We start from the raw sequence: 133,769 nt of genomic DNA, 5'->3' as shown, positions 1-133,769 counted from the left end.
GACAGGGTCTCTCTTTGGTCTTCACGCAGTGAGGAAGGACTCAGAGGAGCTATTCTCAATGTGGAGCAAGAGAGGGTCTTGCCTCACCGAGAGTTGGGGCAGGACTGGACAGGTGATGTTAAGATTGTTGCCATCCTTCCCAGAACTAGGTGAGGACAACCTTGTGGGACCTCATAGAGCAAGTAACCAGGCCATCTGCTTGTCTAGTGATGTAGATATGCATGCTAGGAACTCCATTCACTGTGACCCAAGTTCACTGATCCCAAAGGAAGAAGCTGCCTGGGGACATGTTTGAGGTGGTGGGACTGAATTTTCTGTGCATTTGTCCAGAGACTTCAGACAGCTGGTAAGCAACATGAGGTTTGTTCACCTTACCAAACCTCCAGCTTCCTTCTCCTCATCCCACCCCCAAACAGGGACTATCATTTAATACATGTTTTGTTTGCAAATGTCACTACTGAGCTGAACTTGGAGTGCTCACTCTGGATTTGACCTGCTTTGTCATCTCCTGCTGGGACTTTGGTGATAGAGACTTTGGAGAAAAAAATTACGCTTTTGTTGTAATTATGAGAGCCTCAGAAGTGTATGGTAGAAATATTAGGGGGAAAAAAAGACAAATTCTGCCCCATAATCCTACTACTGGAGACAGATATTGTTATCCTTTTGAATGTTTCTTTTTGGTATAAATGTACACATGCACATCCTTTTTAAACAGAAACTGGATCATACTGTACATACTCCTTAATAACTTTTCAAAATGTGTATTTATATTTTAGAATATGTAATACATACACAGGTACAAAGTTCAAGAAGTAAGAAAAGCTCTAGCATCAGAAGTAAATCTCCTTCCCACCCTGTCTGCCAGCCTCTAGTTCTTCAACTACTTCTATCTCCTTGCAGAGACAGTTACACATTTTCAAAGTTCTGTATCTATTTTGTCACAATTGCTAGCATATTGGACACTTTCTGCACCTTGTGGTACTTCATTCACAATATCATGAACATAACATGTTTTGTGCATCTCCCAAGTGTTTTCAACAGCATCCTTATTGCTGTGGACCTTCATTTGGTAACCAATCTTGTGATAGTGATTATTTCATCTGTTCCCAACCTTTACTGTAAATAATGTTGCAACAGACATTCTCATAGCTAAATTTTGCACATATCTAGCACTATTTCCTTAGGGTAAAATCCAAGAAGGAAATTATTTGGCTATCTTCAAGAAATTTGATACATGTTACCAACTGCCCTTCAGAAAGTTTGTACCAAAGCACTCTTCTTTTGCAGGCTTGAGAGTGCACTGCTCCCTGCACCCTCACTGCTAGTGGGTATTATCACTTATCAAATCTTTACCAATTTGATAGGAAAATAATAGTGTATCAATGTTACATTAATTCACACTCCTTTATTAGTGAATAGCATCTTCACGTGCTTATTGGCCATTTGTACTTCTTTATTTGTGATTTTTCTATTTACTTGATATTGGTATGTTTATCTTTATTATCAATATGTACTTTTATTAAGACTATTGTTTTTGGCAAGAAACATTGCCAATATGCTTTCCAAGTGCTTTGCTTTCAAGTTTTGTTTATGGTGCTTTTTGACATACATAAATTCTTAATTCTACAATTAATTTGTTCCTCTGTTGCCAGCTTATTCTGCCTACTCTTCACTCTCTCATTTCTATCAGAATGGTCCTTCCAAGACACAATCCAATTGTGTCACTTCAGCTTAAAAATCTTTATTGACTCCTCATCACTTTTAGGACAAAGGCCAGACTCAGCATAAAACACATGGTCTTTCAAATGATTTCTCACACAGACTCACCTCCTGGTCCTCTTCCCCAAATCCCCTGTATTCCTACATAGCTACATAGCTTCTTGTGATTCCCTGAGCCCGTTGTTCTAGGGTCTCTTGGTCTTCCCATGCTCTTCCCTCCACCTGGCTGGCCGTGACTCGCCCCTCCAACCCACTCTTTGCCTCATTACCTCCTATAAGACTTGTCAGGGCTCACTGCTTGAAAGTCTTCCATGACTGCTTAGTCTGCATTCATAAGACAACATGAGCCTACCTCTGCCCAGCATTTGCTACAAATAGGAATTAGAACTTCCTATTTCTGTTTCTCTGGTCCACTACCTGGATGTTCCTCAAGGCAGGTACTGTGGTTTATTCATCTTCACAACTAGAATGCCTAGTACAATGCCTGGAACATAGTAAATGCTCAGTAAACAAATGGGCATTGAACTTGGAATGAATGATGGATTCAGTGACAAATATCACTTGACGTAAGTGTAGAGTTGGACTGGATCTGTCTTTCTGAGAACTGAAGAAATCTTAAGAGACTTGGTTCAAAAGAGAAACTACATGTTCCAGTGCTATGCTTTCCAAAACATCAGAATCACTTGAAGCAGCTTTTTTAAAAATACATCATCTCAGTCTCAGCCTTAGATCCATTGAATCATGGAGATGATGGCTCAAGATACAAAAGTTTTTTTTAACATCCTAAAGAGTTTCTGCTGACCAGCCAGGTAAAGGAGCCAAGACCGAAGTAGACCGGCAGAAAATCAGAACACCCAGCTCCACTATTTCAGATCCTGTGATCTTTCAGCATGGATGTCTTTTGGCAGGGATATATGGAGCTTTGCTTCAGTACCAGTTTGGTGTCTACTAGCTGTGTGACTTTGAGGCTGTTGCTTGACTTTTCTGATCCTCATTTTCCTGACCTATACATGGGATACTGTCATATCCTTTGAAAGGCTGTTGGGAGGATTAAGAAATACCTGTCTTCTAGGTCAGTACTTGGCAGAGAGTAAACATGAAATAAACAGTAATTTCCTCCCCTCCCCCAGCCTCAGCTTCCTCATTTATATTTTCTTCCTAGCTTTATGCCCAGCCCTGTCTGACTCTTTGCAATCCCATAGACAGTAGCCCGCCAGGCTCCTCTGTCCATGAAATTCTCCAGGCAGGAATACTGGAGTGGGATGCCACTCTTCTCCAGGGCGTCTTTGCCACCCAGGGATCAAACCCAAGTCTCCTGCATTGTAGGCAGATTCTTCAACGTCTGAGCCACCAGGGAAGTCCTCCTCATTTACAGTGTGACTACTAATACCTGTATGTTAAGCTTGGGTATTTTCCCAGACTGCACTCTAGAAGAAAGGAGACTTTCAACAGTCCCCTGGGTTACTCTCTGATCAAATAGAACAGCTACTTGGGGGTTGGGGAGCAGAGGAAGCCCTATCCTCCATTGCACGCCTTCTCCAAGCAGATCAGACTCCACAGCAATCGGCTGGAGTAATTCTGATGGCTTTCAGAATCCAGTGTTTCCTAGTCACACCCAAAGGTCAACATAGTTTTCTTGCTGCAGTTGCTCCCAGAGGCTGGCAGCTTCTAGGCTGCAAGGAGAAGGCTAGTGTCAGGAAGGAGGATAACCGCTGCCCACTCTCCTTCCAGTGCCCTGGTATCTACATCACATGCCTCAGAACAGGAAAGACAAAGCTGGCCGCGAGGCCAAAATAGCTGATCTGCAGCTGCTTAGATTAAGATGCCCCTGCTGCCCACTCCCACTGCCTACACTTTCTCTCCCCACCAGCCCAGGGCAGGCAGCACAGATCGGGAAAATGCATTCAGTCCATCAGGCATGACAGAGTTCAAATTACCAAGTCAGCATGAAAAGTCTCCCTCTAAATGGACTGAAATTGGATTCTATTAAAAACCACATTCAGTGAGGCCCTTGGCTATTAATATTTGCTAAGACACAGAGGAGGGGGAGAAGGTAGAGGCCCCTGCAAAAGGTTGGGAATCTCAGCTGTTCTGTTGAATTGCTTGTCTGGAAAAAAGCCAACAATTGAAAGCCAGATTTGCCCTGTCTTCAACATCTCACAGAATCTTGGGGCTGGAAAGAATGTTAAAGCTCGATAATTCAACCTCTCATCTTATAGATGAGGGATCAAGTCCAGAGATGATAAGTGACTTCTTCACGGTCACATGGCTAATAAGTAACAAAGCCAGAACTAGAACTCACATCAGTTTTCTAACAACAAATTTTATATTCTGCCCACTGAACCAACATACACTTACAAAGCATCTTTCTTCTTTGAATGTAATGCTGTGATGTTACTCTCTTCTAAAGAAAGAAGGAAAATAATACTCATGCATTCATCTCCTCACTCAGTATTTATCATTGCCATCAGTCTAGTATAGGTGGGTAACACAGAATTGTCTCCACTTGTGAAACTCACAGTCTATAGGGAAGAAGGAAAAGTAAAAAGGCAACTTCAAAACGATGTAATAAATGTTACAGAAACACCAAGGGCACGTGGAGAAGAAGCATCTTATAGCAATCCTGGAGGATCAAGGAATATTTTCCCGAGGGAGTGCCACTTGGAGGGGCAGAAGTGGTGAGAGAGGAGTCAACTTCAGACCAGGGTTAATGGCAAAGCTCTGTTACCCCTTTTCCCGGATACAATATGAAAAGATTTGGGGCTGTCATTATGAGCTGTCTTTCCTTACCTTTTCTCTGGGTCTCATGCCTCGGTTCAGGTAACGTTACTTTACTGCCCATATAGGCTCAGAGGCCGAGAAGCCACAGAAAACTCTGCAGACTCTATCTGATTAAACCCCCTCTGTGCAGAGTAGGGACAGGTGCACCTGTTATCTCTGAACGCAATCAGAAGCTCTTCAAGACTTGTGATTTCCACAGTAGGTGAAAATTCTACACTAGGTTTCATGAATGTAGTCCCAGAGGCATCGTGTCACGCAGACCTTTGATATATTCCATAGTTTGTTTTTTTTTTTCCCTCTGATCTCAGCCTCTTTATTCTAAAACAGCGTTGTCCATAAGAAATAGAATGTGGGCCACCTGCATAATTTTAAATTTTCTAATAGCCTTAAAAAAAAGTAAAAATAAACAGAGAAAATGACTTTATCTTCATTTATAAATGGGTTAATAAAGGTAAGTCAGAATCCTGTCTGGATATTGTAATCGCCCAGTTAGCATTTAGAAAATACAGATGGTGGGGTCCTGGAAACAGCATTTTTAAGAAGCTGAAATTCTGGCAAGAGAAGTGGATGACAGAGGACAAGATGGTTGATGGCATCACTGACTCAATGGACATGAGTTTGAGCAAACTCCAGGAGATGGTGAAGGACAGGGAGCCTGGCTTGCTGCAGTCTATGGGGTCACAAAGAGTCAGACACGTCTGAGTGAGCAAAAACAAGAAAATTCTGGTAGTGGTTCATAGAGTTATATTTGGGAATTGCTGACCTATTGAAAGGGCTTCCCTGAAAGGTTTCTGACAGTTCTAATAGTCTATAAATATGTAGTAGGAAAGCCAGCTAACACGAACAGAATCAATCCTTTCTGCTCCATGCATTTGTTTCATTTATTTGCATGAATCAGGATACATATTGGGGACTTCCTTGGTAGCTCAGTGGTAAAGAATTCGTCTGCCAATGCAGGAGACACCGGTTTGATTCCTGGTCTGGGAAGATCCCACATGCCACAGGGCAGCTAAGCCCATGCGCCACCTCTACTGAGCCTGCGTGCTGCAACTACTGAAGCCCATGCACTCTAGGGTTCATGCTCTGCAACAAGAGCAGCTACCCCAATGAGAAGCCATCACACAACTAGAGAGTAGCTCCTGCTTGCCACAACTAGGAAAAAACCCGCGCGGCAATGAAGACCCAGCACAGCCATAAATAAATAAATATGCATATTGGTCAAAGGTGAGAAAACTTTCTTTTTTTCAGAGCTCTAGAGAAGATGGAGGGATAGACATAAAGACAGTGGGGATGGAGTGTCTGACCATCAGGCATGGTTACAAGTTCACGGTAGACTGATAATTGATGGAAGCTTCTATGATGAGGATATGAAGAGATTAAAAAGGTATGCCAGGGGAGTTCCCTAGTGGCCCAGTGGTTAGAATTCTGGGTTTCATTGCTATGGCCCAGGTTCAATCTCTGGTCGGGGAAACACAATTTAGTATAAGCAAGGTACTGATATTTCATCCCCAGTGGATCCAACTGAAACCTTTGAGCACGCATGAGGTTACTTAGGCCTCTTAGATACCATCAGAGCCATCACTGAATTTGTAGAAGAGCTGAATTCTTTTACTTCTTCCATTCTCCTTATACTTGCAGCCACAGCTACCTTTAAGCCACTAAGCCCTACTTTTCCTAGTCCGGGTCTAATGTTAGACCTGCCCAGGTTTGCACCAGCTTCTATTTAAAAGAAACCAAGGTCTTAACTGAAGGGTGTTCTAAGATCCAGAAAAACAAACGGTAAAACAGAAGAGGAAAGGGAGCTGAGAGAAACTAAAACTCTTTTTGTCAATAAGATTGCTCGCTTTGCAGTTGAGAGACTGAGGCACAGAGCTCCGATGAAAGCAAGAACATTGCTGGCCTGGTCTTCAGTCTTTCTGGGATTCACTGCACAGAGACCTCAGAATCTCTCTTTAGGACTGCTGGAAGTTGTTTCAATTGGTTTCCTGCATCTGTTGGCAGGTACCAATAAGAAAATTTTGAATAAGACTATGAATAGAAGGTATGCATTAAGAAATGTCTAGTGAATCCACTGATAGGAGAATTATGTCTGGTGTTTTTTTTAAAAAAAAAAAACCTCCTACTAAATATCGCTGATGTTAAACTGTGCCTATATGCCAAAGCCAGGAATGTTTGATATGGCAAAGGCATATCAGTGATGTGGTTCCCTTTCGCTGCTCATCTCTCTATACAAGAACTTTATTCGAAGATGAGTCCACTAAAGTCTAAAGTTAATTTTAATGTAGAATGTAATCTAGTTCTTAGCATCAGCTGATGGCATTGTATCCTGGCATAGAGTTTAAAAATCCCAGCAGTTCACACATCCCCCATGGAGAGTCGGGGACCTAGATAGGTGAACAGCAGTGCTTCTCAAGCTTTTCTGTGCCCAAGAATCACCTGGAGATATTGTTTAAATACAGACAAACTACTGAATGGGAGAAAGTAGCTGCAAATGGTATGACTGACAAGGGGGTAATATCTAAAATTTATAAGTAGCTTATACAACTCAATATCAGAAAGAAAACAAAGAACACAATTTTGTCAATGGGCAGAAGACTTGGATAGATTTTTTTTTTTCACAGAAGACATACAGATGGCCAACATGCACATGAAAAGACGCTCAGCATCGCTAATCATCAGAGAAATGCAAATCAAAATCACAATGATGGTTAAAAGTCTGGCTTAACCTTTGAGCATCTTCAACACTAGAGAAGTTGGCCAGATTGATGTCTGAGATCCCTAGCCTCTTCTTCCTGACCCTCTCTGCTGGCCGCCACAGGACCATCTTACAGCCCCCTCCTCCCTCTCACTTCAAGAGCCTCTGTATTCCTTTGTTCTCTGCTCTCTCCACATCAAAGGTGGCTTTTAGAGGAAGATCTGAAAATATTTCTCAGTGTCTCCACCTGTATGAGTTTTTTGAGGAAGTTTGCATTTTAAACCTTACAACTTAATCAAGAGGGAAAAGCTTAGGAGAGCTTAGGTCTCAAGGATAAATGGCAGTTGATTAGGCTCAAGCTGAAGAGGGAAGTGGGGGAAGAAAGGGCATTTTAGGCAGGAGGACCTATGCTTGCATATCCTAGTCACTCAATAAATGTTTGTTCACAAAGTGCTAAAGAAGAAAAGGGTGTGTTTAGTCCACTGGGACCAGAGAGGGATCTCTCCGAAAAAAATCTAGCCTCTTTTCCTGAACCTTTATCCAACTCTAAGAGAAGAGAGTTGGACAAAATATGCTTCGTACATGTTGTTTTCCCCTCTCTATTGGCCATGTAGGTTGATTTTTCCTTTAATTTAGTATTTTTAAACTAAAAATAACCATTCCACCTGGTACCACTTAAATAAGAGGAAATCTCTTCCTTTGTTATAATGGAACAGGTTGGAGTTGCCTGCTTTTTTCCCTCTCACTAGCTCCCTTAGTTATTCAGGCCTCTCCATAATTTCTCCTTCTAGAAGCATGGTAAAATCCTTTGGAATCTGGCTTCTGGCCTTTGGAGTCTTGTCAGGGTTAAGAACCAGAACCTAGATCTTTGCTGGGAGGACCACAGTTCAACCCAGGGCATGATAGGGCAGCTCTGCCCATTCTCTTTGTGTGGTTCATTTCTCTGACCCTCACTCTCCAACCCCTTGGCTTGCCTGAGTTACGGGGACCTGTGACTGCTCTTCTAAGAGAGAAGCAAGCGAGAAGACAGCAGCGAAAGCAGCTTTGGGGTAAATTTCAAGCAGCTGGGGGGTTCTGCAATTGGTTGATGCTGGTACACCAGTGAATGGAAGTGTATTAGACCAGACTAGAATGGAAGATTGGAGAAGGCAATGGCAACCCACTCCAGTACTCTTGCCTGGAAAATCCCATGGACAGAGGAGCCTGGTAGGGCTACAGTCCACGGGGTCACAAAGAGTTGGACACAACTGAGCAACTTCACTTTTACTTTTCACTTTCATGCATTAGAGAAGGAAATGGCAACCCACTCCAGTATTCTTGCCTGGAGAATCCCAGGGACAGAAGAGCCTGGTGGGCTGCCATCTATGGGGTCAAACAGAGTCGGACATGACTGATGCGACTTAGCAGCAGCAGAATGGAAGATAGAAGTGTGAGGAATGGGCACCTGGGGATAAAAAGGGATCATATATATGAGTCAGGGAACAAGGATCCAAACAGTCCGTTTCTTCTCATCTGCTGAAACAATGGGGATTGTCTCTTGGGTTGAGAGCCAGGGACACTTGGCTGATAAGGGCCTACTTATAAGAACACAGAGCAAGCTGAATGGCACAGACATTTAGAAGAAAAATTCTGAACTTTTATATTGTGAAGTGTGGGATAAGAGATGTTAACCAGTAGAACAACTTACCAGTAAAACCAAGAAAGACTCATCCACAGAATGCTTGGGCAACAACCTGGAAAAGAACTAGTTTATTCCATAAACAGCCAGGTTGAATTTTTTAAGTCATTTCTGGTTATTCAGTGAAGCTGATCATCTAGTTGTCAGTCTCCAGGTTTCTGTCCCCATTAGACACAAGGTCTTCAAGGGAGGAGACCACGCGTCTTGCTCGCTTTTGCATCCTTGATGATAGGCATATAATAGTGTGGGTGATCCACTGGCCTTCCAGAAATTAATAGTCAGGGGAAAGGTTCATAATAAAGATCAAGGGCAGCAAAAAAGTTGAATAGCTAGAAATACTTCTGCACCACCTACTCCTGCACAAAACTTAAGGCAAGGGAAAGGACTTCCCTGGTGATTCAGTGGTTAAGAATCTACCTTGCAGGAAAAAGAAAAAAAAAAAGAATCTACCTTGCAATGCAGGAGACGTAGGTTTGATCCCTGGTCAGGGAAATAAGATCCCACATGCCTTGGAGCAACTAACCCCAGGTGCTACAACTACTGAGCCCGGGAACTATAACTAGAGACTCCATGCCCCTCAATGAAATATTCCACATGATGGAACAAAGACCTTGCCTACCACAACTAAGACCCTATGCAGCCTAAATAATTAATTAAAATATGAGATAGTACATAACTTTTTAAAAAAAAAGACAAAGGAAAACCTAGGCCCTAAAGTTGCTCGAATGGAAAGGTGGTCTTCCCTCAGCTTCTCCTGCTGTCATGTTACATTTCACCCATGTCATTGTTTGCCTAGTCTTACAGCCTTTGCCCCCCAAAGCAAAAGGCCTTGATTAACCAGTTGAGTCACTTAATCTCATTTGGGAAAAACCAACTCTATGGTCTGTGACTCCTCCTCCGATAACTCCATACAGAGTCACCAGCAAACCAGTCATTGCTATAGCCCTGGAGCTGACAGAGGAATTTCATTTGCTTTCTGAAAGACAACTCATATGAAACAGGAGGATAAAGACAACTGGCAACAAGATACCAAAACTCTGAAAGCATCACCTTCTCTCATCCCTCCTTTCTGACTTACTCTTTCTTGTCTGAAAGATGAGCATCTTCCACTCAGGATGCTGAGTGAGGTCCGTTGACAGGACAATGAGCTTTCCAAGCCTTTGCCTGGCAATCTAGCTTGAGGGCATCCTCTCTGTCATCAGGCCATTTTGGAAAAATGTAATTCACTGAGTTCTGATTTGTAGGAGGCTAAATCTTAAAAGAATGAGGACTCTGAAGAAGCCATAGGCAGAGAAGTAACTATCTCAGATAAGAAAATGCTTTTATTGCATAAACTTCACAGACCTCTAGAGCTTAAAAGGAGCTCATCTAATTGACCCTTTTATAAAGAGAGGGAGGCTCATGGTGACAGGGCTGGGACTCAAATTCATTTCTTTCAGAGTCCAAGCTCCATACTTGTTACTGACCCTGGGCCTTCCATGCACTTCTAGGTTGGCAACTTGTTTCCTAGGGTAGGAATTCCATCCTGGAACCCCTCAATTTGTACCTCAAACCTAAGAAAAGACAGAAGAAGTGACTTTGGGGATTCACTGTAGGCCACTGAGTTGAAAGAGAGCTGCCACTATAATAAAAATCCCTCAAGCCTCCTCGTCAGGGGGCTCAGCTTCAGAGCTTCCCAACCCCAGGAGCCATGGCTGTGACCTTAGAGGTCTTAGCAGTTCTCTATGTCTTAGGTCGCCATGGAAATGGGGTGACCCCTGAGCATTTGATGGAGACAGGCATGGGAAGGATTGAATGGCAGGAAAGACCATGCACCAAGTTACAGTTGGCTTGGAATTAGAATTTATGTCACTGCTAACAGAGCACAGTAGTACTTCAGCTGAACAAATCCCATCATTTCTATTTTCAAAGTATATCTAGAATCTGACTGCCTCTTTCCACTCCTACTAGTAACACTCTGGTCTGAGACATGATCTCTACTCTCTTAGCAACACTAACTAGATCCATTACCTCTGTGCTTGACTTCCGCAGTGTGTTCCAAAGTGATTCTGTTAAAACTTGATTCCAATCATGTAACTCCTCTGCTCAAAACCTTCCATGGCTTCCCGCTCACTCAGAGTAAAAGCTGAACTATGAACCACTTACTATGAACAACAGGATCTGACAGGATCTGGTTGTATAGCCTCTGACTTCATCACCTGTCTGCATCTCCAGCGACACTGGTCTCCCTATGACTCATCCCTGGTTTCCACCTCAGGGCTTTTGCATGGACTGCTTCCTCTATCCAGAATTCTCTCTGCACCCCGCTTCCCTGCCCTCACTCCCATAACATGACTAGCTCTATTACTTCTTTCAAGGTCTTTACTCAAAAGACACCTTCTTAATAAGGCCCTTCCTGACTATCCGCTTCTAAGATCTTAACACTCGTCCCAGAAGGTGATATTTCCTACATCTCTTCCCCCATTTTACTTCTTCTCTTTTGCACCTGCCAGTGACATATTACATATTTTACTTATCTTTCTTTGATCAGTTTTTATTAAAATTTTTTTTGCTTATGGCATGCAGGATCTTAGTTCCCTCGCCACAGACTGAACTTGTGCCCCCTGCAGTGAAAGCATGGAGTCCCAACCACTGCACCATCAGGGTTAATTTATCTTATTTGTGGTCTTCCTCTCCCACTAGAATACAAATACCATGAGGGTTCACTGTTGCTTCTCCAGCAACCAGAATGGTATTTAGCACACAGTTGGCATTCAATTAACATCAGTTAATTTCCGAAAAGCTAGTGGATCACCCACACTATTGTATACTTATCATCAAGGATGTGAAGTGAGCAAGATGCATGGTCTCTGCTCTTGAAAACCTTGTGTCTAATGAGGGACAGAAACATGAAGACTGATAACTAGATGATCAGCTTCGCTGAATAGCCAGAGATGACTTTTAAAAAATGGAGAGAATAGCACTGAAACATGCATATTACCTTATGTGAAATAGATCACCAGTCCAGGTTTGATGCATGAGACAGGGTTCTCAGGGCACCCTGAGGGGATGGGATGGGGAGGGAAGTGGAAGGGGGGTTCAGGATGGGGAATACATGTACACCCATGTCTGATTCATGTCAATGTATGGCAAAAATCACTACAATATTGTAAAGTAATTAGCCTCCAATTAAAATAAATTAATTTAAAAAAATTGAACCTGGCTCTTCAGGAATAGACTAGTTCTTTCCCAGGTCTCTGACCAAAGTTTCTGTGGATGAATGAAGCAAAGGGTGGTTTGGGTGCCCATGACATGGCATCTCTGACCTGCCTTCCAGCTGGGAATGAGGAGTCAGGCCTCTTGAAATAACAATATTTGAGCATCCCCATCTCTGACTGTTTACAACTCTGTCTCTCTCAATACGTGGTGAATAAAGACACATTCCTCATATCCCCATACTCCGTCCTTCAGCCTATCCTCCTTTCCTACTCAGGCCCATCCAACTCAGAGATCTTCCTGCCAAGTTCAGTGAATTTCAACTTGGTCAAGAGCAGTTGTTCAAAAGGCAGCCTTTACTATGTCAGCCACAATGATAAGCACTTTACAAACAGTATTTCATTTCATCCTCACAAGGCAGGTAATACCATTCCCATTTTCATATGGGAAAACCAAAGCTTAGAGACTGCCCTGAACACCCAACTGAGTGATTTCTCACCTCTTTCTCATCTCTGAGATCCTGCCATCTACCCACAGAGGTGGGTCCTTGCTGACATGCTGATACCAAGCTTGCACACACTCCCCAGGCCGGGGTAGAAACTTGACCCCATTGCGGCAGGGTCAGTTTCTTTTTCCCAGAAATATAGATGTGGATATAGTGGCATTACTATAAGGTCCTTCCTAAAGGGAGGACTGGAACGTCAGGTGTGGTCATGGGTACCATGAAGTCCAAGCAAGAAAGAAGTAAGAATCAGATGTGCTGAAAATCAGATGGCAGAGCACAACTGTGGGGAAGAAAGAGGAGGAAGGAAGAGGTCACACCATGATCCACAGTGGCTTTTCCCAGGTTCCCAGGTTTTCTGAGACTCTCTCTTACTCTTCCAACTAAGGGCTCTATTCTGATTAAGATAAACTGAATGGTTTTCAATTATTTGTAACCAAAGGGGCTTGACTCAGAGAAGTTAAGTAACTTACCTAATGGCACGTGGCCCCAGAAGGATGAAGCTGAACCTCCAAAGCTCATGCATTTCTGCCAAACCACTCAGATTTTGTCTCCTCACAGAGGCTGGCAGGGCAGCTATAGGGCAGTCCCTACCAGCTCACACTGTCTCCTTGTCCCTCCTTTCATACCCAACATATTTTCCCAAGGAAAACTGAGATCACTCCAGGGCAGACTCAAATGGAGAAAGAAGTTAGTTAATGATGAGAATGTGGACTTCCCAGGTAGTCTAGTGGTTAAGAATCTGCCTAGCAATACAGGGGACACGGGTTTGGTCTGGGAACTAAGATCCCACTAGATCTCAGGGCAACTAAGCCTGTGCACCGCAACTGCTGATTCTGTGTGCTCTAGAGCCCACATGTTTTAGAGCCTGTGCTTCGCAACAAGGGAAGCCACTGCAATTAGAAGCCTGAACACTGCAACTAGAGAGTAGATGCCACGCACTAGAGAAAGGCCACATGCAGCAGCACAGAGCCCGGGCAGCTCAATGAAGACCCCACATAGCCAAAATAAGCAAGTGAAGGGGGTGACAGGACGAGACGGTTGGGTGGCATCACTGACTCAATGGACATGAGTTTGAATAAACTCCGGGAGATGGTGAAGGACAGGGAAACCCGGAGTGCCGCAGTCCATGGGGTCGCAAAGAGTCAGATACGACTTAGCCCCTGAACAACAATAACAACAAATAAATAAATGTTGAGAATGCATAGCAAGTAGAAAAGAGCAGCACCATATTGTGGGTCGGGAAGAGACATCCTGGGATTGTTGTTTTTACCAAGTCTTGGGTCTTTGAGGGAACAGGTAGAACTATTTCCTTCCCTCCATTAGACCTGGCTAAGCAGATGACTAATGTGAGGGGAGGGGGGGAGCCCAGTAAGGAGTCCTGGGGGCAGTCTTTGGAGTGGTGACTTTGTTCATGAGGCCTTCAGGCCCAACTCCCCCATGAACAGAACTGCTTTCAGACTTGCCCCCAAATATGCAATCAAGCCAGGCAAAGCCCACAGTAAAGTGGGCCAAAGGCTTCTCCGGGCAGATCCATTAGAGGTAGCTGCTCCCTTGGAGCCACTTGAAGTCTGCAGCTCCTGGAGCTCCGTTTATTGACTCTGCTATTTCTCTAATTTGTCAAGTACTGTCTGCGAGCTTGAGCTTGCCTCCTAAGTACTCAGCTTCTATCCTGCCTCCCAGGCTTCTCCAATTTGATTAGTGTACTCTGCACTCCATCTTTTGAGTCATTAATGAAAACACTGATGAATATTGGGCATAAGTCACATCTCTGGGAGGCCTCTCCTCAGCTGGCTACCAACCCGGCAGGGATGACCCCTCTTTTCAGACGGGCTTTGCCTATTGTTCATGAGTTTTTGTCCTCTCTTTTCATTCATCCATTTATTTAATCACTCACTTGCTAATTGTGCTAGGGCTAGAGACTTCCCACAATTTCTGGCAAATGTAAATTCATGGAAATATTAATTATTACTACCATGAAGTGCTCTGGGGATACAAAGATGTGCTGGGAAAATCCCAGCCCTCAGTAATAAGAATAACAGTTGCCACCTACCAGTGATGGGCTAAGTATCACACAGATATTATTGAGTCTGCGCTGGACATTATCCACCCTAGGAGGGTCAAGTGTTGGTAAGGATTAAGAGTAAGGATTCTTTAAAAAAAAAAAAGAGTAAGGATTCTAATCTTGCAATAGCCTATAATGGAAAAGAAACTGAAAAATAATGAATATATACTTTGCTCTATACTTGAAACTAACATAATACAGTAAATCAATTATACTTCAATTAAAAAATGATAAAGAAAATAGTAAGGATATTTATTTTGGTTTTTCTACTTACTGGCTCAAGCCTTCTTTATCTTATATTCTCTTCCCATAAACTTACTAAATAGGATTATTATAAAACACTTAAATTACATAAGATAATACAGAAAAGGTGCTTGGAGCACAGCCATGCATATAACAAACATTCTGCAAGTGTTTACTATTATTATTATTTCACTCATTACAACTACCTGATACAAAGTACCATTATATGGGTTTTACCAACAAGAAAAGTAAAGGTTAGCAAGGCTAATTTGCCCAAAGTCCTATGGCCAATAACAGAACTAGGATCCAGGCCTGTCTGTTTGAGGCCAAATCCCGTTTGCTTAATTATTACAACCTGAAAAGGAAGATAGTATGGCCTAAATAACTATTCAACAAGACAGCAAAGCAAATGAGACTGTAAGGAACAGAATATATTCATGATACAAATAAATACTCAGTGAATACTACCAAATGATGATGATAATATACAATTATTAATGTAAGTGCCATACAAAGTTTTAAAAGACAGTGTTTTAGGGTGTCAGAGGAAGGATAGATCATTTCTGAACAGGGCAATATTTGGGGACTTTCAGGGAGGAGGTACCATTTGAGTAGGACTTAGCAGATGGATAGGAGTTGGACAGAATGAGTAAAGAGAGAACAGCCCCCCATGTAGAAGAGGGGGGCATGAGCAAAGGCAAGGAAATGGGGACCATTTAGGGTGTGTTTTAAAAAAATAGCAAGAAGTTCCACTTAGATAGTAAGTGGTATATGCAAGGAAATAGTTGGGAATGAGCTAGAAAAGGGGAAGAAAAGACACACTGGTGTTAAATAAACAAAGCCTTGAACCAAAAACCTGGCCAATGCAGAGAGATTCTGACACTCCAAGAGTCTCCCAGAACTCACTGGGGAAGGACTGATAATAGGAATTTGGGGATGAAGAATGGGATTTGTAAAGCATCAGGCACAATTAAGCGCATGCGCGCGCACACACACACACACACACACACACACACAAGTAATTTCCAGAACTTATGCACAACAGGGCTTAAGCTTGAGGTGGGGGCTGGGCAGAGCTGACATTCAGCCAACCCATGACTGTAAACACAGGCTGATAAAACATTAATATGCTTCGAACCTCGAGGACATCATGCTAAGTGAAATCAGCCAGTCACAAAAGGACAAATACTACATGGTTCCATTCCTGAAAAGTATCTGAAGTCGTCCAGATCATAGCTGTAGAAAGTAGAAAGGTGGTTGCCAGGGGCAGGGGGGAGGGAGGAGGGGTAATTCATGTTTAGTGAGTATAGAGTTTCAGTTTCGCAAGATGAGAACGTTCCAGAGGTCTGTTGCACAACAATGTAAATATACTTAACACAACTGAACAGAACTTTAAAAATGGCTAAGATAGTAAATTTAATATTATGTATTTCTGACAAAAAAGGAAAAAAATGTGAATATTCCCCCAAGATACTCTCCTTTCAGATGGTGAATGACACTGCCCCTTCCCCGGGAACCCCTGGACCTCCCTGACATCCTGCTATGAAAGGACTCATGTCTGGCACTATTTTGAAAATCACCCCTGGGGCTAGTGGACTTGGCTGAAAGATGCTTTTGTACTGCATTTTTCTTAGGCTAGAAAAACACAACCATTATATCGATGAATGGGGGAGGCAGGCAGGGCAACTGCTGAAGAGTGTGGAAAAAGCAAACAGGCCCAACCGCTACACTCTGGCCTCGGACATTCCTCAGGAGGGATCCCTGCAGGACAGAGTTAGCCTTGCCTGGAACTCTCTTTCTGCTGAGTCACCAGGGCGGTGGCCCCACCCAGCCATGCCACTGCATTCTTTGGAGTCTGGAGGTACAGACCCCGAGACAACATCTTCCTGGGTCCAGAAGGATCACAATGACCATCTCAGTACATCGGGCATGCCCACCCCACTGGGCACACACCCGACTGTTCGCCTTGCAGGCACCTGGTTTTCCTGTTGCTCCCAGCAGATACCCCAACCCCTCCATTAGCTTGGTAATGCTATGGAAGGTGCCAGAAAAAAAAAAAAAAACAAACAGTCCCAAAGAGTTGGTTCTTGGCAGCTCTGGCTTAGTCATTTCTCTTCCTAATGAACGAGTGGAGAGATGGATCTGTCAGCCCATCCCAGCTCCCTGCCCAGTGCCCAGTTCATCATCTGCCAGGCAGGAAAGGAAGGGAAAGAAGGGGAGGTGGAAGCTTGAGGGCTGCTCTCACCGCTGCTGTAACTTCCTCCTCCTGCCCCAGGCAGTGGCCTCTCTCAGTCCTGCATTTCAGTCTGATTCCTCCTTCCTCCCACAGTCACCTCCCATCAACTCCCAGAACTTCACAAAAGAGAACCAAGAACAAGGAGGAAGGGATTCTGAGACAGAACTTCTGGTCAGCCAGGGTGCAAGGGATGATGCCAGAGGTCAGATGTGAGTGGTGCTCCAGGAGGGATGGGGCCCCCAAATCCCTGACTTTCGGGGGCCCTGCATGCTGCATACTGCCCCTCACTTGGGAAGAGGCTCCATCCTTGAGCCAGGGAGCAGTAGGAAGGAGCCTGTATGTGTTACTTGTTCAATCATGTCTGACTCCTTGCAACAGCATGGACTGTAGCTCACCAGGCTCCTCTGTCCATGGAATTCTTCAGGCAAGAATACTGGAGTGGGTTGCCATTCCCTTCTCCAACAGATCTTCCTGACTCAGGAGCCTAGATATCTGATATCTGCGCTTCGGCTGGGTGAAGATATTATTTCTTTAATAAAGGTCAGGTGCTCCCATCCTTCCCATAGAGAAAACTTAGAGGATAAGATAGAAGATCTTACAATTTACCCTAAGCCATGGTGGCTTTCAGGGCTTTTCCAAGGGGTCTGCCCTGGGAGGGGAAAGGAGAGCCCATGAATGGTGCTGAGACCTGAACAAGAGAGAAAGAGGCCCAGGAAGTGGAGGGTTTGGGGGCTGTGACAGTGAAAATGGTCTTTATTACAGTATGAAGGTTTCTCAAAACCTAAAAATGGAGCTTCCATGTGTCCTGGCAATTCCTTTCCTGGGTATATATTTTTTAAAAAAGAAAAATGCTAATTTGGAAAGATACATGCACCCCATAGCAGCATTATCTACAATTACCAATATATGGAAGCAACCTAAGTGTTCATCAACAGATGAATGAATAAAGAAGATGGTTTATATTGGAATACTACTCAGTCATAAAAAAAGAATTAAATTTTGCCATTTGCAGCAACATGGATGGACTTGGAGAACATAATGCTAGGTAAAATAATTTGAACAGAGAAAAATAAATACTGTATAATATCACTTATATGTGGAATCTAAAAAAGACACAACAAACTAGTGAATACAACAACAAAGAAGCAGACCCACAAATAGAGAACAAACTAGTGGTTACCAGTTGTGGGGGCTGCAACATAGGGGGAGGGGAGAGGAAGTACAAACCATTAGGTGTAGAATAGGCTCAGGGATGTATTGTACAACACAGGGAATATAGCCATAGTTTGTAATAACCGTAAATGGAAAGGGCCCTTTAAAAATTGTATAGGACTTCCTTGGGGGTACAGTGCATGAGAATCTGCCTGCCAGTGCAGGGGACATGGGTTCGATCCCTGGTTGGGAGGATTCCACATACCGCGAGGAGCTGCTAAGCCTGTTTACTGCAACTACTAAAGCCTGCATACCCTAGAGCCTGTTCTACTCAACAAGACAAGCCCGCACACCACAATGAGGAGCAGCCTCTGTTCACTGCAACTAGAGAGAGCCCTCACAGCAATGAACACCCAGAGCAGTCAGAAATAAATAACTAATAATAAATAAAAGTTTTAAAATTATATAAAAATTTAAAGATGTTTTTAAAAAGAAATAATGGGGTGGAGGGAAGGTCTTTATTGGCACATCAGCCTTCATTATGCAGTGCCTCCCACCTGTCTGCCTGCAGCAGGTTCCTAGGGAAGCCTCCGTGTTTTCCATTTTGGCCATCCTTCCCCCTGCAGTGGCATATGCTCTCTGTTCCCTGCCCACCTCTGGCCTGACGCGCCACTGAGCTGGAATGACACCATCTCTGCTCCTGCAGAGCCCACTTTCAGTTCCTGACTTCAACTCCTCTTCACTACTGCCGCCCCTGCATCTCAAGCCAAAGGTGCTGATTTGGGGATTTGGCTCAGCCTTTCCTGGGCATCACCAGTGTTGGCTTGGCCACCCCAATGGCAGCAGACACTGATCTGGCCACCCCGTAGCCTGGTCACCCCATCATGGCCTATGATTCAGCTTGACATGGCAAGAAGGCAGCCTCTTCTACATGTAGAAGGACTCTAGTTGAGCTATGGTATAACAATTCATATTTAAATAGATAACAACACCTAATTTTTAAATAGAACTTCTCAAGCACCAGGCACTATCCAAATGTTTATATGTATTGTTCATTTAACCCTTACAACTCCACAAGTTCTATACTATTGTTGGTCCCAATTTATGGACTAAGGAAACTAGTGCATAGAAGTTAGCTAATATACTCAAAGCTACGTGTAAGAAACAGAGCCTGGATTCCAGTCCAAGTTATTAAACTCCAGAGTGCAAGCATTTTCCAAAACATCATGCCATGAAGCCACCAAAACTACACAGGTACCCAATTCTTTCCTCAAAACAGGTGGTGATGTGGTGGATGGAGGAGCATAAGAGGAGGCAGATACCCTAAAGGTAGAGGGAAAAGAACTCAGAAAAGAGACTGGAGTCAAAGACCAAAGAGGAGCTGAGATTTGTTCCTCCATTTCCCGAGACCTGGCTCCCATGGCAGATGGTAGGCTGTGGGGTGGGAGTGAGGAGAAAATTAAGGACCTGGAAAGAGGGTAAGCAAGCAGAGGAGGCCTAGAGGCAAGGAATGCAGGCAGGCTGACCCAAGGGAAGCGGTGAGATGGACAGCACGTCAGAAACGCATGAGGGGAGGAGCTGGGGAACCAGTACTGACCCCTCAGTCTGGATCCAGGGCAGAATCAGGCAGTCCCTGGATTTAACTGTAAGCCATGAAAGCAATCCAAAGAAATGGAAGCAGTGACAGATTTTATTTTCTTGGGCTCCAAAATCACTGCAGACGGTGATTCCAGCCATGAAATTAAAAGACACTTGCTCCTTGGAAGAAAAGTTATGACAAACCTAGACACTGTATTAAAAAGAGATATAACTTTGCCGACAAAGGTCCATATAGTCAAAGCTACGGTTTTTCCAATAATCATGTATGGACATGAGTGCTGAACCATACAGAAGGCCGAGCGGCAAAAACTGATGCTTTCGAACTGTGGTGTTGGAGAAGACTCTTGAGAGTCTCTTGAACTGCAAGGAGATCAACACAGTCAATCTTAAAGGAAATCAACCTTGGACATTCATTGGAAGGACTGATGCTGAAGCTGAAGCTCCAATCCTTTGGCCACCTGAGGTGAAGAGCGGACTCATTAGAAAAGATCCTGATGCTGGGAAAGATTGAAGGCAGGAGAAGTGGGTGACAGAGAATGAGATGACTGGATAGCATCATCCACTCAATGGACATGAGTTTGAGCAAACTCCAGGAGATAGTGAAGGACAAGGCAGCCTGGCATGATGTAGTCCATTGGGTCGTAAAAAGTCAGACACACCTGAGCAATGAAACAATAATGAAAGCAATCAGTTCATCACTGCAGCCCTCTTATTGACCAGATTTTTCCAAAAACAGGAGACACCAGTTACCCCCAACAGGGCTCCCAGCTCTTGGGAGAAGAGAGAGCCAGGGATGCAGAGATGGAAAACAAACACTAAGCTTTCAGCCAGCAGGGCTCAGGGACTGCCTGGCATTGCCTGTTCCTTGGCCCTGAAGCAGGCTGTCAGCCCAGGCCAGGCCAGGGGCGAGGAAAGGGAGGAAGGCCACCCCCACCAAAGCCCTCGGGGGCCAAGTCCACAGGCTGGCGTCCTCTGGAAAACACTCCAGGAAAAAAACAGCAAAAGTGAGACAGAGGATTTCCTTCCTCCAGCCTGTCAGAAATTCCCTCAGGGCTCTCCCAGGAGCCACCAGCCTGTGTTCTGTAACCAAGTTTTTAATCCACCCTGTGAACAGGAAATGGAGAAGGAAGCAAGATGGAAAAGCCTCAGAGTCCGTTGCTGTTGCCGGTTCTTGTCACCAGGATAAAGCTGAGGAAATACAGATTTTTCCAAGTTGCACTTGATGCGGATGGAAACTGAGACCCACTGCCTAGAACTGAGGGTCGGGGGAAAGAGAGCAGACCTTTGTGAAAAGGGCTTAGTAGGAAAAAAAAAAAGCAGAAAGGGGAGGGGCTGCAGGGGGGAAAGGAAGGTTGGGAAAGGAAAGATGGGAGGAGGGGGAAGAAGGGGAGGGGAGGGGGAGTAAGAGAAAAAAGGGTAGGAAGGGGGAGGGGGGAAGTGAGATGGAATCCTCAAGGACTAGCCTGTCTCACTTTTCCCTGCCTCTCCCATCCCCTATATACTCTCCACCAGCAAGCTCTTGCCACTGACACTTAAATTCTCTTCCCTTTGTTGGCCCCACTATCCACCCTTCCTGCCTCTCACCTGGACCTTGTCAGTGGTTTCCATTAGTCTCTTAGTTTTTCTCCCATCTCCTCCAGCTCATCTTGCACCCCTCTAGGCTAACCCTTCCTAAACTAATTTTTTCATGACTTCCTTATCCTACTGTTATCATTTTTTCCATAGCCCCCTCTTCACTCCCACCACCCAATTTGGTGTGATAGAAAGAACATGGGCTTTTTGTAGAACCAACCTTAGTGGCTGTCGGTCTCAGCACTACTGATGTTTGGGGCCAAGCCTCCTTTACTGGGGTGGGGGTGTGGGGCTGTCTGGTGCCTTGGTGAATGTTTAGTGCATTCCTGTCACCCAGTAGCAAGACCCTATCTCCCCAGCCTCAACTTGCTACAACCAAAAATTTCTCCAGGCATTGTCAAGGATCTCCTGGGGCAGAAAACCGCCCCTGGTTAAGAACCACTGCTTTTGTTGTTGTTCAGTTGCTACGCCAGACTCTTTGCGACCCCACGGACTGTAGCCCGCCTTGCTCCACTTCTTCCGCTCACATTCTATTGGCCAGAACCCAGTCACATGACCACACCTAGCAGCAAAGGACACGTCTGGCTGGGCAGCCAAGGGCTTGGCTAAACCTTCTATTAGCGTGGATGAGAGAACAGAACTTGAGAGGACCTGTAGCTGTCAGTCTCTGCATACACCCCATATCCCACAGTTCTACTGAAGGAGCTGCCCCTTCAGCCAGCCTGAACATTGGCTGTCTGCCTCAGCAGCCCCCACTTTCTCCCCTCCCCCACTTTGCCGTCGTTGTCCACCCACAGGGGTTCCCCTTCCCTTCTCCCTGCCAGTCTCAACCCTACACGTGCTTCCACGTGCTGTGCTCCATGTGCATGTGCTTCCATGTGTGACTTTTTTTGACCCCGTGGACTGTGGCCTGCCAACCTCCTCTGTCCATGGGGTTTTCCAGGCAAGAATACTGGAGTGGGTTGCCACTTCCTACTCAAGGGGATCTTCCTGACCCAGGGATCAAACCTTCCTCTCTCGCGTCTCCCACATTGGCAGGCGGATTCTTTACCACTAGCTCACCTGGGAAGTCCCCATATGCTTTGAGACTGAGCTCAATCCCACCGCCTCCTTGAAATCTCCCCAGATGACCCGCCCCGCGCCCGCCCCCGCCCCCACCCCAGCAACAGATCAAGTGCTTGCTTCTCTAACCTCCAGCAGGGTTTATCACCAACCGAATTACAAACACCTGATTTACCCTGGCTAGAAGGGCCAGTTGCTAGTCTATGTGCTGCTTCTCTTCCCAAAAGAGTTCCAAGTTCTTTGAGAGCCTTAGCTCATTCTGTTTGCTTTTTCAAATCCCTGTGTAAAACACAGTATTAATTTGCTAGGGCTGCCACAGAATGGGTGGTTTAAACAACTGAAATCTATTTTCTTATAGTTCTGGAGGTTAGATGTTGGAGGTGAAGGCATAGGCAGCATTGGTTTCTTCCAGAGGCCTCTCTCTTTGGCTTACAGATTGCCATCTTCTCATGATCTTCTCTCTGCACCTGTCTGTATCTTAATATTGTCTTCTTATAAGGACATCCGGAGAAGGCAATGGCAACCCACTCCAGTGTTCTTGCCTGGAGAATCCCAGGGACAGTGGAGCCTGGTGGGCTGCCGTCTATGGGGTCGCACAGAGTCGGACACGACTGAAGCGACTTAGCAGCAGCAGCAGCAACATAAGGACATCAGTCCTATTGGATTAGAACCCATCTAGTGTTGTTGTTTGCCAACAAAGGTCCATCTAGTCAAGGCTATGGTTTTTCCAGTGGTCATGTATGGATGTGAGAGTTGGACTATAAAGAAAGCTGAGCACCGAAGAATTGATGCTTTTGAACTGTGTTGGAGAAGACTCTTGAGAGTCCCTTGGACTGCAAGGAGATCCAACCAGTACATCCTAAAGGAGATCAGTCCTGGGTGTTCATTGGAAGGACTGATGTTGAAGCTGAAATTCCAATACTTTGACCACTTGATGTGAAGAGCTGACTCATTTGAAAAGACCCTGATGCTGGAAAAGTTTGAGGGCAGGAGGAGAAAGGGATGACAGAGGATGAGATGGTTGGATGGCATCACCAACTCAATGGACATGAGTTTGGATAAACTCTGGGAATTGGTGATGGAAAGGGAGGCCTGGCGTGCTGTGGTTCATAGGGTCACAAAGAGTTGGACACAACTGAGTGACTGAACTGAACTGATTGTTGTTGTTCAGTCACTAAGTCGTGTCTGACTCTGCAACCCCTGAACTGCAGCTTGCCAAGTCTCCCTGTCCTTCACTATTTCCTGGAGTTTGCGCATGTTCATGTCCATTGAGTCGGTGATGCCATCCAACCATCTCATCCTCTGCTGCCCTCTTCTCCTTTTGCCTTCAGTCTTTCCCAGCATCACGGTCTTTTCCAATCAGTTGGCTGTTCACATTAGGTAGCCAAAGTATTAGGGCTTCAGCTTCAGCATCAGTCCTTCCAATGAGTATTCAGGGTTGATTTCCTTTAGGACTGACTGTTCTCCTCCATAAAGGCCCTATCTCCAAATGCAGTCACATTCTGGTACTTAGGGGTGAGGGTTCTAACGTGTCTTTTGGGGAGGGACTCAGTTCAGCCTACAACAGCCACACTGTGGATGCTCAGGAAGGATTTCTTATCTAACTGATTAAAAGGCACCAAAGGAGAAAGGACAATTATGCTGTTAACCAACTCCTGTGCCCAGGATCTCTCAGTAATGTCCAGCATGTTTACCTCCCTTGCCTCCTCTTAGAACTCAGTATTCTCTTTGGCTCCATGGCTGCACTCTCTCCTGGGTCTCCTTCTCAGGCCGCTCCTTCTGCATCTCTCTGGCCAGCTCCTCTACTTCTGTCATCCTCTAGCCAGTGTTTGTTGGTGCTCTTTTCTCCTAACTCTAAGCTCTCTCTGTGGTGATCTCAGAAACTCTATTGCCATAATCATCTCTTGCATTCTGATGGTTCTCACATCCATAGCTTCCACCTCAGAAGACCTCTTCTGAACAAGAGGATGGTCATGTCCCAGGTCTCGAGTGAGTTCCTGGGATGGGCCACTATGTGAGGGTCCTTGGCTTTCAGCAGGAAAGAATTCAAGAGTGAGCCATAGTAAAGTGAAAGTAGGTTTATTTGGTGAGATACGCACTGAAGCTGAAGCTCCAAAACTTGGGCCACCTGATGCGAAGAGCTGACTCATTGGGAAGACCCCGATGTTGGGAAAGATTGAAGGCAAAAGGAGAAGAGGGTGAGAAGTTAGATAGCATCACTGACTCAGAGGACATGAATTTGAGCAAACTGTGGGAGGCAGTGAAGGACAGGGGACCCTGGAGTGCAGCAGTCCATGGGATGGCAAAGAGTCGGACATGACTCTCAGCAACTAAACAACACTCCATATACCGGGTGTGGGCAGTAGCAGAAGGCAAGAGCATTGGGCTCAGGGCATGGGATTGTCTAAAAATGTAAGAGCAACCGAGGTGTGGGAGTGGTTAGTTTTTATGGTTTTAGAAATTTCATAGGCTAGTGAGTGGGAGGAATGTTCTATCTTGGAGAAGGGGCGGGAATTTCTGGAATTGGGGCACCGCTTTTTGGCCCTTTATGATTGGCCTCAGAACAGTTGGGGCTTCCCTGGTGGCTCAGATGGTAAAGAATCCACCTGTAATGTGAGAGACCTGGGTTGGGAAGATCTCCTGGAGAAGGGAATAGCTACCCACTCCAGTATTCTGGCCTGGAGAATTCCATGGACAGAGGAGCCTGGCAGGCCACACTCTATGGGGTTGCAAAGAGTTGGACACAACTGAGCAACTTTCATTTTTTCAGAACTGTCATGACAGTTGTGGGAGTGTCACTTAGTATGCTAACGTATTACATTGCACTTATAACGAGGCTCCAGGGGTACTGGAAGTTGAGTCTTCTGCCATCTTGGGTCTAGTAGGTTCTAACCAGTTTTTATCATATTCTGTTCTTCTTAATGGTTGTGTCATTCTTCGATGCTTGTGCCCTGCCCCCTTTCTTCTAGTCTCAGCGCCAAGTTATATTTGGTCTTCCTACTGGTGCCATCACCTCAATATGCCCAAACTGCATTATCTATCAATTCCCTCCATCTTCTCTACCATGACACACTATCTTCCCAACACACACACACACACACACACACTCCTTCTTCTCTAAAGATTCTTACCTCAGTAAACTTTATCACCATCTCCCCAAAACTAAACTCCCTCTACTCCTACATCCAATTCCCAAATCCCACCAAGCTTCACCTTCTTCATACTTCTTTTCATCACCTTTTCTACCAATTGACTTTAGTCCACTGTCAGCTCTCACTTAGATTACCGAAAACAACCTTCTTTCCAGTCTCCCTACATTATCTTTAATCCACTCTCTCCTCTTCAACTAAAGCGATTTTCTAAAACATAAGTACAATGATACCACTCCCCTGATTAAGACCTTTTAGGGATTTACCTAAAAACTGCAAATTATTCCTTAGTCTGGCAAAAGAAGTTTTAGAAAAAATTGCAAATTCCTTAGTCTGGCAGAAGAATTTCTTCATGCTCTGGGCCCTTCTATTTTCAGCTTCATCTCTCACCCAACCCCCTCAAAACGATTACATTACATTACTTTATTACATTACATTATCCTATTACATTACTTACAGTTTCCCAAAGAGTTCTATACTCTGCTTCAGCCTCCAGCTTTTAGACACATTTTTCACTCTGCCTTGACTCCTTTTCTTTCTTTTCTTCTCCTGGCCAATTCTTATTTGTACTTTAGGTCTCAGTTCAGATATTTCTTCCTCCAAGAAGCCTGATCATCATTTGAGAAACATTTCTGTCTGCAAACCATTTTCCAGGAACCGGCCTCCTCTCTCACCCTTCACACCCAAGAACACCCTCCCTGACGAATTCCTAACCCCTGAGATCCTCTGGTCCTTTGTTTATGTTTTTGTTAAAGCATTTATCACACTGTAATTGATTCTTGCACTCCTGTCTCCCCTTCTCACAGGCAAGCTCCTTGAGGACAGAGGCTGGATCTGATTTCTATGCTAGAAATCTGCTTGTCCTTCCAGATCCCCACTCTGCTCTTTTCTGCCCTGCTGTGAACCCCAAGAAGCTGATTCATACCGACAACATCAATCAATTGTCCAAGGAGACACACGTGCTGACTAAGCAGGACTTTGCTGGGAAGGGGCACCTGGGCAGGGATCAGCAAGGCCAAGGGCACCCAGGAGGCTTGCTGTGCCACATGGCTTGCAGTCTCGGCTTTTGTGGTGATGTGGTTAGTCTCCAGGTTGTCTCTGGCCAATCACTCTGACTCAGGGACCTTCCTGGTGGCGCACACATTGCTCAATCAAGATGAATTTTAGAGAGAAGGATTCTGGGAGGTTGGCAGGACATATGGACTGGCGTCTCCTTTCTTCTTTTGCTCTTCCCCAAATTCTTCCGGTTGGTGGTAGCTTCTTAGTTCCACATTCCTTACTAGGACCTCCTGTTATAACTCATGCAAGCAGTTACTAACTTGCCTGACCAGGGCAGGGGGTTTGGGTCAGTGGTTTCCCTAACAGAGGGGAGTGAGGGAGATCAAGGTTTTAATTTCACCAGAAAGATGAGTCCTTCAACCTAAGGTCACACACAGCTCCTGCCAGGTGCTCCTCTCCACGGGGGTCTCTCCTGCTGGATTCTGGAAACGTTCTCTCCTTTTATCCCTTCAGCCCAGGGTTGATAATACCATCCTGATATTTCTAGTTCCAGGGAACTACAGTATCCTGTTTTCCTATCCTCTATCCATCTTTGAAAATATCTCTCTATTCATTTCAGTTCAGTCACTCAGTCATGTCCGACTGGTTGCAACCCCATGGACTGCAGCACTCCAGGCTTCCCTGTCCATCACCAACTCCCGGAGCTTACTCAAACTCATGTCCACCGAGTCGGGGACGCCATCCAACCATCTCATCCTCTGTCATCCCCTTCTCCTCCTGCCTTCAATCTTTTCCAGCATCAGGGTCTTTTCCAATGACTCAGTTCTTCGCATCAGGTGGCCAAAGGATTGGAACTTTAGCTTCAGCATCAGTCCTTCCAATGAATATTCAGGACTGATTTCCTTTAGGATGGACTGGTTGGATCTCCTTGCAGTCCAAGGCACTCTCAAGAGTCTTCTCCAATACCACATTTCAAAAGCATAAATTCTTTCTTTATAGTCCAACTCTCACATCCATACATGACCACTGGAAAAACCATAGCTTTGACTAGACAGACCTTTGTGAGTCAAGTAATGTCTCTGATTTTTTATATGCTGTCTAGGTTGGTCATAGTTTTTCTTCCAAGGAGCAACCATCTTTTAATTTCATGGCTGCAGTCACCATCTGCAGTGATATTGGAGCCAAAAAAACAAAGTCTCTCACTATTTCCATTGTTTCCCCATCTCTCTCCTCAAATGACATGACCAATTACCCAATTTAAGTTTGCCAGGACTTGACTAGTTTCCTCTTTGAATCCCTTACAAAGAATCTAGGACGTAAACGTCAAATGAATGAATGAGTAAGTGAATGATTCAGTGAGGAAAACAACCCAAAACATTGACTAGCTCGGCTTAATCAACCTCCAACTCACCTCTATCTCATAAGGAGAACAGGGTGGAAATCCCAGTTTAGAATTTGGAACTAAAGTGAGAAAGTTTTAGGGTTGGCAAATAAGGAGATATGGGGGCCTTTTGGCAGGAGGTGTGGTGGGTAATTGGTAAGGGGCTGTTGGGCAGGTAGATGGGCTTTTACAAGCAGCCCCCAAGGTCTTTTGCAGTGTTTTCAGAGGGTTGGGTACATCCCCACTGTGAGCCCCCAAGGGAAGTCCATGTCCTGCAATGACTTTGTTCCAGGCAGTGCCTATTGGTGGGAAGGGCTCTCAAGCTTTCTTTTCTTCCTCTTGGTCTCACCCCTAGAGAAGTGCTTAGAAAATCACTAGATGCTTCACTTCCTTCATCCTCCCACTCAAATTCAGCAGCCAGAAATTCAAACTCTAGAGGTGTGGGAGGGGAAAGATCAGCCATTGTCAAAACAGGATAGACTGTACTACTGGGGAGAGTGGGGTTAAGGCCACAGCCTGGGGGCAGGATCTTCCCACGTGATTCAGGCACCACACAACCCAGAGGTGTCCTCCCACTGTCCTGAGGGCTGTGGCTGGGAGAGACCTCAGTGCTCATCAAACCAGTGGAACCCGGGGCCCAGGAAGGGGAATCAATTGCCCAAGATCACACAGTGGGTTAGTGGCAAAGGAGGGGCCAGAACCTAGGTCTCCCAACCAACAGATCTACCATCTCCCTGCTAAATACACCACGCTGCCTCCTGAGGTCAGGGGGTGCCCCCAAGGTGTCAGTTCTCAGTGGGAGGGACAGGTTCACAATAGAAGGGGGGCAGAGGGACCACAATGGTCTTACGCTGTGTGACTTGGGGAAGGGAATTAGCACTGGCTGAGGCCTGGCTACACCCCACGCCCTGTGCATGGGGCTGTTAGGGTTAAGAGCACGGCTCTGGGCTCAAACAAATTTGGATCCGAATTATGTGTGACCCTGGATAGATGAGTCAACTTCTCTAAGCCTCAAGTTCCTCTTCTATAAAATGAAGATGAAAAGAATATCTCATAGGATTTGGGGGAGGATGAAACAAAATAATCCCCGTTAAGCACTTAGCACATCTGAAAACTGACACCGATTAAGCCAGCATGCAATATCTGTTGGCTATTATTTTCATCTACAACAGTTGTCTTCATTCTCCCTTCATTCTTTAAGGGAGGGAAGACATAGGATCAGAAAAGATGTGACTTGCTCAAATTTATGTATCCATTTATATCTGTTAAGTTCCTACCAAGAGCCAGACACTGTTCCAAATACTCGGGGGGAAGCAATGAACAAAGCTGATGAAAATCCCTGCCCTCATGGAGCTTCCGTTATAGTTGCGGAAGACAGACAATAAATAAGAAATATAGTTGAATTGTATAATATGCCAGAGGGTGGTGATAAATGCTGTGGGAAAGCACAGCAAAGAAGGGGATGGAGCGAGGGCGTGGAAGACTGCAATTTTATTTTAATTTGATCATTTTTTAATTGGAATATAGTTGCTTTACAATGTTGTGTTAGTTTCTGCTATACTGCAAAGTGAATCAGCCACATGTATTCATATATCCCCTCTTCCTTGGAGTTCCTTGCCCTTTAGGTCAGCATAGGGCATTGTGTAGAGTTTCCTGTGCTACACGAGGACTGCAGTTTTAAAGTGATCATGAAAGGCCTCCACCTGACCACACTGATCACAGGCTTGAGGGAGGCAGGGGTGTAGTCATGTGGGTCTCTGGGGGAAAAGCATTCCGGAAAAAGGAAAACACACAGGCAAAGGCCCTGAGGCAGGCAGCAATGATTAGGAGGATAACCCGGAGGCTAATGCTCTGAAACAGCCTTACAAAAGTATTGTCAACTATGATTCTGGAAGCTTGGGTTTGAACCCAGAACTAATTGCCAAACCCAGGCTCACAGACACACTCCGCCTTGCTCGGCTGCAGCACCGCTCCCTAGATTATAAGCTGCTGTGATTGTGGGGTTGGGGGAGAGTTGATTCTGTTCTTCCTGTGGTTCAAAGTCAGATACCAGGAAGGGGGTGAAGAATTTCACTTGCAAATACATGTAATATCTCTATCTTCAGAACCCCAAACCAGAATATAAATTCCAGTAAGTATAAATACAGAATATTTGAAATCAGGACATCTGGGACATGATCACCATAAACAAGCAAAAATGCTTTTCAGTCCCGAAGATCCTCAGCTATTTCTCTTTTAAGTGAAGTGAAGTCACTCAGTCGTGTCCGACTCTTTGTGACCCCATGGACTGTAGCCCACCAGGCTCCTCCATCCATGGGATTCTCCTAGACAAGAGTACTGGAGTGGGTTGCCATTTCCCTCTCCAGGGAATCTTCCCAACTCAGGGATCGAACCCAGGTCTCCCACATTGTAGGCAGACACTTTACCATCTGAGCCACTAGGGAAGTCCTGGTGGGAAGTCTCCTTTATCCACCCCTAATAAGGAGCACCTGAGAAACTTCTTTACTTGGCCCGAGGAAGGAGAAACTGTGGAAAGGGGAAACTTCCCAATCCTCTATCTGTTGTGGTAGCAGCAAGGTCCAAGTAGATAGCACGTAGGAAGGGTGGCCAGGAGCCCCAGAGACCCAGGCCTGACTTCTGATCCCTCTCAAGACCTTCTGCATTGCCTCCCTTTTCATCCTCTAGGAAGAAGCCTTCCATTGGCCCCTAGCCTCCACACCTCTGAGGGTATTGCTAGGAAGGATCAAAGAGAACCTCTTGAAAGGGCTGGTTCCCATTCCAGATAATTGCCAGGTAAACACGCAGTTTCTTTATGATGTAATGGGTCTGTGCCGGCAGAGCTGAAATTGCTCACTTTGGGGAGGGGCAGGAACTCTTCCAGGCCATTACGGTCCACTAAGTAAGTTGCCTTTGCCAAGGTGAAATGGTTCCCTCGTGACTTGAAAACTGAGCTATCATCTACCGTTTCACAAAGCATTTCAGTTCCCTGGGCCATGACCTTCCTCTTCCCTCTCCATGAAACATCTGCAGCAGGGCTGCCATACTTTGGGCCAAAAGACTGGGAGAAGAGCAGTATTTCAGGAGGGTGGGAGTTCATGCCAAAGGAGGTTGGGGCAATGGGAGGGTGGAGAGAGATAGCCTGGAGCTACAGGAGGGGCCTCAGTGTTAAGACAGAGAGGACCCTGGGCCCTGGTTCCAGTCTGGGCATTTCTTGATTCCAGCCATCCACTGAACCACCTACAGGAAGACAGCTCACAATTCTAGCCCTTGGATTTCTCATATACAAAGTGAGAAGGTAATTGCCAAGTTCATAGTCAGCTCTAAAATGCCATGATGATAATCGGAAGAAGAAACTGCGTGAGGGCTTTTGTAATGGCTGGGATAGCTCACGGCTGGGCTGAGATGATCCATCTTTGTTTCCAATCTGGAAGCCCCCTCAGCTGACATTATCGCTGCAGGACAGACCAAGACCTAGATGAGGTTTTCATCCAGGCAGCAAAAATGAAACAAATGAAGCGGGCTGGTCATTTTTACATGGAGCTTGGAGGCCCAGAGGAAAAAGGTACAGAGAGGAGAGGGACTCACACACACTTAGTCCCTGAAATTTTAATATCAGAAGATGTAAGTCACAACAACAACCTGGTATCCCAGTTGGTGCCCACAAAACCCTCTCGCTTAATTACATGCCTAGAGCACTACAATTTAAAATCCTGGCAATGGTGTTCTATGCAATTAAAAACAAACTAACAAACAGTCCTTCCTTGCGCCCTAGTATTTTGTTAGTTTGTTCCTGCTGTTCTCCCACCTCCCCCCATAACACATAATGCTTTTCACCAAACAGCCTCCCTTCCCCATTCCTCCAAAGCCCACCCATCACTCTCTGACTTCAGACAAGAGACCCATGCTCAGCTATGGTTTACTGCCATAAACAATAGTTTTGTTCACTCCCAGCCCCAGCTGCCAGGTCACTGTTTCCATTTTTTCCTCATTAAGGAACAATATCTTTGGACTGAGTTGAGGATGCTGAGTGGATTTTGCATTATCACTGGCTTTTAAAGTGAGGCTTGAGCATCCAGCTTTGATTAGCCTCCATTCATTAAGCAGCTCTGTTTTTTCTGCCTTTCCAGGTTTTTGAGCAGAAATCTTGAGTGCCAAAGAGATGCTGTCCATCAGCCAGGATCACAGGGGACAGAGAACTCTGAACCCAGAACACACAGTTCCAGGCATCATCCCAACCAAATGTTAACCCCAGCTACATGTTCTCGTGAGAGCTATGAACCAGCAACTATTGGGTTGAGCTTGAAGCTTAACATTTCCCCAACCTCCCCACCCCCTCCCATCCCAGCAAATGCTTCTGCTTCACCAGGGAGCAAAGGAAGCCCCATGGGGCTACCCTTAAGTGATGGAATCTCCACATCAAGTCCATCAGTAAGACCTGGGTGTTCTCCTTTTCTTCACCTAAGGTTAGTTAGTTAGGTAGTTCAGTTGCTCCGTCATGTCCGACCCTTTGCGACCCCATGGACTGCAGCATGCCAATCTTCCCTGTCCATCACCAACTCCCGGAGCTTACTCAAACTCCTGTCCATCAAGTCAGTGATTCCATCCAACCATCTCATCCTCTGTCGTCTCCTTCTCCTCCTGCCCTCAATCTTTCCCAGCATCAGGGTCTTTTCCAATGACTCAGTTCTTCACATCAGGTGGCCAAAGTATTGGAGTTTCAGCTTCAGCATCAGTCCTTCCAATGAATATTCAGGACTGATTTCCTCTAGGATGGACCGGTTGGACCTCCTTGCAGTTCAAGGGACTCTCAAGAGTCTTCTCCAACACCACAGTTCAAAAGCATCAGTTCTTAGGCGCTCAGCTTTTATAGTCCAGCTCTCACATCCATACATGACCACTGGAAAAACCATAGTTTTGACTAGACAGACATTTGTGGACCAAGTAATGTCTCTGCTTTCTAATATGCTGTCTAGGTTGATCATAGCTTTTCTCCCAAGGAGCAAACATCTTTTAATTTCATGGCTGTAGTCACCATCTGCAGTGATTTGGGAGCCCCCCAAAATAAAGTCTCTCACTGTTTCCATTGTTTCCCCATCTATGTGCCATGAAGTGATGGGACTAGATGCCATGATCTTAGTTTTCTGAATGTTGAGTTTTAAACCAACTTTTTCACTCTCTTATTTCACGTTCATCAAGAGGCACCTAAGGTGCCACGTCCTAGTCTAGGCTGCCATCCTTTCCTGGGTGTTGGGCAGACAACGTCTACAACAGCCTCTGTTGGCAGCCATGACTTTCTCTGCTGCCCTAGTTAATCCACCCTTCACTCCACAGCCTAAAGAAGCTTTTCAAAATTCAGAGTAGATGATGTCACCCATGATTGAAAACAATGATTTCTTTCTACTTAGAATGAAATACAAACGTTTCACTATGGCCTCAAAGACCCCCAGTGCAGTCCTCTTTTGGTGGGTTCCTCATATTTCAAATCTTGGCTTCAATCAGCGGTTCTCAATCAGGAACAATTTTGGTCTCGAGGGACATTTAATAATGTCTGGAGTCATTTGGTTTTTTGTTCTTACAAATGGGGGTGGAAGGTGCAGCTTATTGGCATCTAGTGGGCAGAGGCCAGGGATGCTGCCAAACATTCTACAACATGCAAGATAGTCACCAAAACAAAGAAATGTCTGGCCTAAAATGTCAGTGGTGCTGAGGCTGAGAAATCTTGGCTTAAATTCCTTTCCTCAGAGAGGCCTGCCCTGACCATCTTTATCTCAAGCTGGTTCCAACCCCATTGTCCTTCACATCACTAACCACAATCTGTCGATACATTTTTGTTGTTTACATACTTGGATGCTCCACCAGGTTAGAGACCAAGTATGTCTTGTCCAGCTTTGTTGCTGGACAAGACACCTCACTTAGTCGATGCTCAATAAATATTCCTGGAAAAAGAAGGACAGGAAGGAAGAAGGAAAGAAGAAAGGGCAACCAAGATTAAATAGCAGCCCTTCCTACTGTTTCTGAGCCTCTTGTATTGTCATGCCTACCTTCATCTTTATGTAGAAAATCTTCCAGTCAACTTGACCAGTTGCACTGATGGTTTACTAGAGAATAAGCTTAGTGGATTTTGAAACATTTTAAAAAGTCTATGCTGGGTAGTGGCATGAAGATATGTAGATTTCTGCAGTATTGAGTTGGTTTTTTTCAAACAAGCCCACCTAACGGTAGGAACCACATCTATTTCAGGCTCCACTGTAGACATAGCATGTTGTATAAGGCCCGGCACATGGACAGTAGCTTCCAAATGATGTTTATGAATAAGTGAATGAAGGAATACATACTAGAGGCGGAGACACATAAACTCCCAACCTAGAGGGTGGGGAGAGCTGATACCACTCTGCATCCATTTCTCTAGCAGCCCGTAGGCCCATTCAGAGAGCCAGCTCCCAGTTTAGACTCTAGTTCCTTTTCTTGGTGACCTTTAAAAGAGCATTGCCAGTAAGCACTCCACCTCTGGAAGAGAATTCTGTCCTTCGTCAGCTATTTCAGGCTGCTCTTAAAGGAAAAATAAATTTGGCTTGAAGTTTTCCCAACGCCTATTTGTAGTCCATCACACAATACCCAGACATTTATACTGTTTTGTCATCCAGAAGCCTGCTAACTCTCTCAAGGGTGACCTTCTCTCCACCCCCACCCCAACAACTCCAACTCAGTCACCTCCTCCCCGACCGACCGGGGGCTGCCAGGACCTGTGGGAAGGAGCTGCTGGCTGTGAGGTTACTACAATGCACTCCTTACTGGAATGAATCTGCCTACATTTCACTCCTAAACCCCAGAGATTAATGTTATCTTATTAACAACACAAAATGGAAAAAGACTGAGCTCTTTTGGTTTAATCTGCTTAGTTTCCAAGACTTCAGGGAGCTTCTCCAAGGAATGTGCTTGGCTTTTGTTAGAAGAAGTTTAAAAAAAAAATCCAATATATTATTTGGCATAAATCTGCCTATTTAATTTAGATTGTGGAAACCTGCTGATTAAGTCCTGGGCCTGTCACTTACTTACCTCGGAGTCTACAAATATCAATGCTATTAGGAAATCTCATACCATAGAACTACTGCAAACCCAGTTTTTTTCTGTCTCTCATTTCTCTCTCACACACACACACACACACACACACACACACACACAGTCTGCTCTTTATTATCATCAGCGCCATCTGGTGGTCATTCAAATCCTCTAGGACTTTTGAAAATTACTGACGCCCCCAAAGAATGCCTGTTTATGTATGTGCTTTATATCTACTGTATTCAATAAAACTGAAAAAAAATTTAATTTATTGATTAATTTAAAAATAACAATAATAAACTTGTTAAATTGTAAACACAAAGAAATGATCAATGAACATAACCATATTTTTAAAACATTCTATGAAAAGAGTCATTATTTTACATTTTTGGATGTCTGGATTAATAAAAGGCAGCCAAAATCTATATCTTCTTCTGCCTTCAGTCTGTTTCAGCATCTTGTTTTGACTTAAACATATGAAAAAAATCTTGCCTCACACTGATATGTATTTAGGAAAAAGGGGCTTATTTTAGTAGCCTTTTCAGATAATTGTGGGTATTCTTCTCTGATACTATACCAAAACTCAACAAGCTATAGTTTCTTAAATGCCAGCTGAAATGTGGAATTTGAAACCACAACCACGAACTTTTTATATTATGCTGTATTAGAATCCATTGGTCTATCTTAGGGTTTGTGTGGATTTCTGAATGCTTGATTTTGTAACTTCATTCACTGTCATATGGAAAATATTGATTCACTGAGTTATGCAGCACTTCTAAGTGTTGACACATTTCATTATATGACATAAAAGAAATCACACTCATTAACATCACTACCAATCGCATCAGAAAAATCTCCTGAGCATCAGCAGGCTGTCAAGTTCATGACAGACTTAAGATTTTCCAAAATCTGAATTTTTACTTGAAAGTTTGAATTTTATCATCGGAAACAAATACTGTTTTTCTTGAAATAACAGTCTCACTTTATTCATTTTCAAGAAAATATCTACCAAATATGCAAGCCTGAATAACTGTAGTTGTCTTGATGATCATTCTCTCAAGTAAAACTGGTGTCCTACGAAAAAAAAAGAGGAAGCAGCCAGCTCAGCTGGCCACTCAGTCACATGTACGCTTTTCCTAAGACAAAGCTTGTGTGTCTACAGCCAGCAGATATGGCTTTATGTGAGCTTCACATTTCATCACACAGAACGTTAAAACGATGACTTCATAGTCAAGATGTCATGAAGTTAGTGATGTCCACTGTTTTATCACGGGTGTTCTTCAGTGGACCTGACATCCCCGTTACTGTGAGTACGTGGTGGTGAAGAACACAGGGAGTTCTGTCCAGTTGGGTATCACTGCCATGACAGGTGCTAAGAGATGCCAGCAATTTTACCCATTATTGTTTAAAGTCAACATTCAAAAAACTAAGATCACCCAGTCCCGTCATTGCCTGGCAAATAGATGGGGAAACAATGGCAACAGTGACAGACTTCATTTTCTTGGGCTCCAAAATCACTGCAGATGGAGACTGCAGCCCTGAAAGAAAAGCTATGACAAACCTAGACAGCGTGTTAAAAGCAGAGACATTACTTTGCTGACAAATGTCCATCTAGTCAAAGCTATGGTTTTTCCAGTAGTCATGTATGGATGTGAGAGTTGGACCATAAAGAGGCTGAGTGCTGAAGAATTGATGCTTTCAAACTGTGGTGCTGGAAAAGACTCTTTTTAAAAAAAAAAAAAAAAAAAATTTTTGTTTGGTTTTAATTGAAGGGTAATTGCTTTACAGAATTTTGTTGTTTTCTGTCAAATCTCAACATGAATCAGCCACAGGTATAGATATGTCCCCTCCCTCTTGAACCTCCCTCCCATCTCCCACCCCATCCCACCTTCTAGATTGTTACAGAGCCCCTGTTTGTGTTCCCTGAACACAGACAAATTCCCATTGGCTGTCTATTTTACATATGGTTATGTAAGTTTCCATGTTACTCTCTCCATACATCTCACCCTCTCCTCCCCTCTCCCCATGTCCATAAGTCCATGTTCTCTATGTCTGTTTCTTCATTGCTGCCCTGAAAATAAATTCCTCGGTACCATCTTTCTAGCTTCTACATATATGCATTAGTATACAATATTTATCTTTCTGACTTACTTCGCTCTAGGTTCATCCACCTCATTAGAACTGACTCAAATGCATTCCTTTTTATGGCTGAGTAATATTCCATTGTGGATATGTACTGTCAACTACAAATTGGCACTTACCAGGAGCATTGTCAACATCTGAACAACAAAGGCATTTGCCATCTGCCTCTACGGAGATTGAACCCCATGCTGCTATAGCTGTTGACCTCCAACAACCACTGAGGGAGTTCAGGGTGGAGTGAGGCGCTCTGTGCTCCAGGGAATCTGGTGGGACAGACTTTAGATAGCTGGATGCTCTTAGGAACAAATTTTATAATCTCAATCCTTGCATCTCCTCATATCTACAGAAGCACTAAATCCCTTCATGGTGACATCAGACTCTCATGACTAACAAAAAGCCTTTTGTAAAATGAGTGCTTCATGGTATTGAACTCCCCCTTCACCCAAACCTTATATATTGACTTTCCCCCACTGCTGCTTTGGAGCAGTCTCTCAGAGCTCTCTGAGATGCTGCCTCCTGGGCTGCAGTCTTCATTTTGCCCCAAATAAAACTTAACTCACAACTCTCAAGTTGTACATCTCTTTTTAGTTAACAGGGTGAAGATTTCCAGGAGGGCCACTATCCACTCCCTGGTCTTTTGACTGCCTTGGAACTGCCATGGCAATTTTGTGTGTGTCATTTAGCTTGTTGATTGAGGATTGAGGTCTTATCAAAGTTGACTTGTCTGCCATCTTGGACCCATTTAATTCTAATCAGTTTATGTTGTGCCCTTGGGCTATGTTATTATTTCAAAAGTTGTGCCCTGCCCCTTTCCCTCCTGTTACAATTTGATTTCCTTGCTTTCCAAGGGATTCTCAAGAGTCTTCTCCAGCACCACAGTTCAAAAGCATCAAGTCTTTGGTGCTTAGCCTTCTTTAAGGTCTAACTCTCACATCCATATATGACTGCTGGAAAAACCATAGCTTTGACTAGATGGACTTTTGTCAGCAAAGTGATATCTCTACTTTTTAATATGCTATCTATGCTTGTCACAGCTTTTCTTCCAAGGAGCAAGCATGTTTTAATTTCACAGCTGCAGTCACCGTCCGCAGAGATTTTGGATCCCAAGAAAATAAAGTCTGTCACTGTTTCCATTTTTTCCTCATCAATTTGCCATGAAGTGATGGGAAGAGATGCCATGATTTTAGTCTTTTGAATGTTAGGTTTTAAGCCAAGAACCTGAGCTAAATCATTAAGTCTTGAGACCAAGTGTGTGATTACAATTAGAAGACAGTGGGTTCAAGTCCCAGTCTGAGTTCTGGCCAGTTTGGAGTTCTGGCCCATGGGTTAAAGTCCTATTTGAGTTGTGCAGTTTCATGCTCATAAAAAGGAGAATGGTTTTCCAACAAGAGGTCTCTGTTCCTAGTAGATCAAGTCTTACAGGTAGCAGAGAAAGGTAGCATCTTAGGTATGGGGATGGCCTGGGGGCAGGGACAGTGTGGTAGGGATTTGGGAAGGTAGACTGGGACCAGATGGTGAAGGGCCCTCAGTTCAGTTCAGTTCAGTTCAGTTGCTCAGTCGTGTCTGACTCTTTGCGACCCCATGAATCGCAGCATGCCAGGCCTCCCTGTCCACCACCAACTCCCGGAGTTTACTCAAACTCATGTCCATTGAGTCAGTGATACCATCCAGCCATCTCATCCTCTGTTGTCCCCTTCTCCTCTTGCCCCTATTCCCTTCAAGCATCAGGGTCTTTACCAATGAGTCAACTCTTCGCATGAGGTGGCCAAAGTATTGGAGTTTCAGCTTCAGCATCAGTCCTTCCAATGAATACCCAGGACTGATCTCCTTTAGGATGGACTGGTTGGATGTCCTTGCAGTCCAAGGGACTCTCAAGAGTCTTCTCCAACACCATAGTTCAAAAGCATCAATTTTTTGGTGCTCAGCTTTCTTCACAATCCAACTCTCACATCCATACATGACTACTGGAAAAACCATAGCCTTGACTAGACGGACCTTTGTTGGCAAAGTAAAGTCTCTGCTTTTTAATATGCTGTCTAGAGTGGTCATAACTTTCCTTCCAAGGAGTAAGCGTCTTTTAATTTCATGGCTGCAATCACCATCTGCAGTGATTTTGGAGCCCCCCAAAATAAAGTCTGACACTGTTTCCACTGTTTCCCCATCTATTTCCCAGGAAGTGATAAGACCAGACAGAATGTGGTCCACTGGAGAAGGGAATGGCAAACCACTTCAGTATTCTTGCCATGAGAACCCCATGAACAGTATGAGAAGGCAAAATGATAGCATACTGAAAGAGGAACTCCCCAGGTCGGCAGGTGCCCAATATGCTACTGGAGATCAGTGGAGAAATAACTTCAGAAAGAATGAAGTGATAGAGCCAAAGCAAAAACAATACCCAGTTGTGGATGTGACTAGTGATAAAAGCAAGGTCTGATGCTGTAAAGAGCAATATTGCATAGGAACCTGGAATGTTAGGTCCATAAATCAAGGCAAATTGCAAGTGGTCAAACAGGAGAGGACGAGAGTGAATGTCAACATTCTAGGAATCAGCGAACTAAAATGGACTGGAATGGGTGACTTTAACTCAGATGACCATTATATCTACTACTGTGGGCAGGAATCCCTTAGAAGAAATGGAGTAGCCATCATGGTCAACAAAAGAGTCCGAAATGCAGTACTTGGATGCAATCTCAAAAATGAGAGAATGATCTGTTTGTTTCCAAGGGAAACCATTCAATATCACGGTAATCCAAGCCTATGCCCCAACCAGTAACGCTGAAGAAGCTGAAGTTGAACGGTTCTATGAAGACCTACAAGACCTTTTAGAACTAACACCCAAAAAAGATGTCCTTTTCATTATAGGGGACTGGAATGCAAAAGTAGGAAGTCAAGAAACACCTGGAGTAACAGGCAAATTTGGCCTTGGAGTACGGAATGAAGAAGGACAAAGGCTAATAGAGTTTTGCCAAGAGAACGCACTGGTCATAGCAAACACCCTCTTCCAACAACACAAGAGAAGACTCTACACATGGACATCACCAAATGGTCAACACCAAAAACAGATTGGTTATATTCTTTGCATCCAAAGATGGAGAAGCTCTATACAGTCAGCAAAAACAAGACTAGGAGCTGACTGTGGCTCAGATCATGAACTCCTTATTGCCAAATTCAGACCTAAGTTGAAGAAAGTAGGGAAAACCACTAGACCATTCAGGTATGACCTAAATCAAATCCCTTATGACTATACAGTGGAAGTGAGAAATAGATTTAAGGGACTAGACATGCCTGATGAACTATGGATGGAGGTTCGTGACATTGTACAGGAGACAGGGATCAAGACCATTCCCATGGAAAAGAAATGCAAAAAGGCAAAATGATTGTCTGAGGAGGCCTTACAAATAGCTGTGAAAAGAAGAGAAGCAAAAAGCAAAGGAGAAAAGGAAAGATATTCTCATTTGAATGCAGAGTTCCAAAGAATAGCAAGAAGAGATAAGAAAGCCTTCCTCAGTGATCAATGCAAAGAAATAGAGGAAAACAACAGAATGGGAAAGACTAGAGATCTCTTCAAGAAAATTAGAGATACCAAAGGAACATTTCATGCAAAGATGGGTTCGATAAAGGACAGGAATGGTATGGACCTAACAGAAGCAGAAGATATTAAGAAGAGGTGGCAAGAATACACAGAAGAACTGTACAAAAAAGATCTTCACGACCCAGACAATCACCATAGTGTGATCACTCACCTAGAGCCAGACATCCTGGAATGTGAAGTCAAGTGGGCCTTAGAAAACATCACTATGAACAAAGCTAGTGGAGGTGATGGAATTCCAGTTGAGCTATTTCAAATCCCGAAAGATGATGCTGTGAAAGTGCTGCACTCAATATGCCATCAAATTTGGAAAACTCAGCAGTGGCCACAGGACTGGAAAAGGTCAATTTTCATTCCAATCCCAAAGAAAGGCAATACCAAAGAATGCTCAAACTACCGCACAATTGCACTCATCTCACACACTAGTAATGTAATGCTCAAAATTCTCCAAGCCAGGCTTTAGCAATACGTGAACCATGAACTTCCAGATGTTCAAGCTGGTTTTAGAAAAGGCAGAGGAACCAGAAATCAAATTGCCAACATCTGCTGGCTCATCGAAAAAGCAAGAGAGTTCCAGAAAAACATCTATTTCTGCTTTATTGACTATGCCAAAGCCTTCGACTGTGTGGATCACAATAAACTGTGGAAAATTCTGAAAGAGATGGGAATACCAGACCACCTGACCTGCCTCTTGAGAAACCTATATGCAGGTCAGGAAGCAACAGTTAGAACTGGACATGGAACAACAGACTGGTTCCAAATAGGAAAAGGAGTATGTCAAGGCTGTATATTGTCACCCTGCTTATTTAACTTATATGCAGAATACATCATGAGAAACGCTGGGCTGGATGAAGCACAAGCTGGAATCAAGATTGCAGGGAGAAATATCAATAACCTCAGATATGCAGATGACACCACCCTTATGGCAGAAAGTGAAGAGGAACTAAAGAGCCTCTTGATGAAAGGGAAAGAGGAGAGTGAAAAAGTTGGCTTAAAGTTCAACATTCAGAACACTAAGATCATGGCATCTGGTCCCATCACTTCATGGGAAGGGCCCTCAAGGCCACGCTAAAGAATGTGAATCTTCTCCTACAGACCTTAGGGTGTAACATGATCAGACCTGTATTTTGTGAGCATATTTGCTAGGGATGATCTGTTGTCCTAACCCTCCCCCTTACCCCTTTCACAAAGAAGTCCCCAGTGCCCACCACTGAGACTGCACAAGAGGCCCTCCCAGCTGGGTAGCTGCAGTGTGACCCGTTTCTGAGAGGAGGGGCAGGGTAGAGTGCAGAAGCCCACTCTTCACCACCACCACCCCTTGCCCCTATCCCAGAACGTGTTCTCCAACTTGAGCTGGTCAGACTAGATTGGGTGGGGACTGGAGGGCTCAGAGGATTAGCACATCCCAGCCTTGAATGAAGCACATTCCATCATCAGCTAAACAGGGTGTGGTGTACCTTGGCCCAGCCCAGCTCCTTTCATGGAGGGGTGTGTCTACGTGTTGCAAACCTAAGAGTGCATGACAGGCCCATCCACAATCAGACATTCCTAAGCAGCTATGCCCTGTTGAAGACCTCCATGTACCTCCTCTCTTAGGACTTTCTTCATGTCTCCTCACCAGGTTTTCCTTGCATTCTTCAGGTGGCTCACCAGTCCAGCACCATCTCTCCATTGGGAGGAAATGATGAGGAAAGGGGTAAGGAAGAGAAGAGATTCCATTTGGACTGGGAAGCTGCCCCTGGTCCGAGCACCAATTTCATCTTCCAAGAGCAGGGCTTGTGCAGTTACCTTGCTGTGTTACTAGGCACAGGGGGGTCAGCCTCAAAGCAAGGGACCTGTGGAACATCTGCAGAGACCCCTGGGATCATGAGGAAGTACCCCCAAACTGCTACAGTCATCCTTGTTTTGATGACTGTAAAGTGAACATATATTCTTTGAAAAAGGCCTTAAAAGTTTTGAAAGTAAAGAACATTTTTAGGTTATCCATAATACCTCTCCATAGAGACATAAATAATGACTATCTTTCCATCTTTTACTTATGCTTATCAAAGGGAATTTTTTTAAAAGATGGAAAGGGAAAGGAAGTATATTTTCTGTATTGGGATCAAGTTATTTTTGAAGTTTTTGGTATCCTGCCTTTTAACTTTTGAATGCTTCCCTATTTTCTTAATTATTCTTGAACAATCTGATTTTAACGGCTACATAACCTCACATATGGTTGAATCGTAAAATCAGAACTTAGTGTGAGGTATCACCTGGGGTCACTTTCCCCCAAGAAAGAGACAGGCGTGTACTGCTTGCTGTGAGACGAAGCCATCTCATGCCTTTGTGCTCCACCATCCCTTAAGACTCAACTCAGATGTCGCCACCTCGGTGAGGTCTGTGAAGCCCCAGCTCAGGCTAATGCCAATCCATGGTGCTCCTATAGCACCATCATAACACTGACCACCTTAAACAGGTGTCTGTATATTTCAATCTCTTCTAGCAGACCACAATGTCCTGCAGAACTGGCCTGTATCTGAACAAGCTATAAACCTCCAGTGTCCAGCTGGCACCTGTCACAAAGATATTCAATAAATGCCTTGCAGAGATGGAAAGTTTAAGCAACCCCCTGTTGCCAGACATTTAGACTGTTTTTAATTTGTAATTAGAAACATGCTCTCATATTCTTAGATTCCATGTTGACCGAGGAAGAGGGTAGAAGTAGACCCCCAAAATCTTGTTTGGGTCATCTGTAGTCACTAGAAGCCTCCTGTAAATAACACTGAGATGACTTGTAAACAAGTCTTTGCCTGCATCTGACTCATTCTTATGATATGAAAGCAGAAGCTAGAATCAGACAAAGCCCAGCTGCACTGTTTGATAGTTCTGTGGCCTTGGGCCTGTTCCTTGACTTCAGTCTTCACTTTTCTCAGTGTAAAATGGAGAGAATAATGGAATCTACTCTTAGGATGCTGAGATGTTGTAAATGAGATAATGCAGGTCAAGACAGTACAAGGCTTGGCACACTGTAGCTAGTTGTTGTTACTAAATGAAATTTCTGAGTCCATGTTATAGAATTTATGCCACAAGATCAAACTGCTCTGCAGAAACATGGAGCAATTTATATACATATGTCTCTCATAGCATTTTTTTTGAACAAGGAGTTGAGTCCATTTTTCATCTTTGCCCAGTCAGCATGACAAGTCATATGGCCCTGGTCAAACCAACTTTGAAGTTCAGCACAAGGTCATCTTTCTCCTCACAGTCTAAGAATCTAGCATCCACCCTGGACACCCTCCCCAGGTAGCAGAGAAAGGGGCTAAGAGGTCACTAGAAGGTCGAGGTGTTAAAGCATGAGCAGGTCAACATGGAAGTTCAGAAGCCACTTTTCCACATGCAGCTGAGTGATGAGAAACAGTATGGACTAAAGAATGGCCCCAAACAAAATTCTTCTGTCTGTTTTCACCCTCAGCCTCACCCAATGCACAGTCACGGAAAGTGAGCACAAAGGCTGCTTTGTGGTGAGCTTGCTCCAGAAGAGACCCGGAGATTAAGTGGCTTGCCCAAGGTCACACAGCTGGCAAGGGCCATCCAGAGTATCAAGACCACAAGGAACCCACGACTCACAGCTGGCAAACCTTGTCCACAAGTGCACGGCTCCACTGGCGTTTGTCCTCTCAGTCACATTCCCACCTTCGCCAGGAACGTCAGGGTGGACACTGATAGTGGGCGAGACAGCACATACTTGCTAGGAGTTCTGAAAGCCAAAATTCACTGCCTGGGCAAAGTCAGTGTGCAAACAGACTGAACTGTTTGGGTAGGCACCTGTTGGTGGGCCTCCATGGTCCAGTTGGGGGGGGGTCTCTAGAATCTTCAAGGAGGTTCCTCACCTACCTCCTCTTTCCTGCACCATATCTACCCCTCTCTCTCCAATTATTTTATCCCTACATATGGCAGTCCTCAAGAAACAGTCAGTTACTTGGACATCTAGTGTACTTACGAAGAAAAGAGGGAAAAGGACAAGTTTACAAAGCACCACAGCAAACCAAAAGTCATGATTGTAACAGTTTTATTCAAGTCTGTGTGTGCTCTGGTGGTGAGACCAGGCTGAGATCAGCCTTACGCTGTAATACGATAAGAGGTTTAGCCATTGAACCAAGCCTGCTTGGCATCCCTAGTTAACAATTTACAGTACCTTGAAAAAAAAAAAAAAAGCCAAAGAAAAGAACCTGATAAGTTTCCTTCAGGACTTTTCTATTTTTAAATATTGTTGACAAATTATAATAACTTAAATCCCAAAGCAAAATGGGAATTCAAGGACACAAGGTCAGCACGCATGGACAGAACACTGGAGCAGGGAAGGCTGGGGAATGAAAATTAGGAGCTACACACAAAGGAACAAAACCAGCGGGGTATGTGAACTTCCACTTTACCTAGACTCAAAGGCTCTAACAGGGAGGAAAATCCCAAAGAAAGGTTTTCTGTGAGTTAAATAAAACCCATCTCCAGCTCCTTTCCTTAACCTCCCTAGAAAATACTGATACAGTCTCAGACTAAATCTGCAGGTATGTGCGTGTGAGCATGTGTGTGAGTGTGAGTGTGACTATGTGAGCAGGAGTGTGTGTGTTTACCGGGGGTAGTGAGGAGGATTAGAGGAAGAAGTGGACAAGTTCATCACCTTCCTTCTTTGCCACAACTGGGTAACAAGGGCATGTGATTTGATACAATAAAAAGGCAAAAGCCTGATTTCAAGTTCCCAAGAGGAGCTACAATAAGGCTTCCAAACTCGAGAGGCCCAGAGGGATGTGGGTTGAAGCTGCAGTAAAGAGTGGTCAGTCATGGGGCAACTGTGGGCTGGAAAGAGAAGTGACAGCCCATAGGCCTTCAGTGATCCTGGGAGAAGAGCTACGCGACTGACATATTCAACACCCCCTGAACAATCATGAAGAGGAAACGAAGAAGGAAGTAGCAGGTGCAGAGAGGAGGTCGGCTGAGCTCCAGGGAGATGGCAAGCCCTGTCGGGTGTCTCCAGTCTCAGAGGCTGGTGGTAGATTAGGCACAGGACAACTCCTCCTTGGATAGAGAACCATCTCAGAGCCTCGGCGGACCTAAGCTAGGCTGACTTTACCTCCAGAGTGTCTAAACAGTGGTCTAAAATGCGCTCAAGAGAAAACAAGAGAAGACTTTGGAGCCAACAGATCAGCAACACTCCTTCCTAGCTGAGTGACCTTGGGCCTATAACCATGTGAGCCTCGGTTTCCACATTCTTAGTTGGAGATAATATACTCCCATCCCACCCCCAGGGTAACTGAGTCAAAGAGAAAGAAAAGAAAAGAATATACACTTTCAGGACAGCACCACTCACCAGAAATATAATGGTTTCAAATAATTTATTGTTAGTCCTCATACCCAGACCAGGATGAACCCATGCCTCATTCTGACAGTGATGAAGCAAAGAGCCATAGCCAGCATGGCCTCTGGAACTGGAGGGAAAGATAAATGATGAGAGTAAAATAAAGATGACAGAGAATAACAACAGTAGTGAAAAGGATACCGATGGAGGTGACATGATGGTTGACATTATGAAGGTCACTGAGGGCCACGCAATAGAGAGCCTGTGGAAGGGAGTAAAAATGCCCCTGTTCATTTCTGTCCTTTCTGGAACTGGGAAAATGGTTTATTCACGTCTCTGAAGGTTCAAAGATGTCCCAGAGTTCTCAGATGGAGACTCTGAAGCATCCTTCCCACTATAATCCCTTCCCTTTACACAGGCACTCCTCTAAGCGGCCTCAGGGTTTCAGAGAGGCTGACAGGCAGCTAGGGGACATCCCGGAAGTCACCCCCAAGGCTGAAAACTGCCCTCAGTGTTTCACTGCTGTTAAGTCAACACATTCCTATGCAAACACTTCCAGGGTCACCACCCAACTCAGAACCTGAAAGGAAGGAAGACCAGAAAAGGCCTAAGCCTACCTCATGGTTCTGCCCTCAGCATGTTCAGGTGAGGGGCAGGCAGAGCTGAGACCAGGATAAGGTGAGGCAACTCACCTTGGATGTAAAATTTAAGGGGTCACAAAAACCCCCAAAAAACCCCTCTGCTATCCAGATGAATCATATTTCAAAGCAGTACTTTTAAAAATTGAAATTAATGAAAAAAAAAATTGAAATTAATGAAAAATTCATGATGAACACAAATTCCAAATTTTTTAAAATGTCAGAATCTCTCAAAGCAAGTAGTTAGATGTGAAAGGTTTCAGGAACACGGGCAACAGGTTATTGGACTGGCCAGAAAGTTCGTTCGCATTTTCCATCTTTTACAGAAAAACCCTAACTTTTTGGCCAACCCAATACTTATGAAACTTGGTTTTAGACTTCAGGAAGTGTAGAGAAAGACCACTATATCTGTGGGGCCATCATCCACCAGGACCCCTCTAGATAAACCAATCTGACCTCTGGGTTCTGACGTTGGGTTTCCTGGACGTCCACCCAACGCAATCCAACAGGAAAGGCCTGTCTCTGAACCTCTGGCACTGTACTCTGGTGTCTGTCCTGAGATTCCTACCTAGTTGCCAGGTTCATGCCTGCCCATCAGGCAGGTAAAACTAGATTGTGGGTGTTTGCGGGGAGGGTGGATCAGACCAGTCAAGAGGGAGACTGGGTCAGGGGAAAGGCAAGTCTGTTTCCAAAAGAAACAGAGAGAGGAGTAGACAAGCTCCTGGCTCTGCCAACAGCTGGGCCCTGAGACGCTTCTCTATTTCCAGCTGTGGTCATGAGTGAAAGACCCAACGCCAGGCCATGGGCAGGAGATGCAGAGAACCACAGCCAAGAACAATCAGGAAGGACCAGTCCTACTGGCTCCAGATCACGGAGCAGCCCAACCTTCAGAACAAATCATGGCTCCCTGAGCAGCCTTGGGAGGCCAGGGTGCTCCCCTAGGGCCCAAGATCTGAAATGGACAAAGGAGGGAGTGAAGCCTGTCAATAGTGCATCAGGACAAATGGAAAATAATCTAAGTGAATGTGAGGCTTACCCGGGCCATAGGGCCAACCAGAAGCACAGGGCCAGGTCAGGCTAATTAGACACCTAACCCCTGTTAATTAGCCTTAATCAGCTAGGATTCCAGTTTCTGCCTCCTGCCCTTCCAAAGCCAGTGACTGTGGTGGTGGGTGCCAGGCAGCAAGGCCAGGGCACAGCCAAGAAGGAGGCCTCCCTGGAAGCAGTGGAGGGTTTCCCCTTCTGATGTGGAGTTTTACTCATTTGAATTCCTGATCTAAGAAAACAATGATACATCTGACCAAAGAGAGACATTTGGGAATCTGTTCCTCATAATAGCTGTGACTTGACAAGAAGGCATCTCAGGCCTGAAGCCAAGGAGAGAAGCAGGTGGTCTAGTCAGTCAAACCACACGAGACTGCCAATATTTGACTTTCAAACACATATACACACACACACACACACACACACACATACACACACACACACAGAGTCCTCTACAAAGGGAAGCAACCCAGCCAAGGGAGGCTTATCAGTGCTGGAACAGGGGCCCTGGGACTACAGACTTTTAAGCTAGAAAGGTCTCTTGCTACAGGTGGGGAAGGCAGCATCACCCCAGGCTCACAGCTGGGCTCAGAGATCCAGAGAGAGGGAGAGACGTGTGTGACATCACACTAGTGGGTGGGTAGCTGTGATCGCCAGTTTCCTGCCGCCCCTTTCCCTTACAAGGCACCATGGGCAGCTCTCCCCTGACCCCAGTCCACAGTCTCCGGCAGAGACCTCGCAAAAGCCTGGCACTACAGAAGCAGCAGCACCTACCCCCTCCCCGAAATTCTTTAAGAGACAGCAGTGTTTCTGACCTGCCCTCACAAACTTGAGTCAAAGAGGTGGACTAAATGAGACATGTGTGGAAATGGTCAAGGTTCTGCATTCACAGAGGGGTCTGCCACATTGCACGGACGTACCAATCCCACAGTGTACCACTCACAGCCATCCTTTAATACCCGCGGCTCTGTACTTTGAAGAGTTAGGAATGCTCAAGAGGGGGTTCCTTCCTCCTAGGGGAGGGGGGCGGGAAGGAGTCTCTCACAGGGGGCTGTGAGCAAGAATGCTGACACGGTATCAGGCCTAGATGCTCTTGGGGTGACTTGTGTCCTGAGCAACTGTGGTCTATGGGAAAAGCAGTCTTGTGATGAAGCCCCCACCACGACATGTGTCCCATGGGCCAGCAGACCCTTTCCCAAAGATTGTTTCAGGAACTGGCCTGATTCCTGCCTCAAAACACATCAGACTCTGGGAAATGACTCAAAGAAACGAGAGGCCCTAAATCATCATTTTGGTGCTGACTCCAGCTCCCTGTCTCCCACCTCCTGCTCCATAAGACACTCATGGTAGGGATGATTAGCCTAACAACTTAAGTGGGGGAATTAGGAGCGATGCTTGTAAACACCAGGTGCCACATAAGTACAGGAGAAAAGCATGTGCCTGACCACTGTCCCCATTAGTCATTAGGCCAACTCCAAATCTTGCCTCTTCCAGAAGCCCGAGGAAGAAGGCAAGTCCCCTAGAGGCAGAGGTGCTGGGGACTACACCGTCAACTTCAGCAGTTTGTCCTGTTCGCTGGCCAGGAGCCACGGGCTTCTCGGACCTGCTCTGATACACGCTCTTTTGCCCTTGTAAGGGAAGCAGGTAACAGCTGCTCTTACAGGAAGGAAATCTGAGAGGGACTAAGAGACAAGTCCGAGGTCAGACAGCAAAAACAGAACAGAGAACACAGCCAATGCATTCAGTCTCAGAGCCAGGTGCCCAACTCAGCAATCGGTCCAAGCAGCTTATTGACTTCTCTTCACTTGGATCTTCACCTTTAAGCATTTTCCCTTCTCTACCATCAAGCATATCAAAGGTAGAAGGCAAATAACGTACTTTTGTAAAGGTTAGGAGGAAGGGTTAGCACTATTCTGAGTCATCCAAATGTCAGTTACCATCACCATCATCATCACTATAGACTCCCCCGATACTAAAGGATGTGAAGCTAAGAGCATCCTTTAAAGCCTCTTAGACATAACATATGAAAATAACTGGGACACCTATTCAGACCCTGGCAGTGACCTGGATCCCCAAGGACAGAAGACAATCCTATGTAGCATCACTGGAATGAACTGAAGAAGCCAGAGGGGCAAAGAGCAGTATCTGTTTTCTATCACCATCTTCCATGAAGGCGCACCAGCCAAAAGCAGTGGAAAGTGTCCAAGGAAAGGGGAAAGGGGGGCAACCCAAACCTTATTCTATAGGATCCTATCCCACCCAAGCCTTGCCCCAGAGAGACAGACAGAGTGGCAGATGGGGGCCCCTCAGAGACCCAGTTTGAAGGAGCTGGGAGATGGAAAGTCCTCCATCGTCATGGAAGCCCACAGACGCATCTTTGGAATAACCCTGCTTCTGCCTCTTGTAGGCAGAGCTCCTCCCACAGTAGAGCCCCTGCCTTCCCTTGTCATCCCCTCGGTGGATGAGGAAGAAACGGGTTCAAGCTGTCACCCAGTGGCAAGGGTTTACTCTAGACAAAATGACAAAAAGCAGAAAATGAGCAAAGACTCCTTGCCTCATTCCAGAGCACTGGCCAGAGCCAGGGTGGTCTGGACTACACTGTAGGCTGCACCCACCAGAGGACCAGCGATTGGGGCCAAGGGTTTAGAGATGTGAAGGCGGCTTAGGGCCTGGGGCCATGGAGAGTCCTGGGAAAGGACACAGGCCATCTGAGAATGAAGAGCAGCCACTTGGTTGGCTGAGCTGATGGGATTCAAGCACCGTCCCCCCAACCCCACCCCCTCTAGCCAAGGAGTGGGGTCGGGGGCAAAAATCATCTCTTTCGGACTGTCTTCGCTGAACAAAGAAATGAGACGCGACAGTAGAACCCTGGGCAACAAAACCAACAGTGCCTCCCCACCCAAAAGTAGGTGGGGCCCTTGAACCTAAGTGCCTGCCAGTGGGCTCGTAAAACAAGGAATAACTTGAAAACCAAGGTCATTCATTTTGTCATCCTCAGGGCAGGACTTCTAGCATAGTCACAGAGAGAGCAGTGACCAAATCCATCACTTGTGCCAACATCGCTGCTCTTCTGTCCTGCACCCGGGCAGCAAACGCAAGGAACCAGCAGGTGGGCCTCCAAAGTCTGCAGAGAACAGTCCAGGATAAACGACGGGGGAGTGACACAGAGAGTCTGGGGCCGGGACGAGTGTGAACTAAGGACTCTACTCCTGTTAAGTCGTTGTCCCCACTCAAAGACAACTGTTCACACTTGCCTCAGGAGCCTCAGGGTAAGAGGAAGAGTAGAGACCTGTGTGAGAAAGCTCTAAAAGCTCAAAATTCAAGTCAAGGAAATGAATTCCAGAAAAGTCAGGATTGGCTTCTGCTCCTTCCTATCCAATTCATGGTCTGGAGCCCAGCAGCAGGGGCTACCCCTGCATGGAGCCAAGAGGTCCTAGTCAGTCTCCAACACTCGGGACTTGAAGCTGAGGGTACATGAGGGGCTCACAGAGCACCTTACCGGTATCGTCACTCACCACATCCATTCACGCAAGGAACTACTAAGGGCTCCGTTTTACTTAAGGGCATTGCAGAATGATGACGGGTGAGCGGGAAGCCCCACAGCTCCAACTCCCAGTGTTTAGGACCTGCTTCTATATGCTATTCTGGTGCATGGTAGAGATACCTCCCCACCAAATATGTAACCCCAAATCCACTAATGCCAGGGACTGGAGGGCAGATCAAGGCAAAGGAAGACACATACAGATCAGATGACAAAAGGGGCAAACACAGGAACTTTGTCTCTGGTTTCAGAACTGACACCAGAGATTGAGCCTCCCCAGGCGATTCCTGGGATGAGTGCATGTTTTTATCAGAATCGGGTCTGACCACGTCTGGACCCCCAGGTAGGAGACGGGTGCTGTCAACACATGCTGGTTTCTGCCCTTCTTTGAGTGTTTACAAAAGGAACGAGGACAGACAGACTCTGTTACCCTCTTTACTGCAACTCCACTGTATTTCTTAACCCCCCCTCTTCCCACTTCTCATGGAGGCAGGTCCTGTACCACTGGGAGGCTCAAATAAAGAAGTGGGGGTGCACAGAAGTGCAGCAGGTGGTCCCAGCTCCCTCAAATCCTGTGCCCAACGTGAGGGCACTCTGCCTTCCATCCTCCAGCTGGCACCATAGGGCTTAGGACACAGAAAAGCTCACATCTCACACCAAATGAGATTCTCATTCGTGAGTATTGGGCAAGCATGTGGAAGAGGAGCAAAATCAATCAGAGACCATCCAATACTGGGTGTTTGGGAAGGCTGAACTCAGGGCTAACAGAGGGACCCCAGGAGGGCACCCTCTGGGGGGCTGAAGAGAGGGAGCAGCAGACAGATTCGGCTGAGTGACTCTGCAGAGTCACCCTGAAGGCGAGGAAGACTGTGGAGGGTGGGGGACATGCACGCACCCCTCCCTCCCCTACACAGCCAGAGCTGATGGCCACAGCCCCTCCAGCGGACCTGGGCAGAAGGGCCCTGCAGGGTGAGAAGCCCTCTGAAGGGGCCCTGCTTCCATCCCTTCCATCTTCAAAGTGCATTATCAGTGCAAGAAGTAGGGCGGGAGGCTCAGGGAGGTCCAATTCTGAGAAAGGGCTGTGCCAGCCAGCTCCCCTCCCCCTCTCCTCCCGCCTCCCCCCTTGCCCGCCCTCAATCCTTCGCGTGCTAAGACCAGAACTCTTGCTGGATCTCATAAGGGGCAGGCCTGTGTGTGTTCAGTTCGGCTCTGCACAGCGGCACAGTGCTGTCCTGACTCTGGCCCTCCGCATCCAGGTCCAGAAGCGTCCGCTCGGCGGGCGGCAGCGGCCCTGCCTGGAACGGGAGCAGGGCTGGCAGGCCCGGCCGCTCCTCCACGGTGCTGCTGCTGCTGGCCAAGCAGGAGTCCAGGTTGCTGGGCGTCTCTGTGCTGGAGCTGTTGGCCGGGGAGGCGCTACGGGCGTGGCTGGGGGACACAAACCACCAAGGGTCCAGCCGTTGCCGGTTGGCCGAAGGACGAGGCCGAGGCAGAAACTCCAGAGTCTTGGGTCTCTCCAAGGTAGAGTCCTGCTGGGTGTTCCAACGCCTTGGGGTCGGGGGAAAGACCACATTGGGGTCAGGGAGACGGGGGAATTCACCGGGGTCTCGGCTGGGGCTGGGTGTTTTCAACATTCCTGGTCCAAGAGACAAAGGGAGAGGTATCAGGTGACGGACCACACTCATGGGCCACGCACCCCACTTACTCCCCGCCCCCACCCCCCCCCCACGGCCCTGACCACCTGGGATAACTTGAGAAGTGAGCACCTACTATGTGTCACGCAGTGTGTTGGCAGGCACTGGGGGTGTAACAGTGAACTACAGACCATATCCAGGGCACAGACTGTGGTCCCTTTATCTTATAATAATGGGACACATGGGGTCATATCTGTAATGAAACAACTTAAGGAAATGTCTTTCATTCTCAGTTCATCCATTTAATAAACATGTGACAAGAACAAGGGCTTTCCCAGTGGTGCTCGTGGTAAAGAACCCGCCTGCCAATACAGGAGACATAAGAGATGCAGGTTCAATTCCTGGGTCAGGGAGATCCCCTGGAGGAGGGCATGGCAACCCACTCTAGTATTCTTGCCTGGAGAATCCCGTGGACAGAGGAGCCTGGTGAGCTATGGTCCATAGAGTTGCAGAGTCGGACATGACTGAAGTGACTTAGCATGCACGACAAGGACTAGTAACCTAAAGGACTAGAAACCTAAAGGACTAGAAACCTAAAGACTAGTCATCTGGGGGTCTCTTTCTCCAAAGAGGCCACCTGTCTGATTTGAACAAAAACATCTGAGCAGAAGGGCAAGCTGAGTAGGAAAGTACAGCTATCACTCATATTCGAGTCTCACGAAAGGGTATGGCCACACCCTCTTCTCCTATGGGATTTCAGGTGGTTTTTATGTCAGACGGAGGTCTTCTAGGGAGCAAGGGATGGGGCGGGAGTGAGAGTGTATGCTCGGGTGACTCAGATGTCAGCCAGAGGAGGACAGGATGTGCAGCGGCACAGCAGTTCACCTGAACGCATGTCCACATCTGGGAGTCAGGTGTGAGTAAGGGGTGAGCGATGCAGGGTGTGATGCCCGGCTGGAAGCCTGCCTTATGAGTGTGTCTGCACTCATCCTCTGTACTCACACTGTAATGAGAGGCAAGAGCCTAGCTACGAGGCAGAAAATACCCTCCTGTGCGTGGCAGGATTCCTCCCTGTAATTGCAATCTTCTCTTCAGGGAACAAACAGAGCTGGCTCCTACCCTTGTTGCGACCTGCAAGCACTGTCCCATACTCCCAGACCCAGGGCCCCAGCATCTCACAGGAGTCCCGGTCGGATTCTCTCCAGATCCTGCCTGTCTGCTTCCCCTCTTCAGGGAAGGCCTCCCTGAGGCACAGGAAGGACAGATGTTAGTCCCCTCCTGCGGCCCAGAGCAGCCTGTCTCAACTGGTTGAGTCAGAGGAGGAACTGGAGGTCGGCCTGATATCTCCACTCCTGGGAGAGAGGCCCCAAGGTGGACAGGAGGAAGGAGGAAGGAGGAGGAGGAGGAGGGCAGGTCTCACCTGCTCCAGGGCTGGGACTCAGCCCATTGCTGGAGGAGGGGCTCCTGCTGGCTGGAGGGGCAGCCGGCTTGAGGGCCCCGTCGGAAGGAGTCCGCCGGTGGGCACTGGGCTGCACCGGGGCCGTGAGGGTGACGTGGGTGGGGGTCAGGGACTGCTTCGGGTCTCGTTTGAAGCGCTCCACTCGGACGTTGACCAGGGGATTGCGGGTGCAGGGGCTCAGGGCCGGGGCCTCCACGGGGCTGACGGGCATCTCGTACACCACGATCTCATCGCTGTCGGATCTCAGCAGGGAGCGCGTGGAGTTGCACTCCGAGATGGAGGAGAGAGACAGTAGCGTCAGCGAGGCGGAGGGGTCTCCTAGCAACAGCACGGGCTCCTCCTTCTTGAAGAGCTTCCGGGATGGGGGGCTGGTGCTGCGGCGGGGCCGGCTGGCTCTCAGGAAGAGCCCCTCACGCCTCTTCTTCTCCTCTCGGGCTGGTGGCTCGGGCTCCTCCGGGGGCAGCAGCTGGCACTTGCCAGCTTCCAGCAGGTCAAACCCAAGGCCCGTGGCCGCAAGGACGGCCCCGCAGCCGAGCAGAGCCACCTCGCAGCGGCGGTGGTGGGGGCCGCCCCGCTTGAGGCTGTTGGTTGGCGTCAGCTGAGGGGTACTGGTGGCCGAGTTGACCGGGGTGGGCTCCTCGTGACCACCGTCGCTGAGGGGGCCATCCCCATCTTCCCCGCGAGGGAACGGGATACAGAGGTAGGACTGGTTGGGTGACGGCGGGAGACGACTCTCCCCACTCCGTGGGCCTTCACTGTCCTCGTCCTCTGCGAAGACGAGAGGAGTGGAGGGAGAACAGAAGATGGGAACTGAGGCGGCAGGAATAAAAATCTGGTCCTTCTCCCCCACTCCAGGTCCCCGGCGTAGAGCTAGGGATCCAGAGGTTGAATAATCAGGGGTGCAGGACCAGGAACCGATAGGACTTCACGCCTCCACACTCAATAGTGACCAACATGGGGAAGTCACTCTCCATCCCAGAGCCTGTTTTCCTATTTGCAGGAAAGGGGATCTCCCAATTTGCTCGTTCTGTCATAGAAGTGCAGCATCAGTTTCCCAGAACAGGTAAATCAATTATTTTACAACTTGAAACTGGAAGGGAAAGGAGTTCAAAAGGGACGGGATATATGTATATGTAGAGCTGATTCATTTTGCTGTACAGTGGAGCTAACACTGGGCTTCCCTAGTAGCTCAGATGGTAAAGCATCTGTCTGAAATGCAGGAGACCCGGGTTCGATCCCTGGGTCAGGAAGGCCCCCTGGAGAAGGAAATGGCAATCCACTCCAGTATTCTTGCCTGGAGAATCCCATGGACAGAGGAGCCTGGTGGGCTCCATGGGGTCGTAAAGAGTCAGACACCACTGAGCGACTAACATACACAGGAACTAACACAACATTGTAAAGCAACTATACTCCAATAAAAATTAATTAAAAAAAAAAAAAATGGGAAGGGACCTTAAATTTCTAGAATTGACAACCTACAGACTTGTCTTAAGACCCATTTCCTGCAAAGGCTTAGAATCCTCGGCATGGATGAAGGCCAATCTACTCTATGGACTGACTTATTATGACCTTGGAATTCTAGAGAGAGGAGTACTTTCTGAGAGACAGCCTGGAGAAGGCCTTACACATTTAGTAATCACAGGGCAACACTGGAGGAGCTTCCTTGGAGGAACACTGGGGTTCTATCACCATCTCCCATCCTATGGACTCCCCACATTAAAATACAAGGAAGCAGACCCAGGAAAGCCAAGTGCCTGATTCCACGCCTCCCCCTGCCTCACTGCCCTAAGGAGACTCTAACGAGCCCCTTGGGACAGGAGGTCAAGGGCAGATTCCACGGCAGCGGTGGTGATGTGGGAAGACTCCCTGTAATGGGTGTAAAGCGAACTGAGAGGGAAGGGTGCAGAAGAAGCATTGAGGAGAAGAGGAAACAGCCCCGTGAAGCAGTGCTAGAGGTCTTGAAAGAGTCCAAGAAGCTTGGCCAAGAGTTCCCTGAGGGATTGGGGAGGGTTAACACAAAGGCAATGCTTACCCATCTCCATAAGGCTGGTGAACCCTGGCAGGGCTGGACTGCTCCTCGGGCCCTTCCCCAGGTTGGGGGCACTGGACGACCACTGTTTGTATCCATCGACCAGGGACTTGAGGCTGAACGAGAGGGTAGGAGGAAACTGTCAGAACTGGTTACTCCCTTACCCTCAGCTCCGTGGGCCTCTCCCCGTCTGCTTCATTACAGCAAAGCCCAAGAGCCTCAGGGTACAGGCAACAAAGCTTACTGAGCCCACCTGCTTCATTAACAGAAGTGCACATGCTCTGGGGACAGAAAAGCAGCGGCAGGACACACCCCTTCACATGCTGCCATGGAGCTGTGGGAAGACCTCCTGGGCAGGCTGGCAAGAGAACAGAAGGAATGAGGACTGCCCGGCCCTGGCCAGGGTCTTGCCTAAGCCCAACTTAAGGGAAAGGCCAAGACGCCACAGACACTGACGATAATACAACACACCGGTGACATCAGAAAAACTGCAATGCTGAGATGTGCAGTGCAAAGGCAAGCACTGGGCAATGAGCTCACAGAGATGGGCCAGGCCACTCCACTCACACCACTTCTCAATTTCTCCTTCCAAGCCTCCGGCATGCTTAGGGAACTTCCAAAGCCATCCACATTTCAAATACAAAAATCGACCGACAAAAGCTGCGTCAACCCAGTGCACTTTGGGACAGACCTATGTGGGTAGTACATAAGGCTGGACTCGAACCTTCGGCCTGTCTGGGAACGGAGAGGAAAAGGACAGGAGCTGGCTTTCAAATCCCTGTTATCAGCTCCCAGTGGCAAGTCAGTAATTCCAAGGACACAGACTGGGTACCCCACCAACCCTCTTACAGGACAGGGCATCAGAGGCCCTCAAGCACTGGTCTTTTTCCTAAAGAACAGTGAAGGAGGCCTGAGGAATCTGTGGACTATGATTGCCAAGGAGATACTGGGATTATAACCAGGGACAGCTCTCATTTTAGGGCTAGAGAGAGCCATTCAACTAAAGCCCACTCTTCCCAGCCCATCTCCAGGGAGGGAGAAGGACCAGCTTTTTCCCCTGCCTGCCGATCTCTGTTTCAAGTGCTATCAGAAATACCAGTGAGTTAAAGTACATTCCAGACATCAGTGATTTCAACCAAAATACACAGCCAGAGAGAAACATGCTGCCAAACCCACAGCCTGAGACTTCTGACTGAAAATCTTATAAATCCCTTCCAGCTCTGGATCCAGGGAATTCAGATCAGCAGAGTCAAAGCCTGTGCTGAAGACCAAAGGATAAACAGCCATGTACGGACTGCCTAAAATGAAGGATGCTGGGAGAATCTTAACAACAGGAGTGGTCAGGGCAATGAGGAAATGTAAGTCGGACCAACACAGGAATTTTCCCAAGGTGCACGATGGTACTGCTTCCAAAAAAAAAGTCAGCATGGCCCTGGCAATAATGAGGCTTGATTCTGCAGGATGTGCTGTGAGGACAAGGAAACGGGGGTGGGGAGGAAGATTATTATAGTACATGTGATGAGGTGGTGAAGATCAGACTCACCCCAAGTGGAAATGTGGAGACTCTGATGGGGTACTTAAACCATTAGCTTTCTCCCGTCTCTGAGGGGATCTTCAATGAATAAAGAGAATCAGTAGCAGGCAACAGTGGATACATGCCGCTCAGCCTCTCCCACCTGAGAACCCTCAAGGCTGGGTTCCTGTTACGTCGCCAGCTGCCCTCCCCTTGTTCGGTCTGCAAAGCCCACCCCATGAAGGGATCATAACAAGATGGCCCTGCTGGAATGGTCACAGGTCCACGACCTCCCTGTCTGTGGGATAAACATCCCAGGGGCAGCCACAGCTTAATTAGGGGGGGGCTGTGAATCCATAGATAGCTGCTGATTACAGACTGTGCATATGTTTCCTACAGAAACATACTGTTTTTTTTAAAAGGATGGGGATGCAAATTCACCTAATGTTACTGATTTCAGTACAGCTTTTTGTCATTATACATTTTCTTCAGTCAACAGGAACTAACATTAGAAATAGTATCATATGGAGGCTCTCAAAAATTCCCATCATTAAGTCTTTTCCCAAGACTGGGTGGATTTTATTTCTTCAGAGGAATTGATAATCATGAAAAATTAAGTCACATATTTTGAACTGCTTCAAAAGTTTTGAGGGCAAATCTATGTAAGGAGGAAGAAAATTCTAAAGTTAATGTTTTGTGTAATGTTGAAATGCAGTGAATTTACTGGCAAGACAAAAAATATGTTGAAATGAAACAACCAGAGAGACTGTTGGGATCCGTAGCCAACCTGGTAAAGCCTACCTGGAATCACACTAATGTCATAAATACCAAGGGACTCAGGGTGACTGCGTTCCTCAGACCCAGCTCAACCCCACTCCAGCCAAGGCTCAAGGGACAGACTGAGGAGGGCTTGCACTTGCATAATTTAGTACAGCAGAGCAACCACGGGACTCCATCACTGATTTCTTACACTGTAGCTTAGGGAGGCCTGCCCTACATATCTAAATTTTCTGTTCCAAAGTAACTAGTGACTTCCAAAGCCTGGCTTTAAAGAGTCCATCCTTCATGAACCAAAACTTATTTTCACCTTCTAACATAGCGAAATAGATTTTGAACATGAAATCTTAGTATTCAGAGAAATACCAAGGCCAAGGCCAGTTACAGGTTGAAGGCACCTTTAAGTCTAACAGTCAACCTTAGACGCTCTCTGGAAAGCCACTAAAAAGGATGAAGAGGGCTGCTGCTTATCCTCACACTTGGAAAAGTCAAGAAATATGGTTCTAGATTCTAACACAAGAATAAGAAGTATACCCCATCACGTGCATTCTTCAAGTATGAAGCAGAATTGCATGAGAAGCATGGAAGAATCATCAGAGCAAGTATTTACGTAAGTTTATTTACATAAGTTTACTATGAGCTAGCCCACCTTTTAAGGGACTTCCCAAAGATAAGCTTACTCAGGGTCAACTCCTTGAGACGGGTATGGAGAGAATCCCCATTTGATAGATGAGGATACATTAGACCCCACTGCTGGGTGTGGAGGAGTTGGGAGCCTGGAGTCAGCATTCATGCACTTCACTACCAGACTACAATCAACTGGTCTGTGAAAGACCAGGACCTGTGGGCCACAAACCCACAGTGAAAACACAAGCACATCCAAGGCAACAGGGCCTGCTGTGTGCTTTGTCCAGAGGGGTCTCACACACATCAGCGTGGCTATGGGGTGGGCTCATAGAGAAGGGTTATTGGCCCTGGAGTGACCTCCGCCTGCACCTCCAGGGCCGGGTAGCTCTGCCTGCCTCTGGTTCAGGACAAGCCTCCGCTCAAGAGCCCTGTCATCCCACCTTTCCTTGTCTCTCCTCTGGGCAGATGCTTTAAGGACAAGAGCCAGGTGTAAGTAAAACACTCAGGCAGAACTCCTCGCAACTGGCAAATGCTTGGGCTACTTGCTACTCTGAACAGGATGCTCCAGGGGCTGGCAAACTAACTCATGAGCTACATCCTGCCCATCACTTGTTTTTGTTCAGTTTTACTGGAATGCAACCACGCTCATTCACTCACATATTGTCCATGGTCTGTGGCTGCTTCTGCATTACCACCAAGTGGGGCTGAGTAGTTACTACGGAGACCACATGGCCCACAAAGCCTAAAATACTTCCTACCGGGCCCTTTATGAAAAAAACTGTGCCAACTCCTGAACTAGGAGGTTTCAGGGAACAAGGCGATTGGAAAACCTTGTAAAGATCAAGAGGCATGTAATTTTTTTGAACAAGGTGAAACACACAGCAGAGAAAAAGGTATTTCACGCCGCATTTTTAAAGGATTTCCCATCATCTGGCTCTTACCCTTCGTCTCCTGAGGCAAACTCCTTCTGACCAAGTGTACTTGGCCCCCACGTCCGCCCCTTCTTCTTGGGGGCCCTCTTCTCCTCCTCCTCCCCCTCCTCCTTGGGGACCACAGAACTCCGGCCCCAGGTTTTGCTGCTTTCGCCTGGTGTCACTGTGAATAATAAAGGTCAACTGGGATTAGGAAAACAGAGAGGTGTCCCCCTAAACTAGCCTCTCCCCAACCAGACACACACGCTCAGGTAACTGGAGCTGCAGGTGTGGGGGAGTCAGACTTTGTGAGTAACTCTGTGCCCAAGTAGAGCCTGCCAGGCATGTAAGGGAGCTCCCAGCCACCATTCACTCTGTGCCCTCAGAGTGCCAAATGTGGGAAAACCACCCAGATTCTTCCGAATCCAGTGGAAGGTGGACACTCTGGCCAGCCAGTCACCAGAGCTCCAAACAGATCTAACTTAGGGAACGTGTTTTATTGGGGGTGGGTGGGTGGGAATTGGCCTGGGGGATGATGTGGAGGAGGGGGGTGGCAAGAAAGTAGGTGGGAGAGATAAGGAGTAACGATGATGTGGAAGTGAAGATATTTTGGTAAGAAAGTGCTGGAAAGCAAGGAAGTGAGTTCAGCACTATGGAGAGGGAAGTTAGGGAATGGAAGCAACAGGCCTGGAGAAATATAACACAGAGGGGAGGAGGAACCTTCTCCTGACCCTGACACCTTAGAGCAAGGGCTGAAACCCAAATTCTTCAGAGACTGGCCTTTTATCATCAATGAATGGAAGGAGTGTATTAGTTGCTCAGTTTTCTTCGACTCCACAACCCCATGGATTGTAGCCCATCAGGTTCCTCTGTCCATAGAATTCTCCAGGCAAGAGTACTGGAGTGGGTAGCTGTTCCCTTCCCCAGGGGAGAGTGGAGGGAGCCAGTTACCAAAAAACAAAGAGTTAATGGGACTGAGGCAAAATACAGAGCACATGAAAAAAAGAATCCACTGATTTGACTTGATTTTTCAAGGAAAGCCAAAAATTCAGGTCCTGAGGATGGGGTGGGGGGTTGGTTTTGGGATGAAATCACTCTATCTTTAAATTAGGGCATATGCCCCTTCAACCTCTCCCTTCCACACACTAGGAATAAATGGATATATGCTTGTGTATGCATAAGTTCTTTTTAATAAACACCCACCATAAAATAAAATGGGCTCAGATTTGGCCTATTGTAAAGTATTTGGCAAGTTTACCTTGGAACCTACACTTTGACAAAGCCCCTTCCTAGGAAGCATGGACAAAAGAAACACCATGATGCCCCAAATATGGCAGAGGTCCCAAGTCCTAAATATACCAGATCCCAAGTCCAGGATACCTTCATCACATTCCAAATTACTCAGTAATTCACTAAAGATTCTGCCAACACCCACAAACCCCTCTGCAGTTATCTGGCTAATAGTGAAAGGTAGAGGAGGCAGGGTCAAATTCATGGAGAGATGAGGTAATGGGGGTAAGGGCCTGCATATATATGTGAGTGCAAGCGTGCTAAGTCACTTTAGTCATGTCTGAGTCTTTACAACACTATGGACTGTAGCCCACCAGGCTCCTCTGTCCATGGCGTTTTCCAGGCAAGAATACTGGAGTGGGTTGCCACGCCCTTCTCCAGGAGATCTTCCCAACCCAGGGACTGAACCTGCATCTCTGAGGTCTCCTGCATTGGCAGGCGGGTTCTTTACCACTAGCGTCACCTAGGAAGCTCTCACACATGTGCATGTGTACACATATTGTCCAGGAGAGGTGGCAGAGTTATGACGGAGCCAGCCTGATCAGTCTGTGGCTGGACAGAGCAGGGGACAGGTGCCCTGGTGTGTTCTGGCCCCAGCTAATTTGGGGAACAGGCTTACACTGGATGGCACGAAGGCGAGGGATGATGGTGGGGCTCGCAGGAGGACTGGACCGGCTGTTGATCAGACTCTTCCTTTTATCCATGGTGGGCGAGGCCTGTACCGTGAACTTGTGCTGGAAATCTGCTTGGGGGAAGACAAACAGATATGTGGGTGTTAGAATTTTCCCATCATCAAATTCTTATGAACTACAGGGATATATGGGTTCCCCTGGTGGCTCAGTGGTAGAGAATCTGCCTGCCAATGCAGGAAACTCAAGGTTCGATCTCTGGGTTGCGAAGATGCTCTGGAGAAGGAAGTGGCCACCCACTCCAGTATTCTTGCCTGGGAAATCCCATGGACAGAGGAGCCTGGTGGGCTACAGTCCACGGGGTCACAAAGGAGCTGGACACTACAACTAAACAACAGGGATATGTGGTCAAAACAGGAAATACAGCCAATAGTTTATAGCAACTATAAATGGAATATAACCTTTAAAAAAGGTGAGTCATTATGTGTGCTCCTGAAACTTGTATAATATTTTACATCAACTCTACTTCAATTAAAAAAAATTCCTATGAGAGAACTGACACTTGCTGGCAGCCTTGAGGGATGGGTACTATGTCCTGCAGAGCTCCTTTTCAACTGGGAAATGTTCTCTTTTAGAATCATTTCTTTTTCCTATTGGGATGTGGCTGTTGGATGTATATAGAGACGGAAGGTTCATTACCCAAATGAACTTCATTAGACTGTTTTCGTAAAGTTGTCTATATAATGTACATAGACGTAGCAAGTACCTACTTGGAATAAATTTTTTAAATATCATGAGACCTTGTCGATTACTCTGTGTATGTGTGTTTAGTCACTTGGTTGTGTTTGACTCTTTGCGACCCTTTGGACTGTAGCCCGCCAAGTTCCTCTGTCCATGGGATTTTTCAGGTAAGAATGCTAGAGTGGGTTGCCACTTCCTTTTCAGGGGACCTTCCTGACCCAGGGATAGAACCTGCATCTCCTGTGTCTCCTGAGTGGCATGTGGCTTCTTTACCCACTGAGTCATTGGGGAAACCCATTTGATTATTCTAGGAAATCTACCATAAAATACACAAACTACTCTGTCTCATATAATCTATTAGTACATATCTCCTTTACTCAGGGACCAAAGCAGGGAGGCCGATGCCTCTCATTAAGTGCAGGGTAACATGGAACCTGAGAAAGTGAGGGAGATGCAGTTAATGGTCCAAATTCCGGTTTATTCCAAAAGTGTTTATATCAGAGCATGAGGAATGTAAAATGTACATTCTCTGAGTTTCTGGGCTTCATTCTCCCCATCTATCGAAGGGCTTATCATAAAGATCTGCCTGTTGGCACCTAGGTTTCCCCTCTAGACGGTGATCTCCCTGGAGGTGGGCTCCATGGCTTTTCTATCTGCTTCCTTAGCACACATCAAGATGCTGGCACGTGTTGCTCCAGAGATGCTTAAAGACTCTGTGTTGCCTGAAAAAAAAATGTGTAGCAACACTCACTGAATTTCACTAAATGGATTCTCGTCTATACCTAAGCCACCATCCCAGTGCTTAAACTCATCTACTACTGCTCCCATTTTACTATTTTCCCTTGATTCCTTACACTTCTAATAGGCCTGCTTCCTGGGGACTGACAGGCTCAGAATACAATGAACTTTTTTATCTACATAAACACACACTTGAATACTTACCTCCCTCCTTGGGTACGTAAACTCCAGAGACTCTAATTCATAGTTTCTTATTTCTTTGCATTTTCCCAAGGTGGTACCTACTGCAAATGTACCTTTGCTCAAATAATGTTTTTCTGAAAGGTTATGTGTAAATCAAATTCTTAAACATTCATCCTAATCTCAAGTGCACACAGAGAACTAATTATATGGAAACCCTGAGTTATTTTGCAGAGCCAGGAGTCTTCTTATTTCATAGGCACATACACACACTCACCCTGGGATTCTTTTACCCCAATGACATCTTCATTCTCCAGGTTTTCCTATAGTAAGAATTGCCTGTATGCACGGCCATGCTTTCTAGCAGATCGGACCATGCCTGCCTGTCGGGCTGGCCACAGTCATGGCCTTGCCTTCCAGTTCTCTGTGCAATCACACTCCAAAATCCCCCTGGAAGGTTGGAGCTTCTCAGCAGGCCAGGCTTTCCCCGGACTAGAACCTGGGGTCTCCAACCAGCTCCATAAGGAACCCAGGGTCTCACATTTCTGAGCCCAGCCCCTGGGTTCCACAGACCCCCTGCCACATGAGCCCCACGGCCCACTCGCACTTCCCCCAGCTCATGCGTGCTCAGTCGCTTCGGTCGTGGACTGAAGCCCATGGACTTTGTGACCCCATGGACTCTAGCCCGCCAGGCTCCTCTGTCTATGAGGATTCTCCAGGCGAGAATACTGGAATGGGTTGCCATGCCCTCCTCCAAGGGATCTTCCTGACCCAGGGATCGAACCCGCTGGTCTTACGTCTCCTGCATTGGCAGGCGGGTTCTTTACCACTAGTGCCACCTGGGAAGCCCTCCCCCAGGTCCCCGGGCACCAACCAGAAGGGAGGCTGATGCGATTTCCGTCCTTGAGCTTTAGCCGGCTCTTCCTGAACTTGCCCTTGCGCTTCTTAACCCGGGGCTTCTCCTGGCACAACTGGTGGATGATGATGTTGAGCTCTCGTTCCAGAATGTCGATCTCCCGCTCGGCCAGCTCCTGCTCCCGGCGCCGCAGCAGCTCCTCCTGGTTCTTCTGCTGGAGCGCGGCCCGTGTCAGCTCCTCCTCCCAGGTGCGCAGCTCCTGCCAGGCAGGTAGAACCATTAGAGAGAAGGGGGCACCCCCCTGGGGCAGGGGGGCTCACCCCTGGGGGAGCAGTGCTCACGGCAACCTGGACAGCTCTCCTCTAATGCCCCACACTTCACTCTCTGGAGGAGATGGGGGTGCTGGATAGCTAGTTGGGAAACGAACACCTGACCACCCCAAATGGTCAGGGAAGGCAGGCTCAGAAGAGACATCCTGAGTACACAGCTAGAGTAGCCACAGGCCAAGCCCTGCAGAAGGGGGCTGAGAGTTCCTAGTGCTGGAGAAGACTCTTGAGAGTCCCTTGGACTGCAAGGAGATCAAACCAGTCAATCCTAAAGGAGGTCAACCCTGAATAGTCATTCAGAGGACTGATGCTGAAGCTGAAGCTCCAATACTTTGGCCACCTGATGCGAAGAGCCAACTCACTGGAAAAGACCCTGATGCTGGGAAAGATTGAAGGCAGGAGGAGAAGGGGGTGACAGAGGATGAGATGGTTGGATGGCATCACTGACTCAATGGACATGAGTTTGAGCAAGCTTCAGGAGATAGTGAAGGAGAGGGAAGCCCGGCGTGCTGCATCCATGGGGTCACAATGAGTTGGACACAACTTATGGACTGAATAACAACACCTTGACTGATTGATTAAAATTATCTGTGACCAGGAAAAAACAATAGAGTTTAGAAAATACATAATCATGTACTTAACTTTCATAGTCTCGGTTCTATTTTGATTTTTTTTTTCTGTTACATAAAGGAAATTTTTTAAAAACCAGAGCCAACTTAAGGTAATCTAACTTAAAAATGAGCCTGCTATAAATGAGTCACATTCTAGGCATCATCTAACATGCAAATAAAAACAAATACATTCCCAGGGTGGCTGTTCAGAAGGTTCTTGAGGCATGTCATCTAAATCTTGGTTCACCTGGTGAGTGAATCCACTGAGGCATGTGGTTGAAACTTTCATCTTATCTTAAAGGGCAAATATTTGCTCTAGAGGGACAGAGACAGCCCAGCAAAGAGAAGCAAGAACATTTCCTGAAGTCTTTGCCAGGCACTTGCTCTAGAAACAATACCACACTGGGTGGGCAGAACTTCTTCCTTGCCTTCCCTTTGTCCTGTGTGAATTTATAAATGAACTCAGCATGGAGTTCCTAGGAAGAGGTGGGAGCTTACAGCATCAGGAAATAGGAGAGAACCCAGGAAAGAGAATAAAGCATCTGTAAACAACTTTAAAAATCTGGATTCTAAACTATTAACACTGGCTACTGTAGGCCCATGATGAAGTGAAAAAAAGCTATGGCTCAGCTGGTATGGAACTCCACCTGCCAATACAGGAGACACAAGAGATGTGGGTTCAATTCCTGGGTCAGGAAGATCTCTTGGAGAAGGGATGGCAACTCACTCCAGTATTCTTGCCTGGAGAGTTTCACAGACAGAGGAATCTGGTGGGCTACAGTCCACGGGGATGCAAAGAGTCGGACATGACTGAGTGACTAACACTTTTACTTTCAGGATTGAAATGGGGTGGGAGCAGAGGGTGAAAACTTCAGAAGCTTTCATGTCAACAACCTGAGAGAACCAGGTCTAAAAAGGGGGGAGTTTTTTTTGCTTTTCCAATAAAGCAGCCAGACCAACACTTCTGTGATTGGAACTTAAAATTCTCAATTTAATGCTCCACTCTAAGAAGTCATTCTGCTCTAGAAAAAAATATAGAAATGGAACCCAGGGCTAGAAAAAAAAGTATGTGAACACATACTGGGGAAGCAGAGCAGCAGGCAGAGAGCAGAAGACAGAACAGAGGAAAAATGGGAATAAAATTTTCTGATGAAAGGAGTGTTTCATTCAACTTGCCTTCTGTCATAAGAATACCCGCTAATGGCCACTGAAGTGATAGAAAGAATAGAAATGAAAAGAAGATGAGCACTTTGAAGGTTGGATGGTACAGGGTATATTCTCAGTAGTTGCTGATTAACTGTTGATTCAATGAATGAATGAAAGAAATGAGGAGAGGAGAAGACAATGTTATAAACACAACCCTTCTTTATGGTAATATGGATTCATCACAAGTGCCTGAGAAATGAGCTTGAACTTTTGAACTTCTTCTTTGATGAATAGATTGATTGCTGTGTGCCCTCCAAATCCTTGGCTTTCTTGTTCGCCTGCTTTGTTTTCACCAACAGAACAAAAACATGTAGAAGATTCAGAAAAATTATTCCTGGTTGGTTCTTTTGCTGCTAATGGGAAAGCTTAAATTAGTTCAAGCTACTCTCAGCCTTCCTAAGTTCTCTCTCCTACATGCTTTTGTCTAAGGAATGGCTTGGGTCTAAACTCCTTCCTTTAAGGGAATTCGAACCCCAGCCCAGAAACCAATCCATCCTCACATACAAGGAAGCAGCAGGCTGAGTTAACCTGAAGAGTGAATTATGTGGGAAACCAGGACATTCATGGAGTACTGGCCTATGGCACCATATACCTGGAACCCTTCCAACATGGTAAATCCCCTTTTGTGAAACACCTATTTGGGCATCAACTCCATACTATGTAAATCACATCTTTCACATACAATGATTTAAGAGGAATCTCTCCAGAGAGAAAGCTCATCATCTATCTTTAACCTCACTTGCTGAACTCCAGGCCTTATAATGGAGAGGCATCTATGTTCAAGGCAAGGACTCTGAAACACAGTGGTTCAATCTGTGGCCTTGGGCAAGTTAAAATGGGCATCACATATAATATGGAGGTAACAGCACCAACATTACAGGGTTGTATTACCTAAAACAATTACTAGCTTTTTATGCAAGATTATGTAAGAACTCATATAAATTACTTAGAGCATGGCATATAGCACATGCGCTACACGTGTTAGCTATTATGAGAACTGGTTTGACTTTTCCTAGTATCTACTTTCTGACAAAATCCAACTTTCATTTTTCTTACCAGTTGGTACCCTTATAATGTCATCAATCAAAAGAAATAATCAGAGAACTATATTCAATATCCTGTGATAAACCCTAGTGGAAAAAATATGAAAAAGAATATAAACATACATATATATATACACACACATGTATACTTGCATCACTTTGCTTTACAGCAGTAACAAACGCGACACTGTAATTCAATTTGTTTTTGTAGTTCAGTCACTAAATTGTATCTGATTCTTTTGTGACCCCATGGACTCTAGCCTGCTAGGCTCCTCTGACCATGAAATTCTCCAGGCAAGAAAACTCGAGTGGGTTGCCAGTCCCTACTCCAGGGGATCTGCCCAACCCAGGGATTGAACCTGAGTCTCCTGCATTGGCAGGTGGATTCTTTACCGCTGAGTAAAGAATAGCCCATAATTCAACTACACTTCAATTAAAAAAAAAAAAAAAAGACCCAGGAGTTAGTGATTCAAAAAAGGTCAGGAACTCTGGGGTTCTTCTAGTTGGAATATAATTAGTAATTGGAACAGTCTCTCTTAATCATTCTGCTCAATGGTTAGTGCAGATCCACCCCCTCTCCCAGCTAAAGAATTGTCACAAGCTCATTGCATCCCCCTGCAGAATGCTCCTTGACTTGCCAAATAGTACCCTGGTGGCTCAGTGGTAAAGAATCCACCTGCCAATGCAGGAGACATGGGTTTGATCCCTGATCTGCAAAGACACCCTGGAGAAGAAAATGGCAACCCACTCCAGTATTCTTGCCTGGGAAATTCCACAGACAGAATTAGAGGAGCCTGGTGGGCTACAGTCCCTGGGGCCACAGAGTCAGACACGACTAAACAACAAAAGCGGGCTTAGGATTGCTACGTTGCATCAAAACATTTACATCTTCAGATCAGCTCCGGAAATGATTTTTAAGTTATTTGTTTAGGGAACAATGATGATATTGGAAAGAAGATGGTTTTGGAACCAGAAGGCCCTGGTTCAAGACTCTGCCTCCTCACTTACTAGTTGTGTGACTTTAGATAGATACTGATCTTCAGCTCTGAGATGCAAAAGTTAATAACACCTGCCCTACATGCTGCAGCAGGGGCCATAAGACTCCTGGATAAAATGGATGAAAAGGTCTCTTCAGACCTTGCAAGTGAAAGAACTTGCAAGCCATGAAGACAATTTTAGACACTACTATTATAGTGCTTTCCGAATTTCCACAGTGGGGAGTGAGAATGGAAAGGAGAAATTAACCAAGTCTACCCATGGACATCCCTCGTGCCCCGAGCTGCAGGTCCTGAGGAATAAGCAACATAACTGCTTTGATTTGGATTAGCTTCCTCTGTGTGGACCCTGACTGTTAGCTAGACACTACAGCATAAAAAGGGGCCATTCAGAGAACGGTCACCAAAACAAAAAGGCAGATCTCTAATGGGCTATGAGTCTCTGAACTCCTCAGTTGGTTCAGCCTTTGAGCCCCTTCCATAAAAACATGAAACATGCCAAATAACTTGAGACTCATGGTATTTTTAGCCCATGTGCTGTTTCTGATCCTGATCCCCAAAGACACTGGCAGGATGTTCTGATAACTGTTCTCAGTGTTCAAGTATCCCTATATCCTGTTAACCCCATTCGACGAGTCCATTACAGAAACTAGACACCTTTCTAGAACTTTCTCGTAATACGTCCAGCCGCCAGAGTGAGACATCCTGTTGGTACTTGCCCAGTGGTGCTCCTCCTCCAGTTTCAACAGTGAAGTAAATACTCTGCAAGGAGAGCTTTGGGCTCATGACTTCCCTCACTTATTCCTGTGTGTGCATGCTCGGTCAGTCGCTTCAGTCATGTCCAACTCTTTGTGACCCTATGGACTGTAGCCTACCAGGCTCCTCTGTCCATGGGATTCTCCAGGCAAGAATACTGGAGTGGGTTGACATGCCCTCCTCCACTTATTCCTACCACATCCCCCAAAGAGAGAAAAACTCTCTTATCGTTTCAGGTCACACTTGAGGCCTGGAGAACACTCCACACAAAGCCAGGAAGGAAAAAGCTGCTTTGATATCACAAACCAAGCAGGAAGGTGGCCACATCACAGTCGTGCTCAGAGGCCCCAGTGGAGAAGGTCCACTGAGTCAATGCATGCCTTCTGCTTCTCTTTCTTACCTTTTCTTTGGCCCTGAGTTGGTCAAACATCTCCTGAATCTCGTGTTTCCAGTCATCCTGCAGGCAGTGGAAGGAGTCCTTGGGCATTTCAAAGAAACCAGACTCCTCTATGGTAGTTAGCTGGTCCAGGATACTCGTGAAAGATGGGCGTGAATGGGGGTCGGGATTCCAGCAATCTGCATGGAGCACATGAGTCAGGAAGCATGAACGGACAGAGGCAGACGGAAGACTTAGGATGTCATGTGACCTCATCTGGCAGAAAACCACCTCTCATTTCTTCTTCCAGAAATAAGAGAAACTGGCATTGAGGGAACCCCCAACAGGGCTCAGGAGGTAAAGCAAGCTGCCCGGCATCACAGTCATCAAGAGTGAAACTGGACACGCAACACAACGACTCTGCGCCCACTCTGCTCTACTCATTTAGCAGAAGAGAGGCAAGTCCAAAGAGTTTTCTTGCATGAAGTACAACTGCCACAGTTTATCAAGTTAGTATAATACATGATTCCGGGCAAGACAGTGGGCAGGTACACCTTGGGCCTCGATTTCCCATCAGTAAATGAGCTATACCCTTCCCCTCCTCGATGTGCTGATGAGATGAAAAGTACAAGCAGGGGGCCCAGAAAAAGTGAATTCTATCTACTCGCAGCTCAGTCCCTAACCAATGGAGTGGCCACCTATCCATTTAACCTCTCTCAGCTTAGGGTTTCTCACTGATAAAAATCATAGGGCCTAACTAGATGACTTTTAGAATTCCTCTCTTCTTAGATCTTCTTCGTTTCTACACATACGACACTCAGAGGTCTTGAAATAAAAGCTACTATTCTTTCTCATTTCGCATTAACTAATATACCGAAGCATTGGAGAGCAGCCTTTAGTTTCTAAGTTAAGTTGTATAGTCACTGGATGGACAGGAGGGACGTGGTGACACCAGTGTAGCAGGGTGCTGTTATCATCTTGAGCTAACTCTTGTAACCATCTTTAGGATTCCTCCTTGACTGACTCCTACTTCACCTCCTCTTCCAGTTACTGGTCATGCGGAACTGGCCAGAGTCTATCCACTGCTGACAGAAAGGTAAAACAGTCTCCAGTTTTGTTCCAGCCAGGGGTCACTCACCTTCCATGAGTTTGGCAAAAGGTTCCGGGCACGTAGAAGGAATGGGAAGGGCCAGCTTGTTCATGGCCACTCCATAAGCGACTGCTAAGCCATCGATTCCCCGGAAGGGCACCTCACCAGTCAGGAGCTCCCAAAGCAGCACCCCATAGCTGGGGAGAGGAAGAAGACAGAAGTCACACAGATGAACCACAGCTGTAACTTCATCGAAATACCTCATGAGGCTTTGACGAGCATCCCACATCTTCTCCAACATGTAGGGAGACTAACAGAACAGACAAACTGCCATAATATAAAAGGGAGGCCATAAGCCCTACTGGCTATAAGCAAAAACTCTAGAGTCAAGCACACTTGGTTTCAAAGTCTTCTTCTTCAAATTCCTCATCTGTGAAGTGCGAATAACATGAGCAGTTGGACAAGGCTATCATGAAATGAATGCTCTGTTGTTTAAATTACTGCTCAAGGGCTACAGCTATTCTGTGGTTGCTATTGTGAATGTAACAAACTGGACGAAGAGGAAGGCTCCCAGGAATATATTTTTTCCTGCTTTAAGAAAACTTCAAAAAAAAAAGAAAACTTCATCTTTAGTCACAGATATATTATTTTCTTTTAAATTTTATTTAAGTATAGTTGATTTACAATGTTGTATTTAATTCCTACTGTATAGCAAAGTGATTCAGTTCGTTCAGCTCAGTCGCTCAGTAATGTCCAGCTCTTTGTGACCCCATGGACTGCAGCACGCCAGGCCTCCCTGTCCATCACCAACTCCTGGAGCTTACTCAAACTCACATCCATTGAGTCGGTGATACCATCCAACCATCTCATCCTCTGTCATCCCCTTCTCCATCTGCCCTCAATCTTTCCCAGCATCAGGGTCTTTTCAAATGAGTCAGCTCTTCGCATCAGGTGGCCAAAGTACTGGAGTTTAAGCTTCAGAATCAGTCCTTCCAATGAACACCCAGGACTGATCTCCTTTAGGATGGACTGGGTGCATCTCCTTGCAGTCCAAGGGACTCTCAAGAGTCTTCTCCAACACCACAGTTCAAAAGCATCAATTCTTCAGCATTCAGGTTTCTTTATAGTCCAACTCTCACATCCATACATGACTACTGGAAAAACCATAGCTTTGACTAGACAGCCCTTTGTTGGCAAAATATTTGCTTTTTAATAATATATATATTTAAATATACATAAAATAATATATAATATATAAAGTTTAAATATATATATAAAATAAAAATATATATTTAAATATATATATGTGTATACACACACACACACACACATACACACACACTCCACACATATATCCTTTTTCATATTCGTTTCCATTATGGTTTATCCCAGGATATTGAATATAGTTTCCTGTGCTATACAGTGAGTGTGTGTGCTCAGCTGCTAAGTCATGTCCAGCCTGACCTCATGGACTGCAGCCCACCAGGCTCCTCCGTTCATGGGATTTTCCAGGCAAGAATACTGGAGTGGGTTGCCATTTCCTCTCCAGGGGATCTTTCCAACCCAGGGTTCACCATGTCTTTTGCACTGGCAGGCAGATTCTATAATGCTGAGTCATTTGGAAGCCCATGCTGTGCAGTAGGCCCTTATTGCTTATCCAGCCTATATAATGGTTGGCAATGCGAATCCAAAACTCCCCTCCCCTTTGGCAACTACAAATCTGTTTTCTACATCTGTGAGTCTGTTTTTATTTCATAGATATGTTCATTTGTGTCATATTTTAGATTCTACATATAAGTGACACATATAGTATTTGTCTTTCTCTTTCTGACTTACTTCACTTAGTATAATAATCTCCAGGTCCATCCATGTTGCTGCAAATGGCACTATTTCATTCTTTTTAATGTCCAGGTCCATTGAATATATTCAATAGTCCATTGAATATGTATACCACACACATCTTCTGAAACCAATCATCTCTTGATGGGCATGTGGGTTGTTTCCATGGCTATTGTAAACAGTGCTGCTTTGAACATAGGGGTGCATGTATCTTTTCAAATTACAGTTTTGTCTGGGTACATGCCCAGAAGTGGGACTGCTGGATTATATGGCAACAGATATATTGTTTGTTCAGCTTTAGAAAAGCAGAGAGATGACCACCTGAAACAAACAGATTTTGCTCCAGTGAAAAATTTCTTTCAGTGCCCATTAGGCTGAATAGATTCTTGCCCATGACTGGCATGAGTGCATCCATAACAGGAACTCTGTCTAATTCAAAGGGGCAAGTTTCACAGGGGTGGACTGCAATGGTGGAGCAGGGCAAGCTTCAAGTTCCCTCCCTACCTTTAAAGTCCACCTGAAGAATTTCTTTTCATTTGTCCTTGGAGTTAGAAAACTGGGAATACAGAACTTACTGGAATAATTATCCTTATGAATTCACAATCACAACCAGGCAAACTCATGTAGTGTTTAATCCTTCCAGAAATAAGTCAGGAACAGAAACCATAAGGCCATGAGCAGTTGGAAGAGGGGCTCTCCTTATATTTTCAACAAAAACCTCAATTTTTTGGTAATACTCATTGGTAGTTCATAACCAAGAAGATATATTAATTTTAAAAAGAATAATAAACCCAGTAACTATTTGACCATAGTACCTTGTATGTACAGCATGCTAAGACATTTACAAATGTCATCTGGAATCCCTACAACAAACCTGCAAGATAAATATTATCATTTTTTCAGATGAGCAAAGTTAAGTTTTAGATAGGGTCAGCCACATTATTAAGGGTGTATATAGAGTAAGTCATAGTGGTCCTGGATCAATTCTCAATTCTTTCTCCCTAGAATGCCCTTCTACCATTTCTCTGCTTGGTAAACTCTGCTAATTATCTTTCAAGATCTGATTCAAATGCACCACCATTTATTTATTCATTTTAAACATCTACTATGCATCAAACTCAATGCCAAGCCCTGGGATATAGGATAAAAATACACAGATCTTATCCACAAAGAAATCAGAGAGAGGAACAGAAAAAAAAACACTACTTAGAATACAGAGAGAGAAGTCACAACAGAGATACTGTGAGGGCACAAAGGAAGGTCACCTACATCAGACCAGGACAGAGGCAGGAGGCAGCTAAACCCTGAGCAAAACTGCTAAGCGAGGGAGAGAGGCCAGGGATCAGCGTAAAAAAAGGTGTGGACTTGCCCTCAAAGGACTCCAAGTGGCCTGGCATGACTCCAAAGGAAAGCAATGTGTCCACCTCTGTGCCAGGGCATCCCAGGGGTCTCTACAGAGGGACCCTCAGAGTGGACTGGCCAGTCTCCTTGGAAAATGGCTTTCTGCCAGTGAGCCCTCCAGATACTATACATTTTCTTCATGTATTTTGACAGGGGGAAAAAAAATAGCCTAGTAGACTGGTAGTCACAGGTCTTGTCTTGTCCTGACAAGAAGTTGCATTTTAGTCTGAGACTGATGGGAACGATTGGACGCTTCAGGAAGCCTTTCCTGACACCCCGACGTGTTACTCAGCCCTTCAGTTGTTTGTTTACCAGCCTGTGGTCTCCTAAAGGGCAGGGACAACCGGTTCGTAACCTTTGCATTCTCAGGGCCTTGCCCAGGCTCTGGTACGCCTACACCCTCACATAGTGAATGAGTTGATGAGTGGATGTAGGAGTAAGGGCACCAGACTGTCCTGCAGGCTGTACCAGGGGCCGCAGAGTAAGCCCCAAATATCATCAGGAACTGCACCAGGGCACTTCCTGTCAAACCTCTCAGGTGACTTATCCAGACAGCGGCCATGCTGGGCAGCACCCATCAAGGGACCTCTACGAGTTCTCAGCATTGCTACCTAGATTCCATGCTAGACTCATTCCCGTGTGCGGTTGTGTGTTCCTGGCACTACTGCCTACTACTGCTCTAAGGAATAAAAACTCAACGTCCCCCACACCCCTTTCTTCCATCCAGGCAAAGACAATCAATGTCCCAACCCTAATGACCTGGAAAAACAGGGTGTTTTCAAAGATCCAAACGTATCCAAAGATCCAAACGTATCCTGTCTGTGTCCTCAAGTCCCACCTGCTATGGTTTTTACACTGAGTTCTACTCCAGGGTGATGTCTCAGGCCACCTGGAAGGGGGAGGAGCCAGGGACCGTCCCCTCCAGCTTCCACAAGGGCAGCTCTGCTCTCCCCTGACTTGTCCTTTGTTCATGGGCTTTCCACTTCATCCAAAGGGCTCTACAACAAGGGAAAGTGGGAGAAGTGCTGTTCAAGAAAGACAGGCTTGAGTCAAATGCCTGCTTTACCACTTACAGCCGTGTGACCTTGAGAGAGCAAGCTCACCTCTCCAAACCTGTCTCCTCAACCGTGTAACAGTGCCGGCAATCCCAACACCTCACAGGAGAGTTGCAAGGAACAAATAAGCAGAACTACCCTGCGACCTGAAACTGCCACCTATTGCTGGAAAACGCTGCGTGCTTCTCCATGGAAAGGGCCTGAAATGAGAAAGTGTCTGGAGGGGCACTAGCATTCAGGGAAGAAGCCCTTCTGGGGATGACTTAACCAGTCAGCGTGTTCCTCTGCCAATGTTCCTCTGTATTTTTATAACAGAAGGTGGGTGATATAAATGAAGGTTTGGTGTTCCTTTGGCAGGAATAGAGTCCAAAAAGGGGACTGGAGAAACACCCAATAAGTGGCTCTGAGCCCCCGGGGAGAGGTAGACATGATTTACCTTGGGTTTAGCCTATTTTCTTGCCCTCCCAGGGTTAAGAGAAGGTCAAGAAGTCTGTTCAAGACCATTTACAAGTGGCCTCCCGGTACCAGCTCAGCTAGAACTCTGCTTCAGCATCCCTTCCCCTGAGAGAACTGCCAGCTCCCACAGGGTTGCCAGTAATTTCCCAAGAGTCCTCAGAGCCCAACCCCAAACCCTTGGGAATGCACCCCGTGTCAATCATTAACCACCTTCAGAGGTGCAGTAATCCTTTCCACTGTTTGGTAACGCTGGATGTGGGGGAGGGGTGTTTTTTCAAAGTGAAGGAAAGGCTTAGAGTGAACAGCAACCCTTCTGAACCGAAGGTGCAGCAATTCTGCACCTGTGCTGGGCCAGGGCTGTTTTTCTTATTAACCTGCGTGGACTTTAAGACTGTCAGCTCAGGGGTCCACTCTCTAAAAGGAGACAATGTCCCTTGAATGGACTCCTGCACTTGGTCATCAGCTGGAACCCCACATTGCAGGAACCACACTGACTGTTTAATAATCTTGGCAAAGACAACTGAACTAGCATACATGAATGCACTTCGCAAACTGTGAGGTAGCATGTAATCGCTCTTCTTATTGTTAACCAGGCCCTCATTCAAAATGACGACATATTTACATACTTAATACTACTTTACATATTTAATACTAATTTATTTACAAACATACATGTTAATATATTTATTGACATAATAAATACTTATTAACATGGCAATATGGGGACTTCCCTGGTGGTCCAGTGGCTAAGACTCTGTGCTCCCAATGCAGGGGACTCGGGTTCAATCCCTGGCTGGGGAACTAGATCCCACATGCTGCAACTAAAGATTCCACATAAATCCCACATGCCCTAAACCAAAGATCCCGTGTGTGACAACTAAGGCCTGGCACAACCAAATAAATAAGTTAATTAAAAATAAATATTAGAAAAAACCAAAGAGCAGGAATCATAAAAAATGCACAAAACCATTTTTTAAAAAAAGCATGAGCACTCATGTAAAAAAGGATAAATACAAAAAAAAAAAATGGCAATATGTTCATGCTGCATTATATTCAAAAAGTTAGCTTACAAAACAGAAATGATCCCATTTTAAGGGACGGGTGGGTGATCATGGGAACAGGAATAAACACACCAAAATGTCATCATAGATTATCTTTAGAAGTGCGCTGTGGGTGATTTTCTTCTTTTCTTTCTTTTTCTCTTTTGTTTATCCATATTTTCTACTTTTTTTTTTTTCTGCAGTGAACATGTTTTCCTTCTGTCATTTAAAAAACTTAAAATAATTAACAAAATGCCCCACCTCATCCTACACACCACAGGCAAGGAGTCACCATGGGAGGATGCCCTTCGACTATCACCACTGCCCTCCCCACACAGCACAACCAAAGGGAAACAATGTCTTCTTGAGGGAGTCTGGGCCATTCTCATCCTACCCCCCATCACAGCATGGAAGAGGTCCAGAGAACTATACTTGAAGAACAGTGAGACACACTCTGCTGGCCCTGGGCACCTGGCAACACCAGAGGCCCAAGGCCCTGGACGAGTTCAGCAGAGTCAAGGCGAGGTAGGGGAGCTCAAGGGAAGGTGGTTGGACTCAGGCTAAGCCCAGTATCTGACACTGAAACCATACCATTACCTTCCACACTCAAGGCCCATAAGGTAGAAACGAGATAGGAATAAGATGATACCTGGAGGATGTCAAGCTTGTTTTGCAGAAAACCAGGGAAACCACAGATACAGAAAACAACCTGCTTCAAGGAATACCGAGGGACTAGGACAACCAATAGTGAACTTTGATAATGAACTTCACACATCACAGGCTGAAAATCCACCTCACGTATGCAGGGAAGCCCCCTGAATTTGCACATGCAACCCATGCAGAGGCATGAAGAGCAGTCAAGACTGCAGAGAACTCCAGAAACTGACAAATCACCTTCCACCAATCATTACCCAGCCCCTTCCCCTCTATTCCCTACTTTCACATAAATATCCCACTCAACAGTCAATTGATTTGTTGTTGTTCAGTCACTAAGTCATGTCCAACTCTTTGTGACCCCACGGACTACAGCACACCAGGCTTCCCTGTCCTTCACCGTCTCCTGGAGTTTGCTCAGATTCATGTCCATTAAGTTGGTGATGCCATCCAACCATCAACATCTTCTGTCATCCCCTTCTCCTGCTGCCTCCAATCTTTCTTAGCATCAGGGCCTTTTCCAATGACTTGCCTCTTCACATCAGGTGGCCAAAGTATTGGATCAATCGATTAGGGAGACAGATCTGAGTGCCACTTCCTGCTTGGCTGCCCTGCAATAAATCCTTTTTCTCTCTGCAAAAGTCTTGGTTGGTGTTAGGTCTTTCCATTATGCAGCAGGAGGCGAGCACACTTGCTTGGTCATAACACAGAGTAAGTAATTTTTAAATAAACATTTCTTGAAGGAGTAATGCATTACAAGTCAGTTTGGGAACCAGCTTTGTCCTGAGTTCCTAGACATGCTTTAGCTCTCGTGGGACATCCTGTGAGGTCTCAGGCGTGATGGGCCATGGGCCAATCCCCCTGGAAGAGGGTGCCCAAAGTGCAGGATAAAGAGTACACAGATGGTGAAGTGGCTGCAAGCACAGATTTTCAAGAGACACATATCTAGTTCAAATCACAGCTTTCCCTCTACCACCTGGGTGAACCTAGGCAACTAACTTCAATCGTCTAAGCCTCAGTTACATCATCTGTAAAATGGAAACAATAATACCTACTTTTGGAGTCATCTCCAAATTAAAGATAAGCTGCTTGCCATGGATAAGCTCTCTTTCCCCTTTTCTGTGGGATATAATTACAATACTTCTGCAGAAGTAACTGTCACTCAGATGTAACTGTTCAGATATGAACAACATGCTGAGGGATCCTTAAAGAATCTGAGTTCCTAAATGATCTCAAGGTGCACAGCTGTTCCACCAGTTTGGACAGGCTGGACTGCTCCTTGAAAAAGAAATACATTTCTTCCATTGATAGGTCTCTTTGTAACAGAAGCTTAGCTTAATACATCAACTAATCTAATTAGCCTACAGTCAAGTAAAAGTTGAAGCGTATGAAATTACTGTTTTTATAGGTCAAAAACAGTTGAATATCAGGATATAGCTCAACCTAATGAGATCTAATCAAATATTTTAAGGAAGTTTGGAACACTCTTTTCTTCACAATCGCTACTTCACCCTGTAATTAATGTGCAGGGAAGTAAGATTCAATATTAAGAAGCTATAAAGCAACACTGAAAAAAATTAAAGAAGGTCTAAATAAATAGAAAGATATCCCAGGCTCATGAATTCAAAGACTTAGTATTACTTAGATGGCAATACTCCCCAAGGTGGTCTAAAGATTTAACACAATCCCTACAAAATTCTAGCTGCCTAATTTTCAGAAATGGACAAAAAGACCCTAAAACTCATATGATAACTGAAGAGACCCAAATAGCCAAAATAATCTTGAAAAAGAAGAAAGTTGGAAGACTCACACTTCCTAATTTCAAAACCTACCACAAAGCTACAGTACTTAAAAAACAGGTGGCATTGGCATAATGGCAGACACATAGATCAATGAAGTAGAACTGAGAGTCCAGAAATAAACTCTTACATTGTGGTGAACTGATTTTTGACATGGATGTCAAGACAATTCAATAAGGAAAAGAATAGTCTTTTCAACAAGTGGTGCTGAGACAACTAGATAGCCACATGAAAAATAATGAAATTATACCTCCACCTCACACCACATACAGAAATTAAGTCAAAATGGAAGAGACCTATACATAAGAGCTAAAATTATAAAACTCTTAGAAGAAAAAAAAGGTATAAAACTTTATGACTTGGTTTCTTGGATAGGACACCAAAAAGCACAAGCAATCAAAGAAAAAGCTGATAAATTGGACACCAAAATTTAAAAAGCTTGTATTTCAAAGGATAATATCAAAAAAGTGAAAAGAAAACCCACAGAATGGGAAAAATATTTACAAATCATGTACTTGATAAAGTTCTTGCATGTAGAATATATAAAGAACTCTTTCAACATAAAAATGTAAGGACATATAACTCAATTTTAAAACTGGTAAAGGATTTCAACAGACATTTATTCAGAGAAGATATACAAATGACCAATAAGCACATGAAAAGACGCTCAAGATCATTAGTTATCAGGGAAATACAAATCAAAACCACGAGATACCACTTTACATCAACTAAAATGGGCACAATAAAAAATAACCAGTGTTGAGATGATATGGAGAAATTGGAATGCTCATATGTTGCTAACAGTAAGCCAAAAAAGAGTTGTTTGGCAGCTCCGGAAAAAGTTAAATAAAGAATTACCATACGACTCAGAAAATTTCACTCTGAGATATATACCCAAGAGAACTGAAAACATAAGTTCACACAAAAACTTATACACAAATGTACATAGCAGCATTATTTACAGTAGACAAAAAGTGAAACAACCCAAATGTCCAACTAATGAATGAATAAACAAATTGTGGTATATCCATACAATGGGATATTATTCAACTATTAAAAAAATGAAGTTCTGACACATGCTACAACATATATGAATCCTGAAAACATGCAAATGAAGGAAGCCAGACACGGAAGACCATAAAATGATTCCATTTATACAAAATGTCCAAAATAGGCAAATCCATCGAGACAGAAAGTGAATTATTGGTTTCCAGGGAGTAAGGGTAGAGATAGGAGATATTGGGGAATGACTGCTAATAGGTATTGAGGGCTTTTTTGAGTGATAAAAAGTATTCTGCTTGTCATGGGTTGAATAGTAGCTCTGAAAAGGTACATCCAAGTCCTAATACCCAGAATCCTTATTTGGAACAGAATCTGCCCTAGAGTCTCTGGAGAGAGTATGAGTCTACTGATACCGATTTCAGACTTCTGGCCTTTGGACCAAAAATTTCTGTTGTTTTAAGCCACCAGATTTGTAGTCATTTGTTACAGCAGCTTTAGGAAACTAATAACAATGATGATTAGTGTAAAACAACGTAAATTCACAAAAAAAAATCATTGACATATATTTTAAAAGGTACACCTTATGGTAAATGAATAATATCTCAATACTGTTATTTAAAATACACACACACAAGCTCACTTTACAACACAGAAGTAACAACTTCATAGACAAAATATAATGGTCATCTATAAGTCCTTTAAAGGATTTATAGATATAAAGATGATCTAAAGTCTTTTCTTTTGTATACCAAGGTGATGCTACTGTCTCACAGCCATGAGGATACTTAGACTCTGTAGATGCTCATTCTCCCATTAATGGGAACAAGATTTTTAGATCCATGTCCTTGTGACTTTTTGGGCTGACATTAACTAGAGGGATGGTTGGTCTAATCTTTGACTCTGCAGTTCTGGGTGCATGCTTGAGACCTATCTTCCCATTTCTTTATCAATGCTCAACAGACAAGACAGATCCTTAACTAAAAGCTTAGCTGGGTAACTGGAAAGGATAATTTCCAGCTCACCCAGAAAAAAGAGACAGCACAAACAATACTTATCCGCTGAAGAGCTTACAGTGAGAAAAGTTCATCAGTAACAGCCACTGATGGTAAGGAAACCAGGGTGACTGTGGGGAAGGTCTACGGGAGGGACTGGGTCCCCCACCATCCTGTAGGTCAGTACACACGGCCCCTAGAATCTCCTGGTCTTTCTTAGGGGTCAGTCACCAACACAGAGGAGCCTACACAGAACTGGTACCAGCCACAGCACTGCAGGGACTTCTGGCTGATGAGGCATCAGAAACTGTCATTCAGCAGTGTGGAATTTAGTATAAATTGCTCTGAAGAGGTCACCCAGACCTCTTGGGGGTGCCTGGGATTCTACACCAATGCTCCAAGTCCTGAGGCATCTGTGCAGTGAAAATACATCTGGGGCATGCTGACTGTTCACCTCTGGACCTTACCTCCACACGTCGCTGCCTTTGGAAAACATGGAGGCACGAATGACTTCAGGGGCCATCCAGGCATACGTCCCAGCCGCACTCATCTTGGTGGTTCGGTGCCATTCCCGAGCCAGGCCGAAATCAGTGATCTTCAGAACCTTGTTGCTCAGGTCTCCATTCTCCACCTTCTGGAGGATCAGTACTGGACAAGGAAAGGAACACAGAAAAAAACCAGAGAGTCTGCATTAATCACAGGAAACCACGCAATACAGAGCCCTCCTGCCATCCTCTGGGCCTCTCCTGCAGACTCCATTGTGTGGCTACCGTGGGTGGATGGTGGAGCCCCCATCCTTAAACACCTCGGATGTACTCATTCTGGTGCCAGATATACTGCAGGCATGATCTTCCACCCTCACAACAACCTTATGAGGTAGATACTATTGCCATGGCTGCTCTACAGACGAGGAAACTGCAGTGCTACTAAATAAATTTTCCAAGGTCACTCGGCTAATAAGCCAGGGCTGAAACCCTGGCAGCCTGACTCAAGAGCCTCCTCTGTTACCGTGACACCGTAGGGCCCCCTCACACCCCAGGACAGAAGAGCAGGGGGTCACAGCCGACTCGCCTGAGGAGAAGCTCCCCAGGCTTCCTGTCTCTTTCAGGGCACTCCTGGGCTTTCACCACTCTCAAACCACCAAGAGTGGAGGTGCCTGTTGGACTTCTGAGGTTTTCAGACAGTGTCTGAACAGTTTCCATGAGCCTCTGCAAGTGACTTTATTTAAAGTCTTACGAAAGCATGTCTTTGGGGCACAGATTTTCCCCTTAATCTGAGCTCCAGGGACGTGAGGAAGCCGAGCCTCCGTTCCCACAGCTGGGACGGTTCCCAGGGCCCCTGGGTTAGCACCCCTCTGAGGCCCGGATGCTGAACCACCTAGAGTTCAGAGCTCTGTGAACAGGATTTCAGAGAAGGAGGGAGGATTCTCTCTGCCGTTCAAGTCTAAACGGGAAGAGCAGGAGAAGGGGGTGGGTTTCAGGACAAGAGCTGAAAGCAATCCCTCAAGTCATACAACTGTACTTTTCTTTTCCTGCCCCCTAAACCGCGCCCGGCACATGTCCACTGAATTGTTACACAACGAAAGGATGTGGGCCAAAGTTTTCTATGTCCTGTGTGCTTCCCAGAAAATCAGCAGTAAAGAGAGATTGTTGTTGCTGCTGCTGCTAAGTTGCTTCAGTCGATTGTTGTTGTTTAGTTGCCAAATCTCATCCAATTCTCTGCGACCCCATGGACTGTAGCCCACCTAGTCTCCTCTGTCCATGTAATTTCCCAAGCAAGAATACTGGAGTGGGTTGGCATTTTTTTTCTCCAGGGATTCTTTCTGACCCAGGGATCGAACCCACGTCTTCCACTTGGCAGGTGCATTCTTTACCACTGAGCCACCAGGGAAGCCCCAAAGAGGGATGACAAGCAGCTAGAGGGCTAGAAGCACAAAAGAAGATAGCCGCTCCCTGGATCTAATGGACTAAGTTCCTTCCTCCACACCCTCTCCCCTGCTCCCCTGACCCCTGACACACGCCCACCCCACTCCAAGCTTCCAGCATTCTGAATGGGTCCAAGTCTTGAAATGCTTGGGAGATTAAAACAAACAACAAATAACTTTCTACATCTCATCTAATCACAAAAATCTTCCCAGATTCTTCTGTACCTCTCTCCCCTTCTCTGCAGGTAGAGAGATAACAGACTAATAAGCACTCAGGCTGCTGGGGAAGCAGCACTACAGAAGCTACCATGCCCTCTGCAGTGGTGGTAACTGGTCGCTGAGCATTTCTCTGAGCCACCTTTAAATAGAAGACGTGGGGAGAGCCCTGCCCCTTACAGATCCAGTGGAGTGACAGGATTGGACAGGTGGCTGGGATGGGGGGCAGTGGGAGGAGGGTTATGGTTTCACAATGCTTCATGAGTCCAGCTGAGCTTTCTCAGAGCCTATGCTGGAACGGGAAGGCAGAGAAGTTTAGATGCTATGACAGGAGACTGACTTTTAGAAACGGAATGGCCTACTGAAGATGATTTTCTAAATATATCAGTCACTGGATGGCTTAAGAGGGATAGCCAAAAGATGCAAACAGGCAAGAGGCAGCCCAGGGCAACTTGTGTAAACTGGAATGCCTTTAGACAGTGCCCGTCCAGCCCAGTTCCACCCAATCTCCATGACTCCCTGCTGCCTTACAGCCAGATGACCTCAAACATCTGTTCTAACAAGTTGGGCTCCTGAAGGCATGGAAGTTAGAAATCTCTGGCCTAGGGGTCCTGCCCACAGCAAAGGAGAAAGGTTATAAATTCTGGCAGTCAGTAATTCTAGCAGATGGTTGCAGTCAATGGTTCTCAAGAATAGTGTCCTGAAATACTGGTATCTACCAAATATGTAATACTATTAACAATCAAAGCAATAAAGTTTGTGAAAACCATTTTTTGGTAGTGTTTTAAAACTGAGATGAAATCCACATAACAGAAAATTAACCATTTTGAATTGAACAATCCAGCAGCATTTAGTACACTTGCAATGCTATACAACCACCACCTCTGTCTAGTACCAAAACATTTTCATCACCCCCAAAAGGAAACCCCATATCCATTAAACAGCTATTATATGCAGAGTATATGCACATATACATCATGTGAAATGCCAGGCTGGATGAAGCACAAGCTGGAATCAAGATTGCTGGGAGAAAGATCAAGAACCTCAGATATGCAGATGATACCACTCTAATGGCAGAAAGCAAAGAGGCACTAAAGAGCCTCTTGATGAGGGTGAAAGAGGGGAGTGAAAAAGCTGGCTTGAAACTCAGCATTCAAAAAATTAAGATCATGGCATCTGGTCCCATTACTTCATGGCAAATAGATGGAGAAAAACTGGAAACAGTGACAGACTTTATTTTCTTGGGCTCCAAAATCACTGCAGACGGTGACTGTAGCTGTGAAATTAAAAGATGCTTGCTCCTTGAAAGAAAAGATATGACAAACCTAGACAGTGTATTAAAAAGTGACACCACTTTGCCAACAAAGTCCGTATGGTCCAAGCTATGGTTTTTCCAGTAGGCATGTATGGATGTAGAGTTGGACCATAAAGAAGGCTGAGTGCTGAAGAAGGGATGCTTTTGAACTGTGGGGCTGAAAAAGACTCTTGGGAGTCCCTTGGACAGCAAGGAGATCAAATCAGTCAATCTTAAAGGAAATCAACCCTGAATATTCACTGGAAGGACTGATGCTGAAGCTGAAGCTCCAACACTTTGGCCACCTGATGTGAAGAGCCAACTCATTGGAAAAGACCCTGAGGCTGGGAAAAAGTAAAGGCAGGAGGAGAAGGGAGCAGCAGAGGATGAGATGGTTGGATGGCATCACTGACTTAATGGTCATGAGTTTGAGCAAACTCCAGGAGATACTGAAGGACAGGGAAGCCTGGCGTGCTGCAGTCCATGAGGCCACAAAGAGTTGGACACAACTTAGCAAGTGAACATTATCATCATACATCATCCCCGTTCTCCCCTCTTCCTAGCTTCTGGCAACCACCAACTTGCTTTCTAATGTTTCCAAGGTTCACCCACATTGTAGCTCACACCAGTACTTTATTCCTTTTTAGTGACTGAATAGTATTCCATCATATATATATATACCATAATTTGTTTCTCCTTCTGTCCACTGATAGACATTTGGGCTCTTTTCATCTATTGATTATTGTGAATCTGCTGCTATAAACATATGTGCACATATACTTGTTTGAGTGCCTATTTTCAATTTTGGGGGGTGTATACCTAGGAGTGGAATTATTAGGATATATGGTAATTCTCTGTTGGACTTTCTGAGGAAGCACCAAATTATTTTCCACAGCAGCTGAACCATTTTACATTCCCATTAGCAATGTATGAGGGTTCCAATTTCTCTGCATTCTCACGATACTTGCTATTTTCCTTTTCCTTTTTCTTCTTATTATTGTCATCCTACAAGATGTAAACTGGTATCTCACTGAGGTTTTGATTTGCATTTCCCTAATGACTAATGACACCGAACATCTTTTCTCATGCTTATTGGCCATGTGTACGTCTCCTAAGGAGAAATGTCTGTCATTCTGTTGCTGAGTTATGAGTTCTTTATATATCCTGGATACTAGACCCTTATCAAACACATGATTTGCAAATATTTTTCCCTCTCTATAGGTGTTTTACTTTCTTGATAATGGTCTTTGATGTACAAAAGTTTTTAATTTAGATGAAGTCCACTTCACCTATTTTTCCTTTTGTTGTTTCTACTTTTGATGTAATACCAAAGAACTGCCAGATCCAAGTTCATGAAGGTTTGCCCCTATGTTTTCTTCTAAGAGTGTTAGGGTTTCAGCTCTCATATTTAGGTTGTTAATCCATTCTTAGTTAATTTCTGTATTCATATGAGATAGGGGTCCAGTGCCAGTCTTTTGCATGTGAATATCCAATTTTCCCAGCACTGTTTGCTAAAAGGGAAAGCTTTACTTTTTAAAACAGAGTGGAGCATACTTTCCTCCAAACATGTTTTCCTAGGTAAGAGAGAAAGGTTATATTCATAGCAGCTTACTTATCTACACCACTGCTATAAGCCCATTCCAAGCGTCTACTGCTGACAAACACAGATGCAGCAGTAACAAACTATTGTGTTTTTACTTCTTGGAAAACTTAAGAATGTTTTATCAAAATCTGGTGAACTCCATGAAAGCGTATCATATAAACCCCCCTCTTGTGGGGGGTGTGGTAGAACAAATGCTGAAAACTAACATATACAAGTCAAGAGGAGTCTGGCCAGGCAGAGGAAGAGAAAGAAAAAGATGCACTGAACTCAAATCCTAGTGATTAATCAGATATAGGGGCTTGACACAGAAGGAAGACATCTATTGTCTTTCAGATATGGATGACAAGTAGAATGGTAGTACCCCTAACTGAGAAGTTGAAAGACAAACCCATTTGAGGAAGCCAAGTTCAGTCTGGGACATAATGGGTTAGGGTGTCAGTAACAAGAGTCAGTGAGAATAGAAAAAAACAAAAACAAAAACAGGCAATCTAAATTCCAGGCTTGACATTTTCCATGCAACGCTTGTTAAGTTTCATAAACTCTGCATCATTATTCCTGATTCTATAAAATGGGGATAAAGATTAAAGGCAATACAGTGATAAGGCACCCACCAGAGTGCCTGACACATAAACAAATAGGCACGCAGGATATTACAGCTATCATTACCACTATTATGATTAAGGGTCTCATATGTATGTGGAAACCATGGGACTCTGAGTTCAAAGTACTGAGAACTCTATTGGAAAGCCTGGCAGGCCCTGACACATAATAACCATGCAATACATCTTTACTGTATAAATACATGGGCTTCTCTGGTGGCTGAAACAGTAAAGAATCTGCCTATAACATGCAAGATCCAGGTTCGATCCCTAGGTCGGGAAGATCCCCTGGAGAAGGGGAATGAAGGAAATGGCAACCCACTCTAGTATTCTTGCCTGGAGAATTCCATGGACAGAGGAGATTGGTGGGCTACGGACCATGGGTCGCAAAGAGTTGGACATGACTGAGTGACTAAATCAAATGGTTGATTAAATAATAATGATAGCTAACCATTATTGATCACTTATTATATACAGACATAGCTCATTTCATCATACTTTGCCTTATTGTGCTTCATGGATACTGCAAAAAAAAGTTTGTGACAACCCTGCATTGACAAAGTCTACAGGTGGCATTTTTCCAACAGAATTTGCTCACTTCATGTCTCTGTGATAATTCTTGCAATATTTCAAACTTTTTCATTATTATTATGCTTGTAATGGTGATCTGTGATCAGTGACATTTGTTCTTACTGTTGTAATTGTTTTGGGGAACCATGAACTATACCCACAAAAGATGGCAAACTTAATTGGTAAATGTTGTGTGTTCTGTGTGTTCTGACTGCTCCATCAGCTCTCTCCCATCTCTCTCCCTCTCCTCATCTCCCATCTCTCTCCCTCTCCTCAGGCCTCCTTATTCCTTGAGACACAACATTATTGAAATTCGGCCATTTATTAATCCTACTATGGCCTCTAGGTATTCAGGTGAAACTCTCTCACTTTAAATCAAAAGCTAGAAATGATTAAGCTTAGTGAGGAAGACATGTCAAAAGCCAAGACAGGCCAAAAGCCAGGCCTCTTGCATCAGTTGTTCAAATGGCAAATACGAAGGAAAAAAGTCTTGAAGGAAATTAAAAGTGTTACCCCAGTGAATACATGAATGATAAGAAAGCAAACAGGCTTATTGATGATATGGAGAAAGTTTGAGATCCAGATAGAAAAATCAAACCAGCCACAACATTCCCTTAAGCCAAAGCCTAATCCAGAGCAAGGCCCTAACTCTCTTCAATTCTATGAAGGCTGAGAGAGGTGAGGAAGCTGCAGAAGAAAAGTGTGAAGCTAGTAGAAGTTGTTTCAAGAGGTTTAAGGAAAGAAGCCATCTCCATAACATAAAAGTGCAAGGTAAAGCAGCAAGTGCTAATGTAGAAGCTACAGCAAGTTTTCCAGAAGATCTAGCTAAGATCATTAAGGCAGGTCACTCCACTAAACAGCAGATTTTCAATGTAGAGGAAACAGCTTTATATTAGAAGCTGCTACCTAGGACTTCCATAGCTAGAGAAGAAAAGTCAATGCCTGATCTCAAAGCTTCAAAGGACAGGCTGATTCTCTTATGGGCTAATGAAGTGGATGACTTTAAGTTGAAGCCAGTGCTCATTTACCATTCCAAAAATCCTAGGGACCTTAAGAGTCATATTAAATTTACCCAGATGGGTACCAGGCAAGCCTGGATGACAGCACCTCTGTTTACAACATGGTTTACTGATTATTTTAAGCTCACTGTTGAGACCTACTGCTCAGAAAGATTTCTTTCAAAATATTACTGCTCACTGACAATACATGTGACCATCCAAGAGCTCTGATGGAGATGTACAATGAGATTCTTGTTGCTTTCACAACTGCTCACACAACATCCATTCTGTACCCCATGGGTCATGGAGCAACTTTGCCTTTCAAATCTTAAAATTATTTAAGAAATACATTTCTTAAGACTATAGCTCCCACAGTGATGTATCTGATGAATCTGCGCAAGGCCAATTAAAAAACTTCTGGAGAGGAGTCAACATTCTCCATGCCATTAAGAACACTAGTGATGTTCAAAATATCAACATTAACAGGAATTTAGAAGTTGGTTCTGACCCTCACAGATGACTTTGAAGGGTTCAAGACTTCAGTGGAGGAAGTCTCTGCAGATGTGATGGAAAGAGAAATAACACGAATTAGAAGTAGTATCTGGAGACATGACTGAATTGCTGCCGCCTCATAATAAAACTTTAACAAATGAGGAATTGCTTCTTAATGGAAAAGCGGTTTCTTGAAATGGAATCTATTCCTGGTGAAGACTGCTGAAATAACAAAGGTAGAATATTACATAAAACTTAGTTGATAAAGAAGCTTCAGGGTTTGAGAGGATTGACTCCAATTTCATTCTACTGTGGGTAAAAAACTATCAAACAACATTGCATGCTACAGAAAAATCATTTGTCAAAAAAAAGTCAATCAATTCTGTAAACATCACTGTCTTATTTTAAGAAATGGTACAGCCACCCTGATCAGTCAGCAGCCATGAACACTAAGGCAAGACCCTCCACCAGCAAAAAGATCATGACTCACTGAAGCTTCAGATAATGGCTAGCATTTATCAAGTATTTTTAATTAAGGTATGTACATTGTTTTGTGGACATAATAGACTACACTCAATAGGCTACAACATAGTGTAAACATAGCTTTTATATGCACTGGGAAACCAAAAAATTCATGTGACTTGCTTTATTGTGATACTTCACTGTGGTGGTCTGGAACCAAATCCACAATATCTCCAAGATACAAGCCTGTAGTGGAGTTATGCTCTTTACATGATGTATGTAAAGAGCTTGCCATCACCTTAGTTAATCCTTAAACCAACCCCATGAAGTAAGCATAATTATTTTCCCTATTTCACCCATGCTGAAACAGACACAGGGAGGTTAAGTCGGCTGCCCACAGTGAATGAGGGATGGAGAGGTGTTCCAAGGCCGGATCTCTCTTCACGTGTTGTGCCATCAAGAGGACAGGAAGAAATCCTATACATCTTTATGGCTTAGCTCAATTTCCACCTGATCCCTAACGCTGTCATTAATCAACTAGTCTTCACTGCTCTCCTTTTTCGTGAAGTATTCCTTCAGCACCCAAAACCAGTGCCACATAATTTAACACTATACGCTATTTTTTTAAGATTTTTTTTTTTTGCTGCACAGGTCCTAGTTTCTGTACACTGGGTCTTAGGTATGGCATGCAGAATCTTAGTTGCAGCATGTAGAATCTAGTTTTCTGACCCCAGATCGACCTCCAACCCCCTGCACTGAGAGAGCAAAGTCTTAACCACTGGACCACCAGGGAAGTCCCCTATATGCTTCTTCCCCTCCAGGAACGAAGCAGAGGACCACGCTCTCAGAAAGAACCAACCCCTCACTGGTCCCTTATTTCATTGAAGGAGTTCCTGTGCATCTTCTCAGACTATCCTCTTCCCCATCCTGTTGCTGCCAGGGTTGGAGGGACATCCCTCCTACATTATCCAACCGTGAAGCACTAAGGGGAGCTGGGTGGGTACCAGGCAAGACAACAAGACTGGAGAAAGGCGGAATACCTCAGCAAGGGTTAATGGTGATGAATGCATCCTGCTGCTGTCAGGAGGGTTGGGGTAACACAAGGATAGATAAGCTGGAGATGTTGTCCTTAAGCACCCCCTGCATGATGTATGCAAAGACATGTGACAAAACTGAGGATCAGCTCAAGACGACATGTGCTTCAACTGAAGGCTCACGTTTTACCATCAGCAGTAAGATAATCACAGTTTTCCAAACCTCAGTAAACCAAGGACACTATTTCCAGATAGGCCACCACCTGTATACCATTTACTTAGTATTTTTCATTAATCTGACTTTTAATAAATTACAAAAAGAAAAAATTTTATATCATGATTTTAAGTGGAAAAAAACAAATATTCTCCTAGTATCAGGTAACCTGTGCAAATAAATAAAATGAGAGCAAAAATTAATGTTAGTAAGTTTCAGCAGATCCTGCACTAGTCACAGTTCTGAGCCTAAGACCAGCTGCCTCTGTTAGAAAATATTGCAAGGGTGAGAGAGGAATAAAGGCAAACTCGCACCAAAATGAATCTTGATCCTCCATGAATTCAGAGAGAGTAAATGACTTTCTATGGGATTTGATGTTCTCTAACACAGACCACCAACAAGGATCTCAAGTCCATCCCCTGCTAGAACAACAGAGAGAGAAATGAATGAGTCAGGCAGGGGTGGCCACAAAGGACATTGTGAGTCTGACCAAATATCACTTAGCTGGAGGCCAGGCTCTCAAAACTTGGCATAACTGAGGAGACTTTCCCATATGTCCTAATGGGAAATTGAGCTTTGGTTGATGATTTATCATTTTGAGATTTCTGATTAATTATTCATCTCCTTTAGCACAAGGGACTTTGATTCACTAAGTGTTCACCTTGGCGCCAAGGTTCCCACATTCCCAAGCTTTCATTTGGCCCAAATGATTCAACATCATCTCTCCCAGATTAAACAATAGGTCCAATTCTGTTTTGAGTGCTGTGTTTTACTTGGTTTAGTTTTTGGTTGTTTTTTTTTTTTTTTTTTAAAAAGCTGTCAAATATATATACACATGAAAGAGTGTATAAAACACATAGGATTTAAAGAATAAGATGAAAACCCATCTGACTCCATCCAGTCCCTTAGAAGCTCCACGCATTCCTCTCCATCACATCCCTTCCCCTCTCTCCAGATATCTCACAATCTTGACTTCTATTGCTGTTGTTCAGTCACTAAGCCGTGTCTGATTCTTTGCAATCCCATGGACTGCAGCACACCAGGCTTCCCCAACCTACACTATCTCTTGGAGTTTGCTCAAACTCATGGCCATTGAGTTGGTGATGCCATCCAACCATCGCATCCTCTGTCGTCCCCTTCTCCTCCTGCCCCCAATCTTTCAGGATCTTTTCCAGAGTTGGCTCTTCTCATCAGGTGGCCAAAGTATTGGAGCTTCAGCTTCAGCACCAGTCCTTCCAATGAATATTCAGAACTGATCTCTTTTAGGACTGACTGGTTTGATCTCCTTGCTGTGACTTCAATTATTCGTCCCTGTTATCTTACCCGCTATGTATACATTTGTGAATTAAGATGTAATTTAGTTTTGAAAAAGTGAGTGATGAGCACAAATGTAGCTAGGTGTACTAGCTTCCTGGGGCTGCTGTCAAATTAACACAAATATGGCAGCTTAAAACAATAGAAATCTACTGAATCTCTGATCTGAAGCAAGACTTCTGGTCCAAAATCAAGGTGCTGGCAATGGCCATGCTACCTCCAAAGGCTGTAGGGAAGAACCCTCCTTTGCCTCTTCAGGCTCCTGGCGGCTGCCAGCAATTCTGTGTTCCCCAGCTTAGGGCAGCATAACTCCAATCTCTCTACTGGCCATCTGCCCTCTGTGTCTGTCTCTGGCCCTCACATGGCACGCCCATCGCTATGTCTCTCTATCCAAAATTCTCTCGTCTTATAAAGACACCAAGCACTGGACAAGGGCCAGTTCTCATACCACAGGACCTCATCTTCACTTGATTACAGAGACCCTATTTCTGGGAATTCCCTGGAGGTCCAGTGGTTAAGACACCCTGTACTTTTGCTACAGAATGCTCGTTCAATCCTGGCTGGGGAACTAAGATCCTACAAGCCACGTTACATGGCCAGAAGAAAAAGAAAAAACCAAGACTATTTCCAAATAAGGTCACACCCACAGGTTAGAACTTCAACATGTCATTTTTAGGGAGACACAATTTGATCCACAATACAGTAAAAAATATTGCCTTTGCTAGATGAAAGCTCTCAAGGAAATAAGCTAAACAGTGTCTGGCCATGGTCCCGGAGAACTGACAAGAAGAGCCCTTCCTGAGAAAGTCAGTAAGCAAAATCATATATGAGGGCTAGAAAAACTGGGTAGGTGGCCACGGTGGGGACAGCTGACTGCAGGCAATTGTGGGGAGAGATGCAGACATTGGATATCCATCAGAAATATGTTTGTGGGGGGCGGGCTCCCTCTATTTTCATTTCTAAATTCACTTGGGCCTACCTCAGGTTCTTGGGGTTGGTCAAAGAAAACATTTTGTCTATCCAGGCAACAGAGTTTCATGAGCACATGAGCAAGACAGCCAAGTATGGATAAGAATCCCGACGAAGCTCCCTAGGTAGTCATTCCTCAGGTTAAACTGACGGAACACCAGCAGTAGGCGAGTTGGGGATGACAGTCCTAAGTCACACTTCGGGATCCAAACTGCCCCTCTCTGTGTCCCATGCACAGCTCCTCTCCTGGGGTCTCCTTTCACAGTCCTCGGGGGTTTCCCTTCATCGGGGTCCAGTGTCCTGTACCCTGCTTTCTCTTTCTGCTGCTTTCTTCTCTTACTTTAGTGATAGGCATTCTCCAACAGCTCCTTAGAAAGAATGCATGGAAGGTACACTTTCTTTGTTATAAAAGTTCTATGTTCTATCCCCATACTTGGCATAAAAATGATGAGATTTTCCTTCATCATCTTGAAGGCATCATGCATCAGTTTCTTGCTTCCAACATTGCAGTTCAGGAACCTGGAGCCACTTTGCTTCCTGATGCTCTGTATGTGATGTGTCTTTTTCTTTCAAGAAATTTTGAGTTGCTTCTTAATCCCCAGTGTTCTGAAGTATCAGAGGGATGTGCCTTGGGTGAAGACTTTGTGAGTCCTCTCAAATCTGAACACTCATGTTCTTCAGTTACAGGGAACTTTCTTGAAGTATTTCACTGTTACTTTCTTCCCCATATTTCTCTATTTTCTCTCTCTAGAGCCTTTATTATTTAGGTCTTAGGCTTTCTTTATTGGCCTTCCAATCTTCTTATCTTTCCTCCTCTACTTTTTCATCTTTTTTCTCCTTTTGATCTTCTTCCTGAAATGTTATCACTTTGTCTTCTAACCCTTCTATTAGGTTTCTCATTTCCCCTATCATGACTTCAGTTTCTAAGGGACCTCTTTTCTGTTCTCTGAAAAAAAAAATCTTTTTTTTTCAATTGAAAGACAAGCACCTTTCCCAGAACAATCTCTGAGCTGCAGCAAGGCAGAAAGGGAAAGTGCAACAGATAAAGAACCAGAATGCCTGGGTTTCTGGCTTCAGGGCTATGCAATCGTCACCAGGCCCCGGTGGCCCACCTCTGACCTTCTCAAGAGTCTATAATTCCTTGAAAGCTGTGATGGTCCCCCTCCCCACCTCCCCAGGGGTCAGCGCAGCTCCCCCACCCATCTTGAGCTGAAGGCCAGCTACAGTTAAGGGCCATTAGGCCAGAGGCATTAGGCCAGAGGATTCTAGCCCAGAGAAAAGCTCCCCTCACCAGACCCAGCCAGGCCTTAGGGCGCCTGAGTCAGCTCTGAAGACACAGCTTGCGGCAGCTCGTTGTCTCCAGGGGAGGGAAGACGACCTCCGGCTCAGCCCCACCCAGCAGCCCAGGGAACCAGCAGTAAAACCCCACGGCAGGCTGGCTGTGGGGCTGAATCAGCCGGAGCCACGTGGAGGAGCCTCACTTCATTGAGAGCATGGCCAGCACCCAAGCCCCGGCCTCTCCTGCGCCCTGGCCCTCGGCCCACTCTGTCCCCCCGGGCGAGGCCGAGAGAGGCCGGACGGACCTGCTCACCGCGGCGAATGATTCACCGCCTAGACTCCCTGACTCTCCGCCTCGGGAGAGGGGTGGCGTTGCCGGGAGATGGCAGGGAGATGCCGGCGGCCGCTGCGGCCCCAGCCGGGTTCAGCCCTGTCAGCAGAGCTGCGCCGAGGTCCGCGGGCACAGCCAGCAAAACAACGGGGCTTCCCGGCAAACACCGCACAGGCAGCCTGAAAGCCGTCGGGAGAATTACAGAAAGATGGAGCGAATCGGGTGCTTGGGGATTTAGGATCCACTCGTTCTTGGTACAGAAGAGGAAACCAAAGTGAAAGGGCATGTGCGGTGCACTCCTGGCAAAGCCAGAGAACTCGGTACAAGGAGGGACTCTGTCCTAGAGCCAGGGCAAATCCGAACTGTAACGGCCTCCCTTCTGTAAACTGAAGAGGCCTAATAGGTGTTCAATGAATAATGGTCCTGAACGAATGAATGAATACAAACTATCCCCAAAGGTTTCTAATTAAGTCAGTTAAGGCAGTGGCCCCAAATATGTGTTTGAGGACTGGTTACACTGGATTCACCAGAGGCTACAGCAATTATTCCTGATCTTTTAAAATATGTCCTTTTGGCTTTTAAAAAATGCTATTATGATGGCAGCTGTACTTACAGTGTGTGTTGATTAAGAAAAAACACTAACCAGAGCTCATGTTCATGGGAGCCTTCGTGTGCGCAGGGCACTAAGTGATTCGTGTGCATAATCTTATTTAATTGTCTCAACCATTCTGGAAGGCACTGAAGATATGGAGAGTGAAATGAAGAGAGGCTGGCCCACAGGTGGCAAGAGGTAGGGACAGGACATAACCCAGCTCTGAATAAGGAGAGTCCCAGACTACCAGGCTATATTAAACACCCTGGAGAAAAGTGTTTTTAAATGACTTTGCATTTTATCAACACAGTAGCACCTACACACCTTTTAAAAACAGAAATATGAATACTCATACTTTCTACAGTGCGTTTAGATTCAAAGGCACCTGGCAGTAGCCCCCTCCCCCAGGGCCTGCAGCCTACCATTGGGAATTGCTGACGGCCAGGGCTGCCACCGGAAGCCCATTTTGCAAAAAAAACAGCTGGTTACTGCCCCTGGGGAAAGGGTCCACTCATCTGCCATCATCTCCCATCCAAGAAACAGGTGTCCCAAAGCCTCCGGCTCCAGGGGGCTGGATGGGTGAGTACCTCCAAGGAAGGGTTAAAAGAGAAGGACAGACTCAGCAGCATTTGTGAGAAAGAAAACAAAGTGAAAACACAGCAGAAACGAACTGCCACATTAGCAATCCTGGCAGCATATCATGAGAGGACTAACAAGGGATTAATGGCAGGAAAAGAGCTTAAAGTGTGTGACCCAGACTGCCAGTCGCCCTGCAGTGGTTATGCTCCCCTCCTCCCATCGTAACAGAACCCTCCATTTCAAGATGGGCACCTGGCCACGGATAACATTAACATTTCCTAGGCACCTTGTTCCAAGGTACAGCCAGGTGCCTAAGAAGTTATCATGTGACTGCTTTCTGTAACCTGTCATAAAGGACATCAGCTCAGGGCTTTTGGCCCTTCTTTTCATCCCTTCCTACCCTGCGCTGCCTGGAACATGAATGTGATAGCTGGAGATGGAGCTACCATCTTGGGCTAGGAGGAGAAGATCATGCCCAAAGGCTGGCAGAGGTATGGATGCAAAGGAGTCTAGAGCTCATGGAACAGAGATGCTGTGCCAGCCGTGGATGGTCTCCTGTTAAGACCTTTATATACAAGAGAAACAGATTTATCTCAGCTACTGTTACTTTGGGTGTCTGTTTCTCATAGCTAACCTAATCTAACTAATACAAAGTTCAATTTCACTACTATAAAATCTCTTTATAGCAAAACAGAAATAGACACGTTAAAATTGAAAATCTAAACCAAAAGCCACATTCCAGGCAATAAAATCTCCATATGATATAGCCAAAGATTTGGACAGCCTCTCCAAACTGCTATAAAATGATTCAATTTGAAACGTGTTTCAGCTGCATATTTTTTTTTTTTTCAGTAGAATGTCATGTTCTATAATAAGTGTTGACTTAAATCCTTCCCCCCCCAAAAGCCCACATGTATAGAGGGCCCATATGCATTGTGCTAAGTACAGAGTGTTCAAATATAAATAAAACCAGTACCTCCCCTCAAGATCACTAGCCAGGATGGAGATTCAGGGAGTAAGAAAGGCAAGAGCAGGAGAGCTTTATTTTTTATTATGAGCCTTGTGATATAATTTGGTTTGTCAGACGAGATAATACACATGCGTTACTTTAAAAATATGCATATATTGTTGCTGTTTAGTTGCTCAGTTGCAGGTAACTCTTTGCAACCCCCAGAACGGCAGCACATCAGGCTTCCCTGTCCTTCACTATCTCCTGGAGTTTGCTTAAACTCATGTCCATTGAGTCAGTGATGCCACCCAGCCATCTCATCTTCTGTTGCCCTGTTCTCCTTCTCACCTTAATCTTTCCCAGCATCGGGGTCTTTTCCAATGAGTCAGCTCCTCACATCCAGTAGCCAAAGTACTGGAGCTTCAGTTTCATCATCAGTCCTTCCAATGAATATTCAGGGCTGATTTCCTTTAAGATTGACTGGCTTGATCTCCTTACAGTCCAAGGGACTCTCAAGACTCTCCTCCAGCACGACAGTTCGAAAGCATCAATTCTTTAGCGCTCAGCCTTCTTTATGGCCCAACTCTTCACATCCGTACATAACTACTGGAAAAACCATAGCTTTGACTATATGGACCTTTGTCAGCAAAGTGATGCTTCTGTTTTTTAAAACACTGTCTAGGTTTGTCATGGCTTTTCTTCTAAGGAGCAAGCACCTTTTAATCTCCTGGCTGCAGTCACTGTTTGCAGTGATTTTGGAGCCGAAGAAAATAAAGTCTGTCACCTTTTCCATTGTTTCCCCATCTATTTGCCATGAAGTAATGGGACTGCAAGGAGATCCAACCAGTCCATCCTAAAGGAAATCAGTCCTGAGTGTCCCCTGGAATGACTGATGTATTGAAGCTGAAGCTCCCAATACTTTGGCCCCCTGATGCGAAGAGCTGATTCATTTGAAAAGACCCTGATTCTGGGAAAGGTTGAAGGCAGGAGGAGAAGGGGATGATAGAGGATGAGATGGTTGGATGGCATCACCGACTCAATGGAGATGAGTTTGAGTTAACTCCGGGAGTTGGTGATGGACAGGTAGGCCTGGTGTGTTGTGGTCCATGGGGTCGAGAAGAGTTGGACATGACTGAGCAACTAAACTGAATGGGACTGGATGCCAGGATCTTAGTTTTTTGAAAGCTGAGTTTCAAGCCAGCTTTTTCACTCTCCTCTTTCACCTTCATCAAGAGGCTCTTTAGTTGCTCTTCACTTTCTGCCATTAGGGTGGTATCATCTGCATATATGAGGTTATTGACATTTCTCCTGGCAATCTTGATTCCAGCTTGTGATTCATCCAGCCCAGCATTTCATGTGATATACATATAAGTTAAATAAGCAGGGTGACAATATACAGCCTTGGCGTAGTCCTTTCCCACTTTGGAACCAGTCTATTGTTCTAACTGTTGCTTCTTGACCTGCATACAGGTTTCTCAGGAGGCAGGTCAGGTGGTCTGATATTCCCATTCTTAAAGAGAATTCTTATTTTCTTTAAGAATATTCCACAGTTTGTTGTGATCCACACAGTCAAATCCTTTAGCATAGTCAATGAGGCAGAAGTAGATGTTTTTCTGGAAATCCCTTACTTTTCTACGATCCGAGGGATCTCTGGTTCCTCTGGCTTTTCTAAATCCAGCCTGTACATCTGGAAGCTCTAGGTTCACATATTGTTGAAGCCTAGCTTGAAGGATTTTGAGCATTACCTTGCTAGCATGTGAAATGAACACAACTATGCAGCTGTTTCAACATTCTTTGGTACTGCCTTTCTTTGAGATTGGAATGAAAACCAACCTTTTCTAGTCCCGTGGCCACTGGTAAATTTTCCCAATTTGCTGGCATATTGAATGCAGCACTTTAACAGTATCATCTTTTAGAATTTGAAATAACTCAGATATTCAAAAGATATGTAGAAGGCAATTTAATAATATATGTGACCATATACTAAGAAAATATTAGTATACAAAAATACATAATTTGAACAGTCCTTTCTGTTACAAATATGCTATCTATCTATCACATAGAAAAACACCTGAAAGCTATGGACTGGGACTTGGGGTGACAAGCTTTTCTCTATGTTCATCTATATTGTTGAAATCATCTAAAATAAGCACACAGTTTTTGTTTAAATTTTTAAAGATTAGGTCATTTAATAATACTAATAGCTACCATTTCTTGCATGCCTGCTATTGTCCTAGGTACAATACAAGAACTTCATATATATCACCTCATTCAGTCCTCATGACAACGCTGCAAGGAGGGTGACAACCTTATTTTAAAGATTGGAAAGCTGGGCTCAAAAGTTAAGTAACCTTCCCACATCTAGGCAGAGAGAGAGAGGCAGGATGTGAACCCTGCATTGGCTTCTATGCCCATGCTCTTTCCCCTGTACCACACTGCCCCTCCCCTCTGGGGTTCTGATGTTCAACAGATCCATCTCTACAAGCCCTTGCATCTCTATAATGCTGGTCTCTCCTACACCAGTGTACGAACCACATCTGCATTTGATGTGTCTTGGGGCAGCCTCAGATCATAAATTAATTGGGGAGACTGATCACCTAATCCTATGTCCTATATGGACAGAGCCACTGCTAAGGGTGGTTTTCTCTGTCAAGTTGAAGCTTACTTCTCACTGAAAGGGACAAGGAGGGATAATTGTGTTCAGAGCGGAAGCAAGCTGGCAGAGAAGCCCCAGAAACTAGGAGTCAAATGTAATTCTGAGTCCACTGTCCTTTCCACTAGAACCTGGGGGACAAGTGGGGAATCTCTAAAGCTAAACCATTTGAACATTGCTCTAGATGCTGCTAGAGAAAGGAACCTGCCCTTTATATGTAAATGGGAGGGCTTTAGAAGTGAAGTCTGTACATATTTGGGGAGCTAGAAGCTACTCAAACTGGGATAGCTTTGACAAGGTGAGGTGGCAAAGGCGTGCTGGGGGGGCAGCTTCTCACCAGCCCTAATTCAGGGCACAGGTGTGCTAAAAGCACCATGGCTAGCATGTTAGCTTGAGGGTTGGGACGAAGGTCTCGTGGGCAGGACAAGTAACCCTCCTGGCGCAAGGTCTGACATCGCTTCAGAAGCTGTGAGATTTGTTTTGGGTCACACCAGCCAATCCTGCGAACTCAATACCACCGACAATCTCTCAGTCACAGCCCTCTAGATGGCACAGCTAGGCAAACCATCAGTAAGGTCAGTGGAGAGCTGGGGAGAGAAAACGAAATGTTCAAAAGTATGAGGATAAGAAGTCATAAAGCAGAGAAACCCTAGGCTCTTAAAGTTCCACTATCACCCCTAGACCAGCCTCCTCCAAACAGGTGAGACAGGTGCTGAGCATAGCAGAGGGGTCAATATGGCTGCTCATTGGAGCCCAAAACAAAATGTGCTTGATCCAGGATCTCCACTTCAATTTACAGAATCCTTTCCCAGGGGCCCTTCAGCCGTGAGGCTGTAAGAACTATGAAATGCCTCTGACTGACTCACCCAGCTGTCCACCTGACTCTAGGTCCTGGTGCTTGGCCCAGGGTAAATGTCATTAACCCTTTCACAAGCAAGTCTTCAGTTCCTGCCCCCACCCATACCAAGCCACCATCCACATCTCTTTTTCCTTTTCCAAAATGTGTACCCAACCCAGTGATTCACCTCCAGATCAGCAGAAGCACCCCCCAGAGAGTGGTAAGAAAGGCTGAGGTTCATATATCAGAAAGGCAAAGAATAAGCATCAACTCTGAAACTCTGCACCTGGGGTCCACCAATAAGGAAACGTTACTCACAGCTCATCCATCCCAGGAAGGACAATTCATCATGTTCAAAAACGGAAGAAAAGGTTATTTTAAACAGGAAGATTCTCCTTGCTCCATTACATTCCAGGGCTCAGAAAGACTCCTATCAAACCAACCTGGTGCTATTAACAATGGTCAGGGTACCCTGGATGGAATTCTGAAGCACAAGGAGCAGCCCCTCACCAGAGGGCAACATGCCCCAACTAGTCAACTCTTGAGATGCTGGGCTCAGTCCACAGACTTTAGGGCCCCACCCTGACTAACTGGAGCATCCACCCTCCTCTCCAGGAAGGAGCCAACATGGATGGAAAGTGATTTGGTTAACTAGGCTCTAAAACACAACCTATACCCAGGATCACAATGAGAACCGAGAAAATATCCAGGCTGTTACTCCAAGAGATCAAGACTCATCCCCACTAAACATTGCTGTGTGCAAATCCATTGAGTTTGGCCAGTAAAAGATGGCAACTGCTTCGGTTACTGGAAAAAATCAGCTGGCACTTAGACAGGCAAAGGGAGAGGGACAGAATGGGATGAAGAGATGATCTTATCAAGGAACATAGGATGGCACTTCATTCATTCTCATATTTCTATGCCCATGCGTGCTGGCCACAAAGTTACACCTATAGCCACTTTTATCATCATTACTGGATTTATATATTTATGGAGCACTTCCTACATGCCAGGCACTGTGTTAAGCATTTCACAAGCACTATCTCTTTTTAAAAACCTCAAGAGATGGGCAGTGTTCTCATCTCTATCTACAGATGAAGAAACTGCAGCTGAATCAAGTGAGGATCTACCTCAAAGTCACACAGCCAGGAAGTGGCAAAGCTGGATGAGTGGCTTCAGCTGCCATGTGCTTGATGAGGATCTGATTCTGCCCTATCTTATTTGAGCACCTACTGTGGAATAACAGGCAAAGGAAGAAACTCCTCGGAAGAAGGTCACAAAATTTACATCTCCTCTTGCAACTGTAAAGGAGGGTCAGGGCTTAGTCCATGGGAGAGCATCAGAAGGCCACTCTACGGAGGGTGGGTAATGTGATTCCAAGCCAGAGAGGGGGAAAAAACCTTGATGCCGCAAAGAAACAGGAAAGAGTCCCTTGTAGCTGGAGCAGAACCTTCATGAGGGGAAAAAGGAAACAATGGAGCTGGAGCATCAGGCTGGGGCGGGACGGGAAGATGCAGGCCACATGGAGGGGCCGGGCTCTATCCTGGAGTCACAGGCAGTTTTTAAGCAGGAAAGTGGTGTGAGCAGATTTGTGTTTTAGTCAAACAACCAAGGCTGCAGTGAGACAAATGGAACTGAAAAAGCAAGAGGCTGGCAGCAAGGACACAAGAAGTAACCTATTAACTGTTCAGGGAAGGTGATGAAGAATGGACTAGGTACTGGGGGTGGGGATGATGGGAGAAGAGGCAGAGTCATTAATTACACCAAAGGGGGATGGAGTGGCCAGCAAGTCCTAGGAAAATCCTCTGGCTTTGCATGACCCGCTTGCTCAAGCAGGGAACCTGTATGTCATCAGTCTCATAGGAAGGTACCAGCATTCAGTGAGTACAGGGGGGCTTTTAGATGCCCCACTCCCCTACCTCTGTGCCAACATCTGCCCACCCATTCTTTCCTTCCAGCAGGGACCAAAGCTGCCCATCTCCTTCCGGCCTCCTCACAACCACCAAGGAACACGGCTCCTTTGCTTTCAGTTGTAACCACCAACTCACACCTTACTAACTGTCTCTGTCTGGACCACATGCCGCTGCACAGTCCAGACACGCTAAGACCAGACATTACTTGCCAGAAGAGCTCCGTGCCACACTGGTCTGGCACCGTGGGCCAGCCCCAGATGCCAGGGCCCTGCGCTTCACAGTGTCAGCCAAGGGTGTGCAACCGAGAGCTCAGGGAACGGCCAGGGCTAAGAATCAGGCCAGAGGGGATGCATTTGACAGATGAGCTTCCCTCGGCTGGCTAGGGTGTTGTCCTGGAGAGCCAGTCCTCAGTCAGGCACCTGGGCCTTAGGATAGCTAACGGGACTGTGACACAGAGGCCTTGGTGCACACCCCAAGAGTGTCCAGGGTTCCAGGCCACTCCCGACTGGCAGGCCATGTTGTGATGACAGGCCATGGGGAGCAAGGGAGAATCACATGTACACGTGTGGACCAGCACTTGAGAAACAGCTCGAAGCACCAGGCTTCTTCGTAATGTCCCCACATCTGTGCTTGCCACATGATTCAACAGCAGGAAGGGTGACCTTCTGCTGCCTTTTGGGGCTAGAAGATAGAGAGGGATGTGGTAGGGAATTACTCTTATTTAGAGACAGACAGTGGCTCCAATAGGCACAGCAATTCATCAGCCTGTCTCAAGCTATTTTTCAGTGACCCCTTGACTAGCCCCAGTTTTCCCCAGAAACTTCCCTTTCATCTCTTCTCTGGAGGTCGTATCCCCATCTTACCTCATTCATGCTACTGAGGAAAAGTTTTCTTACAGCCAAGCTTCCTGTGATTAAAACAGAAAAACTGGTATCACCTACCTCCCGGACCAGAGTCGCCAGCATGTGTTTGCCGGATGCCTTGCTCACCAACATCCTGAAATATGACTATTTCAAAAGTCAGATCTTTTGGGCACCTATAGCCCAAAAATCTAAGATCCACCTGAGCACCTATAACCACTGCCATTTTGCACAAATTAAGCTCGGATAACACAGCTGGGACTCCAGCCCTGAGCTCTTCCAGACACAGATGGCAGCAGCAGGAGACAGAAAGCCAGAGACAGAGCCCCTACGCAGCCACTTTCCTTATTAAAATCATCTCCAACACCCGCCTGCCCTGAATATCCCTACCACCCGGCTCAAAGTGACTGAGGACAGTTGCCAGATCTCTGCCATGCCTGGGAAGCACCCAGCTACAAACTAGATAAAAACAATCAAAAAAAGAGTCAGCACGTCAGACTCTTGACAATTTTGTCAACAAAGAGTCATTCTCCTTTCTTGGCACATGGGTGTGGGGGGCTGCTGCATGACTGACTCCCTAAAACCTTGTATCCCCAGCTCTGCCATCAGAGTTCCCAGGGGCAGGTATGGAAGGTTGATTTTCCAAATGACACAACACCTCCCACCTTAAATGCTTCCTCCAATGAGACCCGACACCCCTCCCACTGAAAGATGTGTCTATGTGGCCTGTCTGTGAACCTGGGTGGGCCCGAGACTCACTTCCAGGAAGCAGAGGAAGTGACATTGCGTGACTTCCAAGCCAGACCAGAGAGGATGACTCAGCTTGGTCCCTGGAGCACCTGTGCTTGAAGTCTTGAGCCGCCACGTAAGAAGGCTGAGAGCCCTGAGACACCACGCTCCTGGAGGAGCAATACACTGACAACCTCACCAGCCATCCTAGCCTTCCAGGCCTCCCAGCCCAGGCACCAGATACGGACACAAACAAGCCTTCCAGACGATTCCTGCCTTCATCTGCGGCCTCACTCTGAGCCTTCAAATCTTCCCAGCGGAGGCTCCAGACACTGAGAGGCAGAATAAGCCATTCCTACTGAGCCCTCCTTTCCTGACCCCAAATCTCCATGAGTATAATGAAATGGCTCTTGTTTGGGGTGGTTTGTTCTGAGGCAACAGGCATGGAAGCAGCTGGTGACATACTTGTGGGTCTATTCTCAGATCTGCTGCCACCAGAGAAGCAGCTGCTCTTGGAAACACAATTTCAAGAAAAAGTTCCCTTTTATTGAGCATTTACTTTGCACCAGGCACTGTGCTAAGGGCTGATATACAGAATTTCACTTAATGCTCATTCTGGTGCTGTGAGTTAAAACTAGGATTATCCTCATTTGACAGAAGAGGAAATGTGCTCAGAGGCTGAGGACCTTGCCCAAAGTCAGGTCTGCCTGACTCGGAGCCCCTAATACTGTACCACACTCTGCTCTTCGGCCATGCAGAGACAGAAGCTGTTTGTGTAGGGAAGACTCAGTTCCTTACCATAGACGGCCTGGCTTTCCTGTTCAGTAGGCCAGGTCTGGGAATTTCCTGAAGAAGCCAGGTAACAGGGACATGGCATCAACAAACACCAGGCCTTATCTGAGCAGGGGCGAGCTCCCTTCCCTATAAAGGCATTGCTGTGGCCTACCACCCTTTTGGGCTCCCCAGGTGGTGCTAGTGGTAAAGAACCTGTCTGCCAATGCAGGAGACATAAGAGACGCGCCAGTTTGATCTCTGGGTTGGGAAGATCCCCTGGAGGACGGCATGGCAACCCCACTCCAGTATTCTTGCCTGGAGAATCCCATGGACAGAGGAGCCTGGCGGGCTACAGACCATGGGGCTGCAAAGAGTTGGACATGACTGAAGCAACTTAGTGTGCACGCACACACCGCCCCCCACACCCTTTTACTGATTCTCCCTGAATCCCACTCCTTCTTTAAGGTCTCTCCATCAGGGCCTTCCAGAGAATCCTCCGTACCCCTGTCCGTCTCATATACCCCTGGCACAGTATTCCATACGGCTTCATACTGGTCTGGTCGTTGGGGGGTGTTTACACAGCACTGCTCTGAGGATGGGAAGAAGGTGGTGGAAGAGACATCTATGTAGGCATATGATAAAATGACTGACCCATCATATTGCCTACGGCATCGTTATAATAGCAGACACAGCCGTCTCCCGCAAGGACCTGTTGGGCTGAGAATCATCACCCAGGCACGACACAAACGCTCCATGCTCTGCGACCTGCGCTTCACCTGAGGCATCAAGGGGAGAAAGGATTTGAGGGCGGAGGAGGAAGCAGACACACCATAGAGACCCATCACCAGCACCTTGCCAGGGAGGGAGCCCCAGCCACAAAGGCTCAAAACAATGGGAGCTGCCATCTTGAACCGCAAGTCCTTAATCGTCCTAGAAAGCTAAGAGACACAGATTAAAGCTTCCTGTGAGTCATTCCTCAACCTCTCTGCCTAAGTAGGGAGGGACCAACCTCCAGACCTCCTCAGGTAAGACTAGCTTTGTTCTGACTCACCGTCTTCCTGTCGGTGCTATGGATGCTCTCGCTAGTACCTTCCTTCCACCTCCATGCCCACTGGGATGGGTGAGACAAGGCGTGTGCCTGCCTTTCCAGCCTACCTCCAAAGAATACTGTACTTCCTCTGGGATGGAGCTGAAGATCTTCCTATGACGGTAAAACTCAAGACCACATAGATTCTCAAGGTGATGCAGTTCAGTTTCCAGGAGAAAGCCAGCCTGTTCCTTCTTTCTTTGGTACTTGGGAAGGTGGGCATATTGGGCACAGCCAGAAACTGCTGGGAATAAGCTCCAATGCCTTATGTGCTGTTCTTTAGGAACTTCTTCCTTTTTCCTGAGCAGGGAAACTCTTACTCTTCCTGGAAGGTCATTTTCGGTAACCTTCCCATTCCCAGTCACTTCTCCTACATACTACATATCAAATCAAGCACCAAAAAGCTTATGCTGGGCCTAAAACTGGTCAGATTCATGGTCCATCCAACCTAGAGCCAGGCAAATAAGGCCAGACTCACAAGTTAGAATCATGAGGCAGAGATGTGTTCAATGGCCAGAGGAGGATCCTAAAGTAATTCCAAATTAGGTGGACTTGATATTAGGCAGAGGGCTCATATGGTCCACTGCAACACTTCTCAAATCCATTTTTTCCTCCCACTCATTGTCTTTACACAAAGCAGCCCACAAATTTCCTGCTTAAAATTCCATTTTAAAAAATGTTTCTGTTGGGCTGAACATGCAGGATTCTAGTCCTTGTCCCCTTTCCCTGTCCTCCTATCACAAAAGCTCAAAAGTACCAGTAGCAACAGAGTCAAAATTCTCTCTATGAGGCAGCAGAAGGGGACAGCTGGGAAGCTTCACTTATAAGAGATCTGTGCGTGTGTGCTCAGTCATGTCTGACTCTTTGTGATCCTATAGACTGTAGCCCTCCAGGCTCCTCTGTCCATGGAATTTTTCAGCCAAGAACACTGGAATGTGCTGCCGTTTCCTCCTCCAGGGGATCTTCCCGAGCCAGGGATTGAACCCGCATCTCCAGCATCTCCTGCATCGGCAGGTGGATTCTTTCCCTGGAAGGGTTTGGGTGCTACTCCCTCAGCGATCAGTCCTAATCAGGGCAGTAAGGAATGAACGGTGAAAAGTCTACAGCAAATCCCCTACATACAAACCTTCAAGGTGCCAACTTTCAAAGATACGAACGTGTATCTGGTTCCAGCAAGGAACCAGAACCTGTGTCATCAACATCTGGTGTGAGTGAAATTGCAGCTTGCCCTCCATCTCCTACAGCTGAGGATTCTTCAGCTCTCCTATCTTCCACCTCCTTTCCCAGCTCCAGCCAGTAACTCTTCTTGCCCATGTGCTTGATGCCAGACCCTGTATCCTAGCTGTTCTACTTTTCAAGGGACTGTACTATAAGATTAAAAAGCATGATTTTTTGTGCTTGTCTTTTATATACTATTTGTGTGAAAAGTACTATAAACCTATTACAGTACAGTATTATATAGCCGATTGTGTTAGTTGGGTAACTAGGCTAACTTTGTTGGACTTAAAACTGGCCTTATGAACGTGCTCCCGGAAGGGAACTCATTCATACACAGGGGACTCATTGTGACTTCTTTTTCACAGTATTAATCTAAGAATATAAGCGGGTACCACAAAGCATGCCTAGCAATCTGTCTTCCACGGGGCATGGAACTGCCATTCTGCTGCAACACGGTCCGGCTGGTTACACACTCAGCTGCAAAAACAGTGCCCCGGGAAGGCCTGCTTCCCTCCCAGATGACACGGAGCTAGGAGTTGTGACATCTGAACGACCACGAAGGGCTGTGCCATTAACAAATGTGTCCAGACACTTTCTGAATGTCTACATTACTCTTCTGGTTAGAAATTTTTAAATTCCATAAACAAGCATCTGTGAACTTATCTGGAAATCTACAGACTCGTCCCTTGTTTAACCAAACACAAAACCATAACACAAACATAAGCAAAACCAAGATAAAACCAATAGAGCAGAAACTTTCAGAGGCGTCAGAGGCCCCTGAGCTGAAACACTGCAGGATCACCTCCCTGCAACTCCAGATGTGGGGACAATCCACCCCACAAAGCCACGGGATTTGAGTTCAGTCACCATCATTCTCTAGTTCTGTTCTTGGGCAAGGCATTAAACCTCTCAACCTCAGTTTCCTCTCCTATTAAATGGGGGTGATCACCACCTCTGCCTGGAGTACTTAGATACTGTTCCAAATCAAACCCTATAGCACCAAATACAAAATATGATTATTCTCCATCCTAACTCTAAGAATACTGGGGGGTGGGGAAAGTAAAGGGACATGTACTGCTTCATCATGAATAACAAGCCAAGGGAACAAAATCAGATAGTGCCACAGCACATTAATCATCTTAAATCACCGTAGAGAAGCTTTTACTGGGAAAACCTAAGTTGATTTTCCATTACCATCCATGGGACTTGATGGAGTATTCTTCCATGTCACCAGCTGCTATGCACTTGGGACAGACAAGTTATTTAATCCAAATAATTAGGAAGGGTAGGTCTCCTATGGCATTGGGGGTAGGGAGGGGAGAAAAATTGCCAATGGTAATGAGATTACTGATCCACCCCTGGGTCTCCTATATCTAGGTTCAGGTAGCCAGGAGTTCACTGCTTAAGATATAAAAATGTTTTTCAATCTGATTAAAAAACGGGCCAGGATAGAAATTTTTGCTAAGAAGATACACAGATGGCCAACAGGCACACAAAAAGCTGTCCAACATCACTAATCATCAGGGAAACGCAAATTAAAACCACAATGAGGCATGACCTCACACATGTTAGAAGGGCTACTACTGAAAAAAACAAGAAACAACAAGTGTTGGTGAGGATGTGGAGGAAAGGGAATCCTTGTGCACTGTTGGTGGGAATGTAAATTGGTGCAGCCACTATAGAAAACAGTATGAGGTTCCTCAAAAAAATTTTAAATATAGAAGTACCTTATGATCCAGCAATCCCACTTCTGGGTATATATTCAAAGGAGATGAAATCACTATCTAGAAGAGTTATCTCCACTTCCATGTTCACTGTAGCATTATTCACAATTAGCAAGTTACATAAAAAACTATGTGTCCGTCTTTGGATGAACGGATAAAGACGAAGTGTATATATATTATGGAATATTATTCAGCTATAAAAAAAGAAACCCTGCCATTTGTGACAACATGGATGGACCGTGAGCGTATTACACTAAGTGAAATAAGTCAGAAAAAGACAGATACTGTATGATCTCTTTACCCGTGGAATCTTAAAAAAAAGTCAAAGTCATAGAAACAGAATAGAATGGTGGTTCCCAGGGGCTGGGAGGTGGGAGAAATGAGATGCCAGTCAAAGGGTACAAATTTCCAGTTATACGATAAATAAGTTCTGGGGATCTAATGTACAGCACAGAGACTATAGTTAACAACACTGGATTATATGCTTGAAAGCTGCTAGGAGAATAAATCTTAAATGTTCTCACCGCACAAAAACACGGTAATTATGTGAGGTGATGGATGTGTTAACTACTCCTATTGTGGTGATCATTTCGCAATATTTATGCGTGTCAGGTAATCATGTTGTACATCTTAAATGTACGCAATGCTATATGTCAATTATATCTCAGTGAAACTGGGGGCAGAAAAGAAGAAACAAAGTTTTTTTACTGTTTTTTTCCCCCTGAAAATTAAACCACCTAGAAAAACAGTGAATACTGTTATCCTTCTACAGAACACAGAGAAGAAAATGACCAAATTCACATTGGCAAGCAGGAAAGACAGACTTCATTCCTCGGCTCTGACCTCTGGGTCCTGTAAGTTATTCATTGCTGATTCCCTGGTTTGTGTCAAGAGCCTCATGCCACCACTGCCCACCACACTGCCTGGAAAGCCAGGCAAAGTAACTGGCCATTGTCAGGGTCTGGGAGTGGCTGAGAGAAAGAACACAGTCATGAGATTCAGGAACCCCAAGTACATGGCTTTAGGCAAGCCACTCAACTTCTCCAGGTCACAAAAGAAGGCTCCTTTAAGCTCCAACCTTACCAATTGACACTAGAGAAAATGAGGGTCACTGGAAAGTGAAGACTATCTCTATTTCAGTCAACCATGGCCCTTTGCCCTTCCTCTAGGATTCTGAAGATTAACAGAAGGCAGGAACAAAAAAATATAGTAAGTATCCAGACAGTATGTGAACTATGACTATAATGGTAGGAGAAGATGAGGTATATTGAGCAAATCATATATAACCATTAAAACAGCCAGATTTGCACAGTGGAATCCAGGATCACTTTTTTTTTTTCAATCATCATCCTTCTTCCTGTTACACTGCTGTATCAAGCACATCAGGTTGGAAACAAGTTACCAGGATTTGCAGGGAAAGGTCTTACCTACAAGATTCATCACTGACTCACCCTTGCCCCAAGTTTGGGGTGCCCCAACTCTGCTCCCAGGGATGGGCAGACAGACAGAGCCTTCAGAGGTGGGTAATTCTGGAGGCAGACATTAGGCTTCTGACTTTCCAAGCAACTTCAAGGAATCCTTTCCTTAGGGTTCCAAACTCCCCAAAAGTTTATGAAATGGCTATATAAAAGCCGAGGCTAGACAACCATAGGGCAGCTCAACCAGTAAAGGAGTCTGAGTCCATCCAGACAGGAAGTAGGAACAGAAAAGGCAAGATTTCACAGCAAAATTGGAACTGCTGCCAAACATCTGGACTGCCATATGTAAGTCCTATGTTAGGCAGGGTTGGGGAGCGGGGGAGGTAGGAGCAGGGAAAATGGAAGAAGGAAAAACAACAACACTTCTGCTGTCAAGAATCCTAGTGGGTGGGGTATAAATTAGGAGACTGGGATTAACATATACACACTATATATAAAACAGATAACCAACATGGACCTACATAAATATTGGTTCTCCAGTGGTTAGGACTCTGTGCTTCCACTGCTGAGGAACTAAGATCCCATGTCACATGATTTACCCCCCCACCCCAAAAAAACTTACTGAAAAAAAAATCTACAGTGCAATTGGAGAAAATATAAATAAAATACTGAAAATACAAGTATAAGACAAATCATACTCAAAAGTACAAGATCACTAATTGTGGATGTAAATACCAAGGAAATATAGCTGCTGGAATTACAGTACTACTGATCAGTAGATGTATGCACCACTTACTATGTGTCGGGCACTGCTAAGAGATACACCTACCTGATTTTATTTAATCCTCACTTCTACCCAGTAAAATGAGGGAGGTGGGATTATGATTATTCCCATTTTACATTTGCAGAAACTAAGAGAGTACATCCTTTCCTGAAGGTCCCAGCTAGCATCAGAGCAAGGACTCAATGAATGTCACCCAGAACTCACGTGGGTTCATCTCCAGTGGAAAAGGGGGTTCACCTCTCAAGTGTGGGCTCTAAAGGAAGAGAGCTTGGGCCTTGTCTGGAGAAGGTCTCTGGGGGCAAGGGGATTCATGCACGGGAAAAGGCACAGGGCTGGAATCTGTGATGATCAAAACCACAAACATTTCTTGAGGACCTTTTAAGTGCTGGGCACAACCAGATTTGGAAATAAAGCTGCAATACCGAGAAGGAAAAGAGGTACTCATACTCCATTCTCCTTCCAAAAGAAGGCAATAACACTCAAAATAAAATCTCTTTTGCCCACTCTGAATATTTCAGGGTCTCAAAAGAGACCACACCACAAGAATGCTACATTGATTTGGGGAAGCCGGGAGGGGGATGCAAGAAAGGGCATTCCCTTTGACCTTGGCAGCAGACGAAAGAGCGAGAGAAATATATTGCCTTCCTCCTGGGGCTAAAGCATTTTAATTATCAGCTGAGAGGCCAGCAGAGCCATAAAACTGGCCAGCTGTCCCATTCGATCAGGCCAAAGGCCATAACAAGACAAGGCAGCGTTCTCAGGGGGCCAAGCATTGCGAGTTAAGGCTGGGTCTGGAGACAGCAAGAGGCCCACACACAGTAGGAAGGAGCGGCTGGGGATCGATGCCTTCCGTGGCTTCAGCTGAAACAAATCTGCCCGTTTCGGTGGAGAAGGAAATGGCAACCCACTCCAGTACTCTTGCCTGGAAAATCCCATGGACGGAGCCCGGTAGGCTACAGTCCATGGGGTCACAAAGAGTCGGACACGACTTTGTGACTTCACTTTGTTTTTGGTGAGAGGGATAAAACTACCCCTGGCTGACTTGGCAGAAAGCAGGGCTTTCTGGCTGCCTAAATCCCCATACTACTTTAAAAAGGAAACCCAACTAGAGCCTGTGTATACCTAAAATAACAAGGGATAGAAAGAGCGGGGAAAGGGGCAGCCCTTCACTGAATGTGGTTCCAGGTGATACCTTCATGGTAAGTTTCTTCGGTCATGTCCGACTCACTGCGACCCCATGAACTGTAGCCCACCAGGTTCCTCTGTCCATGGAATTCTCCAGGCAAGAATACTGGAGTGGGTTGCCGTGCCTTCCTCCAGGGGAATCTTCCCAACCCAGGGATCGAACCCACGTATCTTACATCTCCTGCATTGGCAGGCAGGTTCTTTACCACTAGCACTACCTGGGAAGCCCGGATGATACTTGGCGCACATCATTTCAGGCCATCTTAAAACAGCACTACTCTCTTTTGTCTTGTCCATGTGTTACAGATGAGAATCCTGGTGCTCCAAGAGACACGCCCAACATCAGGGGCACAAGAAGTAGCCTAAATCCGAGTCTCTCTGACTCCCAGGCAGTGTTCCTTCCGTGAGACCACATGGCTCCCAATGTCAAGCTTAAGGGGGAAATGCTTACTCTTCAAAATCTTCGAGTTTCCCACAGAGAGCAAAAATCCTGGGAAAGTTAGGAAAGAAAGCCAAGTGTGATCCACAGCCTTAACATTTCTCATTTCTGTGTCTCATGGCCACTTCTAGTGTGCTGCACAAGCAGTCTCCCGCACTTTTGTGGGTGATGGGCACAGAGGCACAAGATTAAAACCACTTAAGTGGTCTAGAGGGCTTCCCTGGTGGCTCAGTGGTAAAGAATGCCCCTGCCAATGCAGGAGACATGGGTTTGATCTCTGGGTGGGGAAGATCCCCTGGAGAAGGAAATGGCAACCCACTCCAGTATCCTTGCCTGGGAAACCCCTTGGGCAGAGGAGCCTAGCAGGCTACAGTCCATGGGGGTCGCAAAGAGTCAGACATGATTTAGTGATTAAACACCAAGTGGTCCGGAGCCCTGCCTGAAAAAGCCTTGTATTGTTGATTGAGAGGAGTGGGTGGGAAACCAGCCGCAGAGCTCTGACAGGCCAGGATGCCCCCTCGCTCAGCTCCAAGGACAGAGGTGGCCTGTGACGAGCTGCATCCTGCTTCCAGGAGGAAGGAGGCTGCCCTTGGTATATTCTAAGTCCCTGGCATGATTCATGTGGCCGGAGCATCTTGTCTCAGCAAGGCCATCTGTCACGCTCCGAGCAGCGAAGGGGGAAAGGAGAACCTGTGGGCTCTGGTCAGCTGTTTCCCCGCTGTACTGCTTGGTGAAGACTCCCCATCGGGAGCTCTGGCCCCTGCAATGAACCCAGGAAGCGGGGAGCCTGGGTGCACTGTAGCCTGACTCATATTTAGACAGAGGGTAGGGTCATCATCCACCCTCAATACACACACATTCACACTTTAGATCGTAATGTCAGCCCCGGGAGGGAGGGATTTTAGAGACCATCTCATCCAAACCTCTCATTTCACAGATGAGGAATCTGAGGCCCAGAGAGATGATGAGATGTGCCTGGGGCCACCCAGCCCGTCTGCCCAGGGGGTACCTGGTCAGTGCTCCTTCCACTGCTCCATCCTCTTCTTACCCAGATGCCCAACTACGAAGCTCTCCTTTCGCCATAAACTTCTCTGAGCCTCAGATGAGTATAAGCTGTAACCCTCTTCTCCCAAAATTAGTATGAGCTGTAACCCTCTTAGTTGGGCATCTGGGACCATGCTTGTACCGGGCTGGTTTTAGGTCCTTCTCTGTGACCCCAAAGGGAACTCCTTGAGGGCAGGACCATGTCTGTTATAGTCCCAACACCAAGCACTCAAAATCACATGCCAACGAGAACCATCTCTGCACAGGAGATGGTCACGTCCAGGTGAAAGTGGGAAAGCAAGGCTTCCAGGCAAAGTTAAAGAACTGAGAGGTGCACGGGGCCTGCAGGTCAGACCTCCCAGCCTAGCCCGCTGAGTCACACTCACCTGGATGGTTATTTGCTTCATTTCTGCTTTATTCACTTATGTATTTATTTTGACTTGCAGAATGTGTCTCTGTACCCACAGAAAATGCAACCCATCCACTGAACACAATACTTTAGGACATGCCTGGCAGCTGCTGGCTAACCTTAGAAAGAGACTCCTGCTTAGTACTGACTCCAGAGACAGGCTATCAGGAAGTGGCCAGGTGTGACTTGAGTACAGGAAAATGAGTAGGATTTGAACAGGTAGAGAGATGAGGTGAGGGTACCTCCGAAAGCAAGCTTGTTCCCACAGCAACAGTAAGTGTGATGAGGGACCAGTGGGTGGGAAGTAATACACAGTATATTCCAGGGGAAAGATGAAACTGGCCTGGCTAAAGGGAAAACGCCTTCAGAGGAAGAAGAGGGAGACAGGACAGCAAAGACCCATGAGAAGTTCACATTTAAAAAGAGGAAGGCTAGCTGAGTTTAAGCTGACATTTGAAAAGGCGTGGCTAGTCCCAAACCAAATCCAGTTCATCGCTCACCTCTGCTCTTTCAGCTATGAAATTAAGAAAGAAATTAAGAATGAGTTCTCACAGGTTAATGACATGTGGACGCTAAGGCCCAGTGATCAGAGTAATGTTATTCCTAATTATATAAAACAAAAGCACTATACGAAATAAGTATCAGGGCAGTGAAGCACCCCAGCTAACCCTCAGCAGAGTGCAGATAACAGTGCAGCCATGAGGAGTCAGGCCTGGTCTCAGGACTCGCAGCGAGAACCTAGAGAAACGGCTGCCCATTTTGAGCCTCTTCTTCCTATTTGTAAAATAAAAGACACAGTCTTCACTCTGCAGCATTGCTGTGAAAATTAGATAAGAACCCACATAAAATGCTTAGATAGGGCCTGACCAAAAGAGAACACTCAATAAGCATTAATTGCTTGTTATTATTATTATTATTATTATTTAGAGGTTTGGTGATGATGATTATATATGGGTTTGGTTTAGTTAATATACTGTATCTAAATACTGTACTTGCTGTTGTTGTTTAGTTGCTAAGTCATGTCCAATTCTTTTGCGACCCCATGGACTCTAGCCAGCCAGGCTCTTCTGTCCATGGGATTTCCCAGGCAAGAATACTGGAGTGGGGTTACCATTTCCTTCTCCAGGGAATCTTCCTGACCCATGGATCAAACCTGCATCTCCTGCTTGGCAGGCAGATTCTTTACACTGAGCCACGTGGGAAGCCAAAATACCGTAGTGGAAAACTGTAAAACTTTTAAATATCTTGTGGTAGAAGAATATTTACTTAATAAGAAAGTGGTCACAATTTAGCAAGTTGGCAGTGGGGAGAGAAAGCATGCTACAAGCCATGTTCAGTTCAGTTCAGTTCAGTCGCTCAGTCATGTCTGACTCTTTGCGACCCCATGAACCGCAGCACGCCAGGCCTCCCTGTCCATTACCAACCCCCAGAGTCCATCCAAGCCCATGTCCATTAGGATTTCCTGTGTAAGATTTGGGGCTTCCCAGGTTGCTCTAGAAGTAAAGAACCCGCCTGCCAGTGAAAGAGACATAGATCAATGTAAGAGACACAGGTTCGATCTCTGGGTTGATCTCTGCCAATGTTAGAGACATGGGTTTGATCCCTGGGTCAGGAAGGTCTCCTGGAGGAGGGCATGGCAACCCACTCCAGTATTCTTGCCTGGAGAATCCCAAGGACAGAGGAGCCTGGCAGGCTACAGTCCACAGGATCACAGTCACACACAACTGAAGTGACTTAGCACACACGCACAGTTAAGATTCAGAGGTGAAAAGAAATACGCAAAAATGCAAAAAAAAAAAAAAAAAAAAAAAAAGGAAAAACACACACTGCATTTAGCTCTATGTTCTTCCATGTTTTTTAATGGGAGGAAAGAAGTTAATAACAAAAGTAATACCACTACCTTCACTTTGAGCAAGCCTTTTCATTTTCTATCACCTGATTTTTATACTAATTTTATTTTTAATAGCCCCTATTAAACTGTTATTTTGCCAAATGCCCTTAAGCCAAAAACCTGAAATCCACTTACCTACCCCCAAAAAGGACAATCTTTCCACTAAAAGACCATCTTTCACTAACATCTTTGCTAACAATCAAGTGGCTGGTTTTCCCCAGTGTGAGGAGCAGAGACACATAAATCCACTTTTATAGGCAAGACTTCAGTGAGTAGTTTCAAGAAGAGATGTTTAAGTTAATGATGCACTGCGGTAGCATAGTAGAAACCATCCCTTAAATCAGGAGTCTGAGCCACACATCCCAGCGCCTGGCTGACCTTGCTTTATTGGCTGTATAATGCTAAAAATCTAATAAATATCTAAGAGAACACTTCTTCCCAATGCATGTTCCCAGATTTCATGCTAAGACTGCCAGCAGTTTCCCCACCATCCACGTTCTCTCTCTTCCTTGGTAACAGACCCTGATTATTAGCCAGGCTCCACGCCAACCCTCCACGGCCCCGCGGCCCCTGCGCTAGCCATGGCTAGGGGACTCCATTCTAGCCACTGAGTACACACAGGTGTGTTGTGCTGGGTCTCTAGGAAGCTCACGGGAGACGACTCAGCCACAGGAGCAGCTTCCTCTGTGCTTCTGCTTTTCCTGCTCCTTCAGGCCTGTGACTCTGACCAAATAATTGGCATTTCAGAAGTCATCTTGGATCCTAAGGCAACCCTGAGACGTGGAGATGTTTTAAACAGCCCCGGCCTTCTTTCCAAACACAAATGAATGTATACCTTGTTTTAGCCACTGTTACTTTGTTTTATTTTTTCAAGTTATGTGCATTAAACCAAAACTTACTTCAGACGATACATGAACAACCTAAGATAGTCTATGCTACAAATGTCATAAATAGCACATGACTTTTTTAAACAAATGATCAGAAAATAAATAAAGAAATAAACAGATGATCAGGATATATAAAACCTTTTAATAAATTACTTTTTTACTGAACCTTTTGTAATAGTTAGATTTTATCCCCAGCTATTTCCTTTTTTCCACAAGACAGTCCCCATGTATACGTTATTCCTTTCTCTAGGGGTTCAAAGTCAACTAACACATATAATTCACAGAATTCTGCCCTCACATGACTATGAACAAAATGCAACTCTCTGGAGCTTCTAATAAAAACCAAGCGAAACAGTATCCCCAAGTATCCCCAGGATCCCCAAGTCTGCAAAACACAAAGAAGTTACAACTCTCATTCTGCAGGCAAAGAAATGACGTAACATTTCTAAAATGATTTTCAAGTCGGTACACGCAGCAATGGAATAAGAACAACAGCGTCATCAGGGTTCATATTGGATAAATTCAATCACGGACAAACAGCCACCCACAGACAAACACCAAGGAGTTACCCCAACTCGCATGTGAGATTTACAGCAGGCAACAACATTAGCAACAGTGGACTATGCACATTTCAGGGCATCAACTGTCTTGCTGGGTGAGGTCCTTTAAAATAGTACCCTATGTATGCCCTGCCACCATACACTGTACCTGAAGGTCCCCCTCGGAAATCCTAAAACCCACATTAGGACAAGGACCAGAGTTTTGTCTCCAAGGAGACAGAATGACACTCAGGTTCCCTGCACCTCCTTAGCAAGTTAGTTTTCCCTTCAGAAGAGTCTAGACTTCCGTGCTCGCTTCGGCAGCACATGTACTGAAAGAGTCTAGACTTCCAAACATAAATCAAAAAATGTAAAACCTTGTATCTGCAGCTTGAAATTATACCCAGATGTAAAACTTCATAGAGGAAATTATTAACTTTTACAATCACCCTAGACCAAGTTTTTAAATGGGCTCAATTATGTAAGATTAGTGCACAATGCCTGGTTCACCCAGCATGATAAGGATATAAGAATGCATTTTAAAAAAATTCAGCTTCTATATCACGTTTTCTACCAACACATCTGCTTATTCTCACTCCATCATCCAAAGCAATTTCTAGGTAGAATTTTTTTTTTTTTCTTAAAAAGGAAGTCAGCAGAAGTTTTAACTTATTTTATACATTTATAAAGCTTTTCCTGGTGGCTCAGATGGTAAAGAATCCATCTGCAATGTAGGAGACCTGGGTTCAATCCCTGGGTTGGGAAGGACCCCTGGAGGAGGGCATGGCAACCCACTCCAGTATTCTTACCTGGAGAATCCCGCCCCCCCATGGACAGAGAAGCCTATAGTCCATGGAGTTGCAAGGAGTCAGACACAACTAGGCGCGCACACACATACACATTTAAAGAACAGAATTGTGCAGGAGGGATGACAATAATCATACAGTAAAGAGATAGAATAATGGCAGAAGGAAAAGAGAAACCAGATTTACTTTATGGAACTTAAATCCTTCACATGCATTATATCCATAATACATATCTAATGCTCCATACTCTCACCAGGGGGAAATCTGCTCTTACTAAAGGGGAAGAGGATACATGTAGATGAGGTAAGGGTAACAAATGCTATTTTAAAGTAAGCTGGAAAGTATATTTCTGTATATATGGGCCATATATGCTTTTTAAATGTCTGGGAAAACATGCCAAATGCAATATATACATTTCCAGAAGGAAAACATTATGGGTGATCCTTCTTTCTGTTTATCTACACTTCCTAATTTTTGTAGAACAAAAGCACTTACTACCTACATTATTTAAAACATATTTTTTAAAGTTAACAGATTCACAATAGCATCAACACAAAAATAAGCCACATCTGGAACAACCAGGAGGAAAACAAGGTCTAAAGGATTTCTGGGCTCAAAGCTGAAGGACACAGAGTGTGAAATTCCTGGGACCCCAAACTCCTAACGCCCTCCTCTCTGGACAGGATGCCCAAAGTGACTTTAGGCATATACCACTTAGCAAATTGTATCCTCTCTGCCATGCAGTTTAGGCCAGGGAAAGTCCAAATTACCACACAAAAGCAGCATACTCCCAGGGCCTGCTGATTCAGCCAAGGAAAGAGACTGAAGTTGATACCAACCCGCCATTTAATTATGTCTAACACTTGCTTTACAATCCAGTTTATGGGTTCTAGATGTTTAATAAACAGTTACTTCTCAGTTCCCTGCTATTAAACACTGTGTAGTTATGACAATTAATTAATACCACCTTGAGGCTATCAGGAGAGCTGCAGGTCTACCAGTGAGGTCGTGTTCCCCAAGCTGACACGGTCGCCTGAACGGGCCTCACGGCTTAAACAACACGCCTCCTCTCTCTTATTCCCCTTCTCTGGTGGGAACTCAGGTTGGACAGTTCGGACAGAAATGCAAACAGATGGTATTGGTTTGCTCTATCTATTGTTTCACTGAAGAGGCAAACTCCTTTTGTGTTCAGAAGCACCCACCCTCTCCTCAGAATGGAAAAACAAACCTATGCGTTTTGTTTGAATAGTACATCACAGAGATACGCACCACCAACCATGCCTGCTAATTGGGTTTTTTCTTTTTTTGGTATTTTTCTTCTTTTCTTTTTTTTAGTAATTTTTCCCCCCTTTTTCTTTCTCTTTTTGGCTGTGCCCTGTGGCATGCAGGATCTTAGTTCCCCAACCACACGCTCTACAGTGGAAGCATGGAGCCCTAACCACTGAACCGCCAGAGAATTCCCAAAGGATGGACTGGCTTTAAGCAGAGCATTTCACTGCCCACTAAGATTCCTGAGATATCCACCCCAACCCAAGCTATGGACCGGGTGTGAAAATGATCTCCAGCCCTCCAGCCCCACCTCTCCATACTCACTGTTGCTGGATTTAAGGTCGCGGTGGATGATGGGGACGATTGCCTCATCATGTAAGTAGTTCATCCCTCTGGCAATCTGCACAGCCCAGTTCACCAGGATGTCTGGGGGAATCCTTTTCCCAGATAATACTCTATTCAAAGGCCCTCCACGGGCAAACTCCATGACCAAGCAGAGGTTGGGTTCCTTCAGACACACCCCCCGAAGGGCAATGATGTTGGGGTGCTTCAGCATGGCAAAGAGCTTGGCCTCCTGGCGGACGTTCTCTATGGTCTGGCTGATGTCCTCGTCGGGATCATGGCGAGCTGCTTTCACGGCGACCTCATCCCCAATCCAGAAAGCACGATAGACCTTCCCAAAGCCCCCAATGCCGATAATCTCTTCCAAGGTCAGCTCCGCAAAATCAATCTCTAACACTGAGAAAGAAAAGGCAAAAAGGAGCAAGTCAAAAACACTTGAAAAACACCATTTAATCACCCATCTATCTGGCTGGGGAAACACAACAAGCTGTCTGTTCACTTGGTTTTTCAGTCTCCCCAGAATAAACTCCCCAAGGACAGGAAAAGGGGGTAATATTTTCTCTGTGGCCAGCACGTTATCTTTAGTGACCAGTGCAAAGTAGGTATTCAGTAAGTATTCACGAAATAACTTCTACTTGGAACTTCATGAAGAATACTGTACTGAGAGCAACCATTTTAACCAACAGAAAAACTGGGGGAGATCAATCATTGTGTGGCTTATTCACATTTTACTCTGTATATACTAGGTAGCAAGAAGCATATAATACAGTGCCAAGGCAGACAGACAACAACCAAACTGTAGGGTAAAAGAGCTTTGGTGGTGGTATGATCCGAAGATAAGGGAAATCACTCACTCCCACCACAGGACAGGGATTAAGAGAGTGAGTGGGTAAAGGATTCTCAAGGAAGGAAACATCTGAAATGGGCCCAAAGAATGAGAGGAAGGGATATCATCAGGAAAAGAAGACCAAGGTGGAGAAGACAATCCCGGTAGATGGAAGGTCATGAGCCAGAACATAGGGCATGAAGCACTTATTCACAGTAGACATGACATGGAAACAACCTAGATGTCCATCAACAGATGAATGGATAAAGATGTGATACATACATACAATTGAATGTTACTCGGCCATAAGAAAGAATGAAATAATGCCGTTTGCAAACATGGGTGGACCTAGAGATTATCATAGCAAGGGAAGAAGTCAGACAGAAAGACAAACACCATATGATATCACGTGTACGTGGAATCTAAATTATGACACAAATGAACTTATTTATGAAACAGAAACAGACTCAAAGACAGAACAGACTTGGGGTTGCCAAGAGGGTGAGTGTATTGAAGAGGGATGGAGTGGGAGTCTGGGGTTAGCAGATGCAAACTAGTATATATAGAATGGATAAATAACAAGGTCCTGCTGTTCCTACAAGGGAACTGCATTCAGTATCTTGTGATAAACCATAATGGAGAAGAAAATAAGGAAGAAAGTAAGTATATGCATAACTGGATCACTTTGCTATACAGCAGAAATTAACACAACATTGTAAATCAACTCTACTTCAATAAAGAGAAAAGGGGCGGGGGGGAAAGAACATGGGCATGAAGGTATGTAGCCTATCAGGAATTTCAGGGAGTCCAGGGCAGCTGGATTGTATGCATTAGGGTAGATGAGGCTCAAAGTCTTGCTGGGGTCAGACTTGTGACTTAGAAAGGAAACCAACTCTGGCAGCTATGTGAAACATAATAACAAAAGGGACCGCTAAGGAGACCACCGCAGTAATCCAGGTACACAAGCACAAGAGTCAAATCTCAGTAGCCGTGAAGACTGGAAATCAGGAAAAAAAATCAGGAGACCTTCAAAACTTGGTTTTGCCAGGACCTGGTGATTAAAGTGTGCGAGAAAGAGGAGTCTCTGAGGCAACATCTTACTCCCACCACAGTTCCATCCCTGAGGTTCCCAGTGTTACCCCCACCCTCTCATTTCCCATCCCAAATCCAGAGTTTGAATCTACCATACTTGACTGTATCTTTAGCTGTTTGGAAAGACTTCCATGGATAGGGAATAATAACCACCAGTGATGATGAATCTTGAGTTAGATATGGTGTTCTGTACAAGTAAAGTGCTATTTCATGTTTCTCTCATGAAAACCCTATTCTCTGTCATCTCAGTCTCTTTCCTTGTCTTCACCCAGATGACCCAGCTGGCCTCGGGTCTCAGCTTAATCTCCTAGAGGAACTTTTCCTAACCCCTCTACTAAACGAGGCCAGGCCCCCATCAAGCACTTCCATAGCAGTCTCTATTGGCAAGACTCATCAAGGTTATAATTACTTGTTCAATGCCTATTGTCCTACTAGACTGCAAGATGCAAGAGGGCTAATCCTCTCTGCCTGACACACCATTGTCCCTTACGTGCTGAATATTCAGCTGGTGACCAATAGACAGTAAAGCAAAATGGGGAGAATCTACTTCAGTATGAAAGAAATCAAACTCAGATCTGTGAGGGAAAACTGGAACTGGACCTCCTGAAACAAATACAGAGAATAGTCACATTGCTACAGAAGAAAAAATTGAACACAAAGATCACATATTTCTGAACTCTTGGCAAGACCAAAAGAGGAGATGCCTACTGCAGACTGTTCTTTTCTATTCTCAGCCAGCTCCACAATGTCTCCATTCTCCATTCAGACATTGGTGGTGCTCAGAACTAGGTTCCTGCTCAGTTACAGCACTTCCATCCTATCAAAGGCTAATATTCATTTATATTTTGTAATTCACCTGGCAGTCTGCACAAAGAAAACTCTTAGGAAGTTAGTCAGACTGCCTTGAAGTCTACAAAATATGTGGCCCATCTGCACCCTCAAAGTTCCAATTGTTCAAGATTATCACCTCAGTAACCAACACAACATTGTAAAGTAATTTTCCTCCAATTAAAAAATAAATTTAAAAGTTTTATGAGAACAAAAGTAAATAAATGACAGCAACAACAAAAGATCATCACCTTATCTAACACCCTTCTTGAAAAATAAATGGTGGGTCCTGCAGACTAATAATCTACATCCATTCTACAATCCTCCAGTATACCTTTCAGTACTACAGAAGCTGGAAAGTTTAAAAACTACATTTCCCAGACTTCTTGACAGAGTGCTGGTTCAGCCAATGAGATGCACAAGATTCAGAAGGCAGAAGTGATATGGAGACCATCTCCTTACTGCTTCTCCTGGTAAGCAAGGCTGTGGAGAAATGGGTTTTCTATAATATCATGTCAGTGTCCAATTATTTGGCTTCCCAAGTGGCGCTAGTGGTAAAGAATCTTTCTGCCAATGTAGGAGATTAAGAGACATGGGTTCAATCCGTGGGCCAGGAATATCCCCTGGAGAAGGAAAGGGTACCCTATTCCAGTATTCTTGCCAGGAGAATCCCATGGACAGAGGAGCCTGGTGGGTTATAGTTCATGGGGGTAGCTTATTAGTTTTGCAGATGTGGAAAGGAAAGTTGCAAGGCCAAGTAGTCACCTAATCTCCAGACAGCAACTACAACAGGGTATTGGAGAAGTCAACTTCAATGGCAACTCCTGATTCTGTACCTTCTCAGAGAAGCAGCAGTTTGTCTGGTGGGCCAGGTCTGCAATGGACTGGGGAGTTGGTCCCATAGTTCTAGCCAAGAGCCCCTTCTCCCTGCCCTTCCAACAAATCTACAAGCACCCAATTTCTTCTACTAAATTGTTTTCTGTTTAAAGTAGTTTGAGTGTTTTTAGGTCCTAAAATGAATCCTGACTGATTATTAATTCTTGTCTTATCTATTACATGAATAAGAAAAAACATGCGTACATCAAAAAGAGATTAGAACCTTCCTGGAGAAAACTGTAAGTTATGTTAGGAATCCCTTGGTCATGGAGGGAGCACTTTTTTTTTTTTTTTTTTTTTTACCAGATTTGTCATGGATAAAAAGGTAGGTGCCTATTTAATAAATGCACATTTACATATCTTATTCCTCAGATATCTGAGTGATCCTTAAGGAAATTAAGTGCTGTATTTTCTTGTGTATCCACCCTCTTCTTTCCTCTGGTCTGAAGCATAGTTGTGAACACACAGGAGGTGTTAAATATTTATTTAAACATTTATCATCATTATTGAGTCACTAAGTCATGTCCAACTCTTTGCAATCCCAGGGACTGTAGCCCACCAGGCTCCTCTGTCCAAGGGATTTCCCAGGCAAGAATACTGGAGTGGGTTGCCATTTCCTTCTCCAAGGGATCTTCCCAACCCAGGGAATGAATCCATGTCTCCCGCATTGGCAGGCAGATTCTTCACCACTAAGACACCAGGGAAGCCCCTTATTTAAACATATGAGGACTTAAAAGATGTGATTCTGAACGAGGGTGCTGAAAGGACAGCTCCTCTGATGGCATTTCACAGAAGACAGAAAACCTCTGTGGGGAAGGCAAAGCCCTGATCTCTCTCTCTCTCTCTCTGTGTAGAACATAAACTCTCATGTTCTTGCTATTTAATCAAGGAAATATTTTGACCAGCCTTCAAGAAGAGCATAGAAGAGAACTTACAAGCAGACAGAAGACAGAATAGTGGAGGATGTGGGGAGGCTCCTCTCCTTTCTCTTCCCTGTTAGGAAGTCCTTGTGGATAGAAACTAGACTATCACTGCAGCTGAGAGCATGTGGGACTCCTTCCCTTCCCTGCTCCAGTAAAGACCTGGTTTAAAGTAAGAATCAGGTCAAGTCTCATGCAGCACATATTTCAGTTTCTGTGGAAGAATATTTCCAGGAATATCAGGAAAAAATCCTTATTTCTTTCAGTTTTGGAGCCAAGACATTATTCCCTCTCAAATGTATCTTTAGAAACTAAACATATAGGCACATTCTGATGAGTTTGGGGTAAGTGAATAGTACACACATCACTCATTTAAAAATCTTAAGTACATCTGAAAATACACCCTTATATTTCTAGTGAGTGCAAGACAAAGAAATGTAAATCAATCATATCCTTAATGTATGCCCTGCTTGAAAACAAAACAAGTCTCCTGTAAGAGAAACGTTTTCTCAATACCTATGGTTATAGATTTCCAAAGATGATATAACTATACATTTTCCATCTTTCACTAAAATAAAGAAGATGAGCACGCTCCTGGGTTATTTATATTTGTCAGCCCCACAGATAGCTAAACTCTAATACCTATATTGGAGAAGATAAATGCACTCTATGAGTGTTGGATGACTTATAATACCCTTCCTATATGTTTTCCTTGTCACAAGATTTAGTAATTTCCTCCTCTTCTGTTTTGATTAAAGTCTGCAACAAAAGTTTCACTCTGAAAAGCAGTATTTGAAACTAAAACTGAACATTATTCATGGCAACCCACTCCAGTATTCTTGCCTGGAGAATTTCATGGACAGAGAGGAGCCTGGCTGGCTACAGTCCATGGGGTCACAGAGTCAGACACACGACAGAGTAACTAAACACTTTGGTGTCTTCTATTCACAATCTAATAGCAAAATTCATGCCCCAAAGAGGAAGTTCAAAAAACTAACTGGGGAAAAGTTGTCAAAGGCTCAATTTCATTCAAAGTCTTTGGAGACAAGGTCGTCAATCACCTTATTTTCTGAGTGACAGTAACTGAACCAGTGGACACAGCATACAGACCAGAAACATTTGATCATATCAGCAACTTCCTTTAGCAAAGCACTGCACTGAAATTATATATTTACATCACCAGTTTCCCTCATGTGTGACTTTTAAGTACCTTCTCACCTTCTCATTTCTTTATCCCCTGGTATTTAACACAGTATCTCTCTTTTACTAGGCACTCTAATTGGTTTTCGATTAGAACTAAATTTTCTGAATTATCAAGAATTAAGCCCAGACAAGATCAGAACTCCAAGTGTGGCTAATTAACGTAACAAGACCTTCAAATGCAATGTTGTTCAAGTCAATTCTTTCAGTAAGTACAGGATGCTTCCTAATTTCTCGTCATCTGAGTTTTAGATACAGGAATCTATTCTATCCAAGGTAACTTTTGTTACCGTAAAGGTGAAGTCCTGGGCACCCAACGGAGAAGGAGCTTCTAACATGGTGCAGTGTGGACCTATCTGGCTTCCTGTGCATGGGTTCGTCCAGCCTCGGTCAGGTTCACTCCTGACTGCTCTGAAAGCAGGAGCACAAGCTACTAAAGAAACTCAGTTCCTGCTCACGAACCTCACAGAGCTCTTCTACTCTGACACCAGATGTCTCTGAAAAACAAATCACCAAACATCACCCACAAAGAACCTCAAAATATGACATGTTTAAAATACACTACTTTCTAACATGCCAGGCCAACATCTCTTCCAGTATGCGACCAAGTTCATCTTCAACACTATCTGGGACATTATATGCTAGGACCTTTAGCCTTCACTTTTCTAGCACTAGTGCCAAAAAGATGCAACTGGAAACAGTGTAACTTGTCACCTCCAGGTATTATCAAGATCAAATAGCAGAAGCAGGAAGTTTTTAACTGAATAAAACAGAGAGAAAACAAAGGAAGCTAAATACTTGAATGTCAATTTGACAGTTAAAACAAGGAAAGAGGCTATGATTTTGATACTAATGGCTGTTGTTTAATAAACATGTTAAGATATAATACAATTGTTTGGGTGAAAATAAGTCATAGGACCAGAGAAATAACTGTTACAAGTAAAAGTTTTAAACTATTTAAAGTTATCCCTCAGTAATTATTTTTTAAATTAGCTAAGGGGCAAAGTACATAAAACATAGAATAAATAAAGATACAAGCCTACTAACAATACTTTTTTAACAGGAAAGAAATTATGGAAATCCTCAAATACAAAATAGTGTAAACTGTACCCGGAGATATTTACATCTTTCTTCTAAAACTACCTAGCATCACGGATTAAAGGATTCTAATGGCAAGTTAACTCCTTTGAAAAAACAAAGAAAAATTCATTACAGGGTGTGGAACAGGGGGCTCCTGGGAAATTGGTGAAAACCAGGACACTGGAAGAAAGGCCCTGGGAGGGACCTCTGGGTATCATTCCCCTGAGATTTGGCAAATACCAAATATAGGCAAGGATCTAGGGTGAGAAGAAAGGAGAAAATATATTGTCTAGGTGTCAAGGTGCTGGGATTTCACCACTATATCCTGTGCTCCTGATCTCTCTGGGGGGGATGACATACTTTTCCCTATCATTTCTCCACTCATCACCTGCCCCTCCACCTACTCTCTCTCTCACACACACACCTTTCTTAGCACATTATTCAGTGAGACTCCTAAAGGCACCACTTTTGAGATACAAGATTAGGATTGAAGAAATCAACACGGTATTTCAAAGGTGTTTCAGAGGCTTCCGGGACTTGTGAACCAGCTCGGCCCTGAGGGAGACACCACCATCTCCTTTAAAGCAAAAGTAAGGGGCGAGGACAGGCGATAGAAGAGGTCGAGAAGGTCCCTGATTTGAGGACTAAGGTTATTACAGAAACCACCAGTTTGCCTAAAATCCTGCCAGATTTGGGGGGCGGGGGGGTATTGGGGCTTCAGGATGTGGAATCGAGCTGCTGCTGAGGTAGTCAGGTGAGGGTGAAGAAGCCCAAGCGCCTGAGGTTTCAGGCGAGGCCTGCCTGCGGCGTGTCTATCTTACCCACTGCACCCACCAAAGCCCGTGTAGCCTGAGCGCGCGCGCGCGAGCGCGCGCACACACACACACACACACACAGGTCAATCATTGCCCACCCCAACCTAACCTTCAGGGAGGTCTCCCCTCCCTCTGCAATCATCCCCAGGCTTCCATCATCTCCCCCCGTCCCCCTCCCCCGCCGGGCTCCGGAGCCCGCCTTCGCCTTACACTGAATGGGCGGGTAGCAACTGGGGTCCTCGCCGCCGGGCTGGCAGCGGCTGGAGAAGGCGCTGCGCGGGGTCACGTAGTTGCTCGGGAAGATGCCCACTCGCTGGTTCAGCTGCCCGGTCCACCAGCCCTCGTCGCCGGACACCTGCGAGTCCTTGGACAGCACCTCCACCACGTCGCCCAGCCGCAGGGTCAGCTCGTCCTCGCCCGCCGCCTCGTACTCGAACACGGCAGTCCAGAAGGGCAGCGGCGCGCCGCAGCCCAGCTCCCGGGGGGCCGCCGCCGCCTCCTCCTCCTCTTCTTCCTCCTCCTCGGCCCCGGCCCCGGCTCCATCCTCCCCCGGCGGGGCGGCAGCAGCGGCGCTCGCCAGGCAGCCGAGAAGCGCACTGGAGGGCTCCATGGAGCGGCCGATCCATAGGGTGCGGGGCTGCCGCCGCCCGCAGGAGCCGCCGCCGCCTATTGTTCATGCGGCTCCGCAGAGCTGGGGGGACACCCCTCCCCCGACGGCGGCCTCAGGTAGGGCCGGGGTTGGCGGGGCAGGGAGCGCCGGATCGCTCGGGGCTGGGGCCGGCCGGGCGCAGAGACAAGTGCGCGGCTCGAGCGCTCACCGCAGCATCGGGTCGCGGCGGGCCGGAGCCCTAGCCTTCGCGATCGCCCCCCTGGGGCGGCCTGGCTACCTCCGCCGCGGGTAACCTGCTCGCGCAGCCGGTGCCAGCAAGCCGCCGCCGCCGCCGCCGCCGCCGCCGCCCGCCGGCCGCCGCTCCCCGCTCCGCGCTGCGCCCCGCCCCCTGCGCCGCCCGCACGCCCTGGACCACCTGACGCGGACCTGGCTCCACCCCAGCCCTGCGGACCCTAGGGGGCGGGGCCTCTCTGCTGAAGGGCCCGCCCCCCGGGCTATCCTGTCTTCCCATTGGACGCCGCCGACCCCCGCCAGCCATCCACCCCGCCCCTCTCCACCCACCCTGCTCCTACGTCACGGGTCCCCCCTGTCCCCTCCCCCGCCCTGTGCGGGCTCTCATTCTCAAACCCCAGGTTGACCCATTTCTCTTTCCCATTGGCCCGCCGCAGCTCCAGCCATTGGTCTGAGCTACCTGTACGTTTCCTGGGAGTGTTCAAGGAAGAGGCTGCGGCCTCATTGGGCGCCTGGGGAAGGATGGGTGGTTCCGCAAAGGTAGAGCCGAGCCTTCCTCATTCAGACCAAAAACGCTGAAGGAGACCGCTCCCTTTGTTTGCTGCGAAGGGGTAGGGACTCCCATTGGGCACCACCTGTGTTCTTGATCTTAAAGTGAGCTTTTGAGAGCGAGCGGAGGAGAGGCGAGCTGGGTAGCGCCCTCTGGAAGAGCACTTTCTTCTCCAGCTCCTTCTTACAGTTGGATTCTCCCTTCTCTTGGCGCTGCCTCTGCTCCAGTCCCTACCAGGGGGATCAGCTTCGACTCCCCTCCGACTGTATGGCACCCCTACTCCATCTATTTCGTCGATTAAGGCCTTCAGGCCCACTGGAATGAGCTTTAGAACTCTTAAAACTACAGTTCTTGCCTTTATGAGGACTGTATACAGCTTACCTTTCCTTGGGTTCTTGTAGGAAGAGAGTCCAATATCATCGATGTTTAGAATTCAAACGAGAGAGAGAGACCACTTTGCTGGGGCTCAAACTGAGGGTGGGAAAACTGTCGGTGAAGTGGGCTTGGGCCATCTGAAGAGACGTCATTTTAATACAAATCTTGAATTTCTTTCACCTGGGGGAATTGCACCTTGGATCACGGTAACCTCTGTAGCCATCATATTAAGAACTAAAGCTGAATATACACACAAAACGATACTGCAGTTCATGAGCAAGACATACTTTCCATCTATCCTTTTGTTATCCTCTACTCCTCAAACCTTGAGAAAGAGATAGGTGGCCCTAACATTTCTTCTGTGCTTAAATTCTTTCACAGCAATATAGATTTTCAATGAGAAGATTCTGTGACTTTTCAAAATAAACCCATGCTGAGAGGTCCTGCCTGATCTCTGCTAAAGTTTTCCCCTTCCGTGGTAGGAATAGGTCTGATTTACTTGGCAAGTTTAGTGCTTCACTATTTTTGTTGTTGTTGTTTAATTTCAGTTTGGGGTTAATCGTTAGACAAACTGAAGACAGTGAGGCAATTTGAAAAGATAACCAAGGCTGGCATCTCCAGCTTTGCTGCCACCAGCTGCAAGATCTTGGGCAAGTACTAAACCGTCTGCTCACCCTTAAAGAGAAGGGGTGATCTGGAAGATCTGTCATCTTACAGACCTGAGATTCGGTGGTTTGCACATGAGTGTGACTACACTGTATGCCAGGAAATGGCTACCCACTCCAGTATTCTTGCCTGGGAAATCCCATGGACAGAGGAGACTGGCGGGCTGCAGTCCATGGGATTGCAAAGAGTCAGACATGACTGAGGGACTAAAAAACAACCACCACCCATTTCAGGACTTGAAGAAGGGAGGGTAGAGTGTGGTCTAAAGATCAACTGGAGTAGGTCTTGAGAAAAGACCTACATTCTGAGTAAATGCACTGAAACAGTGTTCAGATTCTTCTTGTACCTAGAATCAGTGAACTGGAAAAGACAAGGATGAGTCTTTGCATAAATTCTCTAAATTTTGTTCAAAATAAAACTATGCCACTCCTAAGCAGAAGAGAGCAAGCAGGGAGGGAGTACAGGCATTTTCTGTTTTTTAAAAACACAAGAAAAAAGATCTTAATAAAAATTTAATTTGGAGGAAGAAGGAATTTTTCAAAATGGTATTAACAGAGAGAAACAAACAGAAAAAAAATACTAAAAAGATATAGAGAATAATCATCAATGGTGATCTCTTTCAAGTGGTAGAATTATGAGTATGGGCAATTTTTATTGTCATTTTGCTTAATATTGTGTGTTTTACTATATGGTTTTTATCTCGACTCCTCCCCTCCCCAGAAGAGAAGAGAAAAAAGAAAAAAACCTTGGGATCTGTCTCAGTAGGAAAAGTCTAATTTCCCACATAACTTAAATCTTGGATACCATAGCATGTGTTTAGAACCTCGTGAAGAGTCATTCATTCATCAAACATTTCAAGAAGTCATTCAGTAAATATTTGTTGAATGGATAAGTGCTAGGAATTCAAATAAGGGAGGATCCTTCAGGCTAAAGCTGTCTAGCAGAGGTTGTCTAGCCAGGTTTCATGGAAGAGGCAGAACTAAAGCCAGTCCTGGAGGTGGATGTGGGGAACAGGGAGGAACCTGAATTCAGGAGTGGAGGGTGAGCATGGGCCCAGCTGCAGAGGTCGGGAAGCCAGAGTAAGCCCAGGGGTGCAGTAAAAGGATGAGAAAGAACTCTGAAAAGATGGGTTGAGACCAGATTTGTTGAGGGGCTTGTAATTATTTGATTCAGAGGAGTAAGTATTTAATTCATTATTTGTAATTATTTACTATCTAGCTTGTTCACTATGAGGGCAGCAACTATCTGTCTGGTTCTCCTCAGTTGTCCCAGCACCTAGAGTGTATCTGGCACATAATTGGCTCTCAGCACGTGTTTGTGACTGAATGACTGACTTGAATACCAGACTGGGAAAAAAGTCTGGGTTTAGTTAAGCAAACAAAAGTTTAGCTCTGAAAGCTTTCACACAGGGCTGGGAGGTGATCAAATGTTGCCATCTCTGAGGATGAGAATAGATGACAAATGGATAAGGAGGTGCTTAAGTTGGGCATTGAAGGATGTATACAGCTTGATTAGTGGAGACTAGGAATTGTGAAAATGGAAATCAATGCAATGGACAGAAATAGCCTTAGAGGGCTTCCCAGGTGGCTCAGCGGATAAAGAACCAGCCTGCAAATCTAGCAGATGTAACAGACATGGGTTTGATCCCTAAGTCAGGAAGATCCCCTGGTGGAGGGCATGGCAACCCACTCCAGTATTCTTGCCTGGAATCCCATGGACAGAGGAGCCTGGCGGGCTGTAGTCCATGGGGTCACAGAGTTGGACACGACTGAAGCAACTTAGCACACAAAAGTTCTTAGTATGCTTAACACCCACTAGATAGTTAGCATATTTATTTTCTTCTTTCCTTTGTCCATCCCCCACAGAAACACTCAAGGGAAGAAATTAATTAATGGCACCCTAGGAAACTGCAGAGACTTCTTGACTGGGAGTTGAATCAGGTTTTTCCCTTTAAAAAAAAGAAGTAAGGAAAAAGGAAAGAAAAGAGAGAAAGAAGGAGAGAGGGAAGTTAGGAAGGTGGGGAGGGATAAAAAGCAAACAAGTATCACAGACTGATGATTAAAGTTTGGGGCCTTGGATTTTGACTGAATCGGAATCCATACTCATTGTTTGCCATTAGACAAGTCAACCCCCTGGTCCCCCCAGATCCCTCGTCTGGAAATTAGGGGTAATACTATCTCATTGGGCTCCTGGAATGATTAAATGACAGGATGTATATTATGTGCTTAATACAGAGTTGTCAAATAATAGTAGTAGTTACCATTCAGTTCAGTTGCTCAGTCGTTTCCAACTCTTTGAGACCTCATGGACGGCAGCATGCCAGGCTTCCCTGTCCATCACCAACTCCTGGAGCTTGTTCAAACTCATGTCCATCACGTCAGTGATGCCATGCAACCATCTTATCCTCTGTCATCCCCTTCTCCTCCTGCCTTCAATCTTTCCCAGCATCAGGGTCTTTTCCAATGAGTCAGTTCTTTACATCAGGTGGCCAAAGTACTGGAGTTTCAGCTTCAGTATCAGTCCTTCCAATGAACATTTAGGACTGATTTCCTTTAAGATTGACTGGTTTGGTCTCCTTGCTGTCCTAGGTACTCTCAAAAGTCTTCTCCAAAACCACAGTTCAAAAGCATCAGTTCTTTGGTGCTCAACTTTCTTTGTAGTCCAACTCTCACATCCATACATGACTACCATAGCTTTGACTAGATGGACTTTTGTTGGCAAAGTTCTGCTATTTAATATGCTGTCTGGGTTGGTCATAGCTTTTCTTCCAAGGAGCAAGCGTCTTTGAATTTCATGGCTGCAGTTACCATCTGCCGTGACTTTGGAGCCCAAAATAATAATAATTATTATTATTTGAGCCTAAATAAATAAAATTTATTTATTTTATTGATAACTGAGTCTAAATAAATAAATAAAACTATAATAATAGTTACTATTATTTGAGCCTAAACCTTGATTTGATAAATGAATATCACCCTCTCCTCAGATTTCTGGAAAGTGCTTTTTAAAACTATTAATTTACAAAACAGAATAGTCACAGACACAGAAAACATGCATATAGTTATGAAGGGTAAAGGGGGGAGGGATAAACTGGGAGATTGGGATTGACATATATACACTACTGTATATAAAATAGATAATTACTAAGAGCCTACTGTATAGCACAGGGAATGATACTCAATATTCTGTAATGACTGAAAGACTCTAAAAAAGTGGGTATATATATAACCGGTTCACTTTTCTGTACAGCAGAAACTAACTATACTTCATAAAAATCAATTAAAAAAGGAAAGTATTCATACTTTGGTGCTAAAATCCTTGAGGCTGATCCCTTAAGCTTTTCTAAGAGTCAGCCAACCCCTCTTAGCTCTCGCATTACACCATTTCAGGAGAGGAGCCCTAGTTCCTGATTCATAAACCCTATTTGCAGTCATATGACATTCAATAAATGTTTTGGGACACTGTGTGGTAGGGTTGATAGAACAGACGTTGGAGCCAAACACTCAAGTCCAAATCACCATCACTGTCACTGTGAACAAAGCACTTCATGCCTCTGAGTCTCCGCTTCATTTGTTGTAAAATGATGTTATTGTGAGAAGTAGATGAAGTCAGAAGCTCTCCTTGTAGTACCTAATACATAATAGGTGCTCAATAAATTGTAAATGTTCTATTGCAATCAATAGTATTTTAATTCCTGTCTTCTGAGAGTTTGAAACATCAAAATGGTGAGACACAGTCCCTCTTTTCTTCTCCCTCCCATCACCTACATAAACTTCAGATCAGAAAACAACGGTACTATGGCAGCTGTTTAGAATGTCTCGTCTCTGGAGACTGAGCTGCATTTTAACAATGATTAGAGTCTTTTAATCAAGGAATAAAGATCAAGCAGTATTTCTGCTTCATTAAGCCTTGTTGCAGCCCTGTGGGACAACTCTATGAAATTATACCTCTTACAACCATGCTGGGTCTGTAAGAACTTCCTTTAAGCCTTTTAGTCAGGGACCCCAAAGAGATTCAATCAGTAGAGAATTAAAGGGAAAATTATCCATACCATTGGGGTCTTTGAAGCACATGT

At 45.3% G+C, this 133,769-nt stretch overlaps 1 protein-coding gene across 1 annotated transcript; it reads right to left on the bottom strand.

Annotated features, from left to right (window-relative positions):
- Positions 1-44,852: 44,852 nt before the first annotated feature.
- On the bottom strand, positions 44,853-127,927 carry MAP3K9 (mitogen-activated protein kinase kinase kinase 9). The gene is made up of 11 exons (XM_061156775.1): positions 127,473-127,927; positions 119,608-120,021; positions 81,866-82,046; positions 71,209-71,357; positions 70,095-70,270; positions 64,776-65,016; positions 62,233-62,355; positions 60,354-60,507; positions 56,499-56,611; positions 54,428-55,234; positions 44,853-53,009 (listed from the first exon to the last, which is right to left on the bottom strand). Exons 1-11 carry the CDS (start codon positions 127,870-127,872, stop codon positions 52,525-52,527), a joined length of 3,243 nt encoding a protein of 1,080 aa, XP_061012758.1. The 5' UTR covers positions 127,873-127,927; the 3' UTR covers positions 44,853-52,524.
- Between the last annotated feature and the right edge of the window lie 5,842 nt (positions 127,928-133,769).

Source organism: Dama dama, chromosome 12, assembly GCF_033118175.1.
Source record: "Dama dama isolate Ldn47 chromosome 12, ASM3311817v1, whole genome shotgun sequence".
Classification (NCBI taxonomy): domain Eukaryota; kingdom Metazoa; phylum Chordata; class Mammalia; order Artiodactyla; family Cervidae; genus Dama; species Dama dama.
This window is presented reverse-complemented; position numbering and strand designations above follow the sequence as displayed.

Bases quoted from the DNA above. Each gene is read 5' to 3' on its own strand.
- MAP3K9 (XM_061156775.1), bottom strand. From the start codon at position 127,872: ATGGAGCCCTCCAGTGCGCTTCTCGGCTGCCTGGCGAGCGCCGCTGCT. The intron at 62,356-64,775 runs GTTGGTGCCCGG...TCCCCCAAGCAG, and splicing joins TCGCATCAGCCTCCCTTCTG to ATTTCCAGCACAAGTTCACG. The intron at 55,235-56,498 runs GTAAGCATTGCC...TCGTCTTCGCAG, and splicing joins CACCAGCCTTATGGAGATGG to AGGACGAGGACAGTGAAGGC.